Raw genomic sequence first — 120,634 nt, forward strand, 5'->3', positions numbered from 1 at the left:
GCCCGGCAGCCGGCGCCCGGGCGGCAGCATGGTGCCCGGCGGCCCCCGGCGCCTCCTCCGCGCCCTCTGCATCCTCTCGGCGCTGGCCGCCCGCCTGCCCCCCGGCACGGCCCAGTGGTTTTACGGCCTGGGCGGGGAGGACACCACGCCGGAGCTGGGCACCGGCGCCAGCCCCACGGCCCCCACGCTGCCCGCCCTGGCCCGGGAGGAAGGTAGGCACAGCCGCGAGAGGGGACGCGTCCCCGGCGCGGCCGGGGGCCCGGGGCTGCCGGCGGCACCGCCGGGCTCGCCGCGCCGTCCCCGACTCCCGCGTGCCTCCGCTCTTGCAGGCGGCGATGCCGGCGGCGCCGAGCCCACGCGGAAAGCGCTGCTGAGCAAGCCGCCGCTGGCCACGGCCTCCAGGAGACGGGAGCTGCTTGCCAAGGGGGCCGCCAAGGGCCCCGGCCCGGCCGCGCCGCCCGCCCGCGCCCAGGTGCCCTCCCCGCGGCCGGGTTTGCACGGCCTTCGCCTGCCCCGCGCCGCGAGCTGCTCCCCGTCCCCGGAGCCGGGCTGCTCCGACGCTTCCCGGCTCTGCCGTTCCCCTCCGGAAAGCCCCCTCTCCGCCGCCTCCTCCCCCTCGCCGGCGCCCGCCCGGGCGCGCAGCCCGGGGTTCTCCTCGGGCCGCCCGGCCGGGAGCCACGGGAGGCTCTGCTCCCGCCGCCCGGCTGACCAGGCGCCGCGTCCCGTCCCCCCACCCCGTCCGTCTAGCCCCGCCGTCCCACGGCCGCCCCGGAGGTCTTCGAGGGCAGCGCGGAGGAAGAGGAGTTCCTGCGGATCCAGGTGGGGGCCGGGGCCACGGCCAAGGAGCCGCCCCCGGCCCCCGGCGCGGACGCTGCTCTCCAGGTGAGACCGGGCTGCCGGGGGGCTGCGCCCGCAGCCGGCCCGCTGCCCCCCGCCGCCCGCGGCGCTCACGGCTGCCGCCCTCCCGCCGACGCAGAACGGCTCCCGCTGCGCCTGCCCGCTGCGCCCGGGCCCCGCCGGCCCCAAGGTACCCAGCCCCGCTTCCCGTCCTCCCCAGAAATCCCCCGGCTCTGCTGGCCACGCCAAATCCCTTCTCCGCCCGGGATTCGGGCTCTCGCGCCAGGGCTGGCGCCGGCGCAGCGCCCTGCCAGGCTCTCGCTTTCTCCCACCAGGGAGAGAAAGGCGACCCGGGCGAAAGAGGCCAGCCGGGATTTTCTGGAGAGAGGGGGAAGACGGGCAACCCGGGCCCGCCGGGCCACCAGGGTCCCCAGGGTCCCCGCGGCCCCCCAGGGCCACCGGGACCCCCGGGACCGCCGGGCGTTTCGGGAGCCAGGACCCCCCCCGCACCGGCCGCCCTCGCCAAGGGCTCAGACAACGAGGTGAGGGCTGCGGCGGCCGGCGCCGGTGGGCGATGCCCGGCCCCGGGCCGGGACCCCCGCGCACGCGGCCGCCGGAGCACGCGGCCCCGGGGAAGGTGAGCGGAGGGCGGGATCCACCTTGCTGCCGTTCACCGTCTCTGCTCCTCTTCCCTTCCTGCCTCCAACCGCACGAGCAGCTGGGAGCATCCAGCCCTGGGAGAAACCTAGGACCCCCCGGTGCCCCCGGGCAGCCTGGCCCCCCGGGCTACCCAGGGCACGAAGGCCCCCCTGGGCTGCCCGGGCGGGAGGGCCCACCGGGACCCCCCGGCCCACCGGGGGCTGTGGGGCCGCCCGGTTTCCCGGGGGCCGAAGGGCCTCCGGGCTCTCCGGGTTCGGCTGGGCCAGATGGAGCCCCCGGGGCACCGGGACTGCCAGGCCCCCAAGGACTCCCCGGGCTTCCCGGGCACGAAGGGCCCCCCGGGCCCGCAGGACCTGCATCACTGCCCGGCAAACCCGGGCTTCGAGGGGAGCCCGGATTCCCCGGACTGAAGGTAAGGAAGGAGCACCGAACTGCCGGTCCATGCTCCCGGAGCAGAGCGGCCCGGAGCGAGGAGCCTGCCGCAGGACTCCTGGGCCCCCCTCCAGCCCCGTCGCTGCGGGGGCTGCGGGGGACATGGGGCCCTGCACCCCCGCCCCCCCCCCCGCCGTGTCCGCAGCACCGAGCCCCATGCTGACCACGCCGTGTCCCGGCAGGGCGAGAAGGGCGAGCACGGACTGCCGGGCATGCCGGGGAGCCCCGGGCGGACCGGCGACACGGGCTCCCCCGGCATGCCGGGTCCCGCGGGACCGCCGGGACCCCCGGGCGACTACAGGGTGAGCAGCCACGCGGGACGGGGGTGCTCGGGGGCGTCCGGCGGGGAGGACGGGGCGGACGCCCCCGGCGCCCGTCCAGCCGTGCCCTCCTCTCCTTCCAGTGCGACTCGCGCCTGGCCGGGCACCACGGATCAGCCGGGCCGCCGGGACCCAAGGTGAGCCGGGAGAGGGGGCGGCGCGTTTCGGGGCCGCGGCAGCGGAGGCCTCCGCCCCGCTCCGGCTGTGCCGGGCTGGAGCGCGGCCGGTGCCGGCGGAGCCACGCAAAGCACGGCAACGTGCATCGCCCGGGTCCCACCGGAGCCCGGGCGCTCATGGGCCTCCTCTGCTTTCCTTCCAGGGCGAAAAGGGCGACCCCGGAGAGCGGGTTTGTAGCTGGCTAGGGTGCCCCTTCCGCAGGGGTGCACGGCTAGGGTGCCCCCCGTGCGCGGCCGCCGGCCCCGGGTGCAGCTCCCGCGTCCCGTCCCCCCGCGCCAGGGCACAGCCAAAGCCTGGGGAGGGTTTGGGGGGGTCTGCGGGAGTGCGGCCCAGCTCGTCTCACTTGTGATGAACCGGGCTGGGGCGCAGGGGGAGCGAGTCACACGTGCGCACACGTGCACACACGCGTGAGCGCGGGGGCCGCTGCCGGCCGCCCCGCGCGGGTGCTCGGTGCTGACGGCACCTCTCCCCGCCGCTCGCCCAGGGATGCTGCTACGGGGAACACGGCTGCAAACCCGGCCACCACCTCGCCTTCCCCAGCACCGGCGGCCCGGCCGGCTCCTGGGCGCCCATCCAGTACCCACCGGTGAGTCCCGCGGGGCGGCGGAGCCCAGCGAGACGCCTGGGGACGGGCCCCGCTGGCGATGGCGGGACAGACGGACGACGGCAGAGCCTCTGCCTCCATCCTCTCCCTCTTTCTCCGCAGAATGGCAAAGAGGACGCAGATATTTACGGCGCGATCATCCCCCACGTGAGCTTGCCCGGCCGCTGCCGGCCCGGCCGTAGCGCCCCGCGGGGGGGACCGGAGCGGGAGGGAGGGGACCCGGGGGTGCCTGGTCCCACCGACGGCGGCAGCTTATAGCTGCCCCCGCCCAGGCAGCACCGAAAGACCCCGGCCCAACCTCTGCACCGCTCTGTGCCGCAGGGTCCTCGAGGTCCCCCCGGCCCGCCCGGCCCGCCCGGCCCGCCCGGAGCACCGGGTCTCCTCTACCTCAATGTAAGGCCCGGGGAGGGCAGTGCCGGCGCTCGTGCCAGCGCTCACGCACGCGGGCGAGCACGCGCGCCGCGAGGGGCACCCCGCACAGCGGCCTGTCCTTGCTTCCAGAGGGTTTACCCCGTGCGCGCCCCGCCGCCCTGCAAGCAGCCGGTAAGGGGGGGCTCGCGGGTGGCACGAGCCCCGCGGGGCCCGGGGCTGGTGCCCTCTGCTTGCCCGGGGCACCCCGGCCTGGCCCGTCCGCGGCCCCGCGGGGCTCGTGCACCCCGGGACCGCGGCGGGCAGGGGCGGCCGATGCCCGGCGCCGCGGTGACGGAGCCCGTTTGCCGTCGCAGGCAGCCGCCGACGCAGCCTGGCCGGCAGGTAAGGGCTCTTCCCGGGCGCTTCCCGGGTGCTCCGGGGGGGCTCCGGGGAAGGCGGGCGCCGGAGCCCCCGCGTGCCGGGCTGCGCGGCGCCCACAGCCCCTCTCCGGGCTCCGCAGACGCCGCCGCCTCCCGGCCGGAGCCGCCGGGCTCGAGCGCCGCGGATCTCCGGGCGGCCTCCGCGCCCCCGGCTCGGCGCCAGACGTGGGTGTTCGGGTCCAAGGAGGCGATGCTGACGGCGGGCGCCGCCGTGCCCGAGGGCGGCCTGGTCTACGTGCGGGAGGGCAGCAGCGCCTTCCTGCGCACGCCGCAGGGCTGGAGCCGGCTCCTGGTACTGCGCGCGGGCGGGGGGGGCTGCGGGCTCGGCAGCCCGCGGCGGCGGCCCCCTGAGCCGCCCCCCCCGGGGCTTCTTGCGCTGAGCAGCTGGAGGATTCGGAGTCGCTCCTGGCCGGCGACGACCCCTCCGCGTCCCCCCCCCTCTACCAGGTGAGGGTTGCGGGCGGCGGGGGCGCGGCGTCCCGCTCGGAGGCGCCGGCGGGGCCCCCGGCTCGCCGCGGGGGCTCTCCTCTCCCCCCGACACCCCACACGCAGGAGGCGAAGCGGGCGCGGGCGGAGGGTGCCGACGCGGAGCCGCCGGCCGCGCTGCAGGCGGCAGCTCCGGTAAGCGCCGCGCCGCGGCGAGGGGCCGCCGGGACCCCCCCCCCTCCCACCCCGGAGCGCTGCCCGGGCACGGCACGCCGACGGCCCGGCCCGGCGGCCAGCCCCGACGCGAGCCGCCTTCCCCCAGGTCGCCGGGGACGAGGCGCCAGGGACGCCCGGGACGCCGCCGACCGCCGCCGCCCCCAGGGTCCCTTCAGTAAGAGCCGCCCCGCTTCCCGGCCCCTCCGCGGCCCCCCCTCCGCGGCCGGTCAGGAAAGGCAAGGCTTTCCAGCCGGGAAAATAAACAAAAAAAAAAACCCCCCGCCGCGCCGCGTCCGGCGGGGAAACGTCCAGGGAAAGGCCTCCGGGAAGCCCGGGGCGCGCGCGGGCGCCGGCGCGGGGGGTGCCCGGCCTCCCTCCCTGCCTCCGCAGCTCCGCCTGGCCGCCCTCAACGCGCCCCTCTCCGGGGACATGAGCGGGATCCGGGGCGCCGACCTGCAGTGCTACCGGCAGTCCCAGGAGGCCCGGCTCTACGGCACCTTCCGGGCGCTCCTCGCGGCCCCCGCGCAGGACCTGCTCTCCATCGTCAAGCGCACGGACCGGGCGCTCCCCGTCGTCAACCTGAAGGCAGGTGGCCCGCCGCGGCGGCTCCTTCCCGCCCTCGGGCCGGGAGACCCGGCACGCCTCCGGCGGAGCCGGGCCGGGGGGCCGCGGGGCCCGGCGTCACGGCCCCGGCGCTGCCGCCCGCAGGGGCAGCTGCTGGCCAGGAGCTGGAGCTCCCTGCTGCGGGAGCGGGCGGGCGCCCGCCGCGCGCCCATCTACACCTTCGACGGGCGCGACGTCCGCAGCCACCCGCTCTGGTGAGTGCGGCGGGCGGGCGGCGGGGGCCGGGGCGCGCGGCGGGGCCGGCTGCGAGGACGCCGCGCTGTGTCCGCAGGCCCCGCCGGCTGGCCTGGCACGGCTCCACCCCGCGCGGCGGCCCGGCGAGCGGCCGGCACTGCGGCGGCTGGCGGAGCGCCCGCGCCGACCACGAGGGCATGGCGGCCCCCCTGGGCCCGGCCGCGCTGCTCCGCGGGCAGCCGCGCAACTGCTCCGACTTCCTGGCTGTGCTGTGCGTGGAGGTGGCCTTTCCCTACCGGCACATGTGGTGAGGGGGCCCCGCTCGCCCGGGAGGCTCCCCCGGGGGAGCCGCGGCCCCCGCCGGCGCGGGGTGCCCGGCCCCATCCCGGGCCCCGGCTCCTGGTCCTGCCGTCCATCCCTGCGTGCTCCCATCCCCTCCATCCATGCAAATTCCCGTCCCCTCCGTCCCTGCGTGCTCCCATCCCCTCCATCCATGCAAATTCCCGTCCCCTCCGTCCCTGCGTGCTCCCATCCCCTCCATCCATGCAAATTCCCGTCCCCTCCGTCCCTGCGTGCTCCCATCCCCTCCATCCATGCAAATTCCCGTCCCCTCCGTCCCTGCGTGCTCCCATCCCCTCCATCCATGCAAATTCCCATCCCCTCCATCCCTGCGTGCTCCCATCCCCTCCATCCATGCAAATTCCTGTCCCCTCCGTCCCTGCGTGCTCCCATCCCCTCCATCCATGCAAATTCCCGTCCCCTCCATCCCTGCGTGCTCCCATCCCCTCCATCCATGCAAATTCCCGTCCCCTCCGTCCCTGCGTGCTCCCATCCCCTCCATCCATGCAAATTCCCATCCCCTCCATCCCTGCGTGCTCCCATCCCCTCCATCCATGCAAATTCCTGTCCCCTCCATCCCTGCGTGCTCCCATCCCCTCCATCCATGCAAATTCTCGTCCCCTCCGTCCCTGCGTGCTCCCATCCCCTCCATCCATGCAAATTCCCGTCCCCTCCATCCCTGCGTGCTCCCATCCCCTCCATCCATGCAAATTCCCAACCCCTCTATCCCTGCTTGCTCCCATCCCCTCCATCCCTGCAAATTCCCGTCCCCTCCATCCCTGCTTGCTCCCATCCCCTCCATCCCTGCATATTCCCATCTCCTTCATCCCTGTGTATTCCTGTCCCCTCCATCCCTGCATATTCCCATCCCCCTCATCCCTGCATATTCCTGTCCCCCTCCTCCCTGCTTGCTCCCGTCCCCTCCACCCATGCATATTCCCATTCCCTCCATCCCTGCATATTCCCGTCCCCTCCGGCAGAGGCAGCTTTTCCCGCTCCGGGCGTCCCGGTGTCCCGTTTCCCGCTGTGTGTCCGGCCCTCCCCTCGCGGCTCCTCCGGCCCAGCCCGGGCTCTGCATTCCCTAGAAATAAACGTGCCGGACGGTCGGTGGTGTCGGCGCTGGCGGAGCGGGACCCCGGCGGGGCGGCGCGGCCGGCCGGGAAGCGGGACGGGGAGCTGCGCCGTGGGGCGCAGAGCCGCGGGGCTCCGGGGCCGCCGGCGGATCGGCCGGCGCGTGGGGTGGCGTGGGGGTGCGCGCCTGCACCCGCACGCGTGTCCCCGGGGCCGGCGAGTGCGCCCCAGGGCCAGCCCAGCGTGTCACTGTGTCCCAGGGCCAGCCCAGTGCATCCCAGTTTGTCAGCAAGGCTGGCCCAGTGTGTAACTGTGTCCCAGGGCTGGCCCAGTGCATCCCAGTTTGTCACCAAGGCTGGCCCAGTGTGGCCCCAGGGCCAGCCCAGCGTGTCACTGTGTCCCCACAGCAGCCCAGTGTGGCCCAGTGTGGCCCCAGGGCCAGCCCAGTGTGTCACTGTGTCCCAGGGCGGCCCAGTGCATCCCAGTTTGTCAGCAAGGCTGGCCCAGTGTGGCCCCAGGGCCAGTCCAGTGTGTCACTGTGTCCCAGGGCGGCCCAGTGCATCCCAGTTTGTCACCAAGGCTGGCCCAGTGTGGCCCCAGGGCCAGTCCAGTGTGTCACTGTGTCCCAGGGCGGCCCAATGCATCCCAGTTTGTCACCAAGGCTGGCCCAGTGTGGCCCCAGGGCCAGCCCAGTGTGTCACTGTGTCCCATTGCTGGCCCAGTGCATCCCAGTTTGTCACCAAAGCTGGCCCAGTGTGTAACTGTGTCCCAGGGCTGGCCCAGTGCATCCCAGTTTGTCACCAAGGCTGGCCCAGTGTGGCCCCAGGGCCAGCCCAGTGGGTCCCAGCCTGTCCCCAGGGCCGGCCCAGTGCATCCCAGTTTGTCACCAAGGCCGGCCCAGTGTGGCCCCAGGGCCAGCCCAGTGGGTCACTGTGTCCCAGAGCCGGCCCAGTGCATCCCAGTTTGTCACCAAGGCTGGCCCGGTGTGGCCCCAGGGCCAGCCCAGTGGGTCACTGTGTCCCAGAGCCGGCCCAGTGCGCCCCAGCCTGTCCCCAGGGCCGGCCCAGGGCGCCTAGCCGCCGCCACGGCCGGGCTGGCCCGCGAAGCCCCGGTGCCCGGGCCCGGCTCCCCCCACGCCCGAGGCCGGGTCCCGTCACCCGGGCAACCGCGGCCCCGACGGCGTGCGCTAGGGACGCGGCCTCGCCGCCACCTCCCTCTTGCTCCTCTATTGGTCGAGATCGCTGCCCGTCATCCAGATGTCCCTTGTGAGTGGCGAGGTTTGAACGGATCCCGCCTCCCTCGCGGCCGGAGTGGCTGGTTTGAATGAGCGAGGAGGCTTGTGACTGGCGACGGGAGAGGGTGGGCGTGGCCCGTGGCCCCGCCTTCCCCCGGCGATTGGCGGGGCCGTTTCGGCGGGCTGAACGGAGGTTTGAAACGCGCCCCGGGCAGTTAACGGGCCGCCATCGCCGCTCGTCAGCGCCGCCGCCGCCGCCATGGAGCTCGAGGAGTCCCCGTCGCCCCTCCGAGTGCGTGCGGCCCCCATCCTCACGAGGGTTGCGGGATCCCCCATTCCCCTCGGACTCCTCTCGAGCCTCTCAGATCCCCCCGGGGCCATTCAGGTCCCAGATTCACCCCAATTCCCCGCAGGTCTCTTCCCCCCCCCCCAATTCCCCGCAGGTCTCTCCTCCCCCCCCACTTCCCCGCAGATCTCTTCCCCCCTCCCCAATTCCCCGCAGATCTCCTCCCTCCCCAATTCCCCGCAGATCTCCTCCCCCCCCCCACTTCCCCGCAGATCTCTTCCCCCCTCCCCAATTCCCCGCAGATCTCTCCCCCCTCCCCAATTCCCCGCAGGTCTCTCCTCCCCCCCCACTTCCCCGCAGATCTCTTCCCCCCTCCCCAATTCCCCGCAGATCTCCTCCCTCCCCAATTCCCCGCAGATCTCCTCCCCCCCCCACTTCCCCGCAGATCTCTTCCCCCCTCCCCAATTCCCCGCAGATCTCCTCCCTCCCCAATTCCCCGCAGATCTCCTCCCCCCCCCCACTTCTCCGCAGATCTCTTCCCCCCTCCCCAATTCCCCGCAGATCTCTTCCCCCCTCCCCAATTCCCCGCAGATCTCTTCCCCCCTCCCCAATTCCCCGCAGGTCTCTTCCCCCCCCTCCCCAATTCCCCGCAGGTCTCTCCCCTCCCCCCCAAATCCCCGCAGATCTCTTCCCCCTCCCCAAATCCCCGCAGATCTCTTCCCCCCTCCCCAAATCCCCGCAGATCTCTTCCCCCCTCCCCAAATCCCCGCAGATCTCTTCCCCCCTCCCCAAATCCCCGCAGATCTCTTCCCCCCTCCCCAAATCCCCGCAGATCTCTTCCCCCCTCCCCAATTCCCCGCAGGTCTCTTCCCCCCCTCCCCAATTCCCCGCAGATCTCTCCCCTCCCCCCCAATTCCCTGCAGGTCTCTCCCCCCCCAAATTCCCCGCAGATCTCTTCCCCTCCCCTCCAAATTCCCCGCAGGTCTCTCTCCCCTCCCCTCCAAATTCCCCGCAGGTCTCTCTCCCCCCCCCCCCCCAATTCCCCGCAGGTCTCTTCCTCCCCCCCAAATTCCCTGCAGGTCTCTCTCCCCTCCCCCCCAAATTCCCCGCAGGTCTCTTCCCCCTCCCCAATTCCCCGCAGATCTCTTCCTACCACCATCAGTTCCCTCCAGATCTCCCTCGGGGTCTCCTGCGCCAGATTCCTCCCCCTCATGTCGCCCCTCGGGATCCTCCCCCGAGCTCGCTGGTACCGTCTCAGGGTCCCCCACCGCCCCTGCCCCTCCCGGGGTCCCTGCCTGCCCATTGCCCGCGGGGCCGGTCCCCGCTCCGCTCACGGCCCTTGTCTCCCTCCCCGAGCAGCCCCTGGACGAGAACCCGCGGGTGCCTAAGGGCGACGGCGCCAAGAAGCGGCTCTCGGTAGAGCGGATCTACCAGAAGAAGACGCAGCTGGAGCACATCCTGCTCCGGCCCGACACCTACATCGGCTCCGTGGAGCTGGTGACCCAGGTGCGCCGGAGCAAGGGCGACCCCGGGGGCTAAGCAGCACCCGGCACGGGGGTGGGGGGCTAACGTGGCCCATCAGCTAATTAGGAACTGGTGCTGGGTGCCTCTGCCTTGCGCACTGATGGACGGGAACGTAACACGTAGGAAATCTGCAAAATACTTACGGATTTATGCTTTTTTTTTTTTTTTTTTTAACTTTTCAGCAAATGTGGGTTTTTGATGAGGATGTGGGCCTTAACTGCAGAGATGTAACCTATGTGCCTGGCTTGTACAAAATCTTTGATGAGATTCTAGGTGAGCCATGAGATATTTGTTGGGTCAGTGATTACCAAGGTTTTTTGTTTGTTTTGCTTTTTAAATTATTTCTGGGTATCTGTAAGAGAACCTTGAACTAAAATTAAGAACTTGGAAAATGTACCTTTATCTAGTTGCATTGTTGACCAAGTAATGCATAATCCGATGGAGAGAGTTCACAAAGTATATTGTTTGTTGACTGTGCTTCAAAATATTGGATACTAATGTTCTGCTTGGTCTTAATTTCCATTAGTGCTACTAAACTGTAAGCCATTCTTGGGATGATGACACTATATATCATAAAACTAATTTCATTCAGCCCAGATTCTCCCTTTTATATTATCCTGTAGTGCTCATCTCTATAACTTGCAAAATCTTTGCAAACCAGGATGATTATTAGTAGCATCTTCCCCTCAATTTGTGTGTTCATTCTACTGAAAGCACTTTATAGTTAATATTTTTTGTTGTGACTGAGAGCATAATATGCTAAAAATAACAATCTTTCCATTCTAGTCAATGCTGCAGACAACAAGCAGAGGGATAAAAACATGTCATGCATTAAAATTACAATTGATCCGTAAGTTTTGTTTCTTTTTTGTTCAGTGCCTTCCCAGCTCATGTGTGTTATGTTTTCTTCTTCAGATACTATTCTGTTAGGCTTGGTGTTAGGCATTAAAGGGCTCTCTGGAGAGGCCCATTCAAGTCAGACCAAATGCAACTCTTGGCTCCACAGTTGCCAACTTATGTAGTGCTACTGACTGATCACAAAAACCTTTCTCTCCATCTCTTAATGTTCATGTGTGAAATCATCACTTTTGGTTTTTTTTGCTTTTTTATTTTTTTCCACTGTGGTCATTTTCTCCTTTTCTTCTTCTCAATGTTTTTATTCTGTTATTGAGCATAGATAATTTTCATGCATAATTGTCCATGTTATAGGTGGTATCTGCAGATCTGAGGCTGAAGGATTTTTTTTGACTTGTCCACCCTCTGCTGGCTGTTTCTGCACTAGCTGAACAGAAATTTACTTTTTATGAAATGGTGGCCTTCTTCCAGAGATTATATATAGTATTTATTTCATAGCTCAGTAATTTGCAGCCTTAAATATGCATTTTCTTTTCTCCAGAGAGAATAACACAATCAGTGTATGGAACAATGGGAAAGGTATTCCAGTTGTTGAACACAAAGTGGAGAAAGTCTATGTGCCTGCTCTTATTTTTGGCCAGCTATTAACATCGAGCAACTATGATGATGATGAAAAGAAAGTCACAGGTAGGGAAGTCTCCAAATTATGTGCTAGTATTTTTGTGTGCCTTGATCAACTTAAATATGTGAACTGAATTATCTAGTGTGAGTGAGCAGTAGTTACTGGGTTTTGTCAAGACTGCTTGTTCTGAATAAAGGTGACACTAACTGGTCCCTTGCTGTTCTCCTTTTTAAGAAAAAGAAGGGATGTCATTGCAGCAAAAAAATGAGTTTCTTAGTGTATCAGAGGGAAGTCTTCCTGCTGTATTTTGTAATAAAACCGGTACAATCGTGGAGAGCAGGAATTCCCTTTGAACCCAAACTCCAATTAAATATGAGTTTGTAGTCACATACTAAGTTTGTAGGATATTGTCATTTAGAGTGAGTCATACTTTGACTGTGTTGAAGTGACTGAATTCGTGCTAGCGTGGAATTATTTTAAAGAGTTTTGAACAAATGTTGCAACGCAGGTTTGTTTGCATTACAATTTCAGGTGGCCGAAATGGTTATGGAGCCAAACTGTGCAACATATTTAGCACAAAATTTACAGTAGAAACTGCGTGTCGTGAATACAAAAAATTATTTAAGCAGGTATGGACACCTTATTCTGTTTTCTCATTTCAATAAGAAATTATTGAAATACTTGAGATTTTCAAATAAGAGCCTATATTTTTGTTCCAATTTAGGTGGTGTCTGCACGGTGCAAATTTGTATTTGTAGAATGACTATAATAACTTTAGGCCACAGCGACTGTACTGCTAATTTTGTTTCAAATAAATAATGAAATAAGCAGACATCAGAATCTAATTTTTAACCAATGATTTTATTTTTATTATTTGTAATCTCTTAATATATAAAACTTGTAAATTGTCTCTGTGGTTTTAAAAATTAAGCTAGTTGTTCATATTTGTTAAACATGTAACTCGCACAATTCCTTTTTCCAGACCTGGACAGACAACATGGGAAAGGCTGGTGAAATGAAACTGAAATATTTTGATGGAGAAGATTATACATGTATCACTTTCCAACCTGACCTGTCAAAGTTTAAAATGACAATTCTGGATAAAGACATTGTAGCTCTAATGTCTCGAAGAGCATATGATATTGCTGGATCCACAAAGGATGTCAAAGTTTTCCTAAATGGAAAGAGACTACCTGTGAGTGATCATTTAGAGGAAATAATACCTATAGTTCTCATGCTATTTAAACAATGAGGTTCAAGCAATGTATACATGTGGTGAAATGAAAATTTGTGTGAAGGATTATTTATAGTATTTATAGGCTCTGTTGTAAACAAATTCTCTGCTTTTATCCACGTGTAGGTAAAAGGATTCCGTAGCTACGTGGACCTCTATATAAAGGACAAAGTAGATGAAACTGGTAATACCCTTAAGGTTATCCATGAGGAACCAAATTCTCGGTGGGAAGTGTGTTTGACTTTAAGTGAAAAAGGCTTCCAGCAAGTTAGCTTTGTCAACAGCATTGCTACAACAAAGGTAATTCTTCTTTACCTTATTTACCTTATTTAGTCAAGTTAATGACTTATTCTTTATTAGTAGTTTTCTTAGGTATTTTCAAATCTATGTTAGTGAAAACAGTTAACTGCCTAAGGTGCGAAGACCATACTTAATTTTGAATAAAGATACATACCTTTGATGGAATCAGCTCAAGATCTTTGGCCCTTTTTTGCCTTAGGGTGGCAGACATGTTGATTACGTAGCTGACCAGATTGTGACTAAACTCATTGAAGTTGTGAAGAAGAAGAACAAAAACGGAGTTGGAGTGAAGCCTTTTCAGGTACAAACTCAATCTCTAATAGAAAACCTAACTCTAGCATTATTGGAAATTGTAGCTACAACTTGATGAATTATTACAACAGTCCAGCTTATAATCAGTATTTCTGTTATAAAAATAATATATATAAAATGTACTACTAATAGAAGCCTTGCATGTTCTATTTTAAACCAACTAACAATCTTCTCTTCCCTTAGCTGTTGTATTTGTAATCAGAACATCATAAATCAGTGCAGATGTGCTAAAAATATCAGGTGATATCTGGAGAAGAGCTGCTGATTTCTGAACATCCAAAATCATGTAGTATTGTTCATGAATGTCCATTAGCTGTCCTAAGTTCTGACAGTTTTGTTTAAATAGATATTTAGAAGAATTCAAAAAAAAATACAGTAATAATTGAATTAGTTCTCTTTTCAGTGTGATTCTGACAGGGAAATGTCAGAAGGCACTGTGAGATGAGCTTGTATAATTTGTAATAGTACCTGTATTTAACTACAGGTGAAGAACCACATGTGGATTTTTGTGAATGCTTTGATTGAAAACCCAACCTTTGACTCTCAGACTAAGGAGAACATGACTCTACAGGCAAAGAACTTTGGCTCAACGTGTAAACTGAGTGAAAAATTTATCAAGGGTGTAAGTACTGGTACACACAGATTTCAGTTCCAGATGTCCATAAAGCTGCATATTATGCTTAATATACTATTTATGAACCAATGTCAGTTTTAAAAAATGAGTATGTATTTTAAAATTTTGTCATAGTCGAGGTTTTTCTCACAACTGAATCTCTTGTATTACAGGCAGTCGGCTGTGGTATTGTTGAAAGTATCCTAAACTGGGTAAAATTTAAAGCTCAGACCCAGCTGAATAAGAAATGTTCAGCTGTGAAACACACTAAGATTAAGGGCATTCCTAAACTGGATGATGCCAATGATGCTGGTAAGTATTTCAAATCCCTTTCTAGCCAGTTTATTCAAAAACAGTTAAAAAGTGTTTGTTAGACAAATGAGAGAATCGTCTCCTAAAGAAAGTGAGAAAATTCTGTAATTACAGCTTACCCTCATTTTGCAGTCAGTCCTATGTGTAGTCTAACAAAACCTGTGTTAGAAGATACTTATTTGCATTCATTTTGTGAGCATACAAATTCTGATTGCATTATTTAAATAGAAAATTGACTTGTTTTTTTTTTAGGCAGCAAGAATTCTATAAACTGCACACTTATCCTGACTGAGGGAGACTCAGCCAAAACACTGGCTGTTTCTGGTCTAGGAGTGGTTGGTAGAGACAAATATGGAGTATTTCCTCTTCGCGGGAAAATACTCAATGTTCGAGAAGCTTCTCATAAACAGGTTAGTTGGGACATATTTATAGTCTGCATATTAGAAGACATGTCACCCTTTGTGTAATGCAATATGTTTTAACCAAGCCAATACAACTGGCCATCTGGAATACTGCAACTTGTAGTAATAGTATTCCAAGTATGTGAGGCTAGCCTTGCCTTCAGTATGACTTGCTGATTAAGTGGGAATATTGACCAAGTTCTATTCACTGTTTTGCCAGAAGAGACAGCATTTGTGTTGTGGACTAAAAATTGTTTGGAATGACATAGAATAATTTAAGCATTAGATTTCAGTTTAGAAATAATAAGTTCTAAACAGGAAAGGAATGTTGACAAGGCTAAGCACAATAAAGGAGATATATAGTGGATCATCTTGTATTTTTTTGAGCTGTAGTTTGTCTCGCAAATAACTTCATTCTGTGTGATCTTTTCTAGATTATGGAAAATGCCGAAATCAACAACCTCATCAAGATTGTGGGTTTACAATATAAAAAGAACTATGAAGATCACGAATCTTTAAAGAGTCTTCGCTATGGAAAGATTATGATTATGACAGATCAGGTTAGGCTTACTAAAATTCAAAATTGGGAGAGGAAGAAAAAGCAAAACTATACAGAAGAAAAAGGATACTACTTTTCTCCCACTGCTGCTGTTGTACCAAATTCTCTGTATTCGTCTGTTTTTATCATTCCATTTTTTTCAGTGGGTCATCCTAAATTTTCAGTCACAGAACATAACAGATAAGGTAGAGGGGGGAGCAGCATCGCCAAACTGCTAAATAATGCCTTTTCAGTCTTATAATAGATCTGGTATAATATCCTTGACTAGACCTCAGTAGCTTTTTGGACCAAAATTGTGCCTTTTCTGTTTCTCTTACCTTTCGCTAGTTAAAAGGCGGACTTGTATGATCACATCTTTGGAAGAGAATGTTAGTAGGGCTGATTATGATCACTTGCTATTAAGCTAACAATTGTCACATTCTATTATGTCCCTGATTAAAATATGCCTTTTAAAAAAAAAAAATCAGGATCAAGATGGTTCTCATATCAAAGGCTTGCTGATTAACTTCATCCATCATAACTGGCCATCTCTTCTAAGACATAACTTCTTGGAGGAATTTATTACTCCTATCATTAAGGTAAGGGCTGAGTGGATGGTAAAGTGAATGAGTAAACATCAGTTGATCCACATCTGCCTCTCACTGCACAAATACAACACTCATTCATTACAGGTCTCCAAAAACAAAGAAGAAATACCATTCTACAGCATTCCTGAATTTGAAGAATGGAAAAACAGTACACAGAATCACAATTCATGGAAAATCAAGTACTATAAAGGTCTGTAGAAAACCTAATAAGGTGGAGTTAATGATCCAGGTAAAGGCCATTTCATTCAGAGTTAGCCCCACTTGCACAAAGGCTTTTGAACCAGATGCTCTCTGAAAGTCTCTTCCAACTTAACTTATTCTGATTAACAAATGCATGTGACAAAGTTTAAAAGCTTTATGTATCAACACTGAGCATGTTTCAAAATAAGGAAACCATAACCTCTAACTGGAGGATCACTGCCTAGCTTCAATAAAATCTCTCAAAATAGAACTAAAATATTCTAGGTATGTGTTCTTTCAGCCCTCTTGGTCAAATATGTTTAGCTTTATGACAGTTTTCTTCTGCTATCCATAATACAGTCCATGAGTAATGATAGCATTGCAAGCTAAAGTACTTATTCCGATAAGCAAGTTGCCAACTGCCAATCAACAGCTGGATGATGATGAGCCTTTTTCCAGTTTGCAGTTAATAGTTCCAGACATCTATGGAAGTCTCAGGCAAAATCCAAAAGTACAGGATGCAACTGTTTGCTTTCCTTGCTTGCCTTTAGTTCTTGTGCTTTTTGTGATACCTTACTTCTCATTTTGAAGTAATTTTAGGGTTTTCAATAAAATCATACTGTTTTAACATTTCACATGACGTATCACAAAAAATAGACGTAACAAAACATTTGTTTAAACTGAAACTTAATTTGAGCGGAAGTGATTAGGATTAACTTGTATTGTCTTTGCAGGTTTGGGTACCAGCACATCGAAGGAGGCTAAAGAATACTTTGCAGATATGGCAAAACATCGAATTGGCTTCAAATATTCTGGTCCTGAGGATGATGCTGCAATCACCCTGGTAACTAAGAATACTAGATTTAATTGCTGACTTACTACCTTTGCTATTCTACTGCTTAGTGCTGTGTGTATTCTCTTAAAATGCTCTTAGAGGCCTTTGGGCTTGAGACAATCACTTTGTTACCAAGGCTACAGCTTTAGACTAACCAGTAGAACCAAATTGTCCGCAGACCTCAGGCCAAGAGCACCCTTTTAATTATGGCTTTTAAATACAGCCAGAACAAACTAATCACTACAAACCTATTGACATTTTCAGATGTAATGGTAAATATTCCTTTAACATTTTTCTGCATGTTATGATGCGGTTTTTTTCTAAGCCAGAACCCCCCTGCCTTTTGTGTCTCAGGTTTTCTTACTGTTTTCTTGTAAAACAATCCACCAATGGTTTAAAACAGCTCTTGCTTCAGTGAGCTTCATCTTAAGTAGTTGTTGACTCTTAAGTATTCTTCTGAGTTATCAGCCAATGCCAAAACCAAGATTTTCCCCAAGATGTTAACTACACTAACAGAGAAATTTGCTTTGTTTTTTTGTTATTCTGTAAAAGATTCATAAAGCTAAGCCTAACCATCATCTCTCCTAAAGACTGGTGGATATTATGCTCTTATTTTTAATACTTTTAGCTCCAACAACCTATTACTGTACTTATTAGGCTGTTAAGCTAACTTGTTTATCGCATTATTCCCCAGTTTAAACTACTGCTTTATGCTTTCCTCTTCTCAAGAGGTCCAATAGGGCACACTACAGAATGTACTAGAATTAGTTACTTTTCATTTGCATAACGTATAGGCCTTCAGCAAGAAGAAGGTAGAAGAGCGAAAGGAATGGCTGACTAATTTCATGGAGGATAGAAGACAGCGGAAGCTGCGTGGCTTGCCAGAGGTAAAAGGTTTAAATATATGAAGGAATCTGGTTTCTTTTCACTCCCTGGGGCTGTTCTCAGTTTCATTCTGGCATGGTAGAGCTGCACATGCCTTATGGTCTAGCTGCACTAGATTATGGGACACTTACAATGTTTCAAGACTTTGCAAAGCAGCCTCTTGTGTCATCTCATTAGTGCAGCCCTCAGTGTCAGTTGTCCAGTGATTATTTTGATTTTTAGCTCTTATCTTTCAAATTACTTTATTAAGAGGGAAATGATAACTTGAACAGGACTGAATGAAGTAAAACGTAATTTCCCTATAAAACAGGCCAGTATTACAGGAAGCAATGTTTCATTTTTCCATGCTGAGAATACCAGTGTTTGAGCTGTGTTTAGCTAGTCTTAAATTAACTTCCGTTTTGGCAAAACCAGACAAATATGAGCTAATAAAAAAAATAGACCTTTATTAAAATTAAGGCATACTTAAACCTATTTTTCTTAGGACTACTTATATGGGAAAAGTAGTAACTGGCTGACATACAATGACTTCATCAACAAGGAGTTAGTCCTGTTCTCAAATGCTGATAATGAAAGATCAATCCCATCTCTGGTTGATGGTAAGCAATTTCAAGTTAGTGACTCTGTAAATGGATGTTTGCATGTTATATTGTCAGAATCAGGGCAACCTGCTGGGTTTTCAGGGTCAGTGTTCTAAGGTCCATTTTCTGTTCTCCAAGGTGGTTGGTTTTTTGTTTTGTTTTTTAATCTTTGGACTAAATGTCTTGTCTGTTCTGTGGCATGTAGTTGCAAGTACACAAATCTCATGGTGCTGACTCTAGGTGTGTATGTAGTTCTTAGACTCTTTAGAAAGCAGAAGCTAAGTGAAATATTTTATGTTGTAATTGCAAGGTCACTTTTTTCTTTTTTTCATACAGGTTTGAAGCCAGGTCAAAGAAAAGTTCTGTTCACATGTTTCAAAAGAAATGATAAGCGAGAGGTGAAGGTTGCTCAACTGGCTGGTTCTGTAGCTGAGATGTCCTCATACCATCATGGTGAAGTAAGAATCTAATCCGGTTGTGCAAAATGCTTAAAAAAATAAAATAAAAATCTTCTGTTGCCCCAGCAGTTAAGGTGCTTCTAACTCAGGGTTAGATGTTTGCACATGAACTCCAAACTTAATGTGTTGACTAAAAGGAACCCAGTACTTTTACTCTTTCTGTCAATAGTTCAGTAAATTGATGGATTTGGTAGTAATAACCCAATACGCTTTCAGTGAGAGTTTCCTCCAGTATTTTAAGAGCTTATCCTTCATATCAATTTTGTTCTTGATGTGAATTCTACTTTTTTTGCAAATAATTCTGCATTCTTAACTTTGGACCTTACTTCATTGCAGGCATCACTGATGATGACTATCATTAACTTAGCTCAGAACTTTGTGGGCAGCAACAACCTCAACTTGCTACAGCCTATTGGACAGTTTGGCACAAGGCTGCATGGTGGGAAAGACTCCGCCAGCCCTCGATACATCTTTACAATGCTCAGGTAAGTATTAGCACATTACAGTCTGATAGCACTTAAAATGAAAAAATATTTTTTTCTCTTTAAAGCTATAAATATTTGGACAACCTATGTCACTGCTACTTTGAATATTCAAGTGAGATTTGGATTCTCAGTTCAAATGTGTGAACTTTTGCTGTTGCCTTCCCACAGAACAGAACGCAGTAGCAGAGCAAATGGGAACAGAAGCAAAAACAAAGGGGGAGATTTGGGTAGGATAAGAAAAAATGAGCTTGAGTAGGAAAGTTGAGTTCTAGTATATTAAAATATAGTCCTTAGTCTCCGTGGCTGGCCTGATAGTCACACAGATTGTACCTGATCAGATCTGTTCCATGCGCACATGTGTGATTGTTGTACTAGGGCAAAGAATACAAAGGATTGTAATCTTTCTGGACATTAAGCATCTGATTTACATAATTAAAGTATGTGCTTAAGATCCGATATAGACAATAGAACGTGTAGAGTTTGGTTAGACTGCTTAAGACACTTCTATTTTGATTGTTACTCCAGAAGCCTAGATTCCTAACATAGACACCCAGGCTGCATGGCTGAGGTTGGTTGATATGAATATCCCAAATTTCTGTGTTCTGTCTGGGTTCAAAGGCTCTTTTACAAGAGTAGCAAGAATTTGGACTTACGTTTTCTCTTTGATTCTAGCCCGCTAGCACGGTTGCTGTTTCCGCCAATGGATGACAATATCCTGAGATTTCTATATGATGACAATCAACGTGTGGAGCCAGAATGGTATATCCCCATCATCCCAATGGTGCTGATAAATGGAGCAGAAGGGATTGGTACTGGCTGGTCCTGTAAGATCCCCAACTTTGATATCAGAGAAGTTGTGAATAATATTCGTCGACTAATGGATGGAGAAGAACCCTTGCCAATGGTAAATAATGTATTCAAAAAAAAAGTTTCATTTATTAGTCTGTTCAGTATATCCTGGAGCACTTGATGCTTATACTTTTAAGCACTTACGTGAACAGTGAATCCAGTGTTCTTTTCTACTTAGCTTCCTAGCTATAAGAATTTCAAAGGCACAATAGATGAGCTGGGACCAAATCAGTATGTGATAAGTGGTGAAGTGTCTATCCTTGATTCTACAACAATTGAGATCTCTGAGCTGCCTGTCAGAACATGGACACAGGTAATAAATGCTGAATTTGCCCTATGAATGTATAGTTTGTCCTATAAAGTAAGAAGTGGTGGTTAGTGTTTTCATTTAGAGATAGGGCTTTCATTTCCTTGGGAAACATGAGTCTGACTTTGATTCTTTTCTCAGACTTACAAAGAGCAAGTTCTGGAGCCAATGTTAAGTGGTACTGAGAAGACACCCCCACTGATCACAGACTATAAAGAATATCACACAGACACCACGGTGAAGTTTATAGTGAAGATGAGTGAAGAGAAACTAGCTGAAGCTGAAACAGTGGGGCTGCATAAGGTCTTCAAACTCCAAACAAATTTGACATGCAACTCCATGGTATGTAACAAATTTTGCTACAGAAAGTTCTTGTTTTAACTGAAAGTCCCATGTTCAACTCAGATATTTTTCATTAGGTGTGAAAGACTGCATGGACAACTGCAATTGCTGGATATAAATAACAAAAATGCTCGTGTGAAGTAACATATTCACTTTCATTTTCTACTGTTACGGATTTTAAATCAACTTTCTAAATATGCCTTTAAAAGATTGAGACAGGCTTAGGTATGGCCACAGAACAGTACGGCTTTGCTAGCATGAGTAGAAGTTATGTGAAGTCACACAGTCTGTGGAGACCCTCGTGACAAGGATATTGACATTGAATGTCTGGATCTTGACAGTATAGAGTGTGTTGGGTGTTACGCAACACAGTGTTTTAAGATTCAAGTAACCTTAGCCCCAGTGTTTCCAAGAACTTTGAAATTCTAAAATCATCTCTGCTGCTGTGCTTGCAAACTGAAGTCATTTTTGAAGTGGCGCGAAGGTTATGTACTTTGTTAGATAATAAGTCAACTGTACTGTTCCATCTGTGTCTTGTACCTAATTTTCAGTGTGGTGGTTTTTATTTATTTATTTTTTTTTTTGAAGAGTTGTATAATTGTAGCACCTATGCTCTTTTGTGCAGGTTCTTTTTGACCATGTTGGCTTTCTCAAGAAGTATGAGTCTCCTCAGGATATTCTAAAAGAGTTCTTTGAACTCAGACTCCGATATTACAGTTTGAGGAAAGAATGGATTATTGGAATGTTAGGTGCCGACTGTGCAAAACTGAACAACCAGGCTCGTTTCATCTTGGAGAAAATAGATGGCAAAATTGTGATTGGTATGTATTGTTTTCAGTTGTGAAATTGGTTTATGAAATTGGGAGAATGACCAGGTGCTCCTTTCAGTTCTGTCAGCGCCCACTCAGCCCCAAGCTGGTTCTTAACAAGCCACACCAGAGCTTATCTTTCTGTTCTAGCGACATGTAAGAGGAAAATGCTTCACAAAGTATCCTTGGTCTATACAGCATTATGCACGCATTCATTCAAATAGGATACTCATACAACCTTCCTACTGTGTTTGACACTATTTTGAGAATAAAAATATTTTTAAAATAGTTCAGCATAAATTCCTTTCTGACTCAATAGAAATAAAAATTAAGTATTGATGGGGTAATATTTTCTGTTTAAATGCATAATTCTTAAGAATCCATATCTCTTCTGTGCTATAATTTTGAACCTCTGCAAAATATTCTGAATTATTCTTTCAGTGGGTTTGGTCTTCAGACTTAGAAGATACTCGACTTATCAACATATGAGAATCATGAGCTAGAGAAAGAAACAGATCTTTGTTCTCAGCATTCCAACTTTTCAATCATTTTTTCCACCTCAGTCTGAAAGGCAGCCTGTATTTCACTTGTGTTCATGGAGGATACAGCTAGATAAAGTGTCATAAGATGCTCTGTGGTTTGTGTCTGAAGGCAGCCCAATGATCCTAACAGTCTGTGTCTGTTTGATTTGGCTCTGAAAGAGAAATAATTCCCTTGAAATGAACTTTTTAATGAGCTGTTCCAAGACTGACAAACCTGATTTCATTCATATTTTTTTCTCATAGTTGATTGCTCTTGCAATCTTAAAAAGGAGCAAACTCAATTTCCATTGGTTGGGGCATTTGCAGTGTGTTTTGCCCAGGTGATGTCTAATAAGGTTCAAGCTTAAGACATAGTTTTTATATGAGCGCTATTGGAAAGTTTTTGCCTCCACCAGGCTGCCTGTTATCACAAAACCTTTCTGATAGTTTTTGAACTTGGAAAAAAAATTACTTAAGGCAAGGGAAACGTATACATGGAAATGAAGAAGAACGATATTTAAAGTGCTGTGACAGATGTTCTTGACAGGTGTAGAAGCAGTGCTGAGCTGACAAGCAACCTGTTAAGTAGGACCTTTTGATGTAATTTCAGGCTCTTTTATGTGTCCCACCTCTAATGAGGAAAGTGTATTTCACAGAGGCCTATAGGATGCTGAGCTGTTATAACCATAGGATACAAAATTTAAAGCTCGCCTGCCGTTCCTAACAGTGATTGTACTAGTCAGTAAATGACAATACTGAAACTTCTGTTTACAGAAAACAAACCCAAGAAGGAGCTGATTCAAGTCCTTATTCAGAGAGGGTATGAATCGGATCCAGTGAAGGCTTGGAAGGAATTGCAAAACAAGGTAATACTTCAGTCATTCTCTCTGAATAAATCTTATGTAGTCCCTATCTCTAAAGTTTCAGTACTTATTGGAAGAAGCTGAAGTTGCCTTCTCATTTGAAGGACTGAAGAGCTTGTGTGCTGGTAGGTCTGTAAGTAGAGACATACAACCAGTAAAATTTCAGTATCTTTTCAGAAGATGTTGAGACCTGGTCATTGTTTTTTGAGTATATGAGGGATCAAATCCTTCTGAAACTTCTACCACAGCGTTTCTGCTGTTTCTTAAGGATTTTGTTCCTGTGAGTCAGAGCTGTCAAAAATATTGCAAGGAAGATGCGGCTGTTTTAAGTAGAATTTGGACTATTAAGACAGATTCTAAGATCTCACAGATTGTATTTGAGAAGCCAGAGCAAGTAGAGCGAAAGTCATGGCAGAACTGTTTTTGCAGATGGAGTCCCCTATGTGGAAAACATCTGAAGCTTTTAAGAAGCATAATTTCATCTTTGAGCTGTCCTGGAAGAGCCTAAGACACCACAAGTATACGGAGTACCTGTGATGAATACAAACAGAATCAGCAGCCCAAGTATTCTATATAGATGCATTTGTTTACAGTGTTTGTTTTAAATCCACATTCAGGAAGAAGAAGAAGAAGAGGATGAGAGTGATAAAGAATCAGCTCCAACTGCTGGACCAGACTTCAACTATCTACTGAACATGCCCCTCTGGTATCTGACTAAAGAAAAGAAAGATGAGCTCTGTAAGCAGAGAGATAGCAAAGTATGTTTTTTCCTTTTCCTATAAAAGTATTTAAGAAGCCATATTAAAATACGTGACTAATGATTTTCAACTATCATTTGCTTTAGGAAAAGGAGCTGGAAAACCTTAAGTGCAAGAGTTCCTCTGATCTATGGAAGGAAGATCTTGCTGCCTTCATTGAGGAACTTGATGTACGTAGATGTTCAGTGCAGATGACTGACTCCCTGGGCTTGCAGTCTCATTTACAAGCTCTTTATTGACTTTTTTTTGCCATTATGAGGAAACTAGAGATGATAACTTGAATGTCTTGTATGAATTGCACTTTTTTTAGGAGAACCGAAAGCTTTCTTCATCTTCCTAGGCTGGATAGGATTACCAATGCTCTGGGGCAGGGAGTCAAACCACTAAGGTGGCTCTTGGAATGAGACTCAATTAAGAGTCTAGTGAAGAGGAGATTTAGGTTGACTAAGAGAAGACCGGTACTGAGTTACAGTATAAGATCTAGTTCAAAGGTTTTTGGACACTGAAGGAGGTGAGGGGAGGACCTAGCCTTTACTGAACAGAACTCAAATAGTGGGCAGATGTCTGTGCACAGGTATAGAATCATAGAATGGTAAGGTTGGAAGGGACCTCTGGAGGTCGTCTAGTCCAACCTTCAGTGTAGCCCATGTGGGGATTGAACCCATGACCTTGGCATTAGCAGCACCACACTCTAACTAACTGAGCTAAACCTGTCCCCCCATAAACTGGTCACTGCTCGTGTCTGTTCCTCTTTCCCAAGTAGCTAAACTATAGCTCTGGTTGGAATCATTCCTTGAAAATGTGCAAATCCATAGCAGACTGGGAAGCTTCACTTAATCCGATGTTAGGAAATATATCAGCAAGTTTAGAGTGATTTACTGTAAGGACTGTGATTTCCTTCCCCCAGCTCCCCCCTCCAGTAGTACCTTTATTTTGTGTTCTTACAACTGTATTGTTTTACATTCACCTCTGCAGGCAGTGGAAGCCAGACAACTTCAGGATGAAATGGTAGGGTTAACTGGTAAACCTTTAAAAGCAAAAGGAGGGAAAGCAAAGGTGAAGAAGATGCAACTGACAGAAATAATGCCATCACCTCATGGCGTAAGGGTTGTTCCTCGGATAACTGCAGAGATGAAGGCAGAGGCAGAGAAGAAGACTAAAAAGAAGATGAAGGTAAAAACAAAACAAAAAATCCCTCCAAACACTTAATCTTTTATTACTTCCTTTTTAATTCAGACAGCCCTAAAGAACTGCTAATTCTTGGTAGCAGAAGGTGTGCTAATGAAGCAGCTTTATTCTGCTTTCTGGGAGAGGGAGAGAATCTGAGGACATGGGAGACCTGGGAAATGGATGTTTCTCAGAGTAAATAAAGGAGAAACAGAATTACTATTGTAACAGGAGGTGGCTTAGAGTGGGATCTTCTTTTGGCAAGAACGTACATCTCTGGCATAGACATGGGTTGATAGCTCAGAAATGAAAAAGCAGATGCATGCAAGATATTTCTAGGTGTCCTGGGGATTTTATAAATCCTCTACCAGGCAGGAAGTATGACTAGTAAATTCACTTCTTTAGAACAGCGTTTGCATTTCCAGTAATGCTTTTAGTCACTTAATGCAATTATTGTTCTTGATATTAAGGAAATAAAGACATAACTCTTATAGGACTACTTGAAATTATATTATTCAGCCATTTGTGATTTAGAAAATTAAAATATCACTCACCTTTTCTGACCTGTAAGCCAGAAATACTCCGCCTTTTCTACAGAGGGCTCCATCAGTTTTTCCATATAACATGCCCTGTTTTTTTTAACCCACCCTGTTCAATTCTGCATCCTCAACACACCCTGCCATTGGCTCACAAACACTCTCATTAGGTGTGGGGACAAAAAGTCTATTTTTGTTAATGCGGGATGCTACATTTTAAGTTGCCTACTCTGGAGATTGATCATGTTGAATTTACTTGTTTGTAATCAGTTTTACATAAATTCTGGTTTCTTGTATGAAAGCTGTAAGAATACATCTAAAATAAGCATCTTGCTTCTATATTGCTCTCTATTTGCTTCTTCTAGTTGTATTAAATAGCTAGTTATCTGATCTCTGTTGTATCTTTAGAGTGAAAAAAATGAGTCTGACGAGAATCAAGAAGGAAACTTGTCAGGAGATAAAGAATCTTCAAGCCTTAAACAAAGATTAGCACAGAAGGTTAATACTGAGAGAGGTAAATAGTTTTGTGTGTTATTCCATCAATGGAAAACGAGGGGAGGTGCTGTAAGTTTGGTTATCTGACTGCTTCCTGATGTGGCAAGTGACATCTGGAATCAGTATTTTGGAAAAACTAGGTGAGAGATCTACAACGTGATTCTGAATAAAGGCAAACTGGAGGCGTGGTTACTAATTCCCTTCAATATTTAAACAAGAAGGCTATGAATTTAGTGATGTATCCTAAGTTGAGCTTGGATTACTGAGTACATGGAATGCATTTGCTGATGCATCCTGCTTCTCATTATTTTTCAGGTACTAAGAGACAGGCTACTTTACCATTTAAACCAGTAAGGAAAACGAAGAAACGAAACCCTTGGTCTGACTCAGGGTCTGATTCAGAGTCTGATGACATTGAAGTGGCTCCTAGAAGAGAGAGAGTGGTTCGCCAAGCAGCAGGTGAGTGATGACACAAATGCAAAAGAGGAAGGAGCAGTCTGTGGAGGAGAAAATCAAATAGACCATTTAGCTCCATACTCTGAGATCTCAGCCAGAAATCATTTGTAAGCAGTTTATCTATTTTACTATATGTAACAACTAAGAATTTCCTACCGTGTGAGCTGATTTGCAAAATGATCTGTCGAGGAAAAACATGAGTAACCAGAGAAATAAGGTTATTGATTTTAATTACACGGTATCTAAAAAAATGAAATGTGGTGTTGGCAAGTGAGCCTTGAACACACCTGTGACTCGGAGTTTTCTCACTTTCACTCTCAGTATCTGCTAGTTTTTTATTCACATGTTTAGTTTTTAATAACTGCAGCTAAAATATTGAAAAGGAAACTGAGCTGCATGTATTTGTGTAATTTCATTAGCCAAAATCAAACCCATGATCAATTCGGACTCAGATGAAGATCTCTCAGGCTCAGATGAAGAGTTTGAATTTCAGGGGAAGAATGAAGCTAACTTTGACTCAGATATAAGCTTTGAAGAAAAACCTGCTCCAAAGCCCAGAGTTGCTCCAAAGTGAGTATTTCTCCATCTAGTCATTGGAAATAAATTGTTCACCTTGTTTGAGTGTTATATAGAAATGTCCTTTCTCATTGCAACTATTCAGTGCATCATAAGCTGAAGAAATACTTGGGATTTTGTGTTCTAGGAAAACTACTGAAAAAGCAGCCAAAGCTTCCAAGCCACAACCTGTGCAAAGTGCTATCTCTGGTAAGGATAAGACCTTCTAGACCTTGTTGGTTTTCCTAAAATTCCAAGAAATAAGCTGGACTTTCTGATAAGTGCTTAACACTGACAAAGGCAGATGTTACAATCGCAACTGGACATTTTGCAAAGAAACCTTGATGGTGGGGTGCAAGCTTGTTTCACTTCATCTTGGTTTTTGTCTGATTCTATCTTGAATCGTATTCATGATTAATCCAGTTTTGATAGTTGTTCTGCTTTATTAAAAATTACTCAAAATTATTTCTTTCTGCTTTGATGTTTATAGCCAGATAGCATTAATAATTTAACTATTTCAAACTTGCTTTCTACTCTCTTTACTCAGCTCAAGTCCAAGATGTTGACAATGAAAATGTAAGCCAAGCTCCTACAGCTCCTTCTGTCTCTGTGCCTCGCGGTAAAGTGGCACCTAAAAAACCTGCTGCAGTTAAGAAGGCCAGTGCAACAAAGGGTAAGGTGAAGCTAGTTTTTCCAAGTTTTATAAAGTCTTTTGAAGACTGCTTTTAGATAATCACTATTCCTGCAGGGAAACAAAATCTGAATGTTTTTAAATCTGAATGTTTTTGCTAGCTATTTAGAGACTTGAGTAACCTGAGTTTTAATTTCAGAAAAGAGATGAGGTTTGTGGCAAAGGCTGTCTAACTGCTTGAAGAAGCTTGTTTCTAAACATATGTTCTAGTTCATCTGAGACATTATTCAAGGCAGTGAATTTTAAATTGTGAGTAGGAAAAGGGAATGCTTCCTATAGTGCTATGTAATACATGGCAAAACTCATTTAAATGGGATTTCTGTATTATAGTGGTAGCTCAGTGGTAGCTTTCCTCCCCAAAAGAAGAAAAAATTCTATGGGATGGCTTGATCTATTTAGTGTTAATTTGAACTCATAAATCTAAGGCATTTGACTCGGATTGTTTTTTTAACCTTAACAGCCCAGAGTCTTTGTCAAACTTCAAAAGCTGTTTGGCTGGTTTTATGTATTCCATCACTATATGTTATACTTCTTTACTGCTGGGGTGAATGTTACTTTACAGTAAAATAGCTACTTTTTCCACTTCTAAATTCTGGGAAAGCCTGTTGTGGTTTATAAAAGGTTTGTTCACTTCAGCTTAGTTTGGAGAGACGCTTCAAGAAGCTGCTAAAAATATGTCAAAATGTAGGTAAGAAAGAATTCAAAAATTAAGTTGTTTAGTATAGATGGTAAATTCATTCTCTGTGCTAAAGTTCGGAAGATAAAAGATTGGTTACATGGCCTTAAGATTTCAGAATGTTTCAATCTGAAATAGCCTGTAAATTGCTTAATTTGATCTTCAAAACTAAACGGAACTAAGCAGATAAATAAGTTGATTTCTAGTAATCTTTGTAATCTTAGTAAGTAACTCTCTTTAGAAATTCATGTTGTAAAATGAGATGACCTGTGTGGTGACCTCACAGTATACTGCAGAGCCATGTTTGTGTTGGAAGTAAGATCTGTGAATGAAAAAAGACAGCAAAACACAGGTTTAAATACAGAGTTCTATTTCAGGTAGCCAGCCATCTATCATGGATATTCTAGCCAAGAAAAAAGCTGCACCAAAATCCAACGAGACTGCTTCGAAGGAGAGATCCTTAGATACTAATACTGAAACAGTGGTTCCCAAGAAGCCTGGCCCAACCAAGGGGCGAAAAGTTACAAAAAGACTGCCAAGCTTTTCAGATTCGGATTCAGATTTTGGGTCGAAGCCTTCCAAATCAGTTGCAGCTAAGGTTTGTACTCTGCCGCACATTATAGCCAAGCAGTCATGTTTTTGACATTAATTTTGGGCAGCACAGGACCTTTGAGGGGAAGGAACAGACCAAAATATGTGTTACAAGTTATTTTGGCAGAAAAGGTGGCAGAAGTGGAATGTCCTGTTTGACAGCCATTTTTGTTGAATATAGAGAAGATGGGTGAGAGGGTGGTAGGGCATGTGTGCTCATCCCGGGTTGTACGTGTGATCTAATCAGTGTGAACAGCCTTACTATTGATACAGAGGTGAGTTTTATGTTGAATGTTGCCTGTTTATGCTCCAATTCGCTATTCATTTCTTGACTATGCTTTTCCTCTAGAAATCCAAGCTGGAAGACGATGATAGCTATTCTGTTGATTTAACGGCTGATGTGGACAGTGTTGCAGTGATTAAGCCCCGAACAAGGCCTGGAAATCTAAAAAAACCTGTGAAATACTTGGAGGAGTCTGATGAAGATGACATATTTTGAATTTTAAAGATTTTAAACCGCTGATCCAGATTGATCTATAAATTTGCTTTGGACAGAGCTCTCGGCAGGCTCTCACCAAAGAACTACATCTCAGATCAGAACATCTTTTTACTGAATTAAGCTTGTCCACAAATGTTTGATACAAGTGAATACAGCTCTAATTTTCTTTGGTTTTAAATAATTTAAATTCATTTAAACAAGAATACCCTTCCCCCTTTCTTGTGAACCATGGAACAACAACATGCCCAGCTAGTATTCGTGAGCTTCCCTCTTGTCCATTAGCTAGCTGGAGGTCCTGGTAATTCTTTTGACTCTTAATGGTCATTTTAATATCAGAGCAGACTTTTATCATTCCTATAAAATACCTTCTCGTATCAATCCCCTCCTCTTTAGATACACTTTTTTAAATTGCACAACCACAGAGGTTTAACATGTGAGATGTAAGGCATGTAAAACTCCATACTAGTGTTTTTCTCTACTCTTTCACAGTCTTTTATGTCTGTGCAAGCCACTGTTGCTCGATTTCTGTCATGTTGAGTTTTAGCCTTTGGTTTTTAAAGTCAGATCTGGTAATGAAGGTTTGTGCAGACTTGTCTCCACACTGTACTCAGTGTTGGCAGTTTTATCTTCTGTCTTACTGCCCGGAAACCCCATGTTCAGCCCAGAGGTCCTCCTCAGGTAATAGGTGCTTGACTGCAAAATACTTTGTACCATTAAAGAAGTAAATGGACATTTTTGAGCTTAGTGCCTGAGGTGCCATCTGAGTGAAACTGGCTGTTATTGAGGAGGGGACTCCAGCATCAGGCTGGACAGAGATTCTTCATCCCAGCAAAGGAGACGCAAAGGAACTTTGATCTGTAGGAACTCAAAAGCAAGCAGGTAGATTATTCCAATGCACGTATTGGAAAGCAGCAGGTTCTCCTGGGTTGGGCTCCTCTGCTGCCATACTTTGCACTAGAAAATGCTGTTCCACAGAATAGCTACTCGGCAGCATGCAGTTCCTCATGCCAGTTCATGCTTCAAAATCAGAACATGTTTGTTCTTGGGGACAGAGAGTGACTTCCCCTTCTACATGCTGAGCTGCACAAAGGGTGCAGTCTCCTGTGAGGTCTGTTCGTCACTTCTCAGTGCTGTTAAGCAGTTGGACTGTTCAGCGTCACAGCTAGAAGCTGGTGGTCACAGGTGTCTGGAAGACTTGCAGTGCCTGTGTTCCTCAGCAGCAAGCAGAGAAGAAAATCTTCCCTTCAGAAGTACTTCACTGGAGTATGCCTCTATTAAATGTTTTGCTTTTCATAGAGCCATTTCTATGGCACTGTTATTTCTTGGCTGTCTATGTAAATATTTTTTTGTTTTTTTTGTTTTTTTTGTTCTGTTGTCCTGAGCTTCTGTCCTTTTAACACTTAAATAATAAAAGGGTTTTACACATGTTTTGTTCAATAACAGTGATGGTTGCACTTAAAAGGGGACTATCATTATGTGTTTGTTCCCTGTGTTTTTCACTTGTGGAAGCTGCAGGGCTCTGTAGCTGTCTTTGCTAAGGCTGAATCTTTGAAACTGCTTTTCTCAGGAGGAAGAGGCCATCAGCTTCCATGCTCTGCTGCCAAGACTGTGGTCTAAATGGGTCATTGCCTTGTGTTTTTCATAGCAGTTGCAATTGTATAAACACACTAATTACTTCCTAGTTTATTTCCTGCACTGGAATGATGCAGCTTGGCATTGTCATGAAATGATTGGGGCCGCGGTACGAGCAGCGCGTTAGCGCGGCCGGGAGCGGAGAGCTTGGCGCGGGCCGTGGCCTGGGCTTAGCGGCTGGCAGAGACCAAGCGCGGGGTTGGCACGTCCTGCGTCATGCCCATCTGGGCTATCTTTAATACACGTCTGATTAACCGCAAAGAAAGGGGGGGAGGGCGGGGTGCAAAACTGGTGTCTGCAGAGCCGAGGAGAGGGCCCGGCGGCGGCGGCGACTTCCCCGATGGCCGCTCCCCGCGCAGCGCGGGGGAGCGCGGGACTCCACCGCGCCGCAGCCCAGCTCGAGCATCCGCGGGGCCCGGAGCGACGGCCCGCGCGCCCGGCCGGCTCCCGCGCTCGGCTCCGGCTCGGCCTGGTGTCCCGGGGCTGGGGGTGGCGGGTGGCAAAGCCTCCCCGGCGGCGCTGCCCGCTCGCGGGGCACCCGGCGCTGTCGGGGCCACCGAGGTGCTTCCTGGCAGCCGGTCAAGCGTGGAAAGCGCTGTCACATTTTCCACTGCGGGGCTCTGGAGAGCGTCTCCGGCGCGGCCCCGCCGGGGCTGTGCTATTTACGGCGCTCCGTGCTGCAAGCGCGCCGGAGCCGCGGCTGGCGCGGCCCGCGGAGCCGGCGGCACGGCACGGGCTGCGCCGGGCACGCTGTGTCCGTGTATGTGTGTGTATGTATTTATATAGTTATAGCGCGAGCTCTGTGTGTGCGGGCACACGCACGCGTGAGCGCGCACACCCGTGGCTACACCGGGATTTTCTCCATCACGAGGTCGCCGGGATCCGTGGCTTTGGGGATGCTGATGGGGGGGCAGCAGCGTGCTGGAGCCCACGACAGCTGCCGTGGGAATTGCTCGGCCGCCCGTGGAGGGTGGGTGTCCGAGGCTGAAACACCGTGACCACTAACCCCCCCCTCCATTACAAGGGGAAACTGAGGCCCGAGCCGGGGCAGGGAGCAGGAGGGACGGCGGCGGCTGTCCCCGAGGCCCCGGGGGGCCGGCGGAGCGGGGCAGAGCGGAGCCCGGCCCTCCGGGCGCCCCGCGGCGGGGTCGGGCCGCTCTGTGGCTTTAAAAGGACTCCAGGCGGGGCTGCGCGCCCGTCCTCCCACCCGGACCCGGACCGTCCTCCCGCCCGTCCAGGCGCCGGAGAGCCGGACCAGCCGCGCCGGGGCGCAGGTACCGGGGCCGGACCGCGTCCCGGGGCGCGGGGCCGGGGGACTCCGGCAGCTCCGAGGGCGCAGCCCGGACCATGGGCGAGTGGGGCTTCCTGAGCTCGCTGCTGGACGCGGTGCAGGAGCACTCGCCCGCGGCCGGGCGCTTCTGGCTCCTGGTGATGCTGCTCTTCCGCATCCTGGTGCTGGCCACGGTGGGCAGCGACGTCTTCGCGTCGACTGCTTCGTGTCGCGGCCCACCGAGAAGACCCTCTTCAGCCGCTTCTGCTTCGCCGTGGGGCTGCTCTCGGCGCTGCTCAGCCTGGCTGAGCTGCCGCAGCAGCTCCTGCCGCCGCGGGCTCCCGCCGAGCAGAGCCGGCCCGGTGCCCCCCGCCGAGAGCCCCCCCGGCGCGGGGCGTCCTCGCCGTCTAGCCCGGCCGGGGGCGGGGGGGGGGGTGTTGGGGGATGCAGCACCGGGAGCAGCCTCGGCAGCTCGTCCTGCCCCGCCACAGCTTTGCAGTGCCTGCTGTGCCCCCCCCCCCCCCCCCCCCCAATCTGGCCCCACTGCCCCCCGCCCAGCCCCACTGCCCCCCCCCCCCCCCCGGGGGTTCCTGTTGTGGGCCGCGCGCGGGACTCACCCTGCAGCTGCTGGAAAAAAACAACGGACAAAGAGGAAACCAAACAGGGCCCGTCCCTGCACCGCCCAGGGCTGCCCCCCCCCCCCAGCCCCCTCCCCCCGAGCTGGGGTGTCACGAGTGCGTTAGGCCTCTGCAGCATCAGTGCTGCGAGCTCAGCTGCCCCAGCCTTGGGGGACCCCGAAAGGCTCTGCCCCAGCCCCGAGTTCTGTTTTTGGAGGAGGAGGAGGAGGGGGATGGTGCTGGGGAGCAGCTGGAGCCAGGGAGGGCAGATTGGGGGGGGGGGGGGGGTCCTGAGGTGACTGCAGCCCCAACCACATTCCCCCCCCCCCCCCAATCCCAGTGCCCCCACAGCAAGAACGAGCCAGGTGCTAGAATAAATAAACTTTATTCTGGAGCCAGTTCCCCTCCCCACCCCTTCCCACCCCGTCCCCGTGTCCCCCCACCCCGTGCCGGCCGGAGCCTGCGCCCCGCCGGGCGCCCGCAGCCGGCCCCGCTGCCCCCGCCCCACGCCGGCCGGGGGGGCCACGGCGGGAGCCCGTCCGGCGCCCCCGAGACTCTAAAACCACTAAAATCTCAACAACAAAAAAAAATTTAATAATAATAAATCGTGTGCCCCCCTCCCCCCCACCCCTGGCAGCGCCCACCGTGCCCCCTCCACCTGCACAGGCCTAAAAACCCCTCCAAACTTTTACAAAGGTTTTAAAACGTATTTATAGATATTTATAGATATTTATATATATATACTTTGATTTCTTTCTCTTTTAAATGACTCTGCTTCCTCGGCGTGGGGGGTCTGGCTGGGCGCTCCCCGCGGGGCCGGACGGACGGACGGGACGGGCGCCGGGGGGAGGCTCTGCGGTCGCGGTCCCGTTTTTGTGCTGGTGCTGGTGGGGCCGTTCCCGTGGCCGTGGCCGTTCCCGTGGCCGTGGCCGTGGCCGTCCGCAGCGCGGCAGCAGCGCCAGGCCGAGCGCCGGGGGCCCCGCTGAAATGTAACTCAACCAAAGCACTTCACTCGCCCCCGGGGCGGGGGGGCTGCAGAGCCGGGGGTGGGGGGAGCAAGGGGAGGGGGGGGCCGGGTCCCCCCCCCTTCCCACCGCGGCCCGGCCGGGGTCCTGGCGGCGCGGGGTGGGGGGGTCACGGCGAGTGGGCGGCCGGGCTGCTGCGGTTGGAGCTGGGCGAGAGGCTGGGGCTGCAGCTGCCCGGGGGCGGCGCCAGGCTGCCCACGCGGGAGCCGCCCGGCTGCCCGCCCAGCGTGTCCATGCCCTCCGAGTTCTCCAGCATTTCCTGGATGAGCGGCGGCATCGAGCCGGGGATCTCCATCTTCAGCGTAATCACCCGCTCGGCGCCTGCGGGGAGGGACGGCGTCAGCAGCGCCGGGGAACCCCCCCGCCCCCGGCACCCCCCAGTCGCCCCTGGCCCCCAAGGATGCTCTGCCTGGGGGACGGTGTCCCCGGTCCCCGAGGATGCCCTGCCCCGGGGATGGAGTCCCCGTTCCTCAAGGATGCTCTGCCCCGGGGACGGTGTCCCTGGTCCTCAAGGATGCCCTGCCCAGAAGATGACGTCCCCGGTCCCCAAGGATGCCCTGCTGGGGGATGGAGTCCCCGTTCCTCAACGATGCTCTGCCCCGGAGATGGCGTCCCCAGTACCCGAGGATGCCCTGCCCAGGGGACAGTGTCCCTGGTCCTCAAGGATGCCCTGCCCCAGGGATGGAGTCCCCAGTCCCCAAGATGTCCTGCCACGGTGATGGAGTCCCCGTTCCTCAAAGATGCCCTGCCGTGGGGACGGTGTCCCTGGTCCTCAAGGATGCTCTGCCCAGGGGACGGTGTCCCCGGTCCCCGAGGATGCCCCACCCCAGGGATGGTGTCCCTGGTCCCCCCACATCTCCCCTTCTTGGGGGGGGCAGGGGGTGCAGCCATCCCACTCCCCAGCTCTCACCCTTGGCGCTGATGCTGCGGAGATCTGTGATCTTCATGAGCATCTTGGGGAACATGTGGGGCTTGTTGGGCCTCCTCTTCCTCACGTAGATCTTCAGTGCCTCCAGCAACGGCTCCTGCAGCTTGTCCACCTTGTCGGGCTGCTCCAGGTCCTGGCGGTCTGGGGGCAGCAGTTAGGGGGTGACACACTGACACGCTCCCTCCCTCCCCTCCCCGCAGGGACCGAGGAGGCCAGGCCAGGCCGGCTGCCCCCAGCAAGGCGCAGAGGGGCGTTCCAGGTCGGGGACAGGGGTTGGGAGCAGGACAGACGGACAAGATCAGAGGGAGCCGGCTTGTTCCTGCGGAGTCTCCCCAAAGCAGCCTCCGGGCCGGGGGCCGGGGCACCCACCTCCGCAGATGAGGCAGATGGCACTGAGCAGCCCCGTCTCGGCGTCGTCCATCTCCAGCGGGAGCAGCTGGTTGGCGAAGGCGAAGACGAGGTCGGTGAGGGGCCCGAAGCCGGCGTTGTGCATCTGCGTGCGGTTCAGCGTCAGCCCGTCCGAGAAGGTCATGGTGTCCTGCTCCGGGGTGTAGCGCGTGCAGATCCGCAGGATCTGGGGGCGGGAGCGAGGGGGGCTCAGCGCCGCGGGACCCCCACCCCGCCGCCGCGCGGCGCCCGCCGGCCCCGCTCTCACCAGGATGTCGAGGCAGGCGGCTTTGAGGAGGGTGATCTGGTCGGCGATGGTGAGCGTGGTGAAGCCGGGGAGCTGCTTGGCGAACTCCACCGTCTTGATGATGCACTTGGTGGACAACTCGCTGAACTTGTCCCAGAGGTCGATGTCGAGGGAGACCCGCTGCTCCGAGCTGTTGTTCTGCGGGAGCGCGGCGGGGGGTGACGGCGAGCCGGCCGGGGGGGCGCCGGCCCCGGCCCCCGGCCCGCGCCGCAACTCACCGTAGTGTATTTGCCGAGCTGGCAGAGGGCAGGGAAGGTCTCCTGGTGGGCTTTGCGCACCTTCTCCACCAGCTCCTCCACCTCGGGCGTGATGATGTAGCTCTCCGAGCACTCGGGCTTGGGCACGTCCTTCTTCTTCTTGTTGCGGTCGTTTCGGACAGCTGCGGCGGTGGCAGCGTCAGCGCCCGGCGTGGGGGGGTGGGGGGCCGCATCCCCTGGCACAGCACGGCCCCCCCCCCCTCTCCCCCCGGCGCGGTGGGGACCCCCGGCCACAGGGGCGAGACAGAGCCGGAGCCGGAGCCTCCCACCCCGATCCCGGAGCCCGGGGATGCGGCACCGCAGGAGCAAACAGATGGGGCCGGACTCCTGGGCCCCCCCTCGCACTGGGGGAGGGGGCGAGCGCGGCGGGGGCCGGGTGAGACAGCTGTGCCCCCCTATCCCCCCCCCCGGTTATTAATCCAGCCCCCGGCGATGCCGCCGTGCAGAGGGGGCGCGGGGGGGGGGGGGTTACAGCCGGGCACCATGACAACTGGCACCAGACACCCGGAGGCCTCCGTCAGCGTCATTTATCTCTGACATCATCCATCACGCGTTGCCACGGCAACGGCGGCAGGAAGCGCCGGGTGCTCCCGGGCGCCCGGCTCGCCTCCCCCCCCCCCGTTCCACCCCCCATCCCCGTCTCTGTCCCCAGCGCACTCACACTCCTTGGACATGCCGACTTCGAAGCACTTCTGGAGCCGGCAGTACTGGCAGCGGTTGCGCGTCACCTTGTTGATGATGCAGTTCTTGTCCCGGTGGCACGTGTAGACCATGTTCTTCTGGATGCTGCGGCGGAAGAAGCCCTGGGGGGGACACCGGCACGGGCACCGTCAGCGGCCAGGACCCCCCGGAGGTGCCGGGCTGGCTCAGTGGGACCACAGTGGGATGGGGACCACCATGACATGGGGACCATGGTGGCACAGGGGACCACGGCGGGATGGGGACCACAGTGGCATGAGGAACGTAGAGGATGGAGACTACGGTGGCAGAGGGGCAGGACTGCTGTGGCATGGGGACTGTCATGGGATGGGGACCACAGCGGGACGGGGACTGTGGTGGGATAGGGACCACAGTGGGTTGGAGACCAGGGTGGGATGGAAACTACGGTGGCACAAGGACCGTGGTAGGATGGGAACCACGGTGGCATGGGGACCACGGTGACACGAGAACCATGGTGGGATGGGGACCATGGTGACACGAGGACCATGGTGACATGAGGACCACGGCAGGCTGGAGCCCACATGCAGCGGGACGGGGACGGGGACGGGGACGGCGGCGGCGCTCACCTTGCAGCCCTCGCAGGCGCTCACCCCATAGTGGTAGCCCGAGGACTTGTCCTGGCACACGAAGCAGGGCTTGTAGATGCGCGGCAGCGGCGGCGGCGAGGGCGGGCTGGGCACGATCTCCTCCGAGCTGGTGCTCTGCGTCTCGACGGCTGCGGGGCGGCAGCGGAGAGGGGGCTGAGGCGGCATCGCCCCCAGCCCCCGGCCCGCGCGGGACAGGCCGCCCCGGGGCCGGCGGGGAGAGGACGCGAGCTGCAAAGATGCAACTTGACATTTCCAGGCCACGCCGAGAAAACGCGGAATTCAGTCGGACAGAAAAAGGGAAAAACGGAGTGCGCGTCCCAGGAGCCCCCCGCGCGCCTCCGACGGCGCCCGCCGGCCGGCATGGCACGGCACGGCCCCTGCGCGGGGGGTGGCCCGGCGCGGCATGCTCGCTCGCACGTGCCGGCCCGCGTGCGCCCAAATCGAGGGCAGGGGAAGCACCGGCGCCTGCGGAGCGTCCCCAGCCCCGCTGCGCCCCCGGCACGACGCCGGTGCCCACCGCATCCCGGTGAGCGCGCAGGGAGAGCCGGCGCCGCGCCGGCCGGAGCCCCCTGCACCGGGCTGAGGCCGGGCGCAGCTCGTTGCAGGAAGGGGCCCAAGGAGAGGGGAAGGCGCCCCGGCGCTGCCGAGCCGCCCCGGCCGCCCCTCGTGACGGATTAAGGCTGCAGCCAAGCAGGAGGGAGGGAGGGAGGGAGGGGGCTGCAGCCCGGACGCCTGGGCCCTCGCCCGGCCTGGGGTCGAGGGAGTTAAAGGCTCGGGGGTGCGGGGGAAGCCAGGACGCCTGGGCCCGCTCCCCCAGCGCCAGGCCGGGGGGGGGTGGGGGGGGGGAAGGAGGCAGCGAGGTCCGCGGGGGCCGGAGCGAGCAGGGCCGTGCGCCAGGACGCCTGGGCCCCCTCCCTGGCAGCGAGAGGGGCCTCGCGCAGTGGAGAGAGGCGGGGGCAGGGAGCCCGGACGCCTGGGCCCCCCCACCCCGTCGCGGCAGCGTCACCGGGAGGGGACGAGGCGGCCAGAGCTTTACCCCCCACCCCCCGCCAAAGCCGGAGCCCCCGACTGCCCTCCCGGCACAAAAGCGGAGGCGCCGGCGCCACAACGGCCGCTGTGTTCGGGCGCCGGCGCGGGGGCCGCCGCGGGCACCCCGGGGCGCCGGGGCTGGGGAGGGCGCGCGGCCCGGGCACCCGCCCCGTTGCACCCCGGCACCAGGACGGGGCAGCGCCGGCACCGCAGCCCGTCCCGGCTGCGCCAGGGGCTGCGCGGTGCGGGGGCGCCGGTGCCGGCCGCCGAATAAATCAGCGCTTCCACTCGAGGGAGCGGAGCCGTTAAGGCGACTGAGCGAACGTCGTCTATAATTTATCGCCTCTTTTATATAATTTAAGAACTTCCTCGCGGCGAGCGGCGCTCGCAGGACGCGGACCTGACAAGGCTCCGATGCGCCGCGCGTGCGGGGGGGAGAGGCGGGCGCCCCGCCGGCGTCCCCGCGCCCGGCACCGCTCGCCGCCGCGGGAATCCCCGCGCCCCCGCGAGCAGGGGGTGCCCCTCGCGGTGGCGTCGGGTCTGGGCACCCCTCGCGGCCCCGCCAGTGCAGAGGGAGCAGCCGGCGCAGGATTGGTGCCGGACCTGCCCTGCTCCCGCACCAAGGAAAGGGGGGGGGGGCCCAGGCATCCGGGCACCCAGCCCCTCCCCCAAACCCTTCCTCCTCTCCCCCACCCCCCTCCCCGCACCAGGAGAGGGCCCAGGCGTCCGGCTCCCCCCTCCCCAGCGCCGGCGCGGGAGGAAGCCAAGCCCAGCTGCAAACCAGATGCTGCGCGGCGGCGGCGGCGGCGCATCCCCGGGCGAGCGCGGCTGCCTGCGCGCCGCGGAGCCCTCCTCCCGCCCGCCGCCCGGCCCCGCTTCCTGCCGGAGCCGCAGGAAATCCAGCCGGAGCCGCCCCAGACGCCCCCCGCCCCGGCGTGGGAACGGCCCCGGGGCCGCAGCGCGGGCACCCCGGCGGCCGGGGACGGGCCCAGGCGTCCCGGCTCCCGCCCGGGCCTCCCCGCCGCCCGCCCCGCGCCTCCCTCCCGCCTCGGCTTCCCCGTGCAAAGGGCTCCGGGGCGGCAGCGGCGCCGCGGCCCCCGCGCACCTCCCGGCACCTTTGCCCGCTCCCGGCCGTGCGCAAGGGCGGCCGGCGGTGCGCGGTCACCGCGACCCTGCGGCCGCGCCGCGGCTCCGGGAGCCGCTGCCCACGAGCGCCGGGAGGTCGCGCGGGGCCGAGGCCGCCGCCGCCGGCACCGCCCGGGCGCCCGCGAGGGGCGAAGTCCGGCGAGGCGCCGCGCTGCCCCCGGGGCACCTGCCAGCGGGAACCCCCGCGCCGGGGCGGGGGGCGGCAGCCAGGGCCCCCCTGCCCCCCCCCCGGGGAGGAGGGAGCTGCGGCGCCCCCGGGGCCGGGGGGCGGCTGGCCAGGCGCCCCCCCCCCCCCCCCGCCGGCGCCCAGGGCCCCGCGTGCTGCCCAGCATCCAAACCGGTGCTGAGCCCAGCACCCAGTGCTCTGCACCCAGCGCACGGCACCCAGAGCGGTGTGCAGCACCCAGCACTTTGCACCCAGTGCACAGCCCAGCACCTAGGACTCTGCACCCAGTGCACAGCACCCACACCAGTCCATAGGCCAGTACCCAGTGCTCTGCACCCACTGCACAGCACCCATACCAGTGCACAGCACCCAGTGCACAGCCCAGCACCCAGGACTCTGTACCCAGTGCACAGCACCCACACCAGTGCACAGCACCCAGTGCACAGCCCAGCACCTAGGACTCTGTACCCAGTGCACAGCACCCACACCAGTGCACAGCACCCAGTGCACAGCCCAGCACCTAGGACTCTGCACTCAGTGCACAGCACCCACACCAGTGCACAGCACCCAGTGCACAGCCCAGCACCTAGGACTCTGTACCCAGTGCACAGCACCCACACCAGTGCACAGCACCCAGACCAGTCCATAGGCCAGCACCCAGGACTCTGCACCCAGTGCACAGCACCCACACCAGTGCACAGCACCCAGTGCACAGCCCAGCACCCAGGACTCTGCACCCAGTGCACAGCACCCACACCAGTGCACAGCCCCCAGTGCCCTGCACAGCACCCAGTGCTCAGCACCCAGTGCCCAGCACCCAGACCAGTGCCCAGCCCCCAGTGCCCAGCCCAGCACCCAGGATTCTGCACCCAGTGCTCAGCACCCAGACCAGTGCACAGCCCCCAGTGCACAGCACCCAGACCAGTGCCCAGCCCCCAGTGCAGAGCTCAGCACCCAGTGTCCAGCTCAACACCCGGGACTCTGCACCCAGCGCTCAGCCCCCAGTGCCCAGCACCCAGTGCCCGGCCCCCAGTGCACCCAGTGCCCAGCCCCCAGCCCGGTGCCCAGCCCCCAGCCCCCAGCTCAGCCCCCCGTGCTCAGCCCGCCGTGCCGCACCGAGCGCAGCGCCCAGCCCCGCCGGCTCCGGGCAGCGCTTCCCGGGGGCTCCCCCCAGCCGCGCCGCCGCCTAACGCCGCCCGCACCGAGCCGCCCGGGGGGGCGGGGGGGCCGCGGTACCTACAGCGGGCGGCGCTGCTCCAGCGCGGGGCGCGGGCGGGCGCGGGCGCGGGGGGGGCCCGGCGCGGCGCGGCGCGCTCCATGGCGAGGAAGGGCCGGGGGGGCGCCGCGGCCCCCGCCCCCGCCTCCCGCATGCCGGGGGCGCCGCGCCGCGCCCGCTCAGCGCCCCCCCCCGCGCCGCGCTGCCATGGCCCCGCCGCGGGGGGGGCGGCTGCGGCTCCGCGCTGCTGCGCCCCGCGCGCAGGAGGAGGAAGGGGAGGAGGAGGAGGAGGAGGAAGGCGCAGCCCCACCGGCTCTGCAGCGCGGCGCCTCGGCTCCCCGGTCCCGCCCGACGCGAGCCGCCTCCCAGCAGCCTTAACCCGCTCCGCGCCGCGCCGCGGGGCCGCCCCTTCCTCCTCCTCCTCCTCCTCCTCCTCCTCCCCCCCCCCCCGCCCCGGCGGCGCGCAGCGGGGGAGTTCGGGGCGCGCAGAGGGGTTCGGGGCGCGCAGGCGCAACCGGGGGGCGCAAGGGGGGACCCGGGGCGCGCAGAGGGACCCGGGGCGCGCAGGCGCAAGCGGGGCGCGCAGGGGGTCCCGGAGCGCGCAGGCGCAGCCAAGGCGCGCAGGGGGGGGGCGCGCAGGCGCAAGCAGGGCGCGCGCGGGGCGGGGGCGCAGGGAGAGCGCAGCTCGGCACGGTGCTTCCCGCAGCCGGGAGCCGCCGGGCCGGGCCGGGCCGGGCCGGGCCGGGCCGCGGCTCATTTGCCTAATGGGATGCGGGTGAACTGCGGGTGACCCCGGTGGGAAGGGCTCACCTCACCCTGACCCCCGCCGCCCCCCGCCGCGCCTGGCTGCGCGCGTGTGCGCGCACACCGACGTACGTGCGCGTGCACGCACGGGTGCATGTTCCCGCTGCATACGGGTGCAAGGTTGCATGTGCATGCCTGTGTGCATGTCCCCACAGTGCGCAGGGGGTTGCACATGTACATGCACACACACGCTGTCGCTGCACACAAGTGCGTGCGTGTGCGACGTGTCCCCACCGCCCGCTGGTGCAGTTGATGTGCACCCACGGCACACGGGTGCCTCCGCTGGAGCAGATCCCTGCTGCACGTGCGTGTGTGTGTCCATGTGCCTGCTGCACGCACACGTGTGCAGCCCTGCTGCAACGGCGGTACGTGTGCATGCGCGTGTCCCTGCTGCCTGCTCGCCCTGCACACGCATGCACGCACACAGGCTGCACCTCCGCCCCGCACTCCTGCTGCACCAGCCCTGCCGGGAGCGCTGGCACGGCCGAGCCCTACGCCGATTGCCCTGGGCACCGCGCGGTCGCAGCCGCCCGCGAGGGCGCTTCCACAGCCCCCGGGCCCGAAACGTGGGGCGGGGGCTGCCGGGGCTCCGGCGCCCTCCCGCCCCGCCGACGCAGGGACCGCAGCAGGCCCCGCGCCCCGCGCGCGCTCAGCGCGGACGGGGCTTAGCGCCGGCGGGTGCTGACAGGCGTCACGTAGCGATGCCAGTGACAGAAACCAGGCTCGAGGCTCGGCCGCGCACGGGGGGCAGGAGGGGCACACGCGCGTGCACGGCGCCGCAGCCCCGCAGACGCGCCCCCCCCCCCCCGCCCGCTCCGCCGGGCCCCACGCTGAGAGCAGGGACGGTGCAGGAGCAGAAGCGTGTGCATGCATGCGTGCAAGCGTGTCGCCGCACGTGCACGCTCGCCGAGGACAGCCCTGCGCCCCCGCCCCCGGCTGCACTGAGCGTGCATGCTTGCACACACATGCATGCACACAGTCGTGCATGCGCGCGCGCACCCCGCCGCGGGCCTGCGTGCGTGGCAGCGCGCGGGGGGCCGCCGGGGCCGCGCACGCCCACGCGAGCGGCGCTCCCCTGCCCCGGCCCCAAAGCGAACAGCTAGCGCTGATCGGCTTTTATTTAAACCCTGCCCTCCCCTCCGACCCAGAGAGGGGGAAAGGGGAAGGGGGGAAAAAAGAGAGAATAAGAGAAAAGCCTGGAGGCATGTGTGTGTCTGTGCAAGAGAGAGAGATCAGCAGCGCCTGTTTAAATAATAATAGAAAGTCAAAGGCTCTGCTTAGCCAGCAGGTTTCCGAACAAAAGCCCAGCGCTCCTCCAACTTCCTGCAGCGAACATGACAAACGTCTGCTTTGACTCATTTACCAGCGCTGGAAGGAATGCGGCTGCGACGGAGGGGGACGCGGCCGGCGGCGCGGCACGGCACGGCACGGCGCGGCGCGGCGCGGCACGGCACGGCGCGCGGGCGCACGGCCGGGCACACGGCCCCGCGGATTTCGGAGAAAAGAAAGAAAAATCAGAGCCCCCCCCCCCCCCCCCCAAAGGGCCCGGTTATCCCCTCCAGCCGCTTCGGAGCGCGGCGAATTCCCGGCTCTCCCCAAAGCCGGCCGGCCCGCGGGAGCAAACCCCCCGCCGGACGGGCTTGCCCCGCGGGTGCGCGGCGGTGCCCGGCGCTGCACGCCCCGCCGCAGGGCCGCCCCCCGCGCCCGGCCCCCGCCTGCCCGCCGCGCGCTTGCTCTCATTAATTTTTAAAAATTAATTAATTAGGGGGTGCCGCGGGGGAGCGGCGGCGCAGAGGAAACCGGAGCTGGCGGGTCAAGTGACGGGCCGGGCCGGCCCCGGGGCCCCCCGTGGCGTGGGGGGGCCGCGAGAGCCCCCCGCCGCCGCCACAGCCCCGCGGGGAGCCCCGGGGGCGGGGGGGGGGGGGGGGGGCGCCGCGCTGCCGGGGCCCGGGGAGCTGGGAGGGGGCCCATGGGGCTGGGAGGGGGCTGCGGCCCCCCGGGGCTGGCCAGGCCCCGCCGTGGGAGGCAGGGTCACGGCAGCGCCGTGTGCACGCAGAGACACGCATGCACGCGCGCCGGCACGGACACGCACAGCCCGCTCTGCGGCGGGCGCAGCGCACAGACACACGTGCAGCCGTGCAGGCACAGGCACGCAGGCAGCCAGCGCTGCACTGCATGCACTGAGCACACGCAAACACGCACGTGCACGCAGGCAGCCAGCGCTGCACCGCACTGAGCACACGCACGTGCACGCAGGCAGCCAGGGCTGCACCGAACGCACTGAGCACGTGCATGTGCACGCACACAGCCAGCGCTGCACCAAATGCACCGAGCACACGCAAACACGCACGTGCACGCAGGCAGCCAGCGCTGCACCAGATGCACTGAGCACACGCACGTGCACGCACACACACGCAGCCAGCACTGCACTGAGCACAAACATGCACGCAGCCAGCGCTGCACCGAAGGCAGTGCATGCACGCACACGCAGGCACACGCAGCTAGCTCTGCACCACCTGCAGTGTGCACGCACGCAGCTCTGCGCGCACACACCTCCGCACAGGCTGCGATGTGCACAGAGCGAGCCCCGCGTCGGCGTGCGCACTCGCACACACTCGTGACCGCCAGCCCGGGGAGCACGCGGGGCACGCACACCCACCCCAGCGTGCCCCCAGGCCTGTCTCCCTGCCCGCAGCGGGGGCAGGGCCGGGGAGCAGGACGCCTGGGCCCCTCCGCGCCCGGCGCATGCCTGCACGGGGATGCCGTGACTCAGCCTTGCCCAACGCCGGGGCCGGGGCTCCGGCCGGGCGTCCGTCCCCACCCTGCGCTGGGAAACCGCAGCGCTCGCGCCGGCGGGGGCTCCCCGGCCGCGGTGCCCAGGGCGTTCCCGGCAGCTCCGCTCACTTCCCCTTCGCCGCTCGCCGCCCGGCACGCAGGGCCCCCCCGGCCGGGCACTGCCCGGGCCAGGAGGTGCCCGGCTCGGCCATGCCAGGCACCCGGGGGCCAGCCCGCAGCAGGGCCACCATGCCCGCGGGAAGCGATCCGGCCGATCCGGTTTCCCCCGCGCCCCGGGGGGGCCGCATCCGGCACCGGCTGCTCCCCCGCGGCCCAAACGCCTTTAAATATTCACGGAGGCACCGGCCCCCCCCCCCCGGCCCCGATGCCGGGCATGGGGCGGGCTCGGCCCCGGGGCCGCGCAGCTGCAGCACATCTGGCGAGGGCGGGGGGGCGGGGGGCTCCCTCCCGGCTGCCCAGCTCGGGCACCGACCCCGCGGCACTTCCCTTGCGCGGGGACGGTGCTCCCAGGCCCAAGGCGAGGGCTTGGCCGGGGTGGGGTGGGGGGACCCCAGTGGGGCCCCCCGGATCCCACAGATCCCCAGGATCCTGTGGCCTCCCAGGAAGAGCCTCCGCCAAGACCCCCGGGCATCCCCAGGCACGGCACCCCGGGACACCGCTGCATTCCCGAGACGCGGCCACCCCCGGGGATCCCGGCGCACCCCCGGGAACAGCATCGCCTGGACCTCACGGACCCCCAGACAGCGTCCGCCGGGGCATCCCGAGATCCTGGTGCATCCCGAAAGTGCCCCCCCCAATCCCATCCCTGCAAAAAGGCCCGGGGAAACTGAGGCACGTGTCACCCTGCCCAGCAGGGAGCCCGGGCGTCCGGGCCCCAGGGCGCCCCGGCAGAGCCCCCCATCCCCTTCCCCATTGCCGGGGGGGGGTGGGTGAGTGCATCCCCCCATTCCCACAATGCCGTGCGGCGGGAACAGCACCCCCACCCCCACACCCAGCAAGCGCGGGGGAGGGGCCCCACCCACCGCCACCCAGTCGCTGAACTGGTCCCACTGGGTCCCGGTGCCGCCGGGGCGGCTCCGGCGGGCGAGGGACAGCGCCGCGGGCCGGCCCTGCCCGGGCCCGCGCCGGCCCCCCCGGGGCGGCGCGCCCCGACCCGCAGCGGACCCCCGCCCCGACGGCACGCGGCGGCCGGGCGGGAGCGGGGTGCCGGCGCCTCCGGCGCGGCTCCCAGCTGCTCCGCCGCGGCCCTGCCCCGGCCCCCGTGATGGACGAGCCTGTCAGGGGCAAATTGAATCCGGGGCAGACGCCGCGACCGCGCTTATCGCGGCCCCCGCGCCGGGACCCTCCGCGCCGCCGCCGGAGCCTCCTTTATCCTTTCGGCCCTTTTGTTTCCTGTTATTGCGGCTATTTATAAAGCTCCCGCGGGCGGCGCGGCGCGGCGGGGGGATGCCCGCGGCGCGGCACCCCGGGGCGCTCCCGGAGCGGTGCACGCCCCGTGCCCGGAGCGGCGCGGCGGGAGCCGGTGCGGAGGGCTCCGTGCAGCGCCCCGGGCCCCCCCGGGCCCCCCCAGCGCGGCGGTACTCACTGGCCGGCGAGGGCGTGCTGTATCCGCTGACGGGCAGCTGGTGCTGGATGCCGGCCAGGGTGCTGGGCGGCGAGAGCCCCCCGATCATGTGGGGGAAGAAGAAGGCGTAGTGGGGCACGGGGTAGCCGTTGAGGTGGCCCCCTCCGGGCGTGGGGCACGAGCTGCTGTTGCTGGCCATGCCGGGCGGCGGCGGGGCGGGCGGCTCACGCGCGGGGCCCCGCGGCCCCGCAGAGCATGGGGCCGGCGGCCAGCCCGGCGCGGTCACCACGGCCTCACCGCTGCCCGCCGGCGGCGCGTCCGGGCCCGAGGAGGCGGCAGCGGCTCCGGCGACGGCTGCGGAGGGAGCAGAGAGGGGCGTTAGCGGCGGCGCTGGGGCGCCCGGCTGCCCCCCACCCCTTCCCCACCGCCTCCCTGCCTCAGTTTCCCCAGGGGTAGGGATGGAGGGGGGGTATGCACGGAGCGGAGCCCACCCCCCCCACCCACGGATGGCGGCTGTGCACCGAGCGCGAGGGGGCTCAGCCCGCCGTGGGGCAGAGCCCCGGGCCGGGCGCAGGCTCGCCCCGCGCCGCGGCGGCTCCCGGGGACCCCGCGCCGAGCCGGGCGGCGGGCGGGGGGCCGGCGGCGGGGAGGGGGGCGCGGGGCTTTCACAATCCCGGGCTGGCTGTTTATTTAAGCGCTGGCGCGAGGCCCGGCGGGGGATGTTTATTTGCCGAGAGCGCTGGCTCCCGGCCCCGCGGAGGCGGAAAAGGATCCAGAGGAACAAGGCAGGGCCGCCCGGCGAGGCGCTGGGGAGGGGCCGGGACGGGCACGGCCCTGCCTGCCCCTCGCCGCCCCCTCCCCGGGGCCGCGGCCCCCCGACGACGGGGTGCTGCCGGCCGCCGCGCGCCCGCCGGCGGCAGGGTGCACGGCGCTGCGCCCGCGCCCCGGGGCCCCTCCGCAGCCTGGCGCGGGTCACCCTGCCCGGCGCGGGATATCCCATCCCGCGGGCGCCGTCCCCGGGGGCACCGTGCCGGCGGCCGGACCAGCGCCGCTGCCCGGGCACGGGGCCGAGCCGGCGCGGCCCGGTGCAGCCGGCCTTGGCGCGGGGCCGTGCCGTTGCGCAGCAGCCCCGGGTCCTGTGCGCTGTGTCCCCCCGCCCTCCCCCCCCCCCCCCCCCCGGGTCTGCCCAGTATGGGGTCTGCCGCCCCCCCGGGAGCCGGGATGTGGTCCCAAGCCGCGGCGGCCGGGGGGAGCGGAGGGGAGGGCGGCGCGGGAAGAACTGTTTATGTTTGCCGGGCCAAGTGCTTGCCAGGCACGGTGCCAGGCTCCGTCGGGGCCCAATTACTCAACCCTGCTCACGCCCCCCCCCCCCAAGCACACCGTGGGCCTGGGAGAGAACAACGCCAGCATGGCCTGCCAGGGACGGCCACAAGCCCCCAACCCAGAGGGGACGGATGAGCCCCGGCCACAGGGAGCCAAGGGGGCTCCCAGGGACCGGACACGGCCCTGCTCCAGCGTCCCCCACCTCTACGACCCCAGTGAGGGTCCCCATCCGCCACCCCGGCCCAGGCAGAGCCTGCTTAGCTTCCCACAAGGGCCAGCCCCCCAGCACGGCCCTGGCCTGGCTGGGCTGCACCCCAAAAGCGGCAGCGTCCCCCCCACGGCGTCCCCAGGGCCTCCCCGGCCAGCCACAGCCCTGCAGCAGCGCGGCGCTGGCCACGAGGCCCTGCGCCGTCGCCTCCCACCGGCCCGCTGGGCCGGGGAGGGGGCCCCCCACTCTGCAGCTCACCGCTGCTCCTAAACACGAGGGAAGAGGCTGGGTAAGACCCCCCGGACCACCCGGCTCCGCTCCCCGCGCTCGGAGCTGAACCCCGGAGCACCCTGGCTCCAGGGGAGCCCGGGGGCGGCAGCGGGAAGGTGGGGATGGGCCGCAGAGGCGGGCGGCGAGGAGCCCCCTGGCCCTCCCCAGCCCGGCCGGGCAGGCGCCTTTTCCTCCAGTTCCCCGGCAGGAGCTGGCCGGGAATCGGTACTTCCTGGAATCCAGAGCCTCGTTCCAGCCCCGCAGAAAACAAGGCCACGGAGCTCGGGCCAAATCCCAGCCACGAGCAACCTCCCGACCAGGCCGGGGGCGGCCCCAGGGAGCGGACGGACGGACGCGCGGACAGACAGTTCCCGTTCCCAGGGTCCGGCGGCAGCGGGGCAGGGCAGGGCACGTCGCCGGGTCCCCCAGCCCTCGAGCCCCCCGCTGCCCACGCCTGCACCGGGGCGAAGCACCGCGGGCCGCGTCTCCAGCGGCCGTGCCCAGCGCGAGGGCCGCGGAAGCACCCCAAATCCCCCTGCCCCCCCACCCCGAATCCTGCCGCGGCAGCGCCCCGGGGGGCCACCGGGCCGACAGCAAATCGGGGCCGCGCTCTCGGTGCCTGTCGGGGCCGCGGGCAAACCCAGTGACCGAGCCCTTCCCGTCATGCCTGCGACCGCAGCGCTCCCGGCCGCAGCTTCCCCCTCGCCGCTCTCGATTCCCGGGCCGAAGGGTTTCGCTTCGGCTCCGGCCCCCCGTCGCCCCGCTCCCGAGCCGGGGCTGCCCCGGCCCCGCTCCCCCTCGCGGCCCCGCCGGGCCGGGCACGGGGCGGCCCCGCGCGCCGGGGGTGCCGGTGCCCCGCGGCCGGGGGCTGCCGGCTCCGGTCTCTCTCGCCGCCTCCCCCAAGGGCAGGGCAGGAAGCGCCCGCGGATCCGCCGTGCGGTCGCAGCCTGCGGTTTCCTCGCTGCTGTCAGCAAAGAGGCCGAGGCGGCATCGCGCACGCGAGGCCGAGGGCCCCGGCGGCCGCGCGGGGCGGAGCGCGGCGCCCCGGCGGGACCCCCGCCCCGCGTCCCCGCGGCATCCCGGCCCCTGAGTCACCGTCACGTTTCTCACGTCCCCGGGGCAGGCGTGAATCACGCCCCGGGCGGGCGGATGTTGCTGGGCCCGAGCCGGCGGCGCGCGCCGCAGTGCGGGCAGCGGGTGCCGGAGCCGGGGCTGCCCCAGCCCCGGCGGGGCGTAAAGCCACCCTGGCTGGAGAGGCACCGGGCAGCACCCCCCGGCCCAACTCCCCCCACCAGGCGCCGGGCAGGCAGGCGAGCCGGGAGGGCCCCGGTGCTGGCTGCGAGCCCTGCGCTGCCCAACGGGACGATGCCCTGCTCCGCGCCGGCCCCGAGCACCGCGGTCCCTCGCCCGCCCCACGGCACGCCGCGCGCCGCCCTGCTCCCCCAGCCCCGCCGTGGCACGGACGAGCACCCCGAGGAGCTGCCACCAGCCCCCACAGCCTGCCCCCCCCCCCCCCGGCACCCCCGATGTGCTGCTGCCGGGGCCGGAGCTGCAAAATGAAATTCCACCTGTCGCGGCTCAGCCTGCCCCGGCTCCGGTTACCGCCAGGAACGCGCCGCTCCGGTTACACCTCCTACACCCGCCACCAGACGCGCCATTCTTCTCCGGCAACAGGTGCCCCGGCCCCCGCCCCGGCCCCCGCCACGCCGCAGCGGCCGCCGGCAGCGCCACGGGCGCCGCTCCAGCCTGGCAGGACCGGCACGGCTCCAGTCTGGGTACCGGGCTCCCAACTCCCTCCAGAGCAGTGGGAAGAGGCAGCTGGTGCAGGGTTGCATCCTAAAAGGCTCCAGCAACTGCTGGGATCAACCCTACCTGCCATTGCAAGAGGCCCCACTGCAGCCTGGGGACCCCCACGCCCGCATGGTGGGCACGGGCTCCCGGCCTACTTGGCACAGCGGGGGGAGCACCCACCCAGCACCCGTGCACTCTTCCCAGCCACTTGACCCCAACTCAACAGCGCAGCCCCCAAGCCAAGCCAGGAGGTCCAGCCCAAGGAAACTACAGGTCCCAGCATGCACCAGCGCTGCCCAGCGCCCCCCTGCGGGTACGGCCGGCCCGCAGCATGCTGGGAGTTGTAGTCCCGAGGGTGCCCTTCCCCGGCACGAGTGCCTGCCGGCTCCCGGGAAGCAGCCGGATTGCAACACGGCGGCTGCTCGCAACAGCCCCGGGTTGTTTTTAGCTCTGGATGCTCGGAGCAGCCAGGCCGCCCTGGGAACGGCTTGCCGGGAACAGCGCGGCCCCAGACAGCCCTTTCTGGCTCGGCGACAGCCGGCAGACAAGTGCAGCTGGCTGCGCGGCCAGCCCGCGGCGAAGGGCCGCTCAGGACACGGCGCGCGGCGGGGCGCCCGCAGCCACGACGCCCTCGCGCGCCCGGGTTCGACGGCGCCGTGCCCCCGGCCCGCGCGGCCTCTCCCACGCGCCGGGACGGAGGCCAGGCCAGCTCCGCGCTGGGACCAGGCACGGGCGAACTGGGGCGCTGCGAAGCCCCCAGGCTCCAGGTGCACCCCCCCCCCCCGGTGCCAGGACACCCCACGCAACGCAAGCACGTGGCTGGCCGGCTCCGGGGGACACCGGGGGCTGCAGACGCGGGTGCCGATGCTGCACCCCCCCCCGCCCCGGCCGGGCCTGAGCTCTGCAGGAGACGCCGCTGGGCCTGGAGCGGTTTGGAGGTCAGGCCCAGCGCCGGCCGAGCCAGGCGCACGCGCTGCCCCCCGCCCCCCACCCCCCGGCCAGCCACGAGCCCCCCCCCCCCAACCGGGCTAAGCCACCTCCAGCCGCAGGAGAGATTAACCCATTTTCTGTAATCAGCACATGTGTCACCGCAGATACGATCGCAGCCCCCCCGCTGCCGCCTCCCGGGCCGCCCCGTCCTTCCCGCCGGCCCACGGGCACCGCAGGGCGCAGGAACAGCCCCCCCTGCCCCCCACGGCGCGTCCACCCGTGGGGGCCCGCCGGCTCCCACGCGGCCGCTGCCCCGAAAGCCCCGCGGCACCCCGGCGTCCGGCCTCGCTCCCCCGCGGGTGCCGGCCCGCCGGGGCGGACGGAGCGCGGCACGCAGCAACGACGGAGCCTCCCGGTTATAAATAGAGCAGGAGCCGCGGAGCCGGCAAACACCGGCGCCGGAGGGCAGGCGGGCGCGCGGGGCCGCGCTCCCTCCGTGCTCTTCCCGGCCGTGGCTCCGGCCCGGGGACCAAGCGCCGGGAGCCGGCAGGCTGCGGCAAAGCCGGGCGCACCGGGGTTGGGAAGCCGGTGCCTCGGGACACGCCGGCCGGCACGGCGGTGCCGAGCACGGCGCCCCGCGCCCCTCCGGATCCGTCCCGTCGCCCCTCGGCTTAGCGGCCTCATCCAGCGGGGTCCGGGGGAGCGGAGCGGAGCGGACCAACGGGCCGGTGCCGGGTACCTCCGCGCCGGCCCGGCGGGCACCGGCCCGTCCCGGGGCCGCCGGCAAGGTCACCCCCCAAGGGCAGGGAGCGCAGCCCGCCGGGGACATATGGCCCGGGAGCGCGGGGCCGCTAAGCCGCGGCGCCGTCCCCCGCTAATCCCGGCGCGGCCGCGGGCGGGCTCCGGCCGCACCGCCGAGCGCCGTGGCCCGGCGCCAGCGGGGGCTCGCCGGGACCCCCCGGCATCCCGCAGGGATCCCTCCGAACGGGATAACCCCGAACGGCCGGAAGAGGTCGAAGGTCAGAGGTTTGGAGGAGGAGGAGAGGGATCCCCCCCCTCCCCCCAACAGGCCGGCGGGGGGGGGGGGCACGGGGACGCCGCAAACAGCCCAGCCGGGGCCGCGCCGCCCCCCCCCCACCCCCGGCCGCGGGGTCACTGCTGCGAGGAGCGCGCCAGGGCTCAGCGAAGGGGCCGCGGGGCCCCCCCCGGCGCAGCCGCGCCAGCGCCCCGTCCGCCGCCCGCGGGGAGAGCGATTACTTCCTCCTCGGAGGATTACCTCCGCCAGCACCCGGGCCGGGCCGGGCCGGGCCGGGCCAGGAAACGGCCCGGGCGTCGCTCCCGAGCCCCCCCCTCCCCCGACTTGCGTAACGCTGGGGGGACCGGGCCGAGGGGGCGGCGGCGGGGGGGGGGGGGAGCAGCGCGGCGACCCCCGGGGTGGGGGGCGCAGCCCCCCCGCCCCCCCGCGCATCCCACGCAGAGGCCGCCCGGCCGGACCCCCAGAAAGGGGAAGCAGCGACGGTGCACCCAGCCCGCCCCCCCCAATACACACACCACCGGGAGGGGAAATTGGGCTGCGACACCCAGCCCTGGGGGGGGCCCCGCTGCCCCGGTCCGGGGCGGGGGGGGGAGGGAGAGGTCCCCAGCACCCCGACTCCCGGGGGCAGGTGCCCTCAGCACCCCGCTCCGGGGGGGGGGGGGGAAGGACACGACAGGACCTCGGTCTAGGGAGGAACAGTCCCAAAACTGTGTTCATGCGGGGGGGGGGGCTTCTGGGGGCACCCACCACCCTAACCCAGGGTTGAGGGGGGAGGAGGTCCTCAGCACCCTGTTCCCGGGCACCCAAAGCACTAATCCAGGCGAGGGGAGACCCAACGCTCCAGCCCTGCGGCTCCTTAATCCCAAACCCCGGGGAGTGGGGGGCAGCACCCCCCCGCAGGGGGGGGGGGGAACCCACCGCCCTATCGCAGCGCGGGGGGGCCCAACACCCCCACTCCCGGGGTTGGAGGGGACCCACCGCGCTAATCCAGCCCGAGGGGCCCCGGCGGCGGGCGGCGACCCCCGCAGCCCCCCCCCGCGGAGAGACACGCACGGTCCCGGTGCAAACCCGCCCCTCCCCCGCTGCAAAAACGGGATCCCCGGGTGGGGGAACGGGAAGCTCTGCCCCGCCCGCCCTGCCCCAGCCCGGTGCCGAGCCGGGGCACGGCGGGCGGGGCAGAGCCTCCGGGGCGGAGGGCAGGGGGGGCGGGGGAAGGGGGGGGGGCCGCTCGGTACCTGGTCACGGAGGGGCGCCGCCGGTTCCCTAGGGCCGGGCGGCTCCGGGCGGCGGCTGCATGGCGGCGCGGGGCGGCCCAGCCGGTGCCGGGGGGCGGCGGGGGCTCAGCGCGCGGCGGCCGCGGCCATTGCGAGTCATGTGCTCGCGGGGAAACTTTACCCGGGGCTGGGCTGGGCCGGGCTGGGCCGGGCGCGGCGGCAGCGGCGGCGGCAGCGGCGGCGGCAGCGCGGCGGCGGCGGCGGCGGGGGAGGGCGCGCGCCGCCCCGCGCCGCCCGGCTCGGCCCCGCCCCCGCCGCGCCCGGCCCCGCCCCCGCCCGGCCGCGCCGGCCAATGGGGCGCCGCCGGGGGCGGGGCGCTGGCTACATTGTAACTCTTTGAAGTCTCGAGAAGGCGGAAGGGGAGAACGTGGGTGCGCGCGCGCGCCGCGCGGGCGGCGCGGGGGGGGCGCCCTTAAAGGGGCCGCAGCCCCCGGGGGGGGGGGTCGCGCAGATCACGGCCCCGCCGCTGCCTCAGTTTCCCCCGGGCTCGCCCCCGCCGTGCACGCGCTCGCCGTGGGGGCGCCTGCCGGTGGAGGAGTCCGAGGTGCCCCCCCCCCAGGCTGGGGGTCACCCAAGGCCATAGTGGGGGGAGGCAGAAGAGCTTGGGGGGGGTCACACGGTGGGGACAGAGTTGGGGGTCAGCCGGGGAGCACAGGGCCCGCGGCCAGGCCCCCTGGCATGCGTAGTCCTGCCCCCTGGCACCCCCTGCCTGCCCCGCAGCTGGGCCAGGTCACCCCTGTGGGGCTGGAGCCGGCCACTGCCACCTGCACGGGGCCCAGCCGGAGCCTGTGTGGCCTCCCAGAGGCGCGCGTGTGCACGCACATGCACACGCATGCATGTGCACGCACATGCATGCACTTGCACACACACACACATGCGCACACACGCATGCACATGCATGCACGCACACGCACAGTCTGCTGCAGCCGCAGCCCCCCAGGGACCGGTGCCCGCGGTGTCCCGCCTGCGGGGCCGCGTGGCTGCCGGCCCAGACCCCCGCCGGGGCTGCACGACCCGTTCAAGCAACCGGGCAGCAGAAAGAAACCCCAGCGCCTGGGGGCCGCCCGGCGAAGCGCCGCGCCGTGCCAGCCCGCCGGGGCTGGAGGGGGCCGCGTCCCCGGGGAGCCGCCGGCCGAGCCTCCCGCGGCGGCATGCCGGGCCCCGCCACGGCGGGAGCGCAGAGCGGGGAGCCGCGGGGTGCTCGGGAGCCCCGGTCCCCCCCGGCGCCGGCGGCGAGGCCGGGCCGCGGTGCGGGGCAGCGGCGCGGGGCCCGGCGAGGCCCAGCCGCCGGCATGTGCTCAGCCAAGAGGAATGTGCCAAATCACTCCCAGATGTGCGCGGGCCTCCCCTCCTCCGCGGCCACCGGGGCGGCCGGCCGGGCCCGCGGCCCCCGCGGCCCCCGTCCTGCCCGGGGCCGCGCTGGGGGCCGGGCCCCGCGGCGGCCGGGCGGCGGCGGCCCGCCGGAGCGCCCCGCGGGCCGCGGCGGGGTCGCGCGGGGTCCGGCCCCGGCGCCCGGCTCCGGCGCAGCCGAGTGGAAACGGGCTGTCAGATGGGATCTGGGTGCCGGCGGTGACAGCGCGGCGGGGGGGGCCGTGCCCGGCCACGTGGCCGCTTATGTAAGGAGAGTGCAGTGGAGGACAGGGAGGGCGCCGGGGACGCCACCGCCGGCCGGGCACCCGGACCCGCCGCGCACACGCGTGCGAGCGCGGCGACGGACGTGCATGCGCGCCGCGGCCTGCCAGCGCCCCGGCCGCCCGAGCCGGAAACGTGTGCTGGAGCAGGGGGACCGGGACACGCATGTGCCGGAGCAGGGGGACCGGGACACGTGTGCCAGAGCAGGGGACCGGGACACGTGTGCCGGAGCAGGGGGACCGGGACACGTGTGCTGGAGCAGGGGGACCGGGACACACGTGTGCCGGAGCAGGGGGACCGGGACACGTGTGCCAGAGCAGGGGACCGGGACACGTGTGCCGGAGCAGGGGGACCGGGACACGCATGTGCCGGAGCAGGGGGACCGGGACACGCGTGTGCCGGAGCAGGGGGACAGGGACACGTGTGTGCCAGAGCAGGGGACCGGGACACGTGTGCCGGAGCAGGGGACCGGGACACATGTGCCGGAGCAGGGGGACTGGGACACGTGTGCCAGAGCAGGGGACCGGGACATGCGTGTGCCGGGGCAGGGGACCGGGACATGCAGCTGCTGGAGCAGGGGGTCTGGGACACGCATGTGCCAGAGCAGGGGGACCGGGACATGCAACTGCTGGAGCAAGGGGACAGGGACAGGTGTGTGCCAGAGCAGGGGACTGGGACACGTGTGCCGGAGCAGCGGGACCGGGACACGCGTGTATGGGAACAGGAACATGTAACTGCTGGAGCAGGGGGACAGGGACACACATGTGCCGGAGCAGGGGACCAGGACAGGCGTGCTGGAGCAGGGGCAGGACACGCGTAGCGGAGCAGGGGCACAGGGCCGCGCTGCCCCCGCGGCCGCCCGGCGCTGCCAGCCCCTCGCCGCGCGGCTGATTAACGCCTCCGGCAGGAGGCTCCGGCACCCGCACGAGTGAATCAATTTGCGCTATCGATTTTTCATCCACTGCGGCAGAGAGCGAGCGGGCGCTGGAGGGGACGGCGCTGCCAGGACCGGGGACCCCCCCCCCGGGGCCCAGGCGTCCGGGTGGGGACGGGTGCCCGGGCACCACCGCACCCGCGGCACCGCGGCCGCTTCCTCCCTGCCACCGGCACCCAGGGACCGTGGGGTGGCCGTGGGGCGGCCGTGGGGCCCGGCCCTCCCTGCCGGCGAGCGCGCGGGCTGTAACTGCCCGGCACCGCTATCGGCTTAGCCGCGGCGCCCGGCCCCTGCCTCGGTTTCCCCGCTGCGCCCCGGGCGGGAAGGCGGGTTGGGAAGAGCCCAGGTGTCCGGGGGCCGGTGCCAGCGCCGGTGCCGGGGCTCCGGCAGCTCCCCCCGGCCCCGGCCCCTCATTAGGCTCCGCAGCCGGGGCTGTGGGAACGGCCGGGAGATCAAAGCAGCCCGGCGGGAGCCCCGGCCCAATTAGTGCCTCGAGAGGAGGCCGGCGAGGGGGGAGGGCGGCGCGGGGGGCCGCCGGCGCGGGAGCCGCGGGCAGGCGGGGGGCCGCGGCCGCCCAGCCCCGAACCACGCCGCCTCTGCAAAAAAAATAAGGGCTAAGGGGGGGGGGGGCAGGGTCCACGCACGGACCCCCCCCACGCCCCCCGAGCCGGCCCCGCTCTCGCAGGGCGGGGGGAGGCGCCGAGGCCCCGGGGCAGCCGCGGCGCGCGCCAGGGCCAGCCGGAAACCGAGAAGGAGGCGCGGGCGGAGGCGGCCCGTCGTCATTTCCAAACCAGAAGGGCTTTATTGCTGCTGCGAGGGCCGGGCCGCCCGGGCCCCCGCCGCGGGAGCCCCGCGCGCGCCGCCGGAGCCCCGAGCCGCGCCGGAGCCGCCCCGCTGCAAAGGGGGCCGGGAGCGCGGCGCTGCCGTCTCGCTTCCGCTCCCGCGCGGCCTCGCCGGCCTCCCCGCTTTGATCTGCGGCCGTGCAAGAAAAAAAAAAACAATAAAAATATATAAATATACAAACGAGGGGGCGCGAGGGCCCCGCACACGTGCCTGCCGCGGGGAAGGGACAGCAGAAGGTCGGCAAAGATCCCGGCTACGGCACGGGGAGGGAGCCGGGGCGGCGGTGCCGGACAGGGCTACCGGCTACCGCCAGGGCCGCGGCGCCCGGCGACGGCTACAGGACCCCGGTGAGACTGGAAACCAACATGCAATTAAAAACAGGGCGAGCAGGGCGGCGCAGCCACGGCCGAGTCCCGCACGTCTGCCGGCGGCGGCGGCAGCGGCGGGGGCTACGGCAGCCCCTGCGCCAGGATGTTTCCCACGAGGGCGGCGTCCTGCAGCGCGTGCTCCACCTCCGCCTCCTCCAGCTCCAGGGAAACCTGCGGGAGAGCCGAGGGGGGGGCTCAGCGCGCCGCCGGCCCCCGCGGCGTCGCCCCGCCGCCGCCGCCGCCGGCCCCGCCGCTACCTTGGCCAGCCGGGCTTCCTTGGCGCGCTTCAGCCGGAGGACGCCGCGGGCCTCCAGGAGGGCGGCCAGGGCCAGGCACTCGGACTGGTCGGCGGCCGCGAGCTGCTGCCGCCGGCACACCTTGCTGTAGGCGTCGTGGAGCTGCGCAGAGAGAGCAGCGTTGCGGCGGGGCGCTCGGCGCCGGCACCGCGCCGCTCGGAGCGGGGTGCCGGGGGGCCGCCCCGGCACGGCTCACCTTGCCCAGCGTCACCTCCTTGGCCTTGAGGTGCCGGGAGAGCAGCAGCAGGGAGCACACCAGGATCTTCTGCTGCAGCGGGAAGGAGTCCCTGGCCCCGCCGGCGCCCGCGGCCATCCGGTCGCCGTACACCTCCGAGATCACCCGCGAGACGTGCAGCAGCCCCGCGCGCCGGGGCACCGGGGAGCCTGCGGCACAGACGGGGCTTGGGCGAGGGGCCGCAGGCAGCGAGACGCGCCGCTCCGGGGGCCCCAGCCCCTCGGGGAGCGCCCTGGGCAGCGCCGCGCGCCCAAGCGCCGGCCCCCGGGGAGCCCGGACCGGCCCCGGCGAGGACGGCCGCGGCCAGCGTCGGGGGCAGACGGAGCTCTCGGCTTGGGCGGCAGCTACTCACAGCCGGGCAGCGGCTTGAGGACGGTCTGGCTCCTCACGTCCCGCTCCACCATCTCGACGGCTCGCCTAGGACACGGTCCCCGTAAGCCCCGTTGCCGGAGCAGCCGGGCTCAGAAATCCCCCCGGCCCCTCCCGGCTGCAAGGATCGGGGCAGGGGGCCACGCGCGCCGGCACACGGGGACCGCGGCCACCCGCTGCCCCACGGGCCCGGCGGGACGGGGCCGATCCGGTGGCCGGCGGGGACGGCAGCCCTCGAGGGCGCCGCGGCGGGCACGCGACGCGCCGGCACCGAGCCCGTTAGGGGCGACTCGCTCCCGTCTCCCCGCACGCTGCCCTAACGCGGCCGAGCGCCCCGGGGGCTGCGGGGACCGAGCGGTCCGGCCCAGCAGCCGGCCTCGCCTTCCAAGAGCGGCCGTAAGAGGAGGCCGGCGCGGGGTCTGGACCGCTTCCTCGGCCGGCGGCCTCCGGGCCTCTCCGCTCGCCTCCTGGCTCCTCCCAGCCAGGAGCTCGGGCCAAACCCCGTGGTCAAAGCCCGGCGCTCGCTGCTCCCAGCTGGCCTCCAGCCCGCGCCGGCGGGGAGCTCCCAGCCGGCCGCTCCGGCGCGGGATCCCAGCCGGCTGCTCCGGCGTGGGATCCCCGGCGGCAGGGGGGTCGGGGATCCCTGCTGCACGGGAAGCGAAGGGCCGGGGAGGGGAAGAGCTCGCTCCGAAGGCGGATCTGGTTCAGCTTCATAAAGAAGCCGGCTTGGGAGCTGCTAATGGGGCTTTCTGCGACACAAATGTAATTAAGCAATCCAGAGCCGCGGCGCGCTCGCCTCGCCCTCCATAGGTAATGGGCCGCAAAGAGCTCTGCCGCTGGCGCGCTCCCGCTGCTCGGCGGCCCCGGCGGCGAGCCGAGCGGCGACGGAGCCTGCAGCCGCGTGGGCCGGGAAGCGGGCCGCCTTCGGAGGAGGCAGGGCCGCGCGGTGCCGCTCACCTGCAGATGTCCAGGGCCTTGCGGGCGTCTCCGGAGACGGCGGAGACCTTGCGGGCGCAGAACTGCACGGCTGAGCTGTCCAGGACCGGGTCGCCAGCCACCTGCCGAGGAAACGAAGCCCCGTTACGCTGCCGGCGCGGCAAACAACCCCTCCAGGCAGCCCTCCCGCGCCGTGGGCTGGGGCCGCGCCACTTCCCGAGCCGCTGGCCCCTTCCCCACCCCGGTGCCGGCTCATCAGGCCGCCCGGCCCCCGTCTCCCCCGGTTAACGGCGGCGCCGGCACCGCGAGCCTCGGCCGGGGCCGGATCGCCGCAGCACCCGCCGGCTTCGCCCGCAGGTCCGGCCCCGCCGCCGCGGTCCCCACCTGCTTCAGGCGCTCCTGCAGGATGGAGGCGAGCTGCTCCTTGGTGTACGGCGGGAAGGTCAGCAGCTGGGGCCGGCAGCCCGGCCGGGCCTGCAGCCGGGCCAGGCTGCGCTCCGTGAGGTCCAGGGCGTTGGCTGTCCCTGCGGAGCACAGCGAGCCCCTGAGCGCGGCGGCCGGAGCCGCGCAGGCTCTTCCCGCGGAGCTGTGCCTGGAGCGCCGAGCGCAGCTCCGCGGCCAAGCTGCACCGCGCCGGACGGGACGGGACCGACGCGGCCGCGCGGCCGACGCTCACCGATGAGGACAAGCCTGGAGCCGGGCAGCCAGGGCCACTCGAACACGGTGTAGAGCACGTCCTGCCCTTTGCTGTCCAGCTGGTCCATCTCATCCAGCACCAGCAGGCTGCGGAGCCGGAGGAGAGCTCGGGTCAGCGCCGGGGGCGGCCTCGGCGGCTGGCACATCCGCCTCGCCGCGGCCCAGCCCATGGGGTACGGGCCAGCCTTCCCCACCACCTCCGCACCCCACCGTGCACGCTCAGAGAAATCAAAGCTCCTAGCAAAACCCTGCACGGGCGCCGCGTGTCCCGGCAGGCCAAGGCCACCCCGAGCTCCCGGGTGCAAGAGGCAGCTCCGGCGCGGCAAGAGCGCTCCCCGCGCAGCGCGGGCGACTCACACCATGGGCCCCTTTGCTGTCAGCTGCTTCTCCAGCTTCCTCACGATCTCCCTCCCGGCCGCCCTGGCCGCTGCCTGCAGGCCCAGCTGCTCCGCGATGGCTGGGAAGACGGCCTGCGAGCTGCTGAGGGACATGCAGTTCAGCACGACGGTTCTGCTCCTCGCGAGCTCGCCCTGCCAGAGACACGGGAGGGCTGCAGCACCGGCAGAGCCCGGCAGCGGAGCGGAGCCGCGGCCAGGACGCGCAGCTCCGCGAGCCTGGTTCACGCGGGGACGCCCGCGTCCACCCCCCTCCCACAGGGCGATGCTGTGGCGAGCTTGAGCTCTCCCACGCTTGGCTCCTGCTCCTCGCGAAGGTCCCTCCCTGCTCCCCTCTGCTCCGCCAGCCCCCCAAGCTGGCACCCGCGTCGTCCCCCCCATGCACGCGGCTGGGCAGCCTGCACCGGACCCGACACCGAAACAGGCTCTGCAGCAGGAACCCAGCAACTGCTGCATGCGCAGGAATAACGCTGCGCGCAGGGACGGCTGTTAACCAGCCAAGGGCGTCCTGCTTCCAGACCAAAGTTACTGAGCTACAGTGAGTGGAAAAAGCTATTACAAGAGCCCAGAAAAGCAAAACCTCCTGTCGTTCCAAACCACTCGTACAAGCTACTCCAAACCTACCAGAAACTTTCCACCCTAGCACCAGGCTGCCCCAAATGCTCCCCAGGCAGCGAGACCGTGACTACTAAACGCAGGGAAAAACACCAGCCTTGCAAAAGCGAAGCTTGTTCCAGCTTCAGCTGTAGCAAAGACCTCGGCCCCTGGAGGAAAGAGCCCCCCCAGGCCGTGACACACCTTGCAGTCTTGCAGGACCCTGCTCAGACAGGCGGTTTTCCCCGTTCCGGGGGCTCCCGAGATGTAAAGGCTGCCGGGTTTCTCCCCGCAGACGTGCTCTTTCAGAAATCGCTTGATGACACTCGTCTCCCTCTCCCTGGCGTGGAGGCAATCCGGGACGGCGGTGTGCAGCACGCGCTTCGCCTGCTGGTAGCAAGAGCCTGCGCCGGGAAAAAGAGGCATCGGAGACAGCTCCCGCGCTCCGGGGGGATCCCGCCCCCCTCCGCGCCCCGGCGCCCACCTTCCTGCCGGAAGAGCCGGGTGCAGGCGGGCTCCCGGCCGAGGTCCGCGCTCCGGGGGGTCTCCTGCCCCTGGCGCCGCGGGGAGAGGCCCGGGTCGCTCCGCTTCTCCGGGGAGCCGGGGGCCGGCTGCTCCTCGAACAGCAAGCGTCGCCCCTTGTTCTCCTTCCTGCTCTGCTTGGAGGGGGAGCAGGGCAGCGCCTGCGGGATGTTGCACAGGTTGTCGTCGCCTGCGGAGGAGACGGGCGACGGTGAGCGGGGACGACGGCGCGGCAAGGGAAAGCACCGACGTCCTCGGCGAAGGACCGGCTACGCCGGGGGCCCCGGTTCTGGGAGCCGTCGGGGAGGGGCACCAGGGAGGGATTTGGAAACGGGACGTTTTGTGAAGTCCGGCTGCCACGAAGAGGAGCCCTGCGGGGACGTGGGCTCAGCCCCGTGCCGGGCAGCCCCCCGCAGCAGGAAAAGCCCCACGGAAGGAGGGAGCAGCCCCCATGGCACGGTCCGGCCCCACATCTCACTCCGGGGCAAAGGCGCCAGCAGCTCACCCAGGCGTTTCCGGGGGCTCAGGGGCAAGGTCTCAGTCCGCGGGGAGAGCGCGCCGGGGGCCGGGCCCCTCGGCACGGGGGCCAGCCGCAGGGCGCGGGGGTCGGCGCCGGGGCTCTTGGCCGGGAGCCGCGCCGGGGAGCGGGCGCTCTTGCGGACGGGGAAGGCGATGGCGGCCTGGCTCCGCGACCTGGTGCTGGGCATGGCTGCGGCTGCGGGGAGCGGCGCCCGTCAGCAGCAGGGAGCAGCCAACCGGCCCGGCAGGATGGGCCTGCTGCCCCCCAGCCTCACACCCGCCCCACATACCCCCCACGTCCCCCTGACTCTTCCCTCTCCCTCCTCGAGGCCTCTCCCCCCTGCCCCACACCTCCACCCTGCTGACCCCACCTCTCGGCCCCAGCCCTCCCACCCCAGGCCCCACATCCTACCTCACATCTCCCCCAGCCCTCCCTCCTCCGGCCCCACATACCCCCCTCTCGGCCTCAGCCCCCTTGCCTGCCCCACATACCCCCCTCTCGGCCCCCAGCCCTCCCCACCCCCCAGAGCTACACATCTGCTCCTCACTCATCTTCTCAGCCCTGCCCCACTTGCCCCCACCCCAGCACCCTGCAATTCACCCCTCCCCACACCCCGGCCGTGCCCCACATCCCTGCCTCCATCTCCCCCAGCTCCTGGCCCACAGCCCCACACCTCTGCACCCCAGCCTTGCCCCACGCGTTCCAAGCTTCTACCCCATAGTCCAACATCTCTGCCTCCCATTCCCCCCCGCCCTGCCCCATAGGCTCCCAGTTCCCCCCACACAGCCCCGCGCCCGCGGCCCCCCAGTCCCCCACCGCCACCCACCTTCTCGCGCCAACTCCGCTGCGGCTCCGCACTTCCCGCCACCAAGCCGGCCCGGCCCCGCCCCCGCCACCCCATTGGCTCTGCCGCCCGCCGTCGCTGCCAATCGCTGGGTTCCGCGCCAAGAGCCACGGCCGAGGGGGTAGGGGGCCGCCCCCAGCAGCCAATCGGAGCCGGCGAGCGCAAAAGGTGCCGGGAAGTGTAGTCCGGGGCGCGCGAGGCCTGCTGGGAGCTGTAGTGCTGCTGCGTGGGAGCGGGAAGCTACGGCCACGCCCCCCCCCCCCCCCCCCCGCAAGGTCTCTAGTCCTGCTCCCAGCGCCTCCCAGCGCCCCCCCAGTGCTGCTCCCAGTGCCCCTCAGTGCCTCCCAGGCCTGCTCCCAGTACGCCCCCACACACACTCCTGCTCCCAGTGCCCCAGCCCTGCCCCACGCTGGGGCTCCCCCGGGGCGGGGGGGGGGGGCCCAGCCAAGCAGGGGGAAACCGAGGCACAAGGGCCTGGGAGCCCCCAGCAAAGCCAAGGGCAGACGGTGCTGTCCAAGAGAGGTGCATCTTTATTATTTTTATTTAAATGCAATTTCAAGCTTATTGTTTTTTATTGTTTCCCTCTTAAAAGAGCCCCCTTTGCTTCCACGCCAGGCACAGGAGCCAGCGTTACAGGAAGAACCTTTTTTCCTTTATTTAAACAGAACGGCACAGTGCATGAACTCCTCCCCCAGCTGCGGCGCTGGGCCGCCTCGTCCTCCCGGGGGGAGCGAGCCGAAGCGAACCGCAAGGCTTCCTTGGGCCAGGCAGCGTCCCTCAACATGAGTGCTGCCTAGCGCCATCGTAAAAAGGGTAAGTTTCCGTCATCATAGGAAAAAAAATAGCAGTTAAAGGTGAGGGGTTTAGTACACCTGCAACAAGCCCACCTTCCTCCTATATTACAAGCTTTTTTTGTTTTTACAACGTACAAAATAGATCAGTAACTATGATTAACGTAAAGCCCACCCCAGTACTGCGAGTAAATACACAGAGAAACCAGCCTGGTACCAACAGTCTGACAGAAGTAGTGTAGATAAGGCAAAATGTCAGTTAGGGACCTGGAGCGGCCGGGCCAGGCCCCTTCCCACCCCCCCCCCCCCCCAGCGCTCTCCACCCTCACATTAAAAAGAAAAAATAACAGAAACAAAAAACCCTGCATCTCTCTGCTTCTTCCACGGATGATGAGTAGTGTCTTTCTGTTAAAATGCTCCGTTCGGTAATTCAGCATCAAAAGCAGGGCTACCTCGGCGCTCTGTGGCGCCCAGCCTCAGCACGGGCCGCGCACAGGGCTCCCGGCGTGGACGGCTCCCTCCTCCACCGGGTTAAAAACACGCCGGCAGCGGCTGGCGTCCCGCCGAGCTGGCTGCGCCACGCGAGGCGGTGAAGCCCCGCTGGACCGCTCCCGTGCGAGGACAAGGCACGGCGAAGGGAGGTCGTGCAGCCGCGGGGAACGTCCCCCATGTGGGAGCGCGGAGGCAGAGCGGCGGGGAAGGCTGCGAGTTCCCTGCCGAGCTGCCTCGCAGCCCCCGGCTCCCAGTCCCTGCTTACGGCTGTGGATCAGTCCCTGCCCAGAGCAGCCTCTCTGGTCTCCCTGTGGCGTGGGCTGTGCGGCCCAGCACCGTCAGGCTGTTTCTGGATGGTCCCGATCGTCACAAGCTCCTTCACTGGCTTCTGTGCAAAAAAGCAATTTGCTGTGTTTGGGTAACAAAACATTCTGCTTGCTCCTCCTCGTTTCACTTAGCTTAACGGATCAACACGTAGCATTTCTGCCCACGAGCGTCCCAGACGGAGCGCGCTCAGAGACGCCCCTTTTCCTGTACCCCTCCGCAAATCTGACCTACCCCAGCTCCCTTCCAAGCCCACGCAACACCCTCAGCCTGCCCTAGCCCAGATGAAAAGGGGGCACCAAGCCAGTTCTGGTTCCAATGCCATCAGCCGGTCTCGGCGTGGTTCAGCATCTGCCCCAGTTCTTGTGCCCAAACACCCAGACCGCAGCTAGAAGCACCGTCCCGACACGTCCCAGGATCGGCGATGAGTGAGCGGAGGAAAGGACCCATCCGGGCTTGCCAGCAAGGTCACCGAGTCCAGGGTGAGATGCATAGATGAAGGTGGGCTGGCAGAGACAGCTGAGCTGGGGTTATCTGCTCTTCCTTGCACAGCTGGGAAAACCAAAGATGCTGGGAGTTTCTCATGCAGGTTCTCAGGGGGCAGGGAGGTGGGGAGGATCCATCTGAGGAAGGGGAAGTAGGTCCGTATCTCTGCTCAGGAACAAACTGCCTGCATGGCTCACTCTCACCTGGGGATGGGAGGCAGAGGGGGGGCCCCACGTGTAGCTGCAACACAAGAAAGTCCATTGAAACCGGAACCTGCACGGAGACGGCCGGCACAGCTGCTGTGGCAGCATGCCTGGCACTGCTAACGCGTGTCGGCTTCTCCCCAGCCTCCTCGCTGGCTGCCAGGGTCAGCTCAGAGGATCGCTGCCTCGGTGGTTAACAGAGAGGCATCTGGCACATTTGCTTACCCTCCTCCACACCCTCACATCAGCCCCCGCTGCTGCCCTCCCCGCTCGTATTCCCCGCAGAGGCCCAGAGCCTGGGATTTGTGACTCGAGAATCAGCCATTGCAGCATGCACGGAAAGCTCAGGGCTTTTCAAATCCACATTAAACATTTATCGTTCTAAAAATAAACGAGCATCCCATTCTCCCTCGAGTCTCTCCTCCCGGATCTGCAGGGCTGACTCGCAGCGGCGGAACAGCAAGGGCACTTTGTGCTGTGTTGGGAGAGGAACTGGCTCCCATAAGTGTCGGATCCAACCACTTCTGCTCAGGGCCTCTCAGTTTGCCCTGTTACAGCATTTACACAGAGGCTCTTTACCCTTCCTCTGCCTGCCTAATACCAGCATGTCAGTGCAGGGCTGCAGCTGCTGGAGTTCTTTTACAACTGCTCCAGCACCAAAGGCCAGGAACAAGCCCTAAAGCGCTTCTGCACACAGGCTCAGCAGGCAGCAGAGGGCAGGTGGGGATAGAACATCCTCACAGCCCAAATCCCCAGGGCCATCCGGGGTGAAGCAGGCTGCCTTGAGGGCTCAGCACCCCGAGAAGTGCATGCAGGCCCCAGAGCCATGTTGTTGCACAGAGAAAGCCAAGGATTAGCAGAGCCCCTTAAACCACAGCCTGAGGTGGCTCATCAGCTACACCAGCACAGCCCCCTTGTACGCTCTACCCTGGCCAGCTTGAGGCAGAGGATAGTGGGTGGCCACAGCTCCATCGCTGTCAGCTCCTGACACCAGCACCCTGGAGGGGAGCCAGGCCATGCAGGACAGCGGGCTACCTCCTCCCCTACCTCTGTTTGTTTTGCTGGGGTAGATCCTCTGGAAGTATTTATACTCTTCTGGGGCTGGAAAGTCTTCGACAGGGTGAAAGGAATATTTGGATTCAAAGTCATCTGCAGAGAAGGGGGAAAAGTGGGTCAGGGAAGGTGGCTCTGAAAGAGCACAGCTAAAGCCAACCTTGCCCAAAGGGCTCAGCACTGCACACCAGGGCCCAGCCTACAGGAGGTCACAGAGTTCCTCGTTCGCAATTTTCTGCCCTGTGTGAGAACAGCAGTCACTAATGAGCACGTAGAGGCTCTGGATCCAAGCCTGGCACCAGGTCAGGACAAAGCAGCCCCAGGAGCATCCTGTTCTGTCCCTCCCCTCCGAGCTCCGTAACCCCCAGCCTTCTCTGCCGAAGGAGGGGTCTCTGCACCTCTCATGTTAGCTGCCAGGAGGCAACAACGGGGGGCACGTCCACACGCAGGGTTTCTTTTCTCCCTGTGACATACAACCTGAGGATAAAGCTCAGTCCGTTCCCCCAGCACTGGCACGGACCCCCAGGGAGCCGGTTCTGCTGCCAGGCGCAGGCTCACCCGAGGTTTGCTGACTGCTGGACAGCAGCACTCGCTTTTGTGTGTGCGGGGCCTACAACAAGAGTATCCAGAGCCAAACAGGGGCACACCAGGGCCTCACTCACCCAGGAAAGCTCTGACAGTGGAGATGGAGTCCCGGTGGCCGTTCCTTACTGGCGGCGGCGGTGGAGGCGGCCCCGCCGGCGTCCTTGTGGGCGGCGGCGGCGGCTTCCCTCGGCTCGGGGGCTCCGCAGACCCGTGCAGTCTGTAGGGGGGTGGAGGCGGTGGGGCGTCTCGCCCGCCGTTACGCAGCATCGGTGGTGGGGGCGGAGGAGCTGCAAGGAAACCCGTGTCAGCACCGATGCAGCCCGCGGAAGGCAGGGGTGAGGACAGCTGCAGCCTGCCAAGATGAGGCATCCCTAGGGCAAACCCTCCCCTCGGCAGCGGGGCCAAGGACACCCTCCAAGGTAGCTTTCCAGGCCAGCTGCTGAGCTGGAGAGCACCGGCAGCCAACACTGCAGCCCAGGGATGTTCCTAGCTCACGTCCAGCAGAGATTTCCTGCTCGTCCTGACATTTGCATTCCTCCCCGTCAGCTGCGGCTGGGACCTGGCCAGGCGCCTGCCCAGAGCACAGCTAGCCCCAGAGGCCAGCTGGCCCCGCAGCTCACTGCAAATGGGGACCAGCTGAGGCACCGTGAGGGCACAAGGCCACGTGGGCCAGCCCACCCCGAGCAGGCTACCCAGCCCTCGCACACCCCCAGCCCGCAGTCCTGCCTCCCTGGGGAGAGGATCGAGTCTGCCAGCTCCTGCGTCGGCCAGCGGTGCGCTGCCATGGAGGACAGGACTGGCACAAGCCCTGTGCCCCACTGCCAGGCAGCCTGTGTCTAAACCCACGTTACTACCAGAAAGCATCCTCGCTGTGCAGGGTGTCCTGGCAATCCTGCAGCGGAGGGAGCCCCTCCACGTGCCCCTGCGCCCAGCCTGCACCCCACGCACAGACCAGGCCCACCGGCGAGCCACAGCACGAGCACACGCTGCAGCTCTGCTGCCTAAGGTGCCAGCCCATCGCAGCCACGCGCAGCACTGTCCCTGGCAAGGCAGGGCAGGGCAGATTTGTGGTTTTAAACCACAAAAAGCACTGATGGGACCTGCAGCCTCTCTGACCCACCTCTCGCTCCTGCCCAACCTCCCACCAATGCACAGTGGCAGTTCATGCTCCTAATTAGGCTAATTACGCGCACACTAACAGAGCAGATCCCCAGTCATAACTCAATGGAGGGATTCTGGCAGGGCCGGAAGGACAGAGCAGCTTGGCAGGGGACCAGGCAGGAGCCGCGGTCTGGACACGGAGCCCAGGAGTGGGCGGGGGGGGGGGCACCGGGGCAAAGCTGTCACCAGGCCCAGCAGTGCGACACGCTCTCGTCCTGCTCCGCGCTCGGGGGCAGGGAACGGCAAGTGGCCTCCACCAAGTCACACAGGTAGCAACAGGACAGGGATATGGGCAACCTCTGGGAGCTCAGACATTTCCTCAGGCAGCATCTGCCACGGGAACGTGCCACCTTCCTTCACAGAGAAGGAAGGACCAGATGGGAAGTCCTGGCTCTGTCAGGATGCCTGACACCAAAATCCCAGCAGCTGCATCAGATGCAACAGAGCCTTTACCACCAGCTGGCCTTCAAACCACTTAGTGCTGAAACCAGCCACGATGCCCACAAAGGGGGCAGAAGAGTTTGCGTTGTGCTAGACGCTCTCCCTGCTGCAGAGCCAGGTGAAACGTTTCTCCCTGCTCTGCCGCAGCTTTCCGTCACTGCCTCAGTGACATTTAGGAAGCTCAGGGGAGAACCTGCAGCACAAATCTGTCTCTAGGTTCATAATATTCTCTCCTCTCACCTCAGAAGAGTCTCCAGCCCCCAGGAGGACACACCAACCTCATATAAAAGAACTAACAAGCCACAACCCATCACCAACAACCAATATGAAAGGAACTGGATAAATAGAGGACATGACCAGGGACATCTATCCAACATGACAGTCCAGATACTGCCTCTGGCACAGGTAACCCCTACACTGAGTGCCATGTGCAGGAGAAACCTCACTGTGTCCCGGCTTTGACTCTTCCTCAGGCATCTCCTGCCATCAAACCACCCCTGTGGGCAGGCGACCCCAATCTGACCCACAACGGCTGCTCTCAGTCTCGGGTACAAAGGAGTCGGGACTAGAAGAGCAAGAGGTTCTTACCCGCTCCTCTGCTGGGGGGGTCTCTGGCCGGTGGAGGGGGACGACTACTCTGGAGAGACGGGGAAGCTGAAGCAGGTGGTGGTGGCGCAAGACCCCGCAACGGGCCCGGCGTCTTCCTATGCAACGAGTTGTGTCTCTGCGGCAGCTCCGGGGCGGACTCATTGATGGGGCTGGAAGGTCCATTGGGGACCCCCGGGGGCTGCCGATAGGGGGGCGGCGGCGGGGCGAGAGACTGGCTCTGAGCCCCCGACCCCGTCCGGATGCTGACTGGGGAGGGAGGGGGCTTGACGGGTGGCGGGGCAGGAGGTCCATCCCTGCTCACGGGCAGTCGCTGTCCTGGGGTTGGCGGCAGGGGCTTCTCCCGGTTGTAGGAAGACACCTTGGTGCTGTGCGCAGGAGGAGGGGCGGGAGGCGCAGCGGCCCGGCGGCCCGGCGGGGGAGGCGGTGGGGCAGATGAGCTGTGTTTCATGCCGGTGCTGCCGGCACTGTTGGGCCGGGAGAGGTCCGGCAGGGAGGGCCTCTGCATGCGCGGCAGCTCCGGGGGAGAGGCCCGGCTGTTGTCAGAATCATCTTGAGGTCGGCTGTTGCTGGCGGGCACCGGGGGCCTGGGGGCAGCAGCTCTGGAGCCGGGGACTTGCAGAGTTTGCTTACTGGAGCTGTCTGCAGTAAAAGGAAAGCAGTGTGACTTGCCAGACTAAGCACAGGCTGAGAATCAGCAAGAGCAACGGACAACATTTCGTCTCAGAGCCTGCGCACAGCGCGGGGCAACCTGCCCACTCTGCCGGCAAGGGCCAGACCTCGGGGAACACTGTCTGGCACAGGCAGGGAGCTGGCATCGCTCTCAACCACACACAGCTCCTCTCTTACCACTGCTATTTGCTCTCTGGCTTGCTGGAAGGCAGGTTGCCACAGAAAATAGCAGACAGAAATGTTCAACAACACACATGACTCCCAGGCCCTCCAAAGAGATTATTCCCATGCAGGCGCTACAGCACAGAGAGAACACGGCTTGTCTGCGGACACACGTGGGGTGTTGATTTGGGGTCCCCATCTCTAGCCAGCTGAAACCCCAGGCAAACACAGCAAGATCCTCAACCCTTCCATGCTCAGGGATCTCTCCAGGGCAAAGCACAATCACACGGCCACTACCTGAGGTGTCCTTTGCTCCTACAGGTCTGAGCTTGGGGACACCACCTTGGAAAAGGCCTCCTTTTGGCTGGATCGCAGCTGAGCCAGAACTGTAGCTGCTGCCTCCACTACCCTTCGGTTCTGGAAAGAGAAAGGCAGAGAGGTTAAGTGCTATCAGCTTCCTCCAAGTAGGAGCTGCTGGAAATGACATGAGTGAAGCCAAGAAGCCATCCTGAAGGCCACGGCAGCACCCAGCACAGGACTCAGAGAAGCTGAGACCCCCCAGGGACATGCCAGACAGGTACTCACTCTCCAGAATTGGTGCGCTCCGGTCATTGATTTGTGTCACTTTCTTTAGCTTGGTCCCTTTACAGATGTCCTGCAGGAGGGCCCCACGCCCTCGCTGCTCCTCTCGGCTCAGTTTTGGCGGCTCTGTGTTCGCCTGGAGATAAGAAACAGCTTAGCAGCATTTGCGTGTGCGTACGGATACTCCAGTGCACAGAGCACTACCCGACTCCACCTTCCCGGTCCCACACCCCACTCCTCTGCTGAGCCAGCAGGCAGCCCGACCATCTGCTGGGAAACGGCATCCTCCAAGACATCTTTTTGGGATGCAGCAACCTGTCTGCCCCAGGAGTCAAGTGCTACACCACCATCCTACAGGATCAGGCGGAGACTCTGTCCTACCAACGGCGAAGGCATAGCTCACAGCCACACACCAAATCCCCTGCTCTCCCTTTGGGGCCATCATGGTACTAAAAGGAGAGCCCAGAGGCACCACGGGGTCCATGTGGAGCCCCTTCCCTTGCAGAAACTGCAATAAGGGAAACTGAGGCACAGCTCACAAGCTGTCAGCAGGCTGGACTCCAGGAGGTCCAGCCACACAACACACGGGAGCTGAGCAAGAAGCACCATGTGGACACAGGCCACCCTACCGCCGGCGAGGCCGTGCGAAGGGGCCAGAAGCTGTGAGAAGACTCTTACCTGACTGAAGGTAGGAGGCGGTGGGGGGCCGGGTGGGGGCGGAGGGGGCGGAGGGATCGGCATCCTGGCCTGGCTCCGGGCAGGCAGCTCCGGCTGCTCAGTGCTCAGGGCGAGCCTCGGCACTCATACCTGTGGGAAGGGAGGAAGGAAACGGTCAGCGACCGGAGGGGAAAGCCAGCGAGCCCAGCCAGCGAGGAGCGGCCCCAGGTCAGCGCGCGAGGGCCCTTTAGCTGGAGCAGCGCTTCGGGGCGGCCGCAGCCCCGGCGGCCTGGCAGGCAGGGCAGAGGCAGGGCAGCCGGTGCGTCGGCCTGGGCTGCCCTCTCCCAAAGGGCAGACGGGTCCTTCCAACGCCCCGCGACGGGAGCTGCAATTCCCCAGTTCCCCGGGTCCAAGGCCACACAGCCTGAGGCCAAGCCAGAGCTCCCAGGCAGCCGAGACTTGGGATATTTTTCATGCAATCGCCTCACTTGGGAGAGAAAACCTGACCAAGCTAATTCTGCGCCACCAGTACAGCTTCTTTATCTGCGGCAGGAGGCTGCTTGCGTGGAAATGCGACAGGGCCCCAAAGCCAATGCTCATCAGCACAAATCAAGGGCTAACCCTCGCACACATCTCCAGTAGATCCCTCTAGCTGTAAATGTAGATAAATCTGCCACACAAATTACCAAGAAGAAAGCAGATGAGAAGGCACGCGGTGCTGCCCTATGGCTCGCACTGGGAGACACTTTCCCATCCCCAAAGAACCCTGGCAGATAAGCTAGATTTTAAAATCCACTTGGATCTTACTTCGATAAACTCCCAACGCTCTGAAGGCTGATGGTGTTCCACATCTAACAATTTGAACAACTGTGACTCCAAAGCTCCCTTTGACGGCGTCCGTGTGAGCAGGCGGCCAAACAAACTTTCCTAACGCCAATCTAGTTACATTTCAATCCATCTGACTACGAGTCTGAAACAGAGCCATCCCACACCATGACTTACCCAGAGCGGCTCCAAACCAGCGCAGTCCTTTGCCACTCAGACTTCGCCCAACCCAGCAGAAGCTCAGATCAGCACTAGAAACTGAACACTTAAGTGGAGGAAGTGGGGACAGGAAGAAGAGCCTGAATCACTGGGTGATCACAAGACAGGCCCCTGGCAGGCTCGTGTCTCTGACAGCAGCCTTACAGGTAGGGCCATCCCAGCAGCACTGGCTAAGGGAATAGGAATGTGGTGACTGGAGGCCTCGCTTGCCACCGTGGGAATTTCAGGGGCTTGGGGCAGACTGAGAGGCAGGGGCAGAAGCCTCGCTCCAGAGCCACAGAGCACAGATTCCCCTAGGGAATCCAGTTCCTTAAACGTTAAAGGGGACCATGGTGCTAACGCCTGGTAAGAACTAGTTTCATACATAAGCCTTTAGATTTCTGATCCCTGATCGCCAGGATACGCAACCACATATACTTACAACTACAGTGAAAGTTTCTTTTTAACTCAGGCAATGAAAGCCAGGTGCCCATGACATTTGAAAGGGTTTGTATCAGGTATTAAAATTTAGATCCCTTCTGAGACTCAAGACAAACTACTCCCACTCCCATGACTCAACAGACCCTCGTTCACCTCGCCAGAGAAGCCACCTCACTCCAAACCTCTCAGAAATGTACCTTCTCCTCCAACATGTGCTGTGTTATTTTGCTCCTGACCAAGCTCAAGACCTCACACAGAAGAGGAACTAACGTCAAGCCGTTTCCCCTCCAGTCCCCTACACCACCAATCCTCCCACAAAGCCAGTGCGCTCCACAAACTGGAGTAAAACACAGCAAACCCACGCAGACGGTACCTTTCCCACCAAGGCAGATCAGAGACAGTTCATAACATACCAGTCTGGGATTTGCAGGCGCTGCCCAAGACGTGTTCAAACAGGAGCTCTTTCCCCCAGTGCTCCCTCCCATCCCGCAGCGAGATCATGTCCCCAGGGCTGCAAGCTGCTGCCAGACCGGAGCGTGACGTCCCGAGGACAGCGTGACGTCCCGGCACAACCCGCGGGAGGGGATGGGGCAGGAGAGCCCAGGTCTTGTCTGAACACCAGCAGCTCAAGGTAATTAGCAGAGTTACAGCTGAGAAACGTGCCAGGTAACAAGACTCCTGACTGGGTCTCATGTGTCACAGGCCCTGGCCAGCGCAGAGCGCTGCCAGCACTGCAGGCCGTCACCTCTGCTCCTGAGCCACGATGACAAAACCGCCCCATCAGCCCCCAGCTACCTTTGCGCTCCAGCATGTTACTCGCACGGTGGCATTTCCCATGCCGCTCTGCACTTTGCTGCGAGTCACAGACTGCCCCGGGAGCCCAACAGCATTTGGATACACCGGCAGCAGGCACAACAGCGACCCATCGCCTCACCGCGCACAGACAGGGACTTGTCGACGTTCAGAAAATGAGTAAATACCAGATCCGAAACTCGGGTCCATCCATTTCGCCCCACTAGCCCACCACGTAAGCACCGCGTCAGGCTGAGCGGCGAGGGAAAATCCCACAGAAACATGACTTGGTGTAACTACAGACTGGGGAGGAGAGGGGTATTTCTACAGAGAAAGCCATGAGTCATTATTTCCCTGCATCTAACATGCCCTCAAAACTACTGCTGCACTGAAACCCGCATTCAAATACAGGATCTGACCTAGAAGAGCAAGAGAGGAGGGGCAGAAAGAGTTTAAGCTAAAGCAGCTTGAGGATAAAGCGCAGCTGAATTCCTGACAAACGGGTCATTTCGCTTCAGCACGCGGCCCCATTCAGGTTGTGGATCAACAGCAAAGGTCACATTGAAAAACAAAAATCAAGAGGCTCCGAATTCAGTCAAGGAAAATCAGCACACGGTAGATGCTGATTATTTCATACCATGAGAAAAGCTGAAACCTCTGGGTGGGAATGCTGGAGTAATCTTTGTCTGTCTTTAAAATAAAGCCTAGGTCTTCAATGTTTGTGAAGGCAGGCACAGCTGATAAAGATTAGGGAGACACAGGCTAAATCCTCCAAGAAAGAAAAAAACTGGGGGTTCTCCCAGCAATGCTCACCAACCCTTAATGTTTAGTACATGCCTTATGGAAAGCATGTCCTGCGAAACAACGCCGCTCAGACAGCTGACTTCTCTCGGCATTTCTTTCCCTTTGTTCTTCGTTACCAAGGATTCTTTCCCGAAGCCAGATCTTAATGTTTGAGAGCTCCACATGCCACAGCAGCAGCTTACTGCAGTTGCAGGGAAAATGATTTAAAAGACCTCAATCGGGACAGTGTGAAAGACACCCTGTAGATCAAAGCGCAGAGGAGAGCTCATCTTCAGCACAGCCAGAAGGGTAGATTTGCACTGTAGCTTTCCTTTTAAAAAACAAAAACCAAGAAAGCTGTGAAGAAACCAGGAGGATGACAACATAAGAAAGAAAACCAAAGCCATCACTCTGGAGAAGAGTTTACCAAAATCCAGGTGGCCCTGGAGAAAGCTGCTTTCAGAGCTGCTACTCAGAAGCCAGCCTCTGTCCCACCACCCACGGAAAGCAGACACGTTACTTCAACACCTCGCGCCCTGCGGCAGCACTGACTTGTGGCAGTCCAGCAGCATTGCAAATCGAGTTTCCCCTGCCAACTCCAGGTTCAAAACACTATTAAAAAGCAAGAACTTTATACTCAGCAGTCCACCTCTCTTGTAAAACAGCTGAATTAGCTTAACAGTTGCTGTTCTTCAGCCAGAAGCGCAGCACAGCCAGCGCAGAGGAGTCGCAAAGACCAAAATAGTCCTCTCCGTGCTTTTCCCCCATGCAGCAGTACTTGCCCCATCCCTGATTTTACAATACTGCATCCACTCATTCCTCCCATGCTCTCGAACATGACACTGCCACACAGAGCTGGAACATCCAGCAGACCCCCAGATTTCAGGAACCAGATAAGTTTTGCCTTGCAAGGCCTGTGTCCAGATAAATCCGTGACAGGAGCGCACACCCTGGTTTTAAGCATTTTCAAGTGCATATTTACTGCAAAGGGAAATGAAATGCTTTCTGCAGAAAGTAGCCCTGGTTTCTGCTCGTCCCTCAAGGCTGGGGGTGGGTTTTTGTTTTTAAATCACGACTTGCAGCAGTGACCTTCAGCGATCACGAGCGTGTTTCCTTGCTTTTCAGGGGGATTTGGGCACTGTGGCGGATTTGTATTTCACAGCTACACTGCTTCTGCGGCGAGTCTGCATTTGCAAACTCAAGATGAAGCATTTCATCCTCAGGGAGGCAGCGGCTTTGAACTGCAGATCAAGCGGAATTTCCAACCCTCTGATGTCGGCTGCAGAATGCGGCTGCACCGGTTCGGGGACGACTTCCAAGGCTGGACCTTTCAAAACACCCTCCCTCCCGCCCCCACATTAGAGAGCTCCTCTTTCTTCTACCTCTTCCCATCCAAACCCTCGTTATCCTGAGTGCAGACTTCCAAATTCAGATCCTGTCCTCTGAAGCCTGACATTTCTGCCTGGTTCTGAGGAGCAAGGGCTTAGGCAGCACTGAAGATGCAACATAAATAATTTATCCTGAAAGACAGCCATTGCAGAATTTAAGGTCATTCAGGCTTTTAAAATCGTATCAGAATGCTTTAAGAGAGCGAGCTGCCATCTCGATTTGGAGCGTCTCAAAGAGCTGGTGCATCTCTGCGTGCAGACAGACAGACACGCTCCAGCCCTGCGGGACTCAGACGTTCACTCTGAATTATTAACAACCCACGGTCACTGACAATGCGTTTTTAACAAAACCCTGAACACAAGGTTTCTAATGCCTCGGGGCCAAATTCCACAGCCCTCAGTGGAGCCGAGGCTTTCCCATCTGCTACCACGAGCCTCGCTCTATTAGGGGACCCCAGAGCCGGACTGTACGCTAACAGCTTTCCATCAAGCTCAGCTCGGTTCATTTGGCAGAGGAAACATTTAATCAGTAGCGAGGAATCGTGTCCTGACATTAGGCTACAGCAAAGGGAAGAGCAGGAAGAGCCCTTCCCACAAGGGCCTGCGGACTTCCCTGCCTCTCCCCGTCCCGTGTGCCAGGCGAGAAGGGAGAGGAAGACGAGGAGGCAGAGGTGGCACACGAAGGGACCTGACAGGAACTTCTCTGAACCACCGCTCTCGCTGGCAGCCATCTCCAATTGTTCCAACGGGAGGAAGCGGAGGGAGACGCAGGGACTTCCCGGCTGCTTCGGCTGTGACCTGCGGCAGAGAACATAATGGGCCGCGCGGCCCACACCTCTAAGAGAACAATACCCTGCTAAATGGGAAGAGGACTCCCAAGGCTGCCGTAAGTTGTCTAGAGTTCAGATAAAAACGGCCTTTTTAACAACGGCCAGTGACCCACCTTCCTCTTCACCAAGGGCTTTAGCAACTGTTTGAACATGTAGAGCAAACGAAGCCTGCACGCTGGAGTGGATGACTGCGTAGTCTGTCCTACTAGAGCCAGCAAGAACCAGGGACGCTCAGAACCGCATCGGGGGGGGACTGAGCAAGGAAAACTTCTGTGGCTTCGGGCTGCCTCCAGCAGGACGAAGAAGACTCCAGCCACCTCCGAGAGCCTTTTAAAGCCTTTGAGAGCTGAAGGAGCCAGGCGAGTCCAGAGGCAGGCGCTGGCAAGCCACGTTCAAGGCGCTGTGCGCGGCAAGCGCAGCCGCAGCAAATCATCAGCCTTCAGTGCTCTCTGCAAGGCTGCAGTCGAAGCACTACCGGTGGGGAGTCACCAATACTGAATGAACTCGTGGCTCTTCCGGCTGTCATTCAAAACCAACAGCATACAAAGTTATCTGTACCACAGGACCAGACACTCCACAGTGCGGAGCTTGCGACACTTGCAGCACTACGCAGCAACAGTCAACAAGTATCCAGCTCCAGTCTGCCCCCCTGAGTTTACACTGTCAGCTGCTTCAGCATCTGCTGAATGAAGGTCTGAGTCATGAGGAAAGGGCATCAAAACACCGAGGCTGAGCCCTCTGCCAGGGAAAGCACAAAAATTCTACCAGGCCCAGCTGAAGGCCACACTCAAAACAAGCATATGTGCCAAGGTTTTATTCCAGACTCACCCCAATATCCGATCATTCGGCCACATCCTGACCCACCCTCTCGGTGAAAGGGCTGCCGCTGCCCAGAACTGAAGGTACAACATTTCTAGGGCTTCCAACTCTGCCCTTATGGAGCAGCAGTCCTTCTCCAGCCCCAGGCCCAAGCAGGCAGCATCTCTGCAAGAGGTCACTGCATCATGAGACTAAGCAAGTTGTGCAGGTGTTTTAGGAGAATAGCTGGAGCTCTGCTGAGTCCCCCTAGTTCCCACCCCTGAACAAGTCCAGCAAGTTCACTTACAGTCACAGAAGAACAAGAAGCTGGTGAAGAACCATGAGCTAAATGAAAATATTGCTTCGATGTCTGGCTATTCTCAGGAACCTGGATGGCAAACACTGTGCACCTTTAAAGAACTGCAGGACCAGCTCCAGCTTAAACTCTTCCCCCTCCTGCCTCCACCCTGATCCCAGTTCACTCTGTACCAGCCTTCGCCTGTGTTTAAACACTCAGCTTAAACACACTTGAAATCCTGCTGTGCCTCAGCAGTGCTTCTGGCTCTGCTGACCACCCTCCTCCACTGTTTACAGCCCTTCAGCCACTTCATCGGCACCCGGGGGGGGGCTGGATTTGCCTCTCCAAACCTGAGCCCTCCGAGCTGGCTCTCCTCCAGCTGCTTCGTCTGCTCCTCCGTCCGGGGAGCTTCCAGGCCTGGGGCACTGCTCCAGGCAGGACACGCTGGGTGTCACTGCACCCTGCAGAGTCACCTGTCTCCTCCTGCCGTGGAGTTATCCGGGAACTGCTGGTGCAGAGCTCCACTCCCTTTCTCCTACCACTTTTCTGCTTTACTCTTTAATGAAAAAGAATTTTCACCATTACAGACAGTTTTTTTCCTGACCAATGGCATCATATTTTCTGTCCTCCCCGGCTCCTTGATGGTGAGGACCTTTCCAGTGGGGACTCTCAGTGGTCTAGTAAAGGGGCTGATGGAGCCTCACTGCCTCCACGTCTCCTCTGCCAGATGCCCAGCTCTCCTGCTCCTGTCTCCTTGGGGTGTTCCCAGCCTCTCCTGACAGCTTCCTGCCCAGGTCTCTCTCATTTACTGCCAGGTATTCACCATTCAATGGCTTGGCAATACCGCCTCCCTCTTAATCTGCCAATCGGGCTACTGGGAATCCTCAGGACAGAACACGGACACCTCTAACTCCGTTCACGACTGTCCCTTTCGCTGCAGGCCAGAGGCACCGGGGCCTGGCTGCTCTCTAGCCTCTGCCTTCCGTGCTGACTGTTTTGCAAGAGCAACTCTGAGTCTGGTTGTGGGAACAGTACTGGAGGGGGACACGCAGAGCCAGGCCAGAGCGCGAGGTCTCTTGCTGTTCCACAAGATCCAGCCAAGTATTGTCAGAGTTTTCCTAGGCAAAGGCCAAGCAGAGATGCACCAATTTGTAATCCAGAATAGACAGGGCAAATAACAGAGCCAGACTGCAAGTCACTCTGTGCTGTAAGGAGGTGCCTGCTGGAAAGGCACAGTCCCTACTGCAGAAGAGTTACCCTAAACCACCCCAAAGCCACAATGACCTCAAAGAAAGGAAGCAGCCACTCGGAAAACTGTCACTGATTGCTTTTAAATTTTTAATTGGCTTAAAAAAACAAAAATGCATCTTTCCCCTAACCAGGTTTGCAGTGAGAGTAATTAGGAGAAAACTTTACAAGCTGCCATAGAATACCCAGCATTTAAGTGTTATTTTCGGACATGTGCACTTAATATTTGTGCAAGGTCCTAAAACTACAGAAACTTCATAAATGGTCCTGATTTATGCCACAAGATCAATATGATGGTTTACAGCCTGGGTGCACTTACTGCTCCACCAGCACATCCGCGTTTACAGAACATCCCGTCCTCCCAGCATCACAGCAGCTGTCCAGGAGGCTCCAGGTCGTAGCAATTGCCACCTCTCAGAAGAGCCAACAGTTCAGACGGACATCGTGGACTCCGCAACGCAAAGCCCTTGCTTGGGCAGAAGGTCAAAGTGCTGAGGGCCCAGCCCCACGGGCTTTCACTGCAACAGCCACCGTTACGGTAGGTGTAAGAATGCGAAGGAAGTGCCTGTGACGATGCCAAGGGTGAAACTGAGCCAAGCCCTGTCAGAGCAAATTCTCTGCACAGGCAGATCCACACTCTGCTGCTTTTTAGGTTGCTAAGTGCCAAAAACACGCTGCAAATTTACAGCCAGTGCAGAGGAAAAGGAGAGTTTGCTTAGAGACGTGATCTAGTAATGGAGCGTGACAGATGTGGAGAATCAAAGGCAGGGGTCGAACAGTCCTTGCAGACACAACCCCAACGCTTCAGCAGCCTGCGCACCAGCTACCTCGGGTGCCCAAAGCAGCGAGATAACACACATACCACTACTCACTGCTTTTCTAAAGGCAGGGGCTGGATTAGTCCTGGACACAGACGTGAGCACTGCCAGGCAAATGACCCAGATTCCAGCTCATGCAAAGGCAGATTTGAGCCCTGCGCCTCCAGGCTGAAGCACAGCTGGCTCCTCAGGGAGAGCACGGGGTCCCGGCTCACCACCGCTATCACTGCGGCACGGAGAGGATCCCAGCACAGATCTGGGAGAGGTTTCTGCTCCGCTCAAGGCAGAGGATGAACGCTTTGAGCAGGCAGGCTCCGCATTCAGAGCGCCTCAGGGAGGATTTTCAGTCGGTGGGAAGAGCACTGCGCGCCCCCCTCCCAACCCTGCTGTCACTGCAGAGCACAGCCCAGGGCAGAGGCAGCCGTGGCCAGCTCCTGTCCACGTTTCCCAGCCACACGCACAGGAAGGCGTCCGGCTGCTTCGGCAGAGACAAGCCCCAGGCTAACGAAAGGCAGCGCGCATCGCTGCGGGAGCACCACGCCAGCAGGTCAGATCTGACAAGGACACTTGAGGGAGCCAGTACTGAATCAGAGCACGCAGCCGTCCCAAAGCGTCAGGCCCAGCGCAACGCCCACGCGTCCCCTCCTGTCCCAGACTACGGGCAGGGCACGCTCCAAGCGAGCGTTTGCAACTCACCTTATTTGCTCCCATTCTAAATGGGAAACCTGCAAACCTCCTCGCAAGCATCCTTCCCAAGGCTCCTCCACCCCGGGGCTGCCAGGGCAGAGTCTGCACCCGGGGCACAGAGCTGCAGCATCTCTGACTGGTACAGCCAGTCCTGCAGGGTATTTCTAAGGTGATGCTGAAGTGTTGGGAAAATAGAGCACAGAAGGGAAAAGAGTCTGGCCCAAAGTAAGCAAAAAAGCACACGGAGAGGCATTTGAGCCCCCCCAGCCCAAGCACGCACAGCTCTGTGGCCTCTGCGCTGCAAGCGACCCTGCGGCAGGTTTCAGCTCTCAGCATTGCAGTCCCCCAGAGATCAGTGATGAGGAAACCAGTTCAGCCCTGGAAAGGGCCTTTTAATTTGTGAACCAACCTCGTAACAGCAGTATGGCTCTGGGAGTGGCATTCATTCCAGAACTGCCCTAGCGAAGCCAGCAGAAGAAACCCAACACGCTTCAGTCCCTCTTTATGAGGGCACTTTCCTCCAGCTCCCTCCTCCCACTTTTGCTTCCCAGCAGAAAGCTACTTCTTGGCAGAGCAAATGTGCCTTCCTTCCAAGCAGCCAAATGTAAGTAAGTAGGTCAGACAAGGACCAGAACGCCTCCACAACAGCATTTTAAAGCAAAGCAAAGTGGGAAGTGAGCCCTGACCTGGAATATGCCCCGTCACCTTGGCATTCGCAGAGAGGGGGACTGGCATGCGTCACTTCGGAGGTAACGCGTTAAGACCCGATTCAGTAGGAGCAGAAAATCCAATAGCAGAGTTGCACTCTTGAGCAGTGAGTTTCGATTCAGGGTCTAATACCCTGCAGCCACAGCAGCCTGAAAGCTTCACAAACTCACATGTCTGCGTCACCAGTTGGCCTGCAACAGCGTGGAACCACAGACCTACTTTTAAATGCAGAAACTAATTCAAGTGGACCCAATTCAATGGAAAGGAACACAGAGCGGCTGGGCAGCGGTCCAGATGGTAAAGGTGGTGATTTTGTGCCAGTAAGACCTCCTCCCCTCTGTGCCACACTCCCGTCTCCGCGCTGAGCGCTGACATACGCTCTAGATGGCACCCCGGCTTGGCATGCCGCTACGCCGGGTCCAACAGTTCCCGTTTGTTCACACAGGGACCAAGCCAAGCCCTCCCTCGCCCCGCTCTGCACAAAGAGGGGTTTGTGCTCCCAGCCCCTGAGCAGCAACGGGAAAAATAGGCTCTGTATTTGCGTTCCAGCAGCACAGCAACTCAATACGCGGCAGCGAGCAGCAGGACCCTCGCAGCCGCTGCCTGGCAGCCCCCACCAGAGGTTAAGCTGGCACTTCTCACCACGCCGCACGTGAAGTGTGAAGAGAGGCCATTTCCCCCGGAGGCTCTGCAGAACCAGCGGTGCCGCAACACCTACAGGACATGACATACTCAGTAAGCAGAGACATGCAGAAATGAACCCAGGCATCCGAGCTGTGAAAAGCAGCACATGTGACACCCTGCCACGGCAGCAGACACGCTCGCCAGGTAGGTTTGCCCTGGAGAACACATCCAAACTGCAGAGCCAGGCAGATTCACACCTCATCTGCAAACTGAGCTGACTCCTTCGGCAGCAAAGACGCGAGTCAAGTTGGATTAGATCCTCTCTGGCAGCCATCAGCAGAGCAGCGACACTCCACAACAGAGATGGGGCCAGGCAGAGCAGCCCAGGCAGACACTAATCTGAAGCCAAGTCTGCCAAAGGTAAAACAAGGCAGTTTTGGGATCATGGCACCTCTCCAAGCACTCCTGCTCAGCCTAGAGCACCAGAGACAGTCTCCACTGATTTCATTGAAATCACTTTCATGCAAAACCTCTGCCTCCACCTGGCCCAAGGACGCTACCACACCAGCTCCTTTCTGCTGCTGCTGACTTCTCACTGTCTCTTTCCTGCCAGCCGAGAGGGCCACTGGCCTCCAGCCCTTGTTTCACCTTGACAGCAGGATATGGAAATTCAGCAATTACATAGGCAGAGCAGTCACAAGACATCAAGTGCTTCACATCCATCTATCAGCTGATGATCAGGAGGGAACTCACATCTGCTCCCTTACCATCCCATCTGACTGTCCCCAGTAACTGCTGGCTCAGACCCAAACAGCTATGGAGGAGGTACGGTCTGATCACCCATCCTGCTCAGTCAGAAGCAAGTAGTTCAGAGCAGGGCTGTGGTTAACAGCGACTGGGATTCGAGGAAGGTAGCCCCCCACACTCCAAAACCCAGGCTTTGAAAAGCAACACATTTTACAGAAAGCTGTAAGGACTGGGCTTTTGGAAACCCACACTCCAGCCTCTGGCTTGCAATGCCCCTCCATCCCCACCCTGTCTGCTACCTCCTCTCCACCCACTGGTGCAGGCCCTGGTCCCCACTCACTGTCGCCCAGATCTGACTCACAGCTCCACACAGAGCAGCTTTTTTGTGACAGGGCAAACAGCAAAACAAGCAATACCTCAACTGGAGCAGAACGCCAACAAGGAAAAACTCAAGTGTCAAGACACAACAGCTCGTGTACGCAGCCTGCCTGCAGGATTTGTCCCTGTGCAGCACACATACCCTGCAGCCCCAACCCATTTGCGGTCTGCCCTGCGTTGCAGCTGAGAGCATCACGGCACACTGAGGACCTCATGCACAAAGAGCTTGAGCAAAGAAAGCCGGCCACAGACTCTGTCTGGGAAAGCCACGTCAGGAGCAGCAGTACGTTCAAGGGCAGGAACAAGCCATATCAAAACTGCTGAGTCCTCGCAGGTGAAAAGACTATGGCTGCTTGTGCCACAGTGACACTGCTCTCCTGTCCAAAGGACACACACAAAACAATCAGCTACTAATTTTGTTTGCTCAGAACCAAGACTCTGGAGAGGTCTAGGACTTAAACACAGAGAAGGAATTCAGTCCTGAAGGCTAGGGTGCTGTCTGGGCAGTATCTGGCACACGCACATGCTTCCATAAGGCTGTGTGGGTGGGGAAGGGCCCGTCAGGCTGGGAACACACAGCTGTGGCAGTGTTTACCCAGAGCAGAAAGGAGAGCCCGGCCTCCACGGTGGCACTTGGAGCACTTCGCTGCCCAGCCATATGCCACCCCACGCTCAGGTTTTCGTAGGTGGAGGCTGCTCAGACTGCGATTTGCCAACACTGGGCCCAGAGGAGTGACCTGACCGTAACGCCAAGACCCCAGGAGCACCATTTCCCCGAGAGGGCATAACCAGTCACCCCTGAAACATCCCAGATGCTGCTTCCGGGTAGGTGTGGAGTCCTCACTGCTCCAGGGAGCACAGGGGCACAGCTGAGGCCCTACTTCAAGAGGGGAATGAAGGGGAAAACATAACAAAACTTTCCCACAACACCAGAGAGAAAAGGGAGTGGGGAACTTCTCCCCAGGGTCCTCAGAGCCACATGCAGCAGCAGAGCCCACCCCGCAAGCCCTACACGTCCTGCAACCGCTGCCCTTCCACCAACATCCCTTCCAGTACAGATACTCCCAATTACACCAGTGTCTGCCCTACAGCCTCTGGATGCCCCAATGCAACTACTCTTACAGACCCCAAAGCACCCAGTGCCATCCCAAAAGACCCAGTGCACCCCGTTCCCCCAGTCCCACTACAGCTCCCCACAGCAAGCCCTATATAGACCCCAGTGCGCCTGCTCCCACCTCATCTCACTGCACCCCAATGCCGCTGACCTTACACGCCCCACGGCGCTCCCTGGGCGGCCGCAGGGCACCCCGGCACCCACAGGCACGCCCATCTCACACAGCCCCAAAGCACTCAACCCCACTGAGCTCCACTCATGCAACAACCCCCCCATACATCCACTCCACTGCACTCCCACGCCATCACTCTGCACCCCACACAGGCCCCACACCTTCACCCCATCCCTCTGCACCCGACACAGGCCCCACACCCTCACCCCATCCCTCTGCACCCCACACAGGCCCCACACCCTCACCCCATCCCTCTGCACCCGACACAGGCCCCACACCTTCACCCCATCCCTCTGCACCCGACACAGGCCCCACACCTTCACCCCATCCCTCTGCACCCCACACAGGCCCCACACCTTCACCTCATCCCTCTGCACCCCACACAGGCCTCACACCTTCACCTCATCACTCTGCACCCGACACAGGCCCCACACCCTCACCCCATCCCTCTGCACCCCACACAGGCCCCACACCCTCACCCCATCCCTCTGCACCCCACAGAAGCCCCAGACCTTCCGCCCACTCCTCTGCACCCCACACAGGACCCGCACCCTCACTCCATCCCTCTCTCTGCACCCCACACAGGACCCGCACCCTGTCCCCATCCCCCTGCACCCCACCTAAACGCCGCACAGGCCCTACACCCTCACCTCGTCCCTCTCTCGGCACCCCACGGAGGCCCCACTCCTCCACTCCATCGCTCTGCACCCCACACCCCCTCCTCATCCCTCTGCGCCCCACACAACAACCCCACGGGACACAGCCCCGCCCCGCCGCAGGCCCCACCTACCGCGCTCCCTCATTCCCCGCTCTCGGCCCCGGCCCCCCGGAGCCCCCGCTCTCACCCGCCGCCCGCGGCCTCCTCCCGCCGCACCCGGAAACGCGGCCCAAGGCGCCGTCCGGCCTCCAGCCGCGGCCAAACAAAATGGCGGCCGGTGTCCCGCGTGCGCACGCGCGGCCCGGGCCGGATGTGAGGGACGCGGAAGGGCGGCCGGGCGGTAGCGCCATGCTGGGAAGGTCAGCCGGCCGGGCGGGGGGGGAAGGGATTTGGCAGCCATGCTGGGAAGGGCGCTGGGCTCCGCGCCGGCGGCCATGTTAGGAAGGTCATTCCGCGACGAGCGCCCCTCGCTCCAAGGGCGCCCCGCGAGGCGGGGAAGCCGCCGGCGGCTCCGCCCCCTCCCCCGCCATGTTGGGAAGGTCGAGCGGAACCCCACGCGGCCACCGTGGGGCGGAGGTCAGCGCGCGCGGCAGCCATGTTGGGAAGGTCGAGACCCCGCCCTCCCCATGTGCTGTGGGCTCATCCGTGACCTCATCGCTGACATCACGCCCCACGATGACGTCAGCATACAGCATTCCCCCCCTCCCCCCCCCGCGCACACGCAGGACACGGCGCTGGGACAGCTCGGCTTTTATTCGCGCTCCTGGGGGGGAGCCCCCGCGGCGGCTCCCCCCGCCCCGCCGCACGCACACACGCGGGGGGGGGGGGGATTTTTGTGCTTATTTTTCCTCCTTTTTTTCTTAAAAAATAAATTTACAATTAAAGACAGCCATTTGGTACAAAATATATACATTCTGGGGGCGCGCGGGGCGGAGGGGGGGCGCAGCGGGGCCTGGGGACACGTACAAAAATAGAGGGGGCGGCGGGGGGGGCACAGCCGCCCCACGGCGCGGGGCCCCACGGCGCCGGGCCCCACAGTGCTAGGCCCCGCGGCGCTGGGCCCCACGGCGCTGGGCTCCATGGCGCTGGGCTCCATGGCGCGGGGCGCCCCCCCCCCCCAAACCTCCGCAGCCCCCCGGCAAAGTGCGTCAGTGCTGGGGGGGGGCCGCCCGCCCCCGCGCTCACTGGCTGCTGGGCTCCAGCTTGTAGGAGAGCTCGAAGAGCAGGTTCTGGTTGTCGATGACCCGGAGCTGGCGCACGTAGGCCTTGGTCTGCAGCTGCCCCGGGGAGGCCTCCAGCTCCAGGCCTGGGGGGCGGCGGGGCGGGGAGGGGGGGGCGTCAACCCGGGGGGGCACCGGCTATACGGCCCCCCGGGGGACGCGTGGGGTGAGCGTCCGGGGGGGGGGGCACACACGCGTGGGGCGAGTGGTGGGGGGTGGCCGTGCATCCCCCCCCTTCCCCCGGCCCCACGGCACAGGTTGTGTCCCCGCACCCCCACCCCTGGGACCCCCCCCCCAGCCCTGACTCACACAGCGGGCGGCTCCGGTACTTGCGGATCGTCCTCACTTTCTCGGCGATGCAGTGCTGGGCAGGGAGCGCCGAGAGGCGTCAGCCCCGGGGAGCCGGCCCCGGGGACCCCCGCCCGCGGGGACCCCCAGGGACCTGGCTCCGAGGGCACCCGCCCCTGGGGACACAGGGACCTGGCTCTGGGGACCCCCGCCTGCAGGACCCCCCGGGGACCCGGCTCCGAGGACACCTGCCCACGGGGACATGGGGACCCGGCTCCGGGGACACCCGTCCGCGGGACCCTAGGGACTATCCCACCCCCCCCCTTTGCTGCACACTGTGGGGACATCACGGGAGACCCCCACGCCTCCCCCTGGGGACCCTGCTCGGCACCTCAGGGGCGATGCACCCTGGGGAGCCCGCTCTCGGCCACCCTGGGGACCCCACTCTGCACCCCCGGTTCATGCACCCCACAGCCCCCCCCCCAACTGCTGCTCCCTGGCCCCAAATCTCTCCCTCCAAGGACACCAGGGTCCCCATCCCACGTCGGGGGCCACATCCACTCGGCGACGCCGGACCCCTGCGCACGGCCGGGCCGGGGGCTCCTCCGCCGCCGGGGGCTCACCAGCTTCTCCATGTTGACCAGCCCGTCCAGGAGGGTCTTGCTGCCCTCGTGCAGGAAGGTGAGGTCTGGGGGCGAGCGGAGGGGTGAGGGGGCCCCGCGGGGTGGCCGGAGCCCAGCGCCCCCCGGCCCTGCCCTCACCTTTGAGGATGAGTGGCACGAAGGGGATGAGGGGGGGCTTCATCTTGGCCAGCACCTCCCGGTAGGTCTTGTGGTTCCTGCAGGGGTCCTGGGGGGAGCGGGGGCTCAGGGGCCGCGGGATGGGACGGGGCCGGACAGCTCCCCACGGGCACTGGCCCCTGCCCGACCCCCGGCCCCTCCTCACCGTCAGGTTCTCGAACTTCCGAAACAGGTTCTTGAACTTCCCCGGGAGCTTCTGAAATGCAAAACCCTGGTGGGGCCGGGAGCATCCCAACAGGGCTACGAGCGTGCCGGCGGGGCCGGGAGCATCCCGGTTGGGCCGGGAGCATCCCCGCAGGGCTACGAGCATGCCGGCGGGGCCGGGAGCATCCCGGTTGGGCCGGGAGCATCCCAGCAGGGCTACGAGCGTGCCGGCGGGGCCGGGAGCATCCCGGTTGGGCCGGGAGCATCCCAGCAGGGCTACGAGCGTGCCGGCGGGGCCGGGAGCATCCCGGTTGGGCCGGGAGCATCCCAGCAGGGCTACGAGCGTGCTGGTGGGGCCGGGAGCATCCCGGTTGGGCCAGGAGCATCCCAGCAGGTCTACGAGCGTGCTGGTGGGGCCGGGAGCATCCCGGTTGGGCCAGGAGCATCCCAGCAGGGCTACGAGTGTGCCGGCGGGGTCAGGAACACCCTAACTGGGCCGGGAGCAAGCTGGTGGGGCCGGGAAGAGCCCAGCCGGGCCGGGAGCGTGCCGCCGGCGGGGCTCCGGGGTCCCTCACCTCCCAGGTGAGGCGCAGGCGGCTGACGGCGGCGTTGTTGAGCCCGATGACGACGGCGTAGAAGGAGAGCATGTCCTGGTTCTGCTTGCACCTGCGGGGCGGGGAGGCGGCGTGAGGGCCGGGGCCGCCCGCCGCGTCCCCGCGTCGTCCCCCCCCCGGCCCCGGCGCTCACATGGCCGCGATCTTGATGAGCTTCTTGAGGAGGTGAGCCCGCTTGCCCAGCGACTCGCAGAGCAGCAGCTCGGTGCCCACCCAGTGCTGCACCTCGCTGCAGCGCTGCAGCATCAGCTCCAGGTTGGCCGTCTCGCGCCGGCCCCGCTCCCCGTGGAAGACGTAGTCCACGAACTCCAGCTGCCGCGGGGAGAGGCCGTCAGGGCCCCGCGCGGCCGGCGCTCGCGGCGGCGCCCCGGCGGGCGCCCACCCACCTCGTGGATGCAGCGGAAGAGCTCCCAGTGGAAGGCGGTGAGGTGGTTGGCCACCTCCTCGGGCTCGGCGCGGTGCAGCTCCGTGTCCCCCGGCACCACCTGGATCTCCTCCGGCAGCGGCACCTGCGGCGGCCCCGGCGCTGCACGAGGCCGTCCCGCCGGCGCCGCGCCGCCCCGCCGCCCAACTCACCAGCGACTCCAGCGTGTCCCTGGTGCAGGCGAAGAGGTGGCTGTTGATGCCCAGCGCGGTGAAGACGCACTCCTCGCTGGGCTGCAGCACGGCTTTCTCTGCGGGCAGCGCCGGGCGGGCGTCAGCGCCGGGCGGCCCCGCGGCGGCCCCCCCCTCCCCGCCCCCCCCGGCGGCACCTCCCGACGAGGCCACGGTGACGAGGACGAGGGCTTCGTCGCGGGCGCTCCGCTCCTCCGAGTACTGCAGCTTCTCCGTCACCGAGGTCAGGATGTCCTGCACCGAGGCCGAGAGGCGGCTGCGGATGGTGACGTACGAGTGGTCGGGCATGTAGACGCGGCAGAAGACTGCGGAGGGAGGCCGGGGCGTCAGCGCGGCCGCCGGGACCCCGCGCGCCTTCCCGGGCCCCCCCCCCGCCGCCCGCCGCGCACTCACTCTCGTCGGAGCCCCGGAAAGCCACCCGCGTCTGCAGGCACGAGTCGATGCGGCGGAAGTGCCGGAACAGCGGCTTCACCTGCTTGTTCGGGGGGGGCGTCTCGTCGGCCACCCTGCGGCAACGGCGCCGGGTCAGACCCCCCCCCCCAACCCCGGGGTGCACGGGCACGGCGGTCCCGGCACCCCCTCCCCACGCCCCCGCCGGCCTCCTCGGCTGCTGGAGCCGGGACCCTCCGTGGGGCCCACTCAGGTCCCACTTGGCACTGAAGGGCTGCTGATGACCCCCCCCCCAGCCCCTGCACCCTGCCCCCCCCCCCCGTGTGCATGGTGATGCCCCTGCACCCACAGTGACCCTTGCACTCGTGGGACCCCCCTGCACCCATGGGACCCCTCCCTGCACCCAAGGGGGGACTCTTGCACTCACGGGACCTGCCTGCACCCAAGGGGACCCCTCACACTCATGGGAAACCCCTGCTCCCTGGGGGAACCCTTGCACCCATGGGACGCTCCTGCACCCACAGCGACCCTTGCACCCTGCTCACTTCAGCTCCACAGTCTCCACCAGCTGGTGCAGCTTGAGGATCTCGTCCTCCAGGTCGTGGTAGAGGGACGTGTCCTTCATGATGAGCAGGTAGAGCTCCTGGGGGGCAGCGAGAGGGGCTCAGCGGCGCCGGGGGGCCGGCGGCGCGGGCGCCCGCGGGGCGCGCACCCACCTTGATGACCTTGCCGGCGCTCTCCTCCTCCTGCAGCAGCCCCTTGTAGGTCTCCAGGAAATGGAGCAGGACGGCGAGGACGGCCCGCTTGCGCCGCAGCCCCGCGCCCTCCTCCCGGCCCGGCGCGGGGCCGCCCGCCGCCAGCACGAAGGTGGCACCGTCAAGGAGGAATCACGGGCGGCGGGTGTCGCGGGCACCCGCCCTGGGCGCTCCTTGCACCCCCGACACCCTTCTTGTGCCCACCCCATGCCCACCCTCACATCCACCCCGTGGCCCCCCACAGCACCCTCGCGCCCACCCCCACGCACCCGCGGGCTGCACCTTGTGCCCTCCCTCCTGGCATCCTCACGCCCACCCGCGTGTCAGCCCTGCACACACCCTGACGCCCGCCTCGTGCCCACCCCCGTGGCACCCTCCCGCGCCCCCCGTGCCCACCCCCGTGGCACCCTCCCGCGCCCCCCGTGCCCACCCCCGCGCCCGGGATATTGCTGGTGCAGCTGCTGCAGGAAGCGCTCGGTGGGGAGGAAGAGCGAGTGCGTGAGCACGATGTCATCGAGCAGCGAGTCTGGGGGGGACGGGGGGGCGGCGGGGTCAGGGCGGCCGCCCCCGGCCCCCTGCCCCCCCCCCGCCTCGGGCCGCCCCCCCCGCCCAGCGCCGCGCCCGCCGCTGACTCACGGCGCCGCCGGGCCGGGCCGGGCCGGGCCGCCCCGCTCCGCCCCACGGGGCAAACGGAGGCCGGCAGCGCCGGGGGGGGGGGGCGGCGGTGCAGCCCGCTGCGCGCCCCACGCCGGGGCCGGGACCCGCGGGCGCTGCCCCCCCCCTGCCCCCGGCACCCGCAAGCGGGACGGGCCGATGCCCCCGCGCCCCTCGGACCCCCCAGCCCACCCAGCCCCGGCACCCGAGCCGGGCACAGCGGGAGGCGCAGAGCGGACACGACCCCCCGCGGCCCCCCCCAGCCCCGGTCCCCTCCCGGGGCGCCGCTCGGGGGGGCAGAAGGGAGCCTCCCCCTGCCCCGTTGCCCGCACTCCTGGGCCCCCCTTCCTGCGTGGGGCAGGCTGGGGCTGCGAGAAGGGCAGGGGGGGGTCTCCGTGCTCGCCCAAACCCCAGCGCAGAGCCCATCATCCCTGCCTCAGTTTCCCCCATCCTCACGGACCCTCCCCCCCCCCCCCCCAAGAGCCGCGGGGAGCAGCAGCCGCCGCGGGGGCTCTCCGGGCGCCAGGGCCCCTCGCTCCCAGCCCAGGGGCTCCCTCGTTTCGCCGAGCTGCACCGCGGCCCGGCCTCGTCCCCCCCGCCCCGCGCCCGGCGGAGCGGGCATCTCCCCCGGCCCTGCCCGCGTTGCACCCGGCCGCTGCCTGCGGCCCCCGGCGCGGGCAGCGCCGCTCCCCGCCGGACGGCGAGGCGCCGGGGCGCCCGCCCGGCTCCCCCCACCTCCCCTCCACTGCGGCTCCGGCGCGGAGGCTAATTTTAGCACCGGGAAAACGTTAAAGATTAACCCAGAGGCCGACGGCCGCGGCTCTGCGCGGTGCCGCGGGAGGCAGTGCCCGGCCGCCCTTGGCCTCCGCCGGGCCCGGCACAGCCGCGGCCCCCGGCCAGCCTCCCCCCGTGGCTCCCTGGGGTCTGCACCCCTCCGTGCAGCCCGGCCCCGCTGCCGGGGGTGCTGCGCCAGCCCGGCCGTGCTGCCCCCGCCGGGCACCTGCCTGTGCCCTGCACGGTGCCATCTACCCCCCCCCCGCCTCGCCCCAGCAGCCGACGGTGCAGCCCCTCGTGCCCCCCCAGCATCTCCCACTGCAGCACCCCAGTATCACCCAGCCCCACACCCAGCCTTGCCCCCATCATCTCCCACGCCAGCACCCAGCGCTGCCCCCCAGCACTGCCCACCGCAGCGCCCAGCGGTGCCCCTGCGCCCTCCAGCACCTCCCACCGCAGCACCCCGCAGCGCTCGCTGGATGCCCCAGTGCTCAGCAGCTCCCCTGGCACCCAGCAATGCCCCCCCCAGCACCCAGTAACACCCCACTGCACCCCGCTGGCATGCAGCAACACCCTCCCCAGCACCCAGCAGTGCCCCCAGAGCCCTCCAGCACTCAGCAACGTCTCCTAACACCCTTTGAGCACCCATCAATGCCCCCAGCACCCCCCAGCACCCAGCAATGCCCCTTAACACTCCCCCAACACCCATCAATGCCCCTCAAGAGCCCCCTAGCACCCAGGAATGCCTCCCACCATCCCCCCAGCACCCAGGAGCGCCCCCCAAGAGCAACCCCCCCCCGCTCCAGCGATGCCTCCCAGCATCACCCAACACCCACTAATTCCCCTAACGCCTTCCGCAGCCCCCAGCAGCGCCGCCCCAGCGCCCCGCGGCGCTGCCCTCCGGCACCCCGCGGCCCCCCGCGGCGCCCCCCACCCCCGGCCCCGGCCGGGCCCCGGCGCCGGTACCTGCTCCGCAGCCGCGGCCGTGCGCGCCGCCCGCCGCCAGCCGCTCCAGCAGCGCGGCCAGGAGCCGCTCGGGGGGCGCGGGGGCGGCCGGCGGCCAGCAGCAGGCGGCGGCGGGGGGCGGCTCGGGGCTCGGCGGCTCCCGCTCGCCGCCGCCGCCGCCGCCGCCCGGGGACAGCTCCTCGGAGGACAGCGACGGCGGCGAGCGCGGCGGCGCCTCGGGCGGCCGCAGCTCCAGCCAGCGGCCCTCGCCGCCCGGCCGCGGCGCCGCCGGCCCCGCCGGCTCCTCGGGGGAGGCGGGCGGCCGCGACAGGCTCTGCCGCCGCGGCCCCGGCCCCGGCCCCGGCCCCGGCCCCGGCGGCGCGGCGGCGGCGCGGCCGCCCAGGTGCGAGCTCTGCTTCTTCAGCAACTTCTCCAGCGGCTTCATGGCCGCGCGGGGCCGGCGCCGCGGCGGCTCAGGGGGCCATGGGCGGCCCCGCGGCGGCGGCGGCGGCGGCGGGGCGGCTCCGGCTGCGCGCCCCGCTCCGCCTGCCCCGCGCCTGCTGCGCGCTGCGCCCCGCCGCGGCCCGCGGAGCCGCCGCCGCCGCCGGCGCCGCCCCCGGCCGGGGCCGCCCCGCGCCGCCGCCGCCGCCGCCGCCGCACCTGCCCGCTCCGCCCCGGCCCGGCCCGGCCCCGGCCCCGGCCCCGGCCCCGCGCGCCGCAGCGACACGGGCCCCCCGCGGGCGCACAGCCTGGTGCACGCGCAGTCACACACCCCCTTGCACACCCACAGCGCTACAGTCACACCTGCAGATACAGGCACGCTCCCCGCACACACCCACAGCGACAGCCGCACACAGCCTGACGCCGCTGCACACCCTGACCCAGCGAGACAGTCGCACGCACACCCCCTCCCCCCCCACGACGTGATGCTTCTTCACACCCGACATTGCACCCACACAGCTCACTGCACCCCACACATCCCCCCTCGCACCCCGGGGCAATGTGCCCCAGCCCTGCCCGGAGTCCAGCCGTGGGAACGGCAGAGCCGCGTGGGGCCGGGGTCCAGCCGTGCGTGGGGCAGGGGTCGAGCTGTGGGAATGGCAGAGGCGCGATGGGGCTGGGGTCCAGCCATGCGTGGGGTCAAGCCGTGGGAACGTCGCAGCTGCATGGGGCCGGGGTCCAGCCGTGCGTGGGGCAGGGGTCGAGCTGTGGGAATGGCAGAGGCGCGCGTGGGGCCGGGGTCCAGCCACGGGAGCGGCACAGCCGTGCGTGGGGCCGGGGTCCAGCCGTGCGTGGGGCTGGGGTCCAGCCACGGGAACGGCACAGCCGTGCGTGGGGCCGGGGTCCAGGCACGGGAGCGGCACAGCCGTGCGTGGGGCCGGGGTCCAGCCGTGCGTGGGGCCGGGGTCCAGCCACGGGAACGGCACAGCCGTGCGTGGGGCTGGGGTCCAGCCACGGGAGCGGCAGAGCCACGTATGGGGCCGGGGTCGAGCCGTGGGAACGGCGGAGGCGCGCGTGGGGCCGGCGCCCGGGCGGCTCCTGCCCTCGCCGCCTCCCGCCGGAGCAGGCCCTGCCGGGCGGGCCGGCAAGCCGGGGCAGGCGGGGATGCGGGCGGGAAGAGCCGCCGGCCGGGGCTGGGCCCCCCGCGCCGCGCTCTCGCTTTGCTCCCCGGGTTCCTCCTCTGCTCCCCCGACGCGCCGCGTGCCCGGGCCGCCCGTGACGCCCTCCCCGGGCCCGGCTCCCGGCACGGGGCGCGCAGAGCCCTGCGGCTGCCGGCGGGGAGCGACTCGGGGCGGATTCGGGAGGGCTGGGGGTCGCCGGGTCCCTGCTTTGTTCCCGCGCCGCGGAGCTACGGCAGTTGCTTGGCAACTCCATCGCGCAGCCGGGAAAGCAGCCGGTGGCAAAACGCCGTCCGTCGTCGGGCGCCCCGGGCCGCAGCTGCACGCGCTGGCCCGGCTGAGCCCCCGCGGCGAGGCGCAGCCCTGGCTCGGCCTCCTCCGGCCCCGCCGAGCCGCGGCCCCCCCGAAACGCCCCCGCCCTGGCGGAGCTGCAGCCCCGCTCGCTCGCTGCCTGCTCCTGCGGCCGCCCTGCCTGGGCACGGCCGGACAAGGACGCACGAGCAGCGCCGGCGCCCGGGCTGCGGCTGCGCGGAGAGGGGCTTCTCCCTCCTGCCGGAGAGAGCAGGAGGGGAAACCGAGGCACGGGGAGGACGCGAGCGCTGGGACAGGGCCCTGGAGCACCACGCTGCGCCGAGGCCGCGCTCTCCGCTGGGAAACGCGCCCCAGATCCAGGCTGGGGCTGGCGGCTCACGCTGAAGCCCGGCTCTGGGCATGGACAGGGGCCCTGCTGGCGCAGAGCGAGCTATTAGCTTAATTAATTTGCTGTTATTTCTCCTAAAGAGTAGGGATCTGGAGCAGGCTCTTCCCTCCCAAGCTGGCGTCTCCATTTGCAGCCGCATTCGTTCTCCGCCCCGGCAGCCGAGCCGGGGGTGTGAAGCCTCCAGGCGCTGCTCAAAACAGACCTTGTGTGGGAAGGAAAAATTACAAGGAGGGAAAAAAACCCTCCCTGAACCAGCACATTAACCTGTTTGCAGGCTCCAGCCCGGGATAGGGGATCTCGGGGGACACTTGAACCCTTGCAGCCAGGGGCTTCCCACCTGGCAGCCCGCAAGCGCTTCCCCGTGCGGCCGCTGAGGTCCCGGGTGGCCGGGACAGGCGCTGACACGGGCTCGGCCCCCGGCCCTGGCAGCAAGGGAAAGGGAGGCCCGGCCCGCAGAGGGGGAAGGGGCGACAAGGCCGCGGCCAGGGCGAGGGGGGACCTCGATGCCCCCGCTGCGACGCATCAGCAGCTAGCGGGGAGGGGGGGAATCACCAGCCCCCCGTCGCCGCGCCAGGCAGGGCACGCGCAGCCCCAGCGGATGCGGCTCTGCTGCCCTCAGGGACCCCTGTCGCGTCCTCTTCCCGACAGGCGCTCTGCAACCACCTGCCAGCACCATCCCTCCAAAGCCGCTGCAAATTCCTCCGCCTCCCGCTCGACCGCGAGCCGGCGGCCACGGCGCAGGTAGGGAGCAGCCGGTGCCCCCCTGCGAAGCAGCCGGCGGCTCCAAGCGCACTGCAGGACGCAGGGAGGGGGCATTCGTCAGACTCCTGCCCCGCTCGCCGCGGGAAGCCGGGCCGCGGGCCAGCTCGCGCGGCAGCACGGACCGGGGGGAGCCGCGCACGGGAGCGGCGCGCAGAAGCGCGCAGGCGGCACGCTCCCACACCGCCTACGCACCAGTTGTTCCTTCCTCCGCGAGCGAGGCAGCTCGCTCCACACCCGGGCTGCGACGAGCACCGCGGGCGAGAGGCTCGCTCCGTCCCACCGCTGCCGGCTGGCTGCCGACGGGGCCGGAGCTCGGCCCCAGAGGGAGCGCGCGGGGGGTGAAGGCGACGGGCGGTAGCAGCAAAGGCAGCTGCTTTTCCAGCCGCCCAAAAGGCTCTTGCAAATTGAAAAGCATCTCCTCGCACACCCGGCCTTCGTTTCCGACAGCATGTCGGAGGGAACGCCGGTCCTTCCCGAGGAAGCTGCGCGTACCTGGCCCAGCAGGTCTCAGACCAGCCCGCAGGTGGCCCCAGGACAGAGAGACACAGAGCTGGCTACTTTCGAAAACGTATTCTCTCATCTCCGTGTCAATACAACGCTGGTTACAAACGCGCACTCCTAATGAACAGGAATCAAAATAAACAAAAACCCATCACAGTGTTGTAAGGTCTAGGATTTCAGTCATGCGACCGATACGTTAAACAATACACTTCAGCCTTAAGGCAGAGAAACAGGTACATTTAAAACATAAAGGATTTCTGCTTTTAAAATGTCATTTGACATCCGAAATTAAGTACAAAAGGTCATTGAGTTACAAACACAAACAAAGAAGGTATTTCTGCTGGAGAGCCAGGCGTGCACAAGAAGATCTCAACCAGAAAGCAGGCAGGTGGGCGCTCTGGGCACCCTTCCCTTGCCACAGATGGGAACTCGAAGGCCAAGATGCCACTTGCTTGGAAGGAATAACTTTCCCACTCTTGCTGAGAGGCCTGCGCCAGCAGCTGGCACTTCCACACGCTGCCCCAGCACGTGCTCAGGGCAAACGGCAGGAATTAGCAGCCTCGGTGCCAAGTTTCCTAATGCAATTTGCAAACGGCTGCGAGGACATCGCCAAGCCCGAGCGTGACTGGAAGCCGCGGCTGCTCCGCCTGGTGATGCGCCTGCGGGATCGGTGCTGCAGAGAGGCAGCGTGTCGCTGCAGCAGGGCCGGGGAGCCCGAGCAGCCTGGCAACAGCAGCACTGCAGTGCCAGTTGCCTCGGCAGCTTGGCTCGAGAATCCTAACGCAGGGAACAAGGCCACCAGGGTCCCCAAGGGAGGCACCTGGTTATGCGATCGTACGCGCCTGGCTGGAGCGCTTCCTCCTCAGGGATCAGAGGGACCATGCTGCACGCGTCAGAGCAGGTTAGAACAGCACCTTCCACTTCCACAGCAGCAACACCCAAGCGCTGGAAGCAGATCATTCATGTGCTCGTCCCGTCTAGCTGGTTTGTCTGCTGGCAGGGCTGTTCTGACAGTTGCTGAGATGCCTGGGTGCCTGTAAACGTCTACTCTCCACCTCTGACTTAGCAGAGGTCTGCTGGGTGGGAGGAAATCTCCCCCAGCTCTGCCAGGTGCACTTGTAACGGTGGGGAAGGGGTTTGCCCTGTGCTCGTGCACACGGATTCCTGTCTGATTCGAGTTGAGAGCCTGCATACACACAGACAGAAACTGCCAACACCACAGTTACCAACAGGGTTTGTTCCAAAAAAGAAATAGGAGGAGCTTCTAAATTAAGTGGTGACTGCACAGCCAGAGCGTTCCTGACAGACTCCTAACACTCAGCTGCCCTTCCTATCCTTAAACAATGGCAGAAATAAACTTGCTAATTTAAAAGAGAATTGAAAACAAGAATTAACTTATCAGTTGTCTTTGTGAGGGGGGGAAAAAGGGGGGGAAGGGGTAGTAGTAGGGGGACGTTACGTTTCTGCTAGCCAGACAAACAAATTCAAAATACCCAAAAGAAACAAATCAGCTTTACTGAAGGAGCTGGTTCATTTCTTAAATAAAAACAGAGACCACAATCAAGCATTTTAGTTTAACATCCTAGAAAGGGAAAAGGGCAGACGTTTAGTAAAAGGGAGAAGTTGCGAGAACTTGTGGCCAAGGACCGACTCTTGTGGTTGATTCTTCAATGACCTCTGTGCCCCAGTGAGGGAAGGAGAAAGGAGGGCAGATCATCAGCAGCAAGAGATATGGTTTTCAGGAGGGCACCAGCAAAACCGGAGAGGGAAGGTGCCTGGCCCTGAGCACAAGACGGTGCAGCAGATTTCAGGCTGCTGCCTCACCTACGCACAGGGAAGGAGCCTTTTCCAAGGAGCTTCCTCCTTGCTGAGGTGCCAAGTCTGGTGTTGGGATTCCCACGGCCACATCCCTACGTGTTGCTCCTCTCCTTTGATTTTTCACTTTTGCTGTCCTAAGGAAAGGGAATGGGAGGGAAGGAAGAGAAAACAGGAACCACAGGGTTAGGCTGCTCCTATCGCACACTCCACACAGGGTTTATAGCACCATCACCAAGGCACTGCAAGTAAACATCCTCCATGCCTGGCCGCTAGACAGCGACCACCGCCCTCCCACCCTCCAGCACGTTCAGCCTCCTCCATGCCTACTCTGGGTAAAACAAGCTCTCTCGGTGGCTAGAGTGGAATTGCCTAGCTATGGAAAAACGTTTCAATGGGCACCTTTATCAGATTATCTCACAGTGATTTACAAAAGCTGCACATTTCCCAGGTAGGAAAACAGAAGGGTGAAACGGCTCCTCCCTGGTCAGAGGCAGAGCCATGAACCCAACGCGAAAGTCTTCCCGCCAGGCCTCTACTGTAACACATGCTGCTTCTCTCAGATACAGGAAAAGCACCCAGCACAGGCCTGCCTGGGTCCAGGCTTGCCATGATTCATGTTCCTTCAACTCCCATGTACTAAGGAAGGGATTATAAAGGAAACCAAGCACGCACGTGGCACTCCTGCATGTGCACGCACGCACACACACACACACACACAGTTCTCAGCATAGAGAAGTAGTTTGCATCTCGTAAAGCCTCCAAGTCTGCTGTCTTAACTCTATTCTGTTAAGATCTTGGCTTTTATTCTTCCAGAGGAGTCACTGCCTCCTAGCTTAGGACTGGATTTTTCTCTTTTAAAGAGTATTTTTCTTTTTTTTATTATTATTTTTTTCACCCTGAATGAAAAAAGAAAGCAAGAGTCAACTTTGGACTTACTTTTTACGTGGGTTTAGATTTAAAGTATTTAGAAACTCAAATTAACTGGAGCCCTGCTTACCACCTGCAACGAGAAGCTGAGGTATGGGACATGTCAAAGATTAGACAGTTTAGGATTTTCTTGGAACAACATACTTTTTGGATGGGAGAGGGAGACGGAAGAATCACACGCACACACCAGTGGCGTAACGTCACACACGCAGACTCACAGAGGAGACAGGCAGAGGGCACAATACCTCAGGAGGTGGTGGCTTGATAGTGACAGGCTGGGATGTCCTTCGTGGTGGAGAAGGTTTGGGCTGCACTTGCTGCTGGACAGTATTGTAGTACGTGACCCCTCCATACACCTGGGACTGGGCCTGCATTCCCCAGAGAGCAGAAGTGTCAATGCTCTGTGCTGTGGAGGACACAGCAAGTCTCACCCATCACAAGAGCACCAAGCACCTCTGGCAGCCTCTACGGCATAAAGTAGGTCTCTTAAAAGATAACACTACCTAGCACCACAGGTGAACAGACACAGGAACATCTGGTTTGATTTCTGCTATGATCCCAAACTCAAAAAAGAGAGCAGCACTTAAAACTCCCGGAGGGTGGCTGCTGGAGAACGCTCTTTGACCACTGCCTACTTACCAGAACCTCCCTGTTTTTCGCAGGGTGGGCAGGTATGTGGCTTTGGCAATCCACAGTCACACTGGCCTGAAGTTCACAGTGGACTGAGTTCTTTACCCTGTAGAATTTCCCAAGTACCATACAATCTTTGCACTTGAAACAGCAGTAGCTACTGTTTTTCTGTGTAAACCAGGGAGACAACAATTCCCCCTCAAATTGTGATCACTTCCAGTTACCAGAGGCCTCTGGACCTGACCCCAAAAGCAAGCTGATTCCCTATCAGGGCAGCTCTGACCAGACCAGGAGAACAGGAAAGGTCAGAAGGGTTGTAAGGCCTTGGGAACATGCACATCTCTTGCCTGCCACTGAGTGTCAGCCGTGTGCTGTTTGCAAGCCAGCCACAGGGAGCCTCTGATTTGTCCTCAGGATGCCCACAGAGATCTTGCTCCTCTTTGCAGAGCAGCTATTGTGGACACAGAGGTCGGAAGTTTAACGGGAAGAGCAGGCCCTGTGGGGACTGCTGTTCACACAAAGGGTTTTCCTGGTCAATGGCAAAGAACAGCACCAGGCAGTTTCAAGCTTCCCGCCTCAGTCTTGCGAACAGAAAGGAAGGACTTCCAAAACAACTGTCAAGGTGTCCTTGACAGCACAGACCTGAAGGGGACAAAATGGTTTCACAGGCTCCCTGTGGGCTGTTTCCCTCATTCTGCAGGGGAAAAAATCTTGATTCTGAGATCCACCAATACAGACATTGCATCCATGAGACCTCAATTCCAGGTTAAATGCAAAGCAGACATGGGGGCAGTCCCTTTCAATTCCCCACTCAAGTGGAGACAAATGACAGTAAACAACCCCCTACTATGATAGGGCCCAGATGTTCCACATCCTCTCCTCAAAGTTTTACAGAATATATTCCCCTCCTCCTCTCCCCCCCCCCAACAGAGGATCCCATCTGGGCTCGATGGCTTCTGTTCAGAGAGCAGATGCACAATGCATTTTGCTTACCTGTGTGTTGGAATAGAGATGAGGAGGGGGCGGCGGGGGTAGTGCTCCTGGCGGGTAAGGGTAACCAGGATTCCCAAAATTCATGACTCCAGGAGGGGAGAAATAGGTAGGTGCAAGCAGCTGCTGTGGAGGGGGCTGACCTGGAGGCATGGAGACTGGTGGAGGATACAGCCCCGGGTTTGCCATTGGGGCTGGTGTCTGGTGGGGATGTAAACCTGGAAACGACAAAAATAACCTGAACTTGATGTCATACCTAAAGCAAACATGTCTCAGGCAGGGCTAAGGTTGCTAAAGTGCCAACACGCAGCAGTGTGACTGTGCTGGTCCTGCTCTGGCCTTCCTTGCTGCAACAGGAAGCAGGAGGACTTTGCTCAAGAGGCCTTGCCTGCAGCCACAAGACCCCAGCTCCTGTGCTGGGGAGGGAGAAAAAGGAAGCTTTACTCAGGACGACGGAGCACACCAGCCTCCTCCACACAGCCAGAGTTCCCAGTCACAGGAACCGGACACAGCCCTGGTCAGCACATCCACTTCAGGGAACAGCTCTTGTGGGCATGGTAGGGAACATTGCAACTCAGCAGCTCTCGTTTCTGCTTTTCTTTTCTGATCTACAAGAAGCAGGATCTAAAGAATGAAGCTAGCGCAACGGCCAGCAGTGGATACATCCCACTGAAAGGGAAAGCAATGCAGCCGAAAGGGTCTGAACTGCACCCACATGCATCCAGCTACAGGCTGTGAAAACTTTCAAATGATCTTGGTCCTGCACTGCTTGTAATGCCCCCAAATATCTATTTTTCTTTCCTTAAAATTTATTTTTTTCATCCTCACTGCATGAGGGAAGTAGGTCTCTCTCATTTTACAGTACAGGCAAACTGGATTCCCTGGCTTGCCCCAGTGACAGAGGCAGCGTCAGAACTAGCGAAACCAGAGTCATCTCCTCCCAAGCCCCAGCACAGACTGAGTCTTCAACAGGGCACAAACTCAGTGTCACCATCAACTGCACTGTGCCACCAGGGAAGCTGTTTCGTTACCTGGATGAGGGAGGTGCATTTCCGGCTGTACGATCATCCCTTGGGGGGGCAGCGGGGCAGGGTTCTCACTGTGGGTGTAGATTGGTCCCTGGAATTGTACTGCAACATAAAACAGTTCCTAAGGAAAAGCTTCACTGAATTTTATTCTGCTACAGCGAATCACACCACATACACAGGCCAATTGCAGTTACAACAATTAAATGCAGCGCTACAAGAGCAGCGCTGTTATGTTCCCATCAAGGAATAGCAAACACGATCCACAAGATGTTACGTATTCCCAATCGAAGTGTTCCCTACTCCCCTCTATAAAGCAGCAGAACACAGGAAGTTTCTTCTCCAACACTTTTAATGCTGGGGTAAATTTCAGATCCATCCCCATTCTTGTTCCATACCTCTCCTCACTCTTAAGCATCAAAGAAATTACTCCGACTTCAAACTGTAGCTCCTACTTCTTATGAAGAAAAGCAGTGCCTCAGGCAAAGCCCTTGCACAGGGAGGGAAGGTGGTAACACTGGTTGTGTTTAGATGGGAAATAGCAAGGTCTAAACACAAACCAGGGAGGCTCAGAGCAGCCTTTTAGTCACAGTAAGAGAGGCAAAGCAGTAATGATGTTTACAAAGGGAAGGCAAAGCCCACTGATCCCTCCTACCCTAAGAGCGCACTGAAGGGGCAGGGGACTCCCGCTCTGGCTACTCAGAGCTCAGCTCTCAGCACACGGAGGACCGCTGCAGCTGCAGGGTAACACTCACGTGGGTCGTAGTAGTGCCCTTCCATGATGCTGATGTGCATAGGCGGGGCAGGCTCCGGAACGGGCGGTCTCTGCCGCTGCGACGAGTAGCGTTTCACACGGCCCCCCTGCACCGCCTGCAAGAATCCAGCAACGTTGGCAATGGTCAGCATGTGATGAAGGAGTCCCCTCTCCAGGGAGGGGGCACTGACCCATCTCACCCGCCAGCCCCCTGCAAATATCTGTTTTGGATCACGCAGTAAAAATTGTTAACACACATGAAAAGGAAGGGCTAACGTGTCACAGACAGCTTCAAATTGTTACAGCACAGAACCGTATAAATGCTTGGCTTTACCATTTCCTCCATCCTGTTAAACTGAGGTGGTTGGCCAGTTCCCACGTGCATATGGTTAGGAATACCTGAGGAAGAAACAGACTGGTTACTATGTCTTGCATTTGTTCTCAGCAGAAACAGCCATCTCACTCGCCACCAAAGGCACTGCCAGAAGCAACCCATTGCGTGCCACAAGGGCGCCTACAAGCACCAGCAGTCTGCAGAAGTTACTGTATGAGAAGTACTAATACAGCTCTTGCTTTCATGATGAAAAACCTTAAAACAACTTCATTTCTTAGGTTACAATATTAAATATTCCAATATAAATTAAAGCTGTTGCACCTCTGTACAGTCATCCATGTTGCCTGACACCTTTTAAATCTCCTTAAAATAAATAAATAAAAATCCTTGGCAAGAAGTCCAGATCCCAAATTAAGCTCTGTTCCTGCTGAGACAAGGATCTCTTCAGAGTAGAAACCAAACATGCAAATGGAACCATATGAGCTGCAGTTTAAAATCACTACAGAGTGTAGCCACTTACATCACAGGCTGCATTTTAATCCAAACAACAAAGTTACACTGCACAACTTAAACCACAGTGTCAAACTGATTATAGGCAAATCCAAGGGAGCAAAAGCGGGTAAAATAAATACTGAAAGTGACCACAGACCACTTATACTGCAAACATACACAAACATGTATATCACAGTATTTTTGAACTCTCACTCTACTAGCATTATTTAAAGCCTGTCCATCTGAGTCTGTGATCAACACCAAGGGTCTGTTCACACAAAGATTCTACTGGTCACACCAGTGCCAGAGAGCTTGTGGTTGCGCAGACCTAAACCCCCAGAGACACTTATGAAAGCAGCAAGCCGCTTTCCTCTCCTTGCTCCAGTTTTATTTCTCTCGGGAAGGACTCTTAACTCTCCCTAGAAAAGACTCTCTAATTCTGCAAAGAGATAATTATACCTGAATGACCTCTCATGTGGATTCTCAGCTGGAATTCAGTTCTCAGCTCACATGGGTCTAATTCTGCCACAGATCTGTGCTTCAGCCTGCTTCTGTGAACAGAGCTGCTTCCTCCTACCAGGTGCAAATGGATCTGCCAGTCCTAGGCAGGCCTTAGCAACCAAATTTCAATGCTATGAAATAAGCTCTGTCTACTGAACAACCTGCTGATCAGGGAGGGAAAGTTGCTTCCTGCCCTTGAGCAAGACACTAGCAAGTTTGATTAACAATCACCCACCCGCGAACGGATCACAACACTCCTTATCCCCAGAACTGACTCCTGCTGCAGCAAGCCCCACCGTGATTCATACACCACACAGTTCCTGTCGTTTGTTCCACTTGCAGACCTTCACTTTACTTAATCTTCCTCTTTCTCAACACAGAACAGGGTAGACAGAGGGAAAGAATCCAATCTTAGGTCCTTCCCAGCCCCAATTCCGTTAATATTCTCAGATATTTAATTCCTCCCTTTTTTGTTCAGTTTTACCCTCTTCAGTCATCTCCACTGTACTTTCTCAACACTACAAATATCTGTCATGCATTGAAGCTGAGACTGGACTGGACAGTTCAGCTCTGATCAACTACAAGATGTTTACAACAAGAGCAGAACTGCATTCTACTAGGCATGGTGGGGGGAAGTTCAGCAGAAAATTAACAGGCTATACCCACTTACCCCTAAGCTCCCGGGGCTGTATGAACTGAGACTGCCCTGGAGCCCAGTTCTGCTCAGTGAGATTCATTTGTGTCATCTCTTGCTCGAGTCCATCCAAGCTGGATTCTACTGGCGACTCCCAATTACTGCTCTTGGCTGGTGGGGGGGATGTCTCCACTTGGACAGGTTTTGGTGGCGCAGTCGTCAGCCCTTCTGAAGCAGGTACTTCATCTGCCAACTTCCCTGCATCCCCAGCTTTAATTCTGGTCCTCCTTGCCCGGGAATAAGACTTCTTTTCAATTGGTCTGTCTGGTGGTGGCTGTGTAGCATCAGCAGTCGTGGCCTGGCTTTCCAAAGTAACCTCTTCCTTCACAGGGCTGCTGTGGACATGTGCCACTTCTGCCTCAGGTGACTTGTCTCTCGCTGGGGTTTGCTCCACACGCTTCACTCGATAATTGCTTTCCTGTTTGGCCTGCTCACCATTTCGAGAGAGATGCTGGACACTTGCTTCTGAAGCCCGGTAGCTTGGGCGGGTTTCCTTGTAGCCACCCATTCGCGGATAGTTCCTAGGTGGGGGCATTCTCCCTGTACCTGCAGAGCTCCTGTTGGTGAACGTTCGCGGTGGAGCTGAAGTGCTGTCTGGGCCTTGGTGTCTTGGGGGCTTATTTGGCCTCTCATTGGACCAGTTTGGGTCTCGCTGAGGAGGACTCCCAAACCTGAGGAAGAGAAATGCTAAGTAGTACTGGAAACAAAACCCTAGGTGAAAAATAAAGCTGTCACTGAAAGGCATTTCTAATTGTCTGGGTTACCCTCTGGTTTGAAGTTAGTTTCCAGAAGGTTCTTTGTCCCCACAAAAGAACAGCTTGAATCCATACTACTGAACCATTCTGCAGGTGGTTTCTCCCCTGAGCTCAGCACTTCTGCCCTGAGAAGCAAGAGGTCCTGCAGCACCAGGGAATCTTTTAGCAGCATCCAACCCCCAGGACTACGGTCCTACCCTTGGGCCAAAGCCAACAGCACTTTGCCACTTAGGGGCTCCAGACCTGTGGTCTGAAGTGCCTGACATGAGGGCTGAAGTCTCCTCTGGGATGAGCTAGGCTCTAGTTTGACTTTGCTGTTCACCTTGGTTTGCGCATCCTCCTCGGCTTGATGTCATCAGGGTTGTGAGCTGACCTGATGTCATAGCCATAAAGTGCAATCAGCTCCTGCCTGGTCTTGGGGGCCTGCTCATCCTCCCGGAATTTGTCGTGTTCCCAGCGGCCCTCATCTTTCCACAGCTTCCGCTGCCGACCCTTTGGCCTGGAACAGTTACACAGAGAGAAGAGGTCACTGCAAAGCCAAGGATATGCAGCCACTTCAATGAGCACCAAACACAGAGAATGTGCATTATGTAAGGGGATCCTTACACACCTGACTTCCTCCTCCTGAGTCTGCCCTCGGAGATCATGCTCAAAGAAGAGCCCTTTGCGCGGGATATAAGCTGGGTTCTTACGATCCTCATCGTCATCCAGGTGCTTGGGAACTTTTTTCCCAACTTTATTCTCAACGGGTTCAGTGCTCTCCTGTCAGAATCAGACAGCTCTTAACACTGCAGCAGTCCTTCTACGAAAGGCCCCTCATGGCCCAGAGAATGCACCTGTTTAACACCTACCTGCCCGTCGCCACTTTGTCTCTCGCCAGTTACAGCACCTTTGGAGTCAGGCTTCTCATCCCCTTTCTCTGCTTTTGCTGCAGATTCAGAGGAATCATTACTGTCCTGCTTCAATTCCACTTTGGCACTTTCTTCCTCACTGTAATCCTCCTCTTCTGCCTGAAAGAGCCCCAGTTACTCAGACATCTGCCTTCAGCAGCAGGTCCCCCAGGAAATTCCCAAAGAGGTCTCCAACTCTGGAGTTAGATTCCCGTTCCAGTTGTTAGAGAATTGATTCTTTTATAGAGGGGTATTAGCTCTCAAGGTCCTTCCTATCCCTATATTTTTTATGAAGACAGCAAAGACTAAATTAACATCTCTTCCCACCAATTCCCATCAGTGACATTAGATCAAACAATCATGATTTCTAGAACATAGAGCTGGAACCAGTTCTTCCACAAAGTCACAGTCTCTAATCAGGCTGAAACGAAAAAGCTGGTATAGGCCTGGGAGAAAAACTAACAAGGGAGATGGTTTCTACACTGGGCCCTTAGAAGGTTCCTTCTTTCCCACACTGAAGGCCTGGATCCAGCCACTGCTGTCTTTCCAGATTCCCTGGAGTTTCTCAGCTGACTCACTCCAAGCACTGTACTTGCAGGAGTCTGACCTCGTTTCACCCTTCAGGAGCCTGCAAGCCTTGCTTAGGCTGGAATTGACACTAAAAATAGCTTCATATGATTAAGAAAAAGACTGCTCTATTTTTCCCTTTCAACACAGCATATTTGCACATCAACTGCTTCTTTTGTTTACATTAGGGAAACCCAGACGTGGCATTATTTTTAGACACAGGAACAGAGTCATCCTGGCATGTCAGTGATGCAATATTGCCACGGCTCAAACACCCTGGTGTGCACCAGCGCGCCTGTGCTTCGACGTGCTCCGAGTGCTGAGTCTCTCGGGAGCCCTCTACGCAGTTTGCTAGAGGTCTGGCGAGTTGCTGTAAGGGGAGCAGGGGAGATGCCTCCGTACCCTCCGCATGCTGCCTCTATAGCCTGCAGTGCTCCTTCCTCATTAATGGCAGGGATTCATTTACAGATGAACAGCCCCTACCAGCCTCCAATTTCACTTGTTTTGTTTTAGGGCCCCTCAATACCTGTCTCAAGAAAAGGGTTTCCACTAAAATACATATATATATACTTTTGCTACAATACACTCTAGAAAATCGTGAGAAACCAGAACTTCTCTAAACACCTCCAAGATATTAGACTTCCACTCATGCAACAACCATGCAGGGAAAGCCACAGGCAGCTACCAAGGCTGCCTCACCAGCTCAAAGGGTCTCACCAGCACATGTGAGGGGGCGATTTGCACAGGATACACACAGCAACCAGCACTCACTAGCTGCACTATTTTTCCAACCGCTGTACAGGGATGCTGTTGGGATGCTTCCAATTCTGAACTTAGTTTTTAATTTCAACTAATTAAAATGCAACCAGCATTCTAGAGCCCCTTCCACATCCTTCTCAGTCACGGCAAACCCTACCCCCAGTATCCAGCACCCAATCTCTGAGGAATCAGGCATTTTTTCTCCTCACATACTGGCACCATACCCACCCCGCCAGCAGCACAGACAGCTTCCAAACTACAGATGGACCCAGCAACAGCTGTACAGAGCAGCAGACTGCACACAGAGCAGTGCACTGCACACAAGAGAACTGTCTGGCAAGAGAGATTAGACTGAAAAAGGCTTTTTCTTCCAGCATTGAGGACTATTGCAGCGCAGGTCGCTCCGAGTCCTCACACAACGGGTGCAAAGCACACGAGCTGCTATCTTGAGACAAAGGCAATCACTACAGATGGGGTCAGTGGAAGAGAATGAAGGACACAAACTGGGTTTTGTTCTAAAATTAGGCAAGATACAGTTATTCTACACAACATCAGGACAGAGGCTCCTCTTACCTCCGAGTCTTCTGCACTTTCGTAATCCGAGAGTACAGCTGTGAAGAAAGAGAGAAAAAAAAGAGATTGGCATCGAGGCAGAAATAGAATAGTGCTTTCCCTGAAAACAGACTCTCTTTGAGCATAACATGCCATGCTCCAGGCTACTGCTGGAAAACACCCACAACTCAGTAACACCAAGGGGAAGTCAGGGCGTAATATGAAGTGTCCCTGACAAATACCAATACTAGTTCATACAGGAGGAACAAAAGGTGATTTTGGAGAGTACTGTCCCTGCACTCCATGTTTGTCTACTGTTATGAGGTTATGGGATAACAACAGCTTTAAAACTCTTTTAAAAGGCATTTTGCTCACTTCTGTGCTTTCGTGTACCACAGCAACACTTGCAGTGCCAGACAGAATTGTTACTTACCATCTCCTTCAATGCCATCTTCGCTTTCCTAGAGAGAAAAGGAAAGAAAACTCATTAGCGGGGAGGCAAGTACGCAGCCTGATTCACGTGGCATCCTACAATCCCAGACACAATCACAATAAAGTTTGGCCCTGGTCCTACCACATCCGTTCTTGGAAGTTCAGTTTGAATTTCCAAGCAGGAAGAAACAAATTCAGTACCAGTAGTACTTTTCTTTAAGGTCTTTTAGTCCTCATTGTAGAGGAAGTTACACAGAGGGAACTTAAAGGGCACAGCCCTCAAATAAAAGAACCTGAACTGTATTAGCTGCTGGAGGATCTTTGGATGGACATGGACAGACAAGGAACATGGACAGACAAGAAGGATTTCCTTCTCTGGACAATGCAGACCGAGACAGCTAACTTGGGAAAGCAAAAAGGGGATTACTTAAAGCAAGAGCTATGGAAAAACTACAGAGACTCAGCAGGACCAAGCTCAGACAGACATCTGCTATAGACTCCTGTAACAGAGATATAGCCCTGTATCCAAGAGGAGACATGGGATGAACTGGAACAATTCAAACCACAGAGGATTTCTAGTGAAACTGTCTGATGAACAACTCAGTAAAAACAACTTGAGATAAAAAATAAAGTCAATCAATACATTAATGAAATAAGCCCCAAAGTCAAAGTAACTAAACAAAAATACTCTGCCTTGTCAGGAGAAACTTGAAATAACCAGCACTATAAAATCACAACAGAACAAAATAACACCCAGCTATAAACTGTAAAATGAGAAGATTTATACAAGAGACATGGGGGAACAACAATACTACAAGAAGTTCCTCCAAAAAGTTTTTAAAGCCCTCATGTAGCTTTCTCGAGCATCCTTTTAAGAAGGAGAGGGACTGGCCTGAGTGGACAGCAAGCTCCAGGGCTGTCTGGGGCCCCACAGGAAGCAGTTTGCCCCAGGAAAGGGGGGGGGGGAGCAAGCCCCCCTGCCCCAGCCCCGCTGCAAGAACCCCCCCAAGGAGGGAAATGAGGATGGGGGGGGCACCTCCCAGTTAGAGCTCAGGGCTCACAGAGCCCAGCCTGCCCCAGGGACCACCCTGGCACCCGCTCACAGCCCGGCAGCTTGGGCCTCCCTCCCTGCCGGGAACCCCCCAAAGGCCCAGGTGCCCCCCCCTTTGTGCTCCCCCAACTCGCCAGCCCCCTGCACCGCAGACACCCTGCTGCCTCCCCTTGATCCCACGGCCACCCCGGCCCCTCCAGCTCGGTGCCCCATCTCCCTCCCCCCCACACACCCCCCGGAACCTCCCCGTTCCCCCGCCCGCCCCATTCCTCACCGCCAAGAGGCTTCTCCCAGGGCCCCCGGCCCGCCCCCCGGCCCCACTCACACACTCAGACTCGGGCGCGCTCTTGGCCGCTCCCCCCGCGGCGCTCTCGGCCCCGCGGCCCCGCGGCCCGGCGCTGAGGGCCCCGGCGGCGCCCCGCGGCGGGCGGTGCGACGGCCGCGGCGAGCCCGAGCGGGAGCCGGAGCCAGAGGCGGAGCCCGAGCGGGAGCGGGCGGCACTGGCGGCCGAGTCGGCGCTGTCGGAGGCGGCCGAGTCCGAGTCGTCCTCGCTGTCCTGCGAGGCGCGCTGCCGCCGCCGGTCCGCCATCTTGGGCCAGCCGCGGGGGCGGGAGGGCGGGCGGCCGCGCGGGGCATCACGGGACGGACTACACCTCCCGGCGGCCCCCGCGCGCGCTTCCGGCGACGCGTCACGCCGCCGCCCCAGCAGCCCCCGCGGCGGGGCGCGGACGCTCCCCCCCCCCTTCCCCGCCGCCGACTCCGCCGACTCTCTGCCCAGCAGGGGGCAGGCGCGCGCCGGGCGAGGCGGTGACGTCAGCGCGCGCGGTGATGTCATAGCGGCCGAGGTGACGTCACGGCGGGGGAAGCGGACACCGCCGCGCCGCGCTCGTTTTTCTGGGTTATCGGTTAAAAAACCCTCAGAACCTCCATTTCTCCACGTGTGAAACGCACGGGGGGGGGGGGGACACGCGCCGCGCTCGTTTCTCTGGTTTCTTGGTTAAAAACCCTCAAAAACCTCAATTTCTCCACGTTTGAAACGTATGGGGGGGGGACACACGCACCACGCTCATTTCTCTGGTTTCTTGGTTAAAAACCCTCAAAAACCTCAATTTCTCCACGTTTGAAACGTATGGGGGGGGGGGGGGACACACGCACCACGCTCATTTCTCTGGTTTCTTGGTTAAAAACCCTCAAAAACCTCAATTTTTCCATGTTTGAAATGCACGGGGGGGACACACACACGCGCCACACTCATTTCTCTGGTTTCTTGGTTAAAAACCCTCAAAAACCTCAATTTTTCCATGTTTGAAATGCACGGGGGGGGGGGGGACACACACGCGCCATGCTCATTTCTCTGGTTTCTTGGTTAAAACCCCTCAAAACCTCCATTTCTCCACGTGTGAAACGCCCGGGGGGGGGGGGGGGACGACGCGCCGCCCCCGTCACCGCCGCGGAGCCCGGGCCGCGCGCGGGGCCCCAAGCAGCAGCCGGAGCAGCTCCTCCTTTACAATCAAACTTCTTCCGTTTTAATAAGGTATTTACAAGACAACCCATTTTACACGTTAGAAACGGTATCAAAAGTACGCGGTACAACAGACAGCGGGGCGGGCAGCGCGCCGCCAACGAGGCCGAAGCGCACGGACAAGCTTCTCGCTTTGAACGGCGCGTGCGTGCGTGGTTTTAAACTTTTTTTTTTTTTTTTTTTTAACAACTTTCCTTACACTAGTTCAAACTCAGTTCAAGAAAGCAGGGCGGAAGCCGGCGAGCGGCGCGGCGGGGAGCCGCAAGGCCCCCCCTCGAAGACGCGGTTTCACAGTGTTGCAGCCCGGACCGGGAGGAATTTGGACCGTTTTGGGCGCGGGGCGGGCCGAGCGCGCTCTTCGCCGCCGGGGCGGCCCGGGGGCTCATGCCGAGTCCCCCTCCGGCAGCCAGCCCTGCAAGACAGACGACATCGAGGACAGGAAGGAAAATGAGAGGCTCTGCTCGCGTTTTGCTCCTTTAATATTTTGGCTCCTAATTGCACAGAAATCCAGGGGGGACGCATGCGATCATGCTAAAAGCAGACACCCAACAACAGCCTTTGCGAAAAACGGGCCGCGCAGCACCGGGGTGGGGGGCGCAGGGAGCCCGCGCGCCGCCCCGGCCGCCCCCCGCGCAGGGCAGGGCAGCGCCGCTCCCAAAACGTTTAAATTAAAAAACAAACAAACAAAAAAAAGAAACCGAAGTTGTGCGTATAGAATTTTCATTTCACAAAAAAAGAGTTTTGTTTGTTTCTTTCTCAACTCTCCCCTCCGAACATTACAGCCGTTCCAGATGGGGCGGGAAAAAATAAAAGTTAAACAAAAGGAAAAGAAAGGAAAAGAAGAAAGAAGGGACACGAGCTGGCACAAGCCTTGCCGCACCAGTAGCCTGGCCGGGGGCATCTGCGCCGGCAGCACCGCTGCGGGCACAAACCCGCTTCCCCCCTCGGCTTTCCCGCTTCGCCCGGGACCGGAGCGGCTTCGGGACAGCTCCCGGCCTCGCTGCTCCGGACAAAGCCGGAGGACTTGCTGTCGAGGGAGGAGGAGTAAAAACAAGAGAAAAACCCCAGCTCAACGCACAGTCAGTCGGCGGGGAAAAGAGTCTGCAGAGAACGGTGAAAAAAACCCAAGAGAACGAAACCGGGGGCGTGGAGGGAACGAAACCATCCGTGAGCGAGGCCATACGGGAGGGCAGAGATCCGCGCGACCCAGCAACGTACGGAGCCCCTGGGCGCCGGCTCCCGCCGCCCGGCTATTTCCGGCACGTCCGGTGAGGCGTCTGCTTCTTCTGCATCTCCAGCCGGCAGCGGCTCCGCTCGTCCAGCCAGGGCAGCTCGAAATTCCTGCGGGGAGAGCCGGCGCTCGCTGCGGCGCGGCGCCCCGGACCGCGGGAAGCCGCGCGGCAGCGCCCGGGAATTCGTCCTTCCCGGCGGGGCTCCCGCCCGCCTCGCCCCTCCCGGTACTCACTGCGGAGTTAGTTTTGGTAGCGGCCGGCCGAAGGCGACGACGGGCAGGTAGGGGGTGATGAGCAAGCTCTCCACTGCGGGGGACACCGGAGCGTTACGCGGCCCCCGGCGCAGCCGCCTCGGCCCCCTCGCCGCCCAGCGCGCCGAGCTAAACCCACCGTCATCCGGCTCAGGGAAAAATGAGGTAACTTCAGGCTCCGACTCCTGAATTCCTTTCCTTTTGTACATTCGGAGCTGCAGCCGTTGCAAGATTCTTTGTTCCCTGATCCTCTGGATGTCCCACCTGGAAAAGACGAAGCGCCCGGCCGCGAGGAGCCGCGTTGGGGAGCGGAGCGGCTGCCGCCCCGCCGCCGCCCCGCCGCCCGGCTCCGGGCGCACGCGACACCCTTTTCCCTCCTACCTTTTCCTTCTCTTCTCGTCCAGCTCCAGCTTCGCGTGCCGTTTGGAGAACACGCTGTCGTCTAGGTTCTGCAGCGACAGAAAGGGAGGTGAGCGCTTCCCCGAGGGCTCCCGCGCCCGCCGGGCGCCCGCTCCGGCCGCTCGCCCGGGGCCGGGCGGGAGCCCGCCGAGACGCCGGCTCCGGAGGCGGCTGCAGCCGGGCCCCGCCGCGGGCTGCTGCGTACCTCCAGGAGGTCGGAGGGGTTGGGGTCTCTCAGGGGCTCCACGACATGGTCCCTCCACGACGGAACTGCGGGGCGAAAGGGCAGGCGTTAAAAGGGCGCGCGGGCTCGTGCCGGCGCGCGCCCGCAGCCGCTCGCTCCCCTTCGCAGCTGCTCGGCCCGCCCCAAACCCGGGCGAAGCTGCGAGAGGGGAAGGGGCCAGGCAGGAGCCCCCGGCTGAGCCCCGAGCAGCCCGCTCCGGCGGCGGGCTCCTGCCCGGCAGGCGGCCGGGGCGGACAGACTGCGGAGGCGCAGCGGGAGGGAAGCTCGGCTCGGGCGGGCCGCTCGACGCGAGCCCCCGCGCGTGCCAGCAGGAATCTCCCACCGGCAAACGTATTTCCCAGGAAAGGGTGGGAGAACCGAAGGGACGCGAGCGCCTCCCCGGCGCGGGGCTCTCCCCCGTCCCGGGCAGCCGGCGCCTGGGAAGGGCTGACACGGCGGAACAAGGCAACTCTGCCCGGATTTCGGGGCGACGCACGGCACGGGAAGCAGCTTCGCGAAGAGGCGGCCGGAGAGCCGCTAAGGAGGGGCCGCGCCGGGGCCCTCGTCTCGCCGCCGCGCGCCCGGCGGGGGCTCTGCCTTCGCGCCCCGGCCGCTGCCAGCGGGCTCTGCGCCGCTTACTTGCTACAGTCTCCTCCTTCTTCGGGGAGGGCTCCCGCAACGGCGACGGCGGAGGCTGGTGCCAGCGACACAAGTACATTTCTGTGGTGGAAAGATAGGGCAGATCCTCTGTCTCGCTGAAGAAGCCCTTCTCCTTGGGGTGGGCGCCGGGGCCTTTCAGCGGGGCGCAGGGTCTGAGCGGCGTGTCCAGGAGCGAGCGGTTTTTTTCTGGAGTCTCTTGGCTCCGCAGTTCTCGTTTACAAACAGTTTCGGATAAAGAGCCGCTCGACTCCTCTTTTCCCGGAGAGTGCTTCAGGCTTTTGCTCTTGGCCTTGGAGAACTCGGACACCAGCTTCTTCACGGGCGTCTTCCTCTCGGCGCTGCCGAACGTCGGCTTCCTGCGGAGGGGGGGAGAGGTGAGCGGGGTGCCCGGGCGGGGAGCCCGCGGCCGGCGCGGGGCTCGAGGGGCCCCCGCAGCGCCCGGGGGTCCCGTCTTCGCCCGCGTCCCGCCCCGTCGGCCCGAGGCCTCCCCCCGGTGCGGCCTCCCGTGCCCTCTACCTTTTGTGCCCCTTCCCGTTCCGGCCGTAGGCGAAGTGCTTGGGCGGCAGGGTCTGCGAGGGCTCCAGCGGGTCCTGCGGGCACTCCAGCGGCAGCTTCTCGCACGCTTCCGCCTCGGCCTTCTCGTCCACCTCGAAGCCCTGGAAGATCCTGTGCTTCTCTCTCTCGGTGTCCTTTTTCACCAGCTGCACGCGCCTTTCCATGCGCTCGATGCGCGCGAGGAGCTGGAAGGCAGGGCGGCACGCCGGTCACGGGCGAGCCCTCGCGGCGCAGCCGCCCCCGGCACGGCTCTCGCCCCCGAGCAGCGCCTCCGCCCCGGGCGCGCGGCGGAGCCGGTCCGCAGCGAGGCGACGGCGGCAACGGCCGCCGCGGCTCGGGCGTCGCACGCGGAGCGAGGCCCGCGGCACCGGGGCGCGTCCCGCCGCGGCGCCTTGCCCGCTCTCCGCCCGCGGCGGAGCGTTTCCTGCCTCCGGACCCGTCTGCCAGCCGTTACCTTGCAACTTCTCGGCGGTGCAAGCGGGAGCCCCCGAGGCGCAGGAGGGAGTTTGCGAGGAGCCGCCGGGCGGCACCGGCGCCGGCCCCGCTCCCGAGCGGCTCCGGGGCTCGGCAGGTAGCACCCGAGGCGGCCAAGCAGCACGCGGTGGCCGCTGGCTACCTGCCCGATTGCTTCGCCCGGGCAGCTGCGGAGCTCGGGCGCGCGCCGGGGAGCGATCGCAGAGCCTCCGAACTCGGCCGCCCGCCCCGCCGAGCGCGCGGGCTGGGGGGCGCCGGCTCCGGGGCGGAGGGTGCAGCTGGCACCGAGACGCAGCCTCCGCCGAAGAGACGCGTTCGCGCCCCAGGCTGGGCGCGGGGATCCGCAGCTCCGCCGGAGCCGGCGCCAGGACCGGGACCGGGACCGGGACCGGGACCGGGGCCGCTGCCCCCGGAGCGCTGCGAAACGCTGCCTGCGAGCGGCGCATCCCCCCCCCCCACCGCCTGCCTCGCTGCAGACCCTCGCCCGGGAAGGGGGAAGGCCATTTCCCGGGCGGCTCCTTCGCCCAAGGGAGGCGGGAGGCTCCGGGCACCCTCGGCGACGCAGCCTCGGGGGGCACCTGCGCTCGGCCGGGGGGCGGGGGGAGCCGGGAGCCGCCGCACGGTGCTCCGACCGCCGCGGCTCTGCACCCACCCGGGAGGGTCCGGGACGCCGAGGCCCCCGCGGCTCCCTCCGCGCTTTGGTTGGGGGCGGGGGGGGTTGGCGCGGATCGGCCCCGGGACGCGTTTTGACGTGGCCCTGAGAGCCTCCCCCCCCCCCCCCCGCCCCGGGGCGGCCGCTGCGGGAACCGGGGAGGGTTTTATTTTTAGGCCGGCGGCCGCACGGAAGCGGGGAGGGGGGCGAAGGGCGGCCCTGCAGCGCCGCCGCCGCTCGCACCACGTGCGGCAGCCCTGCCCCTGCGCCAAGCCCGGGGCCTCCCTCCCGCAGCGGGGCCGCGCGGCGGCCCAGCCCCACGGCGGTGGGGCGAGGCGCAGGGGTCGCGCCCAGCGCAGCCGGCCGGCCGGCCCCGCATCAGCGGGCGGTACGCACAGGCAGGCCCCGCAGTGGGGCGGCCCCGCAGTGGGGCGGCAAGGACAGCCGTGCTAGGGCCAGGCCAGCGCGCGTGCCCTGCAGTGGGGCAGCCCCACCGGCACCCGAGCAGCGTGCACGCCCCGCGCATGCCCGCACGGGGCAGCCCTGACGGCTGTGCCGGGGCCGGCGTGCGTGTGCCGCGGAGGGGCAGCCCCACTGCGGGGCAGCCCCACAGCAGGGGCCAGGCCGGCGCACATGCCCCATGGTGGGGCAGCCTGCATAGGGTCAGGGCGGCGTGCGTGCCCCACGGCGGGGCAGCCCCACGGCGGGGGCCCAGCCGGCATGCGTGCCCACGGTGGGGGCCAGGCCAGCATGCATGCCCCATGGGGGGGGGGCAGGCCCACCGTGGGGGCCAAGCCGGTGTGCGTGCCCCATGGCGGGGTAGTCTGCATAGGGCCAGGCCGGCACACGTGCCCCACAGTGGGCAGCCCCACAGCGGTGGCCAGGGTGGTGTGCATGCCCCGCAGCAGGGCAGCCCCACAGCAGGGGCCAAGACGGCGTGCATGCCCCACAAGGGGGGGGCCAGGCCGGCATGCGTGCCCCACGGGGGGGCAGCCCCAAAGCAGGGGCCAGGCCGGCGTGCATGCCCCACAGCAGGGTAGCCCCACAGTGGGCAGCCCCACTGTGGGGGCCAGGCCAGCGTGCGTGCCCCATGGCGGGGCAGCCCCACAGCAGGGCAGCCCCACAGCGGGGGCCAGGCTGGTGTGCGTGCCCCACGGCAGGCAGCCCCACAGCGGGAGCCAGGCCAGCATGCATGCCCCATGGCGGGGCAGCCCCACAGCAGGGACCAGGCCAGCGTGCGTACCCCGTGGTGGGGCAGCCCCACAGCGGGCAGCCCCACGGCGGGGGCCAGGCCGGCGTGCGTGCCCGTGTTACCCCCTGCCCCCCCCCCCCAACTCCGGGCGGCCCCTTAAACGCAGCCCCCCCCCCCCGCGCGCGCCGCTGCGGGGCGCGGGCTCTTTAAGGCCCCCCCCCCCCGCTGCCATGGCGACGGGCGGCGGGCCCGTTAACCCCCGGCGCGCCGCCGCCCCGCCCCGCCCCGGCCCTTTGTGCCCCCGCCGTTACCCTCGGGGCGGCGGCAGCGCCCGCCCCGCCCCGCCCCGCCCCGCCCCGCCCGCGGGGCCTCCCGGTAACCCCCGCGCTGCCTTTGTCTGCCCGCGGGGGGGCCCTGAGGGGGGCAGAACCCCCCCCCCCCGGGGGGGCGCATTAACCCCCTGGGGGGGGGCACTAACCCCCTGCGGGGGGGCCCTGAGGGGAGTACGGACCCCTGGGGGGGGGCCGTAAGCCCCCTTGGGGGTGTCGTTGGGGGGGGCATTAACGACAGAGGGAATCGTTAACGCGGGGGGGGTGTTAATTCCTTAGGGATATTGGGGGGGGGGGGGCACAACCACATGAGGAGGCCTTAACGCCTGGGGGAGGGGTGTTAATGCCTGGGGGGGGGCGTTAAGCCCTTAGGGGTGCCTGGGGGGGGGGCCTAACACTTGGGGGGGGTCCTAATGTCTGGGGGGGATGTTACCCCCTTAGGCTGCCTGGGGGGGGGCGTAGCACTTGGGGGGAGGTCCAATGCCTGGGGGGGGGGGGGGTGTTAGCCCCTTAGGGGTGCCGGGGGGGGGGCCTAGAACTTGTGGGGGGCTCAAATGCCTGGGGGGGGGGGGCGTTAAGCCCCTAGGGGCACCAATGTCCGTGGGCTGCCTGGGAGGGGGGGGGGTGGGAGCATTAGCACACGTGGGGGCCTTAATGCCTGGGGGGGGGGGGCATTAACCCCTTAGCTGCTGGGGTGGGGGGAGGAGATTATCCCACGGGGGCGACTTGTTCCTTGAGCACCGCGGGGGGGGTGGGGGGGGGTGGAGCAGTTGGGGGGGGGGTGTGTTAACCCTTGGGGCGCCGCGGGGGGGGGGGGGCACTTACCTCCTTGGGGCGGGGGGGGGGCACAAAGCCCCTCGGGTGTCGTCCCCCCCCCCAATCCCTTGGTGTGTGTGGGGGGGGGCATTAACCCCCCCCCCCCCCGGGAGTGCGCGGTGGGGGGGGCGCACCACACACACACACACACACACACACGCGTTAACCCGTTGTGCGCCGCGCTGGAGCCGCCCCCCCCCCCGCCGCCGTTAACCCCCGCCCGTACCGTGTCCCGCTCGGCCTTGAGCTCCTCGATCTCCTTCTCCTTGGCCTGCAGCTGCTGCTGCTGCTGCTCGATGAGGTCCAGCTGGAGCAGCAGGATCTGCCGCAGGCAGGCGGCCTGGCCCGGCGAGCCGCCGCCGGCGCCCATGGCGCCCCGCCGCCCGCCGCCCTTGCAGGCGCGCCTCGGCCGGGCCCGCGCCCCCCGCCGCCGCCGCCGCCGCCGCCGCCGCCGCCGCGCCGCTCTGCCCGGGCAGCAGCGCCTGGCAGCGCGGCCGGCCGCTGGCATCCCCCGCCGCCGCCGCCGCCTGCCTGCTGCCGCCGGCCGGCCCGGCCCAGCCCGGCGCCCCGCCGCCGCCGCCGCCGCCGCGGCCCTTGTGTGCCCCCAGCGGCGGCGGCTCGGCCGGCTGCCGGGGCGGCGGCGGCGGGCGCTGCTGCGGCTCGGGCCGCTCGGCCGCGCCGGGCTCGGGCCGCTCGCCGCCCGCCGCCGCCCTGAAGGCGGTGGATCGCATGGTCATGGCGCGGCCTGCGGCCCCGCGCCGCCGCCGCCGCCGCTGCTACCGCGCGGCGCCATGGGCGGGCGGCCGCCGGCAGCTGGCGGCCCCGCCGCGCTCATCCCCGCCCCAGGCCGCCGCCGCCGCCGCCGCCGCGGGCCCCGGGCAGGGGCTTCCCCGCGGGGGAGGGGCGCGGGGGCCGCGCGGCGGCGGCGGGGGGGGGGGGGGGGGAGCACCGGGACGGGGGGGGTGCGGCGCGCGCGCTCCCCCCCCCCGTCCGCCCGCCCGCCCGCACCGGGGGTGACCGCGGGGGCTCGGGGCCGCCCCTCCCCCGGCGGCGGCACCGGGAGCGCGGGGCCCTCGGGAGCGGGCGCGGGCCTGGACCGAGCGGGAGGCGGCGGCGGCGGCGGCGGCCCCCCCCCCCCGGTTACCCTTCAGCCGGGCTGAGCGCGCATGCGCCGGCGGCGGCCCCGGCCGGGGGGCGGCTTGGGGGGGGGGCGGCCGGGGGCGGCAATTTGGGGGGGGGGGGCGGCTGGGGAGGGGGCGGTTATGGGAGGCAGTTTGGGGAGGGGGCAGTTGTTGGGGGGCAGTTTGGGGCAGCTGGGAAGGGGTATTTGGGGAGGGGGCAGTTTGGGGAGGGGCAGCTATGGGAGCAGTGGGGGCAGTTTGGGGAGGGGGCGGTCGGGGGCTCCGTGGGGCGCTCCGAGGGGGCAGTGCCAGGGCGGGGGTCATGGTCCCCACAAGGCCGGGGCAGTGGGGGGGGGTTCCGTGGGGGGGGGGGAGGGAGCAGGGGGCGCCCCCCCCCGCCCGGCTCCCCCCCACCCAGCGCAGGGCCCTGCCGTCGGGGCGGCACACGTGTGACGAGCGGGGCCAGGCCTCAGCCGCGCGGCGGCGCAGAGCCGCGGGGCCGGGGCCCGGCCCGGGCGCCTCCTCCTCTCCCGGCGGCACCCGCGCCGCGGCCTGGCTGCGCTGCAGTCCGTCCGTCCGTCCTTCCGTCCGTCCAGGGCCGAGGGACGCCCCTTCCCGCTGAGGCCCGGGGTAGCAGGGCCGTGCGGGACCCCCGCGGGTGGCAGCGTCCCCCTGCCCCGCGGCGGCTCCGGGAGCGGCGGGCTCCGGCGGCCGCGCTCGGAGAGGCCGCGCCCCCCCCCGTGCCAGTGCGCACACGCGTGTGCACGTAGCTACACCCGCAGCCAGGCGTGCAGGGGCTGCAGCTCCCACGCGCACACGCACACGCGTGTGGGGGTGCACGCAGCACTGCAGGGAGGCATGGCAGCCTCCGCTGCACACGCGTGTGTGTGTGTGTGTGTGTGTGTGCAGCCCCCAGCACATGCCTGCACGCATGTGCACACCTGCAGAGGCAGCAGCCTTCAGCACATGCATGCACACATACGTGTATACACCCATCCATGCATGCACAAACGTGTGCACGCTTCGGCAGGGGCTGCAGCCCCCAGCACATGCACACACACATGGACACGGACTCGTATATGCACACGTGTGTGGATACACACACTCCTGCAGGGAGGAGCTGTGCAGCCCCACAGCGGGGGCACACACACGCACACGGACAAGTATGCACGCACCCGTGCGGGAGCTGCAGCCCCAACACATACACACACACAGAGACATGGACTTGTGCACGCACACACGTGTGTGGATACACACACTCTTGCAGGGAGGGACTGCAACCTGCAGTGCATGTGCACACACACGCGTGGACATGTATGCATGCACCCCTGCAGGGACTGCAGTGCCCCGTATGCACACGTGTGCACGTGCACACACACATGCACACACACACACAGCATTTTCCCACACCCTGCTGAACAAACACCGCACCCGCCAGGCAGCGACTGTAAACAGGGCAGTGGCACAGGGCACACGCAGGGCACAGCGCAGGGCACAGGCAGGGCACACGCGGGGCATGGCGCAGGGCACACGCAGGGCACGGCACAGGGGACGTGCAGGGCATGGCGCAGGGCATGGTGCAGTGCACACGCAGGACAGTGCAGGGGACGTGCAGGGCATGGTGCAGGGCACGCACAGGTAGGGTGCAGGGGACATACAGGGCACGGTGCAGGGCACACGCAGGACGTGGTGCAGGGCACACGCTGGGCACAGCGCAGGGGACACGCAGGGCACGGCGCAGGGCACACACGGGGCACGGTGCAGGGGACATGCAGGGCACACGCAGGTAGGGTGCAGGGGATGTGCAGGGCACGGCACAGGGCACGGTACAGGGCACGGTGCAGGGCATGGTGCAGGGTGCAGGGCACACACGGGGCACGGCGCAGGGACGTGCAGAGCACGGTGCAGGGGACACGGGCACGGTGCAGGGACATGCCCCTCTGCAGAGCTGCCTTAGCTGCGGGGGGGGGGGGGGCACCGGGGCGTGGGGGGGGGTCCTGGGCAGCCCCCATGCCGCCCGCGGGCGCCGGTCGGCCCTGCGCAGCCGCTCCCGGCGACGCGCGGGTGCCAGGTCTGCGTCGGGGACCCACGGCGGCCGTGGGGCGTCCCCCCCCCCCCTCCTCCTCCCCCTGCGCGGCGGCGGTGGCGGCTGCCGGTGCTGCATCACCGCCGCACTGCAACGGGCCCGTGCCAGGGCCGCCGCCGCTGCGCCCGCGGCACGGCGTGCCGAGCCGAGCCGAGCCGAGCCGAGCCTCATTTAAAGCCCGGCCTCCCGGCTTCCCACTGCGCCGTGCGCACACGCAGACACACACACACACACACACGCACACACGCACACGCGGACACGGGCGCGCGGCGCACGCGCGCGCACGCCGCCTGCTTGGCGCTGCCGCGCCGGGGGTTTCCTGCGGCCGCCCGGCCCCGCTCCTGCAGGCCCACGTGCCGGCCCCGCGCCCGGCCCGCACATGGCTCTGCAGCACGGCTGCTTTGCAGGGAAGTTGTTGTGGCTAAAAATGGAGCAGGTCTCACATGCCAGGGCCACGTGACGCCGGCGCTGCAAACAGCTCGCTCAGATGGAGCGGGCTTGCAAACAGCGAGGAGGAGGAGGAGGAGGAGGACGAGGCGGGGGGGGGGGAGCCGCCCGCTCACACGGGCTGGCACAGCCGCCCGCCGGTGCCCGGCTGGCCTGGGACGCGGGGACGTGGCGTGCCGGCCGGAGCCCCGGGCTGGCCGCGTTTCCCGGGGGTGGTCTGCGAGGCCGAAGGCGCCCCCGCAGCCCCGCGCTCTTCCTCCGCCTCCCCTGACTCCAGGAGCTCGGGGCCGGAGGGCGGGAGCGGGGCCGGCGCGGCCGCTGCGAACAGAAGCAGAGGCGGGCGCGTGAGCGCGCGGGACCCGCCAGGACCCGGCCCGGAGAGGGGCCCGCGCCCCCGCACCGGCCCCCGCTGCTCCCCGCCCTGCAGCGGGGCGCCCGCGTGCCCCCGATCCTGCACCCCTGGCCGCCCCCCAGGGCTGCATCGCCCCAATGGCCGGGGCCCTGCACCCTGCCGCCCACGCCCGTGGGGGTCCCTGCACCCTTGCACCCGTGGATCCTGCACCCCTGATTCCTGCACTCCCAGCTCCTGCACGCTGGGGTCCCTGCACCCTGGATCCTGAACCCTGGGGTGCCCCTGCTCCCATGCACCCTTGGATCCTGCACACCTGGGGTCCATGCACCCCTGGATCCTGCACCCCTGGATCCTGCACACCTGGATCCTGCACACCTGGGGTCCTGCACCCCTGGATCCTGCACCCCTGATTCCCACACTCCTGATCCTGCACCCCAGCATGTCCCTGCACCCCTGGATCCTGCACCCTGGGGTGCCCCTGCTCCCCTGCACCCCTGGATCCTGCCCCCCAGCTGCCGGCCCCTCCGTGGCATTCCTGCCCGGGAGCGCGGGTGCCCCTGCCGCCAGCGCTCTCCAGGCCAGGCCTCCTGCTCCGGCTTGTTTACCTGCTTTTTTTTTTTTTTTCCCTTTCCGCGAGGGAAGCGAAAGGGCGAGTTCTGGCACCGTGGAGCCGCCAGCCCCGGCCAAGAATCCGCAGGGATGAGCTGCGGCTGCTGCTCTTTTAAGCCATAAATCTGCATGCTGCACGGCAGGAAAAATATCCCCGGAGCGTCCCCGGAGCGAGCGGCCTGCCCGGCAGCCCCGTGCGGGACCGGGGCTCGCTGCCCCCACCAGCGCGGGCACCGCGGGCTCGGGGGCGCCCCGGCAGACATGGGGCTTCCTGCCAAAACCGGGAGTGAGGCAGGATCTGGCACCTCCGGAGACGCGGCCCCGCTCCCAGCCCCGCTTCAGCCCCGCGCTGCAGCTGGGGAAACTGAGGCAGGGCCGTGGGGGGGGGGGACGCCTGGCACGGGCAAACGGCCCAGGAGGGTGCCCCAACCCCGGCGGGGTGCTGGGGGGCGCCGGGGGGGGTGTGCCCCCTGGCAGGGAGGGAAACCCCGGTGGCTGCACGGAGCAGACCCCCTCTCCCGGGA

The 120,634-nt window shown here is 61.9% G+C and overlaps 7 protein-coding genes across 14 annotated transcripts; 1 reads left to right on the forward strand and 6 right to left on the reverse strand.

Moving 5' to 3' along the window:
- The first annotated feature begins 8,164 nt into the window (after positions 1–8,164).
- Positions 8,165–29,216, forward strand: TOP2A (DNA topoisomerase II alpha). Its single transcript, XM_062595664.1, has 35 exons — positions 8,165–8,197; positions 9,551–9,697; positions 9,898–9,988; positions 10,502–10,565; positions 11,112–11,257; positions 11,724–11,821; positions 12,175–12,387; positions 12,553–12,726; positions 12,926–13,027; positions 13,523–13,660; positions 13,825–13,963; positions 14,216–14,373; positions 14,799–14,924; positions 15,391–15,501; positions 15,595–15,700; positions 16,425–16,534; positions 17,320–17,412; positions 17,895–18,009; positions 18,328–18,449; positions 18,786–18,934; positions 19,607–19,838; positions 19,962–20,096; positions 20,232–20,432; positions 21,058–21,253; positions 22,537–22,628; positions 23,243–23,383; positions 23,470–23,553; positions 24,359–24,556; positions 25,495–25,600; positions 25,897–26,040; positions 26,457–26,607; positions 26,741–26,802; positions 27,140–27,265; positions 28,337–28,557; positions 28,900–29,216. Exons 1-35 carry the CDS (start codon positions 8,165–8,167, stop codon positions 29,047–29,049), a joined length of 4,674 nt encoding a protein of 1,557 aa, XP_062451648.1. The 3' UTR covers positions 29,050–29,216.
- A 4,384-nt stretch (positions 29,217–33,600) lies between these two features.
- On the reverse strand, positions 33,601–52,506 carry RARA (retinoic acid receptor alpha). 2 transcript variants are annotated; one of them, XM_062595538.1, is made up of 9 exons: positions 52,294–52,506; positions 45,522–45,854; positions 36,759–36,907; positions 36,134–36,275; positions 35,434–35,594; positions 35,177–35,353; positions 34,891–35,095; positions 34,504–34,662; positions 33,601–33,914 (listed from the first exon to the last, which is right to left on the reverse strand). In XM_062595538.1, the coding sequence occupies exons 2-9, from the start codon at positions 45,697–45,699 to the stop codon at positions 33,703–33,705; spliced, it is 1,383 nt and encodes a 460-aa protein (XP_062451522.1). In that variant the 5' UTR covers positions 45,700–45,854; positions 52,294–52,506; the 3' UTR covers positions 33,601–33,702. The 2 variants fall into 2 exon arrangements, with proteins under 2 accessions (XP_062451522.1, XP_062451523.1); XM_062595539.1 differs by lacking the exons at positions 45,522–45,854; positions 52,294–52,506 and adding an exon at positions 40,361–40,414.
- Positions 52,507–55,829: 3,323 nt separating this feature from the next.
- On the reverse strand, positions 55,830–60,859 carry CDC6 (cell division cycle 6). Its single transcript, XM_062595726.1, has 11 exons — positions 60,658–60,859; positions 60,115–60,342; positions 59,835–60,034; positions 58,999–59,171; positions 58,622–58,728; positions 58,330–58,469; positions 57,967–58,067; positions 56,993–57,057; positions 56,602–56,789; positions 56,367–56,507; positions 55,830–56,280 (listed from the first exon to the last, which is right to left on the reverse strand). Exons 1-11 carry the CDS (start codon positions 60,857–60,859, stop codon positions 56,191–56,193), a joined length of 1,635 nt encoding a protein of 544 aa, XP_062451710.1. The 3' UTR covers positions 55,830–56,190.
- Positions 60,860–62,626: 1,767 nt separating this feature from the next.
- WIPF2 (WAS/WASL interacting protein family member 2) lies at positions 62,627–83,492 on the reverse strand. Of its 4 annotated transcripts, none has more exons than XM_062595718.1 (9): positions 83,426–83,471; positions 72,825–73,101; positions 69,753–69,881; positions 69,078–69,210; positions 68,790–68,909; positions 67,641–68,300; positions 65,528–65,737; positions 64,860–64,961; positions 62,627–63,849 (listed from the first exon to the last, which is right to left on the reverse strand). In XM_062595718.1, exons 3-9 carry the CDS (start codon positions 69,813–69,815, stop codon positions 63,809–63,811), a joined length of 1,329 nt encoding a protein of 442 aa, XP_062451702.1. In that variant the 5' UTR covers positions 69,816–69,881; positions 72,825–73,101; positions 83,426–83,471; the 3' UTR covers positions 62,627–63,808. The 4 variants fall into 4 exon arrangements, with proteins under 4 accessions (XP_062451702.1, XP_062451704.1, XP_062451700.1 ...); XM_062595720.1 differs by lacking the exon at positions 83,426–83,471 and adding an exon at positions 83,371–83,380; XM_062595716.1 differs by lacking the exon at positions 83,426–83,471 and adding an exon at positions 73,198–74,107.
- A 481-nt stretch (positions 83,493–83,973) lies between these two features.
- Positions 83,974–90,915, reverse strand: RAPGEFL1 (Rap guanine nucleotide exchange factor like 1). The gene is made up of 15 exons (XM_062595706.1): positions 90,459–90,915; positions 88,512–88,590; positions 88,026–88,176; positions 87,855–87,952; positions 87,313–87,425; positions 87,057–87,224; positions 86,881–86,978; positions 86,691–86,813; positions 86,438–86,616; positions 86,266–86,356; positions 85,692–85,742; positions 85,508–85,595; positions 85,370–85,434; positions 84,768–84,822; positions 83,974–84,544 (listed from the first exon to the last, which is right to left on the reverse strand). Exons 1-15 carry the CDS (start codon positions 90,880–90,882, stop codon positions 84,420–84,422), a joined length of 1,908 nt encoding a protein of 635 aa, XP_062451690.1. The 5' UTR covers positions 90,883–90,915; the 3' UTR covers positions 83,974–84,419.
- Positions 90,916–94,178: 3,263 nt separating this feature from the next.
- On the reverse strand, positions 94,179–107,785 carry CASC3 (CASC3 exon junction complex subunit). Of its 3 annotated transcripts, none has more exons than XM_062595781.1 (14): positions 107,516–107,785; positions 106,141–106,168; positions 105,729–105,766; positions 103,791–103,949; positions 103,550–103,701; positions 103,262–103,438; positions 102,161–102,855; positions 100,498–100,562; positions 100,165–100,279; positions 99,416–99,514; positions 98,388–98,602; positions 97,010–97,132; positions 96,774–96,837; positions 94,179–95,971 (listed from the first exon to the last, which is right to left on the reverse strand). In XM_062595781.1, exons 1-13 carry the CDS (start codon positions 107,777–107,779, stop codon positions 96,802–96,804), a joined length of 2,166 nt encoding a protein of 721 aa, XP_062451765.1. In that variant the 5' UTR covers positions 107,780–107,785; the 3' UTR covers positions 94,179–95,971; positions 96,774–96,801. The 3 variants fall into 3 exon arrangements, with proteins under 3 accessions (XP_062451765.1, XP_062451766.1, XP_062451764.1); XM_062595782.1 differs by having other exon boundaries at positions 96,774–96,850; XM_062595780.1 differs by lacking the exon at positions 96,774–96,837.
- A 908-nt stretch (positions 107,786–108,693) lies between these two features.
- MSL1 (MSL complex subunit 1) lies at positions 108,694–115,881 on the reverse strand. 2 transcript variants are annotated; one of them, XM_062595666.1, is made up of 9 exons: positions 115,722–115,881; positions 111,994–112,217; positions 111,457–111,833; positions 110,800–110,864; positions 110,577–110,644; positions 110,335–110,459; positions 110,178–110,250; positions 109,931–110,053; positions 108,694–109,124 (listed from the first exon to the last, which is right to left on the reverse strand). In XM_062595666.1, exons 1-8 carry the CDS (start codon positions 115,863–115,865, stop codon positions 109,963–109,965), a joined length of 1,167 nt encoding a protein of 388 aa, XP_062451650.1. In that variant the 5' UTR covers positions 115,866–115,881; the 3' UTR covers positions 108,694–109,124; positions 109,931–109,962. The 2 variants fall into 2 exon arrangements, with proteins under 2 accessions (XP_062451650.1, XP_062451649.1); XM_062595665.1 differs by having other exon boundaries at positions 108,694–110,053.
- Between the last annotated feature and the right edge of the window lie 4,753 nt (positions 115,882–120,634).

Source organism: Rhea pennata, chromosome 26 (genome assembly GCF_028389875.1).
Source record: "Rhea pennata isolate bPtePen1 chromosome 26, bPtePen1.pri, whole genome shotgun sequence".
NCBI lineage: Eukaryota > Metazoa > Chordata > Aves > Rheiformes > Rheidae > Rhea > Rhea pennata.

Coding starts and splice junctions, on each gene's coding strand:
- TOP2A (XM_062595664.1), top strand. CDS start 8,165: ATGGAGCTCGAGGAGTCCCCGTCGCCCCTCCGA. Junction 14,374..14,798: donor GAGAAGCTTCTCATAAACAG/GTTAGTTGGGAC, acceptor GATCTTTTCTAG/ATTATGGAAAATGCCGAAAT. Junction 28,558..28,899: donor CCAAATCAGTTGCAGCTAAG/GTTTGTACTCTG, acceptor CTTTTCCTCTAG/AAATCCAAGCTGGAAGACGA.
- RARA (XM_062595538.1), bottom strand. CDS start 45,699: ATGGCCAGCAACAGCAGCTCGTGCCCCACGCCCGGAGGGGGCCACCTC. Junction 36,276..36,758: donor GCGCCTGCGAGGGCTGCAAG/GTGAGCGCCGCC, acceptor TGTCCCCCCCAG/GGCTTCTTCCGCCGCAGCAT. Junction 33,915..34,503: donor CCGCAGCATCAGCGCCAAGG/GTGAGAGCTGGG, acceptor CCCTCCCCGCAG/GCGCCGAGCGGGTGATTACG.
- CDC6 (XM_062595726.1), bottom strand. CDS start 60,859: ATGCCCAGCACCAGGTCGCGGAGCCAGGCCGCCATCGCCTTCCCCGTC. Junction 58,470..58,621: donor CTCCAGGCTTGTCCTCATCG/GTGAGCGTCGGC, acceptor TGTGCTCCGCAG/GGACAGCCAACGCCCTGGAC. Junction 56,790..56,992: donor CCTCAAGCCGCTGCCCGGCT/GTGAGTAGCTGC, acceptor TCTGTGCCGCAG/GCTCCCCGGTGCCCCGGCGC.
- WIPF2 (XM_062595717.1), bottom strand. CDS start 69,815: ATGCCGATCCCTCCGCCCCCTCCGCCCCCACCCGGCCCCCCACCGCCT. Junction 69,211..69,752: donor CGCCTCCTACCTTCAGTCAG/GTAAGAGTCTTC, acceptor TCTTATCTCCAG/GCGAACACAGAGCCGCCAAA. Junction 64,962..65,527: donor CACTGTCAGAGCTTTCCTGG/GTGAGTGAGGCC, acceptor CCTTCTCTGCAG/ATGACTTTGAATCCAAATAT.
- RAPGEFL1 (XM_062595706.1), bottom strand. CDS start 90,882: ATGAAGCCGCTGGAGAAGTTGCTGAAGAAGCAGAGCTCGCACCTGGGC. Junction 87,426..87,854: donor GTGGAGACTGTGGAGCTGAA/GTGAGCAGGGTG, acceptor CCGTTGCCGCAG/GGTGGCCGACGAGACGCCCC. Junction 86,979..87,056: donor CACCGTGGCCTCGTCGGGAG/GTGCCGCCGGGG, acceptor CGCTGCCCGCAG/AGAAAGCCGTGCTGCAGCCC.
- CASC3 (XM_062595780.1), bottom strand. CDS start 107,779: ATGGCGGACCGGCGGCGGCAGCGCGCCTCGCAGGACAGCGAGGACGAC. Junction 106,169..107,515: donor GCGCGCCCGAGTCTGAGTGT/GTGAGTGGGGCC, acceptor TTTTCTCTCTAG/GAAAGCGAAGATGGCATTGA. Junction 103,950..105,728: donor AAAGTGCAGAAGACTCGGAG/GTAAGAGGAGCC, acceptor GGGCTCTTTCAG/GCAGAAGAGGAGGATTACAG.
- MSL1 (XM_062595666.1), bottom strand. CDS start 115,865: ATGGGCGCCGGCGGCGGCTCGCCGGGCCAGGCCGCCTGCCTGCGGCAG. Junction 110,251..110,334: donor TTTCCCTGAGCCGGATGACG/GTGGGTTTAGCT, acceptor TGTCCCCCGCAG/TGGAGAGCTTGCTCATCACC. Junction 110,054..110,177: donor CTACCAAAACTAACTCCGCA/GTGAGTACCGGG, acceptor CTCTCCCCGCAG/GAATTTCGAGCTGCCCTGGC.